Source organism: Zingiber officinale, chromosome 1B, assembly GCF_018446385.1.
Source record: "Zingiber officinale cultivar Zhangliang chromosome 1B, Zo_v1.1, whole genome shotgun sequence".
NCBI classification, from domain to species: domain Eukaryota; kingdom Viridiplantae; phylum Streptophyta; class Magnoliopsida; order Zingiberales; family Zingiberaceae; genus Zingiber; species Zingiber officinale.
In genome coordinates this window covers 21,001,048-21,145,226 of record NC_055986.1, presented here as the reverse complement: position 1 = coordinate 21,145,226, position 144,179 = coordinate 21,001,048, and the positions used below count along the sequence as shown (strand labels likewise).

Genomic DNA, 144,179 nt, shown 5'->3' with positions numbered 1-144,179 from the left:
AACTACTCCGTTGTCTTTTTTTCTGTCTTTTATTTTGGATTATGATTAACTTGGGAGAAAATTCCTGACATTTTCTGGATCTTTGCCATCCTCTAGAGTTCATTGAGGGAAGGGGAACTAGAAATTGCTAGGGATTTGTTTGCTTTGCAAAGAGATTTCATTATTCCCTTTACACAGCGTCGCATTGACTCTCCGCAACTAACACCTCCGCCTGCTTTCCTTCCACCTTCCTACCACCACGGGATCATCGTGTTTCGGAAGGGCGAAATCCAATCCGTCGATGACTTGCAGATCTAGGTCGGTATCTGTTTTCTGGATCTTTGCCTAACTGCCGCCGCCTACCTCGCCCGTGCCGGCCTCTCCATTGCCGTCCTTGAGAGGCGACACGTCCTTGGCGGCGCCGCCGTCACTGAGGAGATTGTTCCTGGGTTTCGCTTCTCACGGTGTAGCTACCTGTAGAGTCTCCTCCTTCCTTCCGTCATCCGGTATTCTCTTCTCATTCGCAACTCTGGAAATCTCGTCCTTTGTCCTATTGACTTGGGGTATCTGAAGGGATTTGGAGTTGGCGAGGCACGGACTGAAGCTTCTTCGGAGGAATCCGTCGTCGTTCACCCCTTCCCTCGACGGCCGATACCTTCTTCTGGGTCCTGATGTCGCGATGACATTCCTGCTCATCTCCTCTTCGAAGGGTAATTTTGGAAAAAAATATTGATAATCTCGGAATCGTATAAAACCTAAGGTTTCTAAGGTTTTCTGATTCCTGGTTCTATTCCCTAATTGCTGATGTGGCGAGAATATTACATTACCATGAATCATCAATTACTTAAACCAAACAAGATTATCGTTGATAACCAACTAAGGTTATCAACGATAACCTCGAACCAAACACGCCTTCACAGTCACGTCGATATTCCACAAAAATTAACGTCTTAATTATAAAAAGAAGTCTCAATTTTCTCCATGCCGATACTTCTTCTGTGTTATCTCATCCACGTCTTGGACTGTGGCTAGTTACTAGCTAGTTTGACAAATTCTAAATATATATCTCTGATGTGTATGGAACTCTTTTGTGGTGTGAGATAGAGAGATGCATGCACAGACATAGCAGCTATATCTATTGAAGATTATAGAATCTAGCAAAAGATTTGTGTTAATAGATCTGTTAGAAATAGTTAATTATAAAGTAAGAAACCTTCAATGGAATCTATCTATTTGGTACCAGTTTCAATCAGTTTGTAACTTGCAAGAATCATTCTATAGTTATATATTAACATAGAAATCAACAAGATGAAAGTTTTGCTTGTTAAGCGCCATAAAATGTGGGAGATTGCTTCAGGGACTTCTCAAAAAAGTACAACTTGTGAACAATTAATTAATACATAATTATGAATAATTATTTATATAATATAAATATAATCTTAAGTAATTTAAGATAAATAACTTAGTCGTATATATTAAAGCTAATTACTAGATAGCTACATTTTGGTTCAACTAGTGATCGTGCACACGCGTCGCGTGTGTAATATAATACATTGAAATCATATTGACCCTTTATAATGAAATTATATTAATTAACTAAAGTAGAGTCATTAGGGTAAAGTACCTGACTTTTAAAAATCTGAATTATTTTGGTCTTTAAAATTTTGAATTATTTGGATTTTCGAATGTCACTCTTACGGCTTCCTATGAAAAAATTAATTTAATTTAATATTATACTTATCTTAGTAAAAAAAAAAACTAAGAAAAGTATATTTTTTAACATTGTCGGCCTAAAATATTTATAGAAGCTTCTTTGATCATATGTTGTCAATTCTAAGATGTGGGACTAAAGAGAAATATATTTTTTTATATAAAACAATCAGAGAAAATTAATGATAAGAAAAATTCATAATAATATGCCGTAGCTGAGTTTCGAACTCTAGATCACTGATTGTTTCGCTTGTGGAATTACTAATAAACCTTGGAATTATTTTTAGTGTAAATAGAAAAAAGGATATTAATATAAATTCATTTTAGCTTCACCAAAGTTAGTTAGTAGAGGGAGGAGATTTTTAATAAAATAGTAAGATATGTAATAGATTTACTTCGGAACACTTTGCTTAATTCCACTTGATGTATACACACCAAATTCCAAATCGACGTTGTCTCTAGAAAGGCATCTGATTTGGATTCAATTAATCGAGTCCATTTAAGAGTACTAATTAAAATAAGATTAGCGATCCCAGTAAAAACCTAGAAAAGGAAGAATATGTAACAAAACGCCTGAATGGTATGATCTCAATGATAATCTACCATCAAATATTAATAGAACATGCATGCATGGCAGGATTATATATATAGTTAATCACGAGTTAAGAATTAAAATTTGAACCAACTTCTTTTCTGGTGTATTAATATTCGAGTGAATCTAAACATGAAAAATAATGACACATGTACAGATACAGAGAGAATGAAAGGAAATCACCAACTAGTCAATTAAATTCATATATCGTTAGCAAACAAATCTTTTTACATCCTCACCATCCTGCTGCTTCCCACTAATTATTCATATAACTGCTGCTCCATCCAGTTATAGCTCAAATACTCTTGGAAGCAATCATTGGAATCAGAATAGACGTTGTTGTTATTATTATTATTGTCATCATTATTATTGATGAAAAGAGGCTGTGGACAAGTATCTCCAAGGTTTGATGTGGCTTCCATACCCTTGTGAACAATCCTACAGACCACCCATTCCTCCTGCAATAGTTCATTAATTATTATCGGCTGATAAAACATAAAATGGTAATGTGTTAATTATTCTATACATATATGCATGTATATAACTATACATACCTTCATGGGGAAGGCTACTGAGGAGTCTTGGAGCCTGTACTCGTGCATGACCCAATTAGTCTTCTCACCCTTGGGAGCTCTGCCTCTGTAGAACACAAGGGTCTTCTTCATCCCCACGAGGACTCCTCTTCCCTTATTCAAAATCTCTTTGTCTTTTCCCGTGGCCTTCCAAAACCCTGCTTTTGTGGCTCTGTTGGTCCTTGTTCCCGTTGGATACTTCCTGTCCCTATGGCAGAAGAAGTACCACTCCTTCTCCCCCACCCTTGCCTTGCCTAGCTATCAGTTTTAACGTTAATTTCAATATTAAGAAAAATAATACTAATTAACAAACTAACTATATATATTACTTGGAAGGTGCCATGGCTCGCACTTGTTTAAATCGACCTCTCCTCCTATGGCAATCGCAGTGAAGGCATGGTTGGCCACCTTGGGAGAGAGGTAGTGGGTGATGAGCTCTTCATCAGTGGGTCGGAATCTGAAACCTGGAGGGAGGTTCAGGCACTCTCCTATACTTGTCATCGTTGCGATGTCAAGGTGGAGATGCGAGGGACGTAAGAAGGGATACGGAGGAGGAGGGGGAAGGCAGTTAAATAGAGATGAATGGGTCGCTAATGGGAAAGCTCAGCTGAATTACGTGCAAGTGAAGATACTTGTGCGAGAAGGTAGGCAAGTTTTCAAACATTTGCTTATTGTTTTCAGTGCTGATAACTAAGAAAGTGACAGAAGGGATGTGACGTAAATTACGGTGGCGGTTGGTTTTTTTTTAAAAAAAAATGGAATTGAAATGAGACTAGGAATGTTAGTATTGTGAAAAGATAATATGTATTTAAATATTATTTTTAAAAATAATATTTAGTTAGTTAAATATTTTTTATTGAAATAAATTTTTTAAAAAAAAATTAGAGAAAAATAAGAAAAAAAAATTAGATGTGAGATAAAATTGAATGTGAGAGAAAAATAGGATGAGAGCTGATGAGAGAGAAAATATAATGAAAGAGAAAGTGTAATGAAAGCGAAAATATAATGAGAGAGAAAGAACAGAGGAAAAGTTTGATGAGAAAATGAGAAGAAAGATTGTAATAAGAGAAATTGAGAAGAGAAAAGTATGATAAGAGAAAATGAAGAAAGAGAGTGAAATGAGAGAAGTTGAGAAGAGAGAAAGTATGATGAGAGAGGGTGAGGAGGGAGAAAGTGTGATAGGAGAGAATGAAGAGAGAAAAATATAATGAGAGAAAATAAAGGGAGAGTGTGTCTGATGGGAGAGAAAATGTGATGAGAGAGAATAAAGAGAGAGAAAGTTGTTGGTGCAACATCCCTCAGGTCAAGGTTGACCTGGTTGACCAAGCTGAGTCTTGGTTTGAGTTTAGATGTTTGACAATAAGAAATTGATTGAAGAAGAGTCAAGTAGGTCAAGGTTGACCGGATACTTGACTGGGAAGTCCTAACTGGGATGTTAGGCAGAAGGAAAGTCCTAGTGAGTGAAGCTAGGCAGATTGAAAATCCTAGTGAGTGAAGCTAGGTGAAAGTCCTGGTGAGTGAAGCCAGGTGAAAGCCCTAGTGAGTGAAGCTAGGCAGATGGAAAACCCTAGTGAGTGAAGCTAGGTGAAAGTCCTGATGAGTGAAGCCAGGCAAGGGAAAATCCAGATGGATCAAGGACGATCGGACATCTGGTGTTGGGAAGTCCAAGTAGGTCAAAGGATTGACTGGATACTTGGCACGAGGAAATACAGATAGGTCAAAGGGATTGACCAGACACTTGGTGGGAAGTCCTAGCAGGTCAAAGGAGTGACCAGATGCTAGGCATGATGTACCAACAGATCAAGGTTGACCGGATGTTGGTTTGAGAGGCTTGGAACTTGGTTTTGGGCAAAACCCAAGTGTTGGATCGATCAGTGGATCGATCCAGGCCTTCTCTAGCGAACAGAGAGCCTCTGGATCGATCCGTGGATCGATCCAGATGTCCCAATCGATTAGTGAATTGATCGGGACGATGCTGCTTCGCGCGATAAGCGCTGGATCGATCCGTGGATCGATCCAGACGTTACTCCAGAGCACAGAGGCACTCTGGATCGATCCGTGGATCGATCCAAAGCCTCCCCGATCGATTGGGAACATTCGAATCGATCAGGATCCGACCGTTAGCATCGATAAAGGCCGCAGGCGCACGATTCCTTCGGCATCTCTTCACCGATTCATTCCAGATCTTCACCAGCTCCTCCACAGCTCTTCTCAAGCTCGAGATCGCCAGTTCTTGAAGGTTCTTGGAGGCTCTTCCAAGTCAAGAGGCGGATCAAAGCAAGAAGAAGAACCTAGGGTTAGGGTTTGTGCACTCATTGTAAGCTTGTAAGCTTGTATTTCTTTACTACCCTTTCTTCTTCTTGTATTGAGTCTTGTAGGGTTTCTCCACCCTTGGTAGTTACCATAAAGGAGTGTTATTCATAGTGGAGGGTGTGTGCGTTGGTGTGGATCCTTGGATTAGTCACCTCTTGTAAGGTGGATACCAAGTAAACCAACCGTGTTAGCGTTGTGTGAGTGTTTCTGTATTTTCCGCTGCACATCTTCGAAGAAACAAGCAACGCCGAGCACCGAGCGAACGCGACGAGCTATTCACCCCCCCCCCTCTAGCTACTTTTGGTCCTAACAAGTGGTATCAGAGCGAGGCTGCTCTTCACCGGAATCATCGCCGGAAGGGTCAAGCATAACAAGAAAAGCTAGAGGGTGAAGAAGTTGAAGCAAATTCTTCAAAAGTCAAAGATTTCAAGAAGCTCAACTTCAAAATGCAATTCCAAGATGGACTTGGATTTGACACAAGGGTGGCTCCACCATACACTTCCACGAGCTTCGATTCTTGGAAATCAAGAATCGAAAACTTTCTTATGATGGAGATAGAGCAATGGTTTGCTCTAATGGAAGGATTTGAAGCTCCAACAAACTCCAAGGGCAAGCTTCTCAAGAAAAGCAAATGGAGCTCGGAGCAAGTCCAAAGGTGCGAGGCAAATGACAAAGTGACCAAGCTTTTGGTCAATTTATTGCCAAGCATCATCCTTTGCAAAATTGGAGAATTTGAAGATGCAAAGGAATTATGGAGCAAATTGGCCAAGCTTCATGAAGAGATCCCCTCCACTGTACAAGATCATGAAGAATCCAGAGAGGGTGACTCTTTGGAGCAAGACCAAGAGGAGGACTCCGAGGTTGAGAGATGCTCAACCTCCGAAGAAGAGGAAATCCAAGAAGCTTCATCCTCAAGGGAATGCACCGAAGGGAATAAGGAGGGAGTATACTCCTTGTTTCATATTCAAGATGATGAAACCTCCACCTCTAAGATTGAGGGGGAGCAATCCTTGGTGACACCGGATCAAGAAGAAGGAGAAGCTTCTACATCCGGGTCAAGTGAAGAAGAAGAAGATGGTGCCACCTCCAACATTCAAGAAATATCAAATGGAGGAGCAAGTGTCATCCCTACACAAGAAGGTAAAAATAGTTCAATTAATAATAAAAATCATATTATATGTTTTGAGTGTAGGGAACATGGGCACTACAAGAGCAAGTGCCCTAAATTGGCCAAGAAGAAGGGCCAAGTGGCACAAAAAGGTAAGGTGAAGCCCAAGGAGATCATCCCCAACACAAAGAAGAGCAAGGAGCATATTATATGCTTCTCTTGCAATCAAAAGGGGCATTACCGAAGTCAATGTCCCAAGGGGAAGAAGATGGTAAAGGCTCAAGGAGGAAGCTCAATTCAAGGGGGAGCCTCCAAGGTAAAAAGAAAGGTAACTTTTATTGAACCTACCCCTTTACATTATGGTAAAAAGTATGATAGTTCTAATTTTTATCATTTTAATGCAATTTACCATAAGAATAGAAAGCATGAGGGCTTTAAGGAAAAGCATGTGGCCCTACATGCCAAAACTACCCAACCTAAGGTTAGGAAGGTAGATAGACACTTGGGCGGGAACACTAAGGAAAATAGATATGCCCAAGATCAAAAAGGCTCATGGACCAAAACCTAAGGATTTAATGATAGAAAATCAAGTCTTGAGGTCAAGACTTGATAAAATGGAAAAGACCCTAAAAAGGATGGAAAATATCCTAAAAGGGCAAAATGAGCAATACCTAGGGCTAGGAGCACAAAGGTCATCCAATTGCCATAGAGGTTTGGGATACAAACCCAAAGCTAAAAAGGATGCTCCCTCTTACCATAGAGTTCCATACAGTTATGGAACAAACCCTAGGTCTAGTGGTCAAGTCAAAAATACTAGGGAGGTCATCCCTAAGAGTGTTTTTGCAATAAAAGTGACAAAGGCTTCTAAGAAGTCTAAGAAAGTCACCAACAAGGTCACAAGGGAGGATATCCCTAGAAATGACCTAGAAAATGTAACCAAGGCTTTTAAGAAGCCCAACAAAGTCACTAGGAAGGTATCTAGGGAAGTAATCCCTAGTGAATACCTAGAGTATCCAAGGAGCATCAATAGGTGTTGGGTTCCTAGGAGCATTTTCTCTACCCCATAGATGGGTTAGAGAGTGTCAACTCCGATTAGAAGGGTAGTTAACCCAACTTTGAGGAAATTGACACTCAAGGAGCATTTTCAAGGTTTTTGTTAACCTTTGAAAATGAAATGGAATTATTATTTACTCCTTGAAAGAGTACAATGTGCCTAATGATGGAAGAATTGATTTTAATCTTAAATGACACATATTGGGAAATTCATAAGAACTACCAAGTTGGGATTTTGGTATGTTCTTAGGAAATTTAAGGCAATCCGGGTCTTAATTTAAAAGTGCTACTTTTGTGAAAAATGAAATATGCCAACATTTGAGGATATGCTTAATTTCGACTGGCATAAATTAATAAAGGGAATTAGAAATGCCAATTTAGGCTTTGGCATTTTCTTGAAGCACTTTAGGGCAATCTAGGTTTAAGTTGTAAGTTTAGCTAAGGTTTTAAGAATATTTAGATAGTTAATCCAGGTATATTTTATTTATGCTAAATCTTGCCATGATTGTTTGCCCATCATATGCCATGACATCATGTCTATTTTTGCATTCATGTTTTATTATGAAAAATCCAAAAATACCATGTCATGACATTCATACATCATGTAGTTATAGGATATTTTCTTTTGAAAATTATTTCTTTTTGATGTATGCCATAACAGTATCATGCATTAAGTTTAATTCCTTGTAATTAAGGACAAATGACATTTAACAACACTTATTAACAAGTGACATCCTAGGTGGATGTCTAATATCTTTAAAATGCCTAGATAGATATGCATGATCCCTAGATTAGGGCAAAACCAAAATCTACATCTCACAAAGACTATAAGGTGACTTGTATGTGCTTTAGTGCACATTAGATACAAGTGAGATGTTAGGATGATGAACAAAGCTCAAGATGTTGATTTAGTGCATTCTTTTGAGTTTTTAGGTTCATCAAAACACATAGTTATGTGTTTTCCCATCATTGGGAAAGCTAATGTACAAGTCATGTGCATTATGCCCAAGGAACATGATGGGATATTGGTTTTGAAAATGTTTTTAAAATACTTTTGGAAAACCATGGTGAAGGCTATCTTTTGATAGTAATCACCATTGAATAGTTAGACACAAACTTGAAGAAAACGCTAAAGTTTTAGCAAGTTTTCAAGCTTGTGTCAATCTTTGAAAATATGATGTATTTTCATAGAAAACTATTTTTCCATGATTAAGTATGCCCTAAATAATGTCTACATGAAATTTTATGATTTTTGGATTTTTGTAGAATTTTCTAGGGGTTTCTGAAGTTGACTGAAATGGAATTTCAGCAACTATCAGAGCTCCGATCGATCCATGGATCGATTGGAGTGCCTGAATCGATCTGTGGATCGATTCAAACGACAATGAAGCTCGCTGGATCGATCAGCCGATCGATCCAGGTAGTCTGAATCGATCAGTGGATCGATTCAGAAAGGTTCAATCGATTGGAACCCAACTCCAATCGATCCAAGTTGCTGATTTTGGCTGGGAAGGCCTGATTTCAGCATCTTTGAACCTCTTTGAGTCTAGGTAACCATTCCAAACCCCTACAATACATTTGTATACATACAAAGGGTGTTTTCATGTGAAAACAAGGATGGATTGGTTAAGGAAGGCTTCATTGAAGTTTAGGTTGAGGTTTGTTTCAAATTTTGAGTATTTGAACCTCAAAACTTCTAAATCTGGGTTTCCTAAAGGTTTAGGGATTCCAAGTCATTGTTGGTGCAATGACAGAAGTTACCACCATGTCTTTAGGGGGAGGGACTCTTTAAAGACATGAAAAATTATTTTTCATGAACCTTGGAAGGTGGTTAACCTTCTTTAAAGAAAATGCTCATGTATGAGCTTTTGAACTTGAAATGGGGAGTGGATATCCTCATTATTTCAAGTGGGAACTCAAGTGGTTAGAAAATACTCAAGGTTGGGTATTTGTCTACATTGAGGAAGAAGTTAAGGATAAATGAAGGGTATGGGACCTTCATTATCGTGCTGATCACAACGAGCGATGTTGTGAACAACGAGGAGCAACTCTTCAGGGGGAGAGTCGTCAACAAATGGATTTGTTGATGTGTACCCAAAATTGGGGTAAGGGTTGATGTGTGCCCAAAGATGGGTTGATGTGTGCCAATAGGGGGAGAATGAAAGGACCTGTGAATGGGTGTAAGTTAGGCTTTCATTACCTAGAGGGAGTGTGCCCTCTTAGGGGGAAAATGAAGAGCTTAATTTATGTGTTCATTACCTAGTGGCATGAAGATTGAGGCTATAGGATTAGCCTAACTTACATGTGGTATTGTAAGTGTTATTGTGATATTGTCAAACATCAAAAAGGGGGAGATTGTTGGTGCAACATCCCTCAGGTCAAGGTTGACCTGGTTGACCAAGCTGAGTCTTGGTTTGAGTTTAGATGTTTGACAATAAGAAATTGATTGAAGAAGAGTCAAGTAGGTCAAGGTTGACCGGATACTTGACTGGGAAGTCCTAACTGGGATGTTAGGCAGAAGAAAAGTCCTAGTGAGTGAAGCTAGGCAGATTGAAAATCCTAGTGAGTGAAGCTAGGTGAAAGTCCTGGTGAGTGAAGCCAGGTGAAAGCCCTAGTGAGTGAAGCTAGGCAGAAGGAAAACCCTAGTGAGTGAAGCTAGGTGAAAGTCCTGGTGAGTGAAGCCAGGCAAGGGAAAATCCAGATGGATCAAGGACGATCGGACATCTGGTGTTGGGAAGTCCAAGTAGGTCAAAGGATTGACTGGATACTTGGCACGAGGAAATACAGATAAGTCAAAGGGATTGACCAGACACTTGGTGGGAAGTCCTAGCAGGTCAAAGGAGTGACCAGATGCTAGGCATGATGTACCAACAGGTCAAGGTTGACCGGATGTTGGTTTGAGAGGCTTGGAACTTGGTTTTGGGCAAAAACCAAGTGTTGGATCGATCAGTGGATCGATCCAGGAGCTGGATCGATCAGTGGATCGATCCAGGAGCTGGATCGATCCAGGCCTTCTCTAGCGAACAGAGAGCCTCTGGATCGATCCGTGGATCGATCCAGATGTCCCAATCGATTAGTGAATCGATCGGGACGATGCTGCTTCGCGCGATAAGCGCTGGATCGATCCGTGGATCGATCCAGGCGTTACTCCAGAGCACAGAGGCGCTCTGGATCGATCCGTGGATCGATCCAAAGCCTCACCGATCGATTGGGAACATTCGAATCGATCGGGATCCGACCGTTAGCATCGATAAAGGCCGCAGGCGCACGATTCCTTCGGCATCTCTTCACCGATTCATTCCAGATCTTCACCAGCTTCTCCACAGCTCTTCTCAAGCTCGAGATCGCCAGTTCTTGAAGGTTCTTGGAGGCTCTTCCAAGTCAAGAGGCGGATCAAAGCAAGAAGAAGAACTTAGGGTTAGGGTTTGTGCACTCATTGTAAGCTTGTAAGCTTGTAAGCTTGTATTTCTTTACTACCCTTTCTTCTTCTTGTATTGAGTCTTGTAGGGTTTCTCCACTCTTGGTAGTTACCATAAAGGAGTGTTATTCATAGTGGAGGGTGTGTGCGTTGGTGTGGATCCTTGGATTAGTCACATCTTGTGAGGTGGATACCAAGTAAACCAACCGTGTTAGCGTTGTGTGAGTGTTTCTGTATTTTCCGCTGCACATCTTCGAAGAAACAAGCAACGCCGAGCACCGAGCGAACGCGACGAGCTATTCACCCCCCCTCTAGCTACTTTTGGTCCTAACAAAAGTATGATGAAAGAAAATGAGGAGGGAGTGTGTCTGATGGGAGAAAAAGTGTGACGAGAGAAAATGAGGAGAGAGAGTGTGATGAAGAGAATGTATGATGTGAGAGAAAAAGGTAGAGAAAGTGTGATGAGAGAATAGTAGAGAGAAAGTATGAGGAGAGAGAAAGCGTGACGAGAGAGAAATTGTTATGGGAGAAAATAAAGAGAGAGCAAGTGTGATGAAATAAAATGAGAAGAGAGAATGTACGATGGGAGAGAATGTATCTAAATTTCCTATCAGAATGAATCAATTTTTTTTTATCTTTAGAGGAAAATAAGAGAAAAAATAGATATGAGAGAAAGTTGAATGCGAGAAAAAAAATATGATGAGAGAGAAAATGATAAAAGAGAAAGTGAGATGAGAGAGAAAGTGCGATGAAAGAAAATGAGGAGAGAGTGTGTGATGAGAGAGATTGAGGAGAGAGAAAGTATGATGAGGGATAAAGAGTGTGTGATGAGAGAGAATGAATAAAGGGAAAGTGTGATGAGAAAAAACGAAATGAGAGAAAATATGATGAGAGAGAAAGTGTGATGAGAAAAAAATAAGAAAAGAGTGTGTGATGAGATAGAAAGCAAGAGAATGATGATGGATAAAATGTGATGAGAAAAAATAAGGAAAGAGTAAGGGTGTCAATTAGGGTGGGTCTGGTCGGGTTGAGTTTTTTTTTTAACTCAACCCGAACCCGACCCGAATTCGACCTAAACCCGAGTTCAACCCAAAATACATAAACTCGAACCTGAACCCGACCAACCCGATCAACCCGAACCCAACCTAGATAACCCGAAAATTCAATTCAAAATGATTTTTTTGGACTATTTTTCCTATAATTCTTCACTTTTATCTCAATACTCTATCATTATCATACAAACATGATGTTAATACATATAAAAATATCTTAATTTTCAAAATAAAATTCGATTTAACCCAAAAAAACCTACTAAATCCTATATTTAAGTCAATTTGGGTAAACCCGAACCCCGACCCGACCCAACCCGAAAATTTTTAACCCTCCAACCCGAACCCGACCCGAAACCGAAAATGCCCAACCTAAACTTGATTTTTTTTTTGGGTCGACTCGGGTTGGGTTGTCAGGTCGGGTTCATTTTTGACACCCCTAGAGAAGAGTGTGTGATGTGATAGAAAGCATGATGAGGGAGGATGAGAAGAGATAGAGTGTGATGGAAGAGAATGAAGAGAGAGAAATCGTGATGTGAGAAAATAAGGAGAGAGAGCGTGTGATGGAAGAGAATGCATGATGAGAGAGAAATGGTAGAGAAATTGTGATGAGAAAGAATGAGGAGAGAGAAAATATAATGAGAGAATTAGGAGAGAGAAAATAGTGAAAGAGAATAAAGAGAGAAAGTAATAAGAAAGAAAAATTGAACAAATATATTAAGAGTATTTTCATCCAAAACTTAATTCTTATTCTTATCAAAATCTAAAGGAGGAAGTGAGTTTTATTAATACCTAAATTTTTAAATTTCATTCTAAAATTTTGATTTCATATCCATCAATTAAATATAAAATTTTTATAAATATAAAATTTAGAAATGAATTCAATTTTACATTTGTGATAGATAGATTCAAGTTCGAAGGCAATCAAAATTAATACTAAATCCGGTGCGACTCCGAACTCGAATTGAACCTGGTCTAATTTTGGGCCTACGGGACTCACCCGTCGCGGCCCGACCCAGGTCCCCTCGCAAACACATAATAAAAATATGCGGCTCTGCCACTCCAGCCAACGTGCAATCAAAACCCCCCCTCTCCTCCTCTCCACACATTTCCTTGGCCTTCCTCTTCCCATCGCGTCCGGCGAATCGGCGACGACCGCCTTGCGCTCTCATCGCTAATCGTATCGTTCTTATTCTTTTGTTTTTTTTTATTATCGCTATCGTTTTTGTAGAAGAGGAATTTGGATTGCTGAACTTGGGGCTGAGCGTTTGGGGTCTGATTGTTATGTGACGTGCATAGAGCTGGATCCCATCTGATTGAGGAATAATAAACTTTTGCTTGTCATTTGAGGGATTACCTCTAGGATTTCATGTGTGATTCACCTGTATTTTATGAATTTTCTCTTTAGAATGCTGCTTTTGGTTCGCGTAGCTAGGTTTTATTGAACTTCAGTAGCCATGGCGACTCAAAAAAATTTAGTTGAATTACTCCTCTTTTTGTTTTTTTGGAGAGAGAGAATGTTATATTCAGGTGGAGTAGACAGTTATCATGAGATTCTAGTCAATCTCGGATCACCTGTTGATATTTTGACACCTTGTGGCATAGGTTCATGGACAACAATGTTTTTCCTTAGAAATTGCCTTAAGAAATCAAGCATGCAATGGTTCGGGAGAAGATAGATAACAAACATGTGTACAATTGTTGAAATCTCCATATCCAATTGCACAATAACACAGATCTGTAGTAAACCATTAGATTGATTTACAAAGTGTGGAGTACTAAACAAGCAGCAATTTGCAAGCCATATCCAAGTGTTATGCCTTAAAGATTCTAATTGTGATCCCTTGCTTATGTGTAGATACAAATATATGTCAATTAATATCTGTATCTTTTGACTGTTGCAGTCTAGTAAAATGAGTTCAGCTTGTCCATTTGCTAAAGGAGCTTCAGTTGGCGCTGTCTGTCCAATGAGATCTCAAGAAAATCAAGAAAAAACACAGGCTGTGCATGAAGACAAGATAGATGATAAAAGCAATCATTCTGATACTATATCTCCAAAATGTCCATATGGTTTTGACTCACAAAATTTTAAACTTGGTCCTCTAAGTTGCATGATTTGCCAAAGCTTGCTGTTTGAGAGCAGCAAATGTATGCCTTGTTCCCACAAATTTTGCAAGTGAGTAATGGATACAGCTTTTAAATTCATCTTCTTTTTCATGGGCGAATATATGATTGCATTACTTCATTGATATTCAGGGTCTGCATATCCCGCTTTAGTGATTGCCCACTCTGTGGTGCTGATATAGAGAAGATTGAGCCTGATAAAGAGCTCCAGGACATGGTTGATCGCTTCATCAATGGTCATGCTAGAATCAAGAGGTCTCAAGTTAATACAGATGCAACAGAAGCAAAAGATGTTCCCCAAACTGTGATATATGGTGATGTCTCCATGGAGCGTGGATCTTTCCTAGTGCAACAGGCTCTGAGGGTATGATGATTATTTTTTTCCCATTTATTTTCTTTTAGTTATTAGCTTTATGCAATACAATATGTGCTGCTGTGCTTGTTTCTTTTTCATTACCTTTTGCACTTTAGGGTGAACATGCTGAAACAAATCAACAGATCCATGCTTGATCTTGATTTGATTGCCTCTATGAATGGGCAAAAACCTCCAATGGATATCTGACCTAACCTGACAGTTGCGTTATTATGGTTTATGGTCATTTCATCCGGCAAAATACTGATACAGTGCATTTGGATTTTGGATCAAATACTGGTATCTAAAATACTAACTAACCTGACATAACCCAAATTTGATTATTGAAATATATTAAAATTTGAAATATAATATGTACATAGTAAATCATCCTATGACAATTCCTGCCACTAATTCATGGGTTAGCATGTACCATTAAATTGTAATCATCAATAGTATTTTTGTACCACTGAAAAATTCAAAACCTCATGTTTCTAATCAATCTGAGTATAGATAATGATCAATTATATTCAACCTAAAGTATTGGAACTTAATTTTTGTGGATTAAGTAGATGTTTTATGTTGGTATTAGTAAGTACTTGATGATGGTCTAAAACCCAATAAGTGATCTGACCCATTCCAACCTGACTCAATCTGGTCAAATCTCCTGTTGGTTGGGATACAGTTTTGGTTCATTTTTTTTAATCCAAAAAACTTAGGTTAAATTCCCATCAGAGCTGACCCACTTTCATCAAAATTGCTTGAGAAAAAAAAAATCAGGCATCTAATGGCAAGTCCAGATGACAATGTCACTTTTTATGTGAAAAATGTGTGATAGTGGTCTGAAATGATAAGACAATGGTTTGAGTTTGAACTAAATTCACATGGAAATTGATAAGAATATGACACCAGTTCACGTTTCATCTGAGGCTATCATTTTTTTATTTAAAAACATTGTTCATAGGAATTCAAAATCGTCGTCATCATGATCAAGCTGTATTTGTCTCGACTCATTGGGGTTGACTACATTAAACTTATGCTTCAATTGGGCTCCATGCAAAGCTATTATCACTAATACCATTTAAATTAATAAATGATTTTAAGTACTGGTCTGAAATGATGGAAGAATAATTTCTATTTCTATTCATTCCATGCTTGCTATCATCTACAGGCTTTCCGTGGACAAAATATAGAGAGTGCTAAATCAAGACTCAGTATATGTGCAGAGGATATCAGGGAACAATTGGAGACATCAGGAAGCACATCTGAATTATGTTCACAACTTGGAGCTGTTCTAGGAATGCTAGGGGATTGCTGGTGTGTATTTCACTACTTCTAACATTGTACTTGTCTTATCTATTATGCAACCAGACATAGAATTGTACTTTTGACATGTAAACTGTTACACATATGTTAATTTACTTTTGTTACATCTTTTGCATAGTGTATTTATAAGCATCTGTTATCATAATTAATTTACCACTACCATGTCTTCTTTAAGCAAAGATATTGTGAGTTAGCATCACAATGTTTTTTTTTTATCAAAACTCTAAAATATTAATTTTCTAAAGCTAGATGCATATTCTTGGCATAGAGAACATTCAAGTAAAAATGAATAATGACTTTCAAGAAAAACAAGGGCTGGGAAAACCCAACCTTTAGCCTCATTTTTAGTGTTGCCCATTGATAAATCGAACAGGAGAAGAAACCTAATTGCTCATGACAACAAGGTTGACCTGACTATCCTGTCTATAACAATCATTCTGTGGCATGCCTTCATTAAGTGGATACACATTAGTTGGAGGGCTGATATATGTTCTTATTGAAAGTATGACATATTTGTGATATACCAAAATGACATCATAAATACTTGTGAGATGAAAACCTTCTAATGATCTAATGTTTTGCAGGCTAGATAATTTAGGGTTACCACATTTATCAAAGTGACACAGTTTCTCCAATAATAGAGTAACATTGAGAAAGAACAAGAGCAGAGTTCATGAATATTATAATTTCCAAACAGCTTATTCTCTAGGGAAAAATTATCCTCTCCCTTAATCTCTTAGATGAGGAGCGTTTTAGTGGCATCCAAAGAAATAGAATTGGAACACTAAGGTATAATTGGAACAAGAAATTAACTGCATATGTAATATTTACTGCTTCAAATGGAGGAACTAATCCAGCTGCTGATCAAAGCCATCTTTCAGCATTCCTTCTCTTCCAAAGAACTCTCTAGTGATTAATATGAGTATATTACAGTGTCATATTGGTAGACACATTCAAATTTTGAAAACATAAGCATATGAAATATTCATTGAGGCTAGGAAAATTAACCATAGAAGAGTTGTCATTGATCTTTCACAAAATCCATCTTTTCAGTCAATGCTTGTAGTAAATGCCTACTTTTAATCTTTTCATACGAAGATATTCCATCTAAATATCACCTTTTCTGATTTCTTTACTTGAGACCCACTTTCTGATTTCTTCACTAAACCACTTAGTCTAAACCAATTTTCTACTTCAAGTTCAAAGTCAGGCATGTTTGATATCTATTGGAGCAAAATGTGATAACGCTCACCCTACCGGCTAGATACATGCAGTTAAACCACAGGGGGCATTTTGCCCTAGCAGACCCTTTGCATACATGTTTGATATTTTGATTTACTGTAAGGGGGAGTATCAAGACAGTTAATATAATATTTTTTTTTAATTTTATCTTTTCAAAGCACTCCTAGACCATATAAGGTTCATGCTACTGCTGCTTATAGATTATCATTATTTTCTCTACCATGTATATTATTTTTAGCAGAGAGCTTCCAGAAATCTGTTGCACAATCATGGAGAGAGCAAGTTTCCTATAAATGATTTTGATATTGTTGAAACAAAGTTTGCTTATAGTTAGGAAGGCATCAATCTTTAATAATTAGCAGCATTTCTCCCATGAGCAAACAAGATATTCTCCTTGGCATTGGATTGATCAGAAGTTGATCCCAACATAAAGATGTTCCTCTCGTAATTGGAAAATCACCTTCTTTTCTTGTATGTTCAAGTAGTTGAAAGCCATTTCTGCCTTTGCCAGCCAATTCAAGAAATTTAAGTGATCATATTGTGAGTTAAAAAGTAAGAATTCCTATTCAGTAGTGTTTTTTTTTTGTCAGTGAGGATATTTGCAATGTCCATACCTACTTTGTCTGACAAGCCAACCTTCTAAGCTGGAGGCTTATGCGCTGTTTTTAAAATTCTGTAATCCTATGAGAATTGATTCATTGTACATGAGTATCTTCTCAGTCACAGATTACAGTTTTTGCTACAAACATCTACAGGTCAATTTACGAAAATCTTCTCTAATATGCACCACAGATTTTTCTTTATTATGTTTACCTTGGATCTGCATTTGAAGTGCGTGAGACATTTTCAAGATTCTTGGTTCTGTTGCTCTTTCTTCTCCACGTCTGGATCCTTTCTTTCAAATCATTCAAGAATGTCCTACATTGCATCTTGATCATCATCAGTAGTTATTTTTTGTCGATATCATTGTGATGTTCCATGATATTGAGAAAAACCGTGCAACAAAATTTAATTGATCAAGAACTACAATAATATTCTTCAATTTTATAATTTTAAATGAAGTAACTTATGCCGAGAAACCATCCTCTCACTTATTACAATCTTGTAGCTGAGGATTTTAAGCAACAAGAAAATGATGGAATGCCAAAAAATAAGGCATAATTGAAATAAGAAAAAACGTATTATGATAGTTATTGTAAATATTATCGCTTGAGATGGATTATCCAGTCCAACTCAATCAAATCTATACCTCACCATTCACGTGGGTTCAGAAGTTAAAAATCTAGATTTGGTGTAAAGAAATTGTGATCCCAGCAATTAGCTCAAGTAGTCATATTGATATTTCACCCATCAATCAAGTTCAGGTGGGATTTGGACAAGAAACATAAGAATTAATGAAGTTCAGTTCAGCTACAGCTTAGAAACTTGTCACAATGGCTTGATCTAGTAGATATAAAATTTGTCGCCATCTGTAGTTTTGAACACATGGTTCATCAAGCTATTATTGGTCTCTTTCTGAACATCTCAAGCTTTTAAAACTAGTTGTTTGCCAATTTATTTAACATGGTATGAGAGCAAAAGGTCTTGGTTTAAATTCTCTCTGTCAAAAATAGCATCTCATCATTCATTTGATGAGTTTGGGTAGTCAAATCAAGTATATCCACCCACACATTAAAGGAGAATCTAAGTAGATATATTCCTAAGAGCTCAAGTTTCAAGGTTAAATGGTAAGTCGATCAGCTTTAACAGCAGTGAATGCTTTGTGACATGCCAGAAGATGCAGTCGCAATTAAGCTGCTAAATGGTTGATTTATTAGGTAACTTTATAGTATAAAATAACTTCTCTTGTTATGTTCAACTCTAGCTATTAGTAGACTTTCCAATAAGTTACAAGATTATTGCTCAATTTAATTCCTTTCCTTGCAGTCGAACAATGGGGGATGCTAAGTCAGCTGTTACTTTCTATGAAGAGAGTGTTGAGTTTCTCTCAAAACTGCCTCCAACTGATATTGAGGTTCTTTTAGTTTTCTTCAAGTTTAATTGACTCAATTGAACACATGTAGGATTCCTTATTTGGTTTGTGTTTTAGCTTGTCATAACATAACTTGTCTTTTTCTCTTCTATAGTTGGTGCACACACTGTCTGTTTCTTTAAATAAAGTTGGAGATCTTAAATATTATGATGGAGACTTGCAATCAGCAAGAAATTATTATGCAAAAGCTTTGGATATTCGTCGAAATGCAGTAAAAGAGAACTCAAAATTGTCTTCCCAGGTTAGCAATTTGTTTCACCTGAATGTATCAGTACACTTCCCACACAAGCAAACAAGTTTGTTCTTTTCTATTAAGCCAATATAAGTTGGACATATGCAAGAATAAATACATACGTATACAAATACTGGAGAAAATATTTGGCATTTGACAGAGTTTTGCCATTTTCCATCCAACATTGGAAGGATTAGAATTCATATTGATGGTTGCACTGTTACTTTGGTTAGGATGTGACAATGGATTCCCTGATTATATAGTGTATATAGTATCCTCTGCTGTATGTAGTTCTCAGAAATTGTATGTTTAGTACTTATGTAATATATGCAGCAGGACGTAGAGATCATTCTATGTAAAGAGCATGTATTTGAGATGGGTGAATTTTATTATGTACCTATTTCATAAAGAATCAGCTTTAGGTTGTAAGAAAGGTAGGAATTAGGACTATAAGGCACTTACTAGACAAATTTGAAAAGGACTCATCCAGTGATAACTCCGGTGTAGAAATGGCTATTGATTCAATTGCCAGAACGTACACCAAACAATTTGGAATCAAAATCTAACATGGGTGCTGATTCAACAAGTCAAAACTTTCTTGCAGTAATATGCCGAATATAGATCCACAACTTCTGCGAGCAAGAATGTGCAAGGGCTCCAACTCCTGAGATCTATGGAGCCACACAAATGCTAACGCAAGCAGTGTGAGGGCATACTCTTGCAGAAAGGAATTAGGCAGCGCCTACATGGTTTAGTGGTTCTATGATATTCCAAATTGGATTTCCCACATTGAACCCCTAGTTTAGCTCAGTCACTTCTATCAATCATTTATTTCATCTTCGACCTGCCTCATAGTAGGAAAATCAGACCAGTATCATCAAGACATTTCTCAGTTGTGCCACCACCACAATTAGCTAACTTGTCATGAATTAATATCTTTCATTTTGACTGTACTTTATTGGTGTGGTTCTTAAAGATGAATTATCATGCCTCCTTGGAAGATTTTGAGATTGCCAGAACATTCTGCTTTGATCCACAAGTCGCTAACTAGTAACTATCAACATCATTTTGAACTCCTTTTTGTTGATCAAGCAGGTTCCTTATCTATTAAAAGAATTTAAAATTCTTGTTAGAGGCTAGAGCCCAATATTAGAAGTGGAGGTTGAAACCTATCAACCAGGATATTTAATGGAGGTCATTTTAGTTCGCTCTGCTCTAAGGATTGCACTTCAGTAACTCTGTAAGGAACGGGACCTTTTTTGTTCTTCACCATCACCTATCATTTAACAGCTTATTTGAGCAGAAATGACAATGGGCGTAGTAGATATGTTGGCGACATAATGAATGTAGTGGTTGTGTGATGGATTTAGTTGATGTAGGAATTCATTGAAATGAATGGTTCAATGGATTTATTGAAATGCAGTAATGGATCTGTATGTAGAAGATATCATTATAAAATAATCAAGGAATTAATTAATCTTACCTTCGAAACAAAGTACTTACGATGCAGGAGTTCTCTCTTCACACCAAGACTGAAGTGGAAAAATATGAACAACTTCACAGAAAACTATAGGGGACTGATGATCTAATCATCTCAAGTATGTGCAACAATGCTTGCTGACTCACCTACCCCTAACATGATAGGATTTTTCTTCAGTATTTGTTGGTCAATATTGGTAAGAATTGCATAGTTTAGGGCTTAGGATCTTCCTTTTCAATTTTTTTTGATAACCACAAGTTTTTTATGCAAGTAATAATGAAAAATGATATGCAGAGGAAAAAAATCTCATGAAAAAACTCAGGGATAGACACACAAAATGATGGGGCCCACAAAAGTGAAAATGGTGGGCTATGAATTTATGTGTCTATCCTTGAGTTTTTCTTTGAGAGTTTTCCTTCTGCGTATCATTACTCAGTAATAATACAATGGTGGATGGCCAGCACTAATTTTATGAATACCAATTGGTTTGTATCGCACTGACTACCCATCACTACCGATAGGATGCTTGATTGATGCATCTGAACTCAATCGCATCAGATGTTTCTGTCTGATCCGCACTGTCATTAAATGAAGGATTTTACCATGAGAGCTGGCTGGTCATTGATTTGAACTGACGTTCAGCGGCTTTATTGGCTTCACATATCTTGATTAGCATCCTTGCTGAATAATTTTGTTTTTACCTACGTGTTAACACAATTAAATTTTTTTTTTGCTGCATAAAGTATGTGGTCATGGTATGGGTTTTTCTGATAAAATGTAAATGATGCAGCTGAATATTCCATCTTCCTATCAATTAGGGCTGATTTGATTTAAGTAGCATTTGTGATTCATAATCTTTTCTTGGGTTTCCATCTTATTCGGAAATGGTTTTTCTTGATAGGTTGTTGATTTCGCTGTTTCTCTTGCCAAAGTTGCGGATGTGGACAGAAATCTAGGAAATGAAGATGTTGCAACAAATGGATTCAAGGAGGCAATAAGCTGTCTGGAATCATTAAAGCTGAGTACAGACGAAGTTGGACTAGAACAAAAGGTATTTTATTTAACCTCATTATTACCTATGTTTTTTTGCCCTTTTTGTTTCATAGCTTCGATCCAACTCATTCACTATTGTCTGTCTCTAAATGCAGCGTAACTCTGTGCTGGAATTCCTGAACAAACAGCTTGCAGAAAAGGATCGTCAGGTCATTGATGCTGCCGTTTGATGAGGTCTGAATGCAACAAGAAATCCACCGTAATTACTAGTTCGAACATGTTTGCGCCACTTGCAAACTTCCTATGCTACCTGCTTATATGAGGTGGGCTAATGCAAAATCAGGTTGCCTCTCTACATGTACATTTATATGGTTTGCAGGCCTCTGCTTTCAACGTGTTAGGATAGACTGTAACCAGAATCTGTACTCTGTATGCAGATAAATGTATCGTTTGACGGGAAATATATGGAATCTAATGTTACTATATGTTTGTTGAAGAGAGATCGTTTAACATAGATCTGGCTTTCTATTGAAAACTGAATGTAAAAAATAACATGAAATTGATTTTGCCACATGGATAGGAGCTTCATTTGTTCCTACGTGAAAATTGATTAGTCATCTGTTTAACACATTATATAATTTTTCACATCCTAGTGCTTACGACAAGAGAATAGATACGATGCAAATTCTTCATTTCTTCATAGTTTTGGGGTTGATGAGAATGAAAAGATTTTTTCGAGACTTCCTCCCCTTTTCATCTTTCTCTAAACTAAATAAACAAGCATTAGCAATACTAAATAAAAACCTGAAATCAATGATCATATCAAAAAAAAATCAAGTTCCGTGATTTGTAACTCAAATTCATTTGAGCGGTTAGGTAAATCCACTTGATTTGATTGATCCAATATGTCAAATCAAGATATTTGAACAAATAATCACATCAAATTCTGGATAGTTAACCTAGCTAGTGGAATCAATAGCATTTGATCTTCTATGTTTGTTAGGGAACTCAAGGCAATTTGGATAATCCTAAAAGTTCAACATAACTTAAATGACTGATATGCTCTGATCTTGCACCCTCCGCCATCCATTTGATGTATTTCGAAATTTCATATAGCGGCAATAATCAATAATATTTTAATGGAAGTTATTCTCGATATCGAAGAGTATGTATCGAAGTAATCAAGGGCTTCTCGTTGTCGGTATCCTTTAATTACCAATCTGGCCTTGTATTTATCGATTGTGTCATCTAATTTCATTTTTTTCTTGAAGATCAACTTGCAACCTAGTGGTTTACTTCCCGGAGGAAGATCCACAAGTTCCCAAGTGTGATTTTGCAAGATAGATTCTATCTCAGATGTAATCGTCTCTTTCCAGTGAGGTCCATCAAAAGAGCCTACAGCTTCTGAGTAACTTCGGGGCTCACTCTCCAACATGAAAGTGATAAAATCCGATCCATAGGATTTTTCTACCCGAACTCTTTTGCTCCGTCTAGGCTCAACCTCCACGGGTTCCTCGTCATCATCATCTTCTTCTTTGCCTTGTGTTTCGTTTGCCCGTTTTGAGGAGCTAGCATCCTCACGGGTCTTATACGGAAACACATGCTCGAAGAAAGAGGCATTTCTCGATTCGATTATCGAGTTCTTGTGTATCTCCGGTATGTGTGACTCATACACACAAAATCGATAAGCACTGTTGTTATGTGCATATCCAATAAATATGCAATCAACAGTCTTTGGTCTTATCTTTATCCTTTTCGGATCAGGTACCAACACTTTGGCAAGACACTCCCACATTCGTAAATATTTGTAGGACGGTTGTCTTCCATTCCACAACTCATAAGGGCTCTTATCTATTTTCTTCCGGGGCACCTTATTTAAAAGGTAATTAGCTGTTAACACAGCTTCCCCCCACATGGATTTTGACAATCCAGAGTTTAATAGAAGAGCATTTATCATCTCCTTAAGAGTTCGATTCTTTCGCTCAGCAACTCCGTTTTGCTGAAGAGTATACACTACAACAAAAATCCTAGACATCGGTTTTCCACCGGTGTCTATTACATTTTCGACCGATATCTATGAAGGCGATGTAAAAGGTCTGCCATTTTAGACATCGGGTTAAAACCGGTGTAGTATCACTTAACGACACCGGTTTTCGAATCGGTTATTAACCGGTGTAGTATCACTTAACGACACCATTTCATCAACGGTGTAAAATCGATGTAATATTATATGGTAATAACACCAGTTTTGACAGCGGTATACGACCGATGTAATATTAGTTAATGACACCGGTTTTGCAGCGACGGAAAACCGATGTAATATTAGTATTTTTTACCAACACAAATTTGATTTCCGAAACAGTGAAAAACCGACAATAACCAAGAAAATACACAAATATTCATAAATTACACAAATATTCTTCATTCAACAGTATCCATAAAATACACAAATATTCACAAATTACATAAATATTCTTCTTACAACAATATTCATAAAATACACAAACATTCTTTTTACATCAAAAGCTAATAGATTTCAGAATCAAGGTAGAACATTCTTTTAACAACACATCAAGGTAGAACATCGTGAGTCAAAAATCAAGCTGAGGCTACATTAAATTATGAGAATCAGAATCTGTTCAACTTGCTATACTGCTTCATTCTTCTTGCGCCTTTCATTTTCCTAATCTCACCACTTTTCACCTTCAAATGCCTAGTTTTCTGAGTTAAAACATCCACTGTTCTAATCTGTCAAACAAAAGTATCATTTGGTCTACTTAACTACAACAAAGAACAAAAATAGAAGAATAATACATGCAGTTAATAATGCATTGCTGATATAGTTTCTGTTAATACAACTCAAGGAGAAGACTGAATTTGACTTACCAAGAAGATTCAAGATACAACCTGTGTCAAAACTTAAGAAAAATCTGTGTCAAAATTTGAGAAAGAGAATTCCACCTTGAACAATCAAATTGAGTTGAAATCAATGTTGAGCAAGTTCACGTTAGGAGACTACCTCAAGAATACATTCAAACTTTATAAATACTAAAATTCTATAACCTTCTTCCAGTATTGACCCAATTACCACTTTAAATTAATTATATTAGCTAACATGCATTGTCAATTAAAATATCAAGACCAAGATTTTAGGTGGCTCTGGCTATCTGAAACAACACCCTTGAACAAGTTTAAGTAAGCATATGACTATTCCTACTGCCAGTGTGTATATATGTATGTATGAGCACTGATGAGCTTACAACAAAGTGGAAGATTACAGCACCTTCCTCTGGGTAGATCCTACTTGTGGTATCTAGATAATGTTGATTCCAACCATGAGAGTTAAAATGATGATATGGAACTTAAGATCTTACAACCCAAACAGACCTAAGCAATCTAGAGTTTAAGTAGGATCTGAATTAGGCTAGAATCTTGTGAACGTACCTGTGATTCAATCCTGTATTTCCTCATGGTTGCTATATAGGATCTCAATCCCAATAGCCTTGACCAGATGGAATAACTTCGCTTTCTACTACAAGTACATAACATTCTTCAAGTCATATCATTTAAGAAAAAGTTTCAACTGTATGAGATTATTTAGCTCCAAACTAAAAGGAGACAATTTTAACTTGTTCCTTTGTCATCCATCATATATTATTCAACCATCCTAGATAAATGTGTTAGGACCAAAAGTAGCTAGAGGGGGGGGGGGGGGGGGAATAGCTCGTCGCGTGCCCGTTGTTCGGCGTTGCTTGTTTCTTCGAAGATGTGCAGCGGAAAATACAGAAACAAATCACACAACGCTAACACGGTTGGTTTACTTGGTATCCACCTCACAAGAGGTGACTAGTCCAAGGATCCACATCAACACACACACCCTCCACTAATGAAACTCTCCTTTATGGTAACTACCAAGGGCGGAGAAGCCCTACAAGACTCAATATAAGAAGAAGAAAGGGTAGTAAAGAAATACAAGCTTACAATGAGTGCACAAACCCTAACCCTAGTTTCTTCTTCTTGCTTTGATCCGCCTCTTGACTTGGAAGAGCCTCCAAGAACCTTCAAGAACTGGCGATCTCGAGCTTGAGAAGAGCTGTGGAGGAGCTGGTGAAGATCTCAAATGAATCGGTGAAGAAGTGCCGAAGACAACGCTCGCCTGCGGCTCAAATACGACTCAACGGTCGGATCCCAATCGATTCGATTATTCCCAATCGATCGGGGAGGCTTTGGATCGATCCACGGATCGATCCAGAGCGCCTCTGTGCTCTGGAAAAATGCCTGGATCGATCCACGGATCGATCCAGCGCTTATCGCGCGAAGCAGCAGCGTCCCAATCGATTGAGACCTCTGGATCGATCCAGAGGCTCTCTGTTCGCTGGGAAAGGTCTGGATCGATCCACTGATCGATCCAGCACTTGGTTTTTGCTCAAAACCAAGTCCCAAACCTCCCAAACCAACATCCGGTCAACCTTAACCTGTTGGTACGTCATGCCTAGCATCTAGTCACTCCCTTGACCTGCTAGGACTCCCTCACCAAGTGTCCGGTCAATCCCTTTGACCCACTTGGACTTTTCTTTCATGCCAAGTATCCGGTCACTCTCTTGACCTACTTGGACTTTCACCTAGCTTCACTCACTAGGGTTTTCAATCTGCCTAGCTTCACTCACTAGGTCTTTCACCTGGCTTCACTCACCAGGATTTCCATCTTCTTGGCTTCACTCACCAGGACTTCCAATCTGCCTAGCTTCACTCACTAGGTCTTTCACCTGACTTCACTCACCAGGATTTCCATCTGCCTAGCTTCACTCACTAGGACTTTCACCTGGTTTCACTCACCAGGGTTTCCTTCCAGTCAGGTATACCTACTTGACTCTTCTTCAATCACACTGATCAGTCCCTGATCAGAATCTCCCCATATGAACAACTGCACCTGCATTGTCCATGTGTCTACATGTATTGTCAAACATCGAAACTATGACCAAGACTCAAGCTTGGTCAAACCAGTCAACCTTGACCTAAGGGATATTGCACCAACAAAATGCAGCTAGTTACCCTCAAATTTTCTGACTAGTTCATACTCTTGCTAATATTCACACTGCAGTACAAGCTAAAATCTTTATTTTCCATTAAAAAACAAACAAGTATAGACTTCTCACAACCATGTTTTTAGGGAACATATGTCATTGAAAATTGTAGGAATTGCATAGCAACAAAGGATGATTAAGAAAGTAGAAGACCAAGTACCTCATGCCGAGGGAGAGCGCATCGTGGAGGCGCCGACGAACAGTAAGGAGATGATCGCTGATCTAAGTGACTCTCAATCGGTCAGCCTAAGTTGACAGCAAGACCTCAAGACAATCTATCTTGTCTTTGGCGAATTAGAGATATAATTAAGCTCAAAAGCTATAGAATTAAGACAGAAAGCTGAAACAGGAAGCTAGAAGCCAGACAAACAAAACATATGAAAACAAAAAAAGGCAAAGGCATGAGCTTTTAGTGGTAACCTGTAGCTTGTTATTATCCGCCCTCAGTTGTTCTAAAGTTCTCCGCCAGTTTTCCATCTCCTGCACCATTTTATATAACAAATAACCTGTGAATTCGAAGGAAGAAACAAATGATCAAAGGATCATCATAAAGATAAATTGGAAGGGATTGTTTTTTTTCTTAACAAAAACAGTGAAGATCAGAGGCTTGAATATGCATATGCATCAGTATCTTGAAGATGATGTGGATGGAGCTGTTCTTACTTGTAGGAATATTTGGGCACTCTAGAAACAGACACAAGATGCTTCCTCTTGGTTCCTTCAGTCCATAAGGAAGGACGATCTTCTTCAAAGTCATTGTGCTTCGGTGACTCTTGATCCATGGTAGAGTCTGATTGTATTGAAGAAGCATCAACTCCATTGGCACGCATGGGGACAGTGTTGGTGCAATATCCCTCAGGTCAAGGTTGACCTGGGTAACCAAGCTGAGTCTTGGTTTGGGTTTAGATGTTTGACAATAAGATATTGATTGAAGAAGAGTCAAGTAGGTCAAGGTTGACCGGATACTTGACTGGGAAGTCCTAACTGGGATGTTAGGCAAAATGAAAGACCTAGTGAGTGAAGCTAGGCAGTATGAAAGTCTTGGTGAGTGAAGCCAGGCAGAAGGAAAGTCCTGGTAAGTGAAGCCAGGCAGAAGAAAAGTCCTGGTGAGTGAAGCCAGGCAGAAGGAAGTCCTAGTGAGTGAAGCTAGGCAGATGGAAAGTCCTGGTGAGTGAAGCTAGGCAGAAGGAAGTCCTAGTGAGTGAAGCTAGGCAGATGGAAATCCTGGTGAGTGAAGCCAGGTGAAAGTCCTAGTGAGTGAAGCTAGGTGAAAGTCCTGGTGAGTGAAGCCAGGCAAGGGAAAATCCAGATGGATCAAGGATGATTGGACATCTGGTGTTGGGAAGTCCAAGTAGGTCAAAGAATTGACTGGATACTTGGCATGAAAGAAAAGTCCAAGTAGGTCAAAGGGATTGACCGGATACTTGGCACAGAGAAAAGTCCAAGTGGGTCAAAGGGATTGACCGGACACTTGGTAAGGGAGTCCTAGCAAGTCAAGGGAGTGACTAGATGCTAGGCATGACATACCAACAGGTCAAGGTTGACCGGATGTTGGTTTGGGAGGTTTGGGACTTGGTTTTGGACAAAAATCAAGTGCTAGATCGATCAGTGGATCGATCCAGGATCTGGATCGATCAGTGGATCGATCGGGGCGAACAGAGAGCCTCCGGATCGATCCGTGGATCGATCAGAGGTCCCAATCGATCGGATCGATTGGGACGCGGCTGCCTCGCGATGGCCGGATCGATCCGTGGATCGATCCGCCGCTCGATATCAGAGGCTCTGGATCGATCCGTGGATCGATCCAAAGCCTCCCCGATCGATTGGGAATATTCGAATCGATCGGGATCCGACCGTTGGCGTCGTTTATAGCTGCAGGCGTGTGATGGCTGCGGTATCTCTTCACGGTTTCATCTCAGATCTTCGCCAGCTCCTCCACAGCACTCTCAAAGCTCGTGATCGCCAGTTCTTGAAGGTTCTTGGAAGCTCTCCGAGTCAAGAGGCGGATCAAAGGCAAGAAGAGAAGCTAGGGTTAGGGTTTTCTGCATTCATTGTAAGCTTTGTGCTTGTATTTTGTTTCCCTTTCCTTCTTCTTGTACCGAGAGTCTTGTAGGGCTTCTCCGCCCTCGGTAGTTACCGAAAAGGAGTGTTTCATAGTGGAGGGTGCGTGCGTGGTGTGGATCCTTGGATTAGTCACCTCCTTTGGAGGTGGATACCAAGTAAAATCCTAGTGTTAGCGTGGGTGTATTTGTTTCTGTATTTTCCGCTGCATATTCTTGAAGAAACAAGCAACGCCGAGCAACGCCAAGCACCGAGCGAACGCGACGAGCTATTCACCCCCCCTCTAGCTACTTTTGGTCCTAACAAGTGGTATCAGAGCGAGTTTGCTCTTCACCGGAATCATCGCCGGAAGGGTCAAACATAACAAGAAAAGCTAGAGGGTGAAGAAGTTGAAGCAAATTCTTCAAGTTCAAGATTTTATCAAGCTCAACTTCAAGATACAATTCCAAGATGGACTTGGATTTGACACAAGGGTGGCTCCACCATATTCATCTACAAGCTTCGATTCTTGGAAATCAAGAATCGAAAATTTTCTTATGATGGAGATAGAGCAATGGTTTGCTCTCATGGAAGGTTTTGAAGCTCCCACAAATTCCAAGGGCAAAGTACTCAAAAGGAGCAAGTGGAGCAAAGACCAAATCCAAAGATGTGAGGCCAATGATAAAGTGACCAAGCTTTTGGTCAATTTATTGCCAAGCAATATCTTGGAACAAATTGGAGAGTTTGAAGATGCCAAGGAGCTTTGGAGCAAATTGGCAAGAATTCATGAGATCCCTGCACCGAATCAAGGAGAATCCAAAGAGGGCGACTCATTGGATCAAGACCAAGAGGAGGACTCCGAGGTTGAGAGATGCTCAACCTCAAGAAGAAGTTCAAGAAGAAGCTTCATCTTCAAGGGAATGCAACGAAGGGAACAAGGAGGGAGCATACTCCTTGTTTCATATTCAAGATGATGAAGCCTCCACCTCTAGGATTGAGGGGGAGCAATCCTTGGTGACACCGGATCAAGAAGAAGGAGAAGCTTCTACATCCGGGTCAAGAGATGAAGAGATTGAAGAAGCTTCTACCTCCACGAGTCAAGAAAAATCAAATGGAGGAGAATCAAGATCGGATCAAGAGGAAGCTTCTACCTCCGGATCCAAAGGGAAAGATGCCACCCCTACAAGCAAAGGTATAAATATTTCAATTAAAAATAAAAATCATATTATATGCTTTGAGTGTAGGGAACATGGGCACTACAAGAGCAAGTGCCCTAAATTGGCCAAGAAGAAGGGCCAAGTGGCACAAAAGGGCAAGGCGAAGCCCAAGGAGATCATCCCCAACACAAAGAAGAGCAAGGAGCATATTATATGCTTCTCTTGCAATCAAAAGGGGCATTACCGAAGTCAATGCCCCAAGGGGAAGAAGGAGGTCAAGGCTCAAGGAGGCATTCGTCAAGGGGGAGCCTCCAAGGTAAAGAAGAAGGTAACATTTATTGAGCCTACCCCTTTACATTATGGTAAAAAGCATGATAGTTCTAACTTTTATCATTTTAATGCAATTTACCATAAGAATAGAAAGCATGAGGGCTTTAAGGAAAAACATGTGGCCCTACATGCCAAAACTACCCAACCTAAGGTTAGGAAGGTAGATAGACACTTGGGCAATAACTCTAAAGATTTTAGATACAAGCCCAAGAACAAATATGCTCATGAATCAAATGAAAAATCTAAAACTAAGGACTTAGTGATAGAAAATCAAGTCCTGAGGTCAAGGCTTGATAAAATGGAAAGGACCCTAAAAAGGATGGAAAATATCCTAAAAGGGCAAAATGAGCATAGCCTAGGTCTAGGAGCACAAAGGTCATCTAATGGCCATAGAGGTTTGGGATACAAACCAAAGGCTAAGAAGGATGTGCCCACTTACCATAGAGTTCCATATAGTTATGGAAAAAACCCTAGGTCTAGTGGTCAAGCCAAAAATACTAGGGAAGTCATCCCTAAGAGTATTTTTGCAATAACTGTGACTAAGGCTTCTAAGAAGTCTAAGAAAGTCACAAACAAGGTCACAAGGGAGGCTATCCCTAGAGTTGACCTAGAAAGTGTGACCAAGGCCTCCAAGAAGCCAAACAAGGTCACTAGGAAGGTATCTAGGGAAGTTATCCCTAGTAAATACCTAGAGCATCCAAGGAGCACCAATAGGTGTTGGGTTCCTAGGAGCATCTTCTCTACCCCATAGATGGGTTAGAGAGTGTCAACTCCGATTAGAAGGGTAGTTAACCCAACTTTGAGGAAATTGACACTCAAGGAGCATATTCAAGGTTTTTGTTAACCTTTGAAAATGAAATGGAAGTATTATTTACTCCTTGAAAGAGTAAAATGTGCCTAATGGTGGAAAATTGATTTTATCTTAAAAAGGCATAAATTGGGAAAACCTTGAGAAATACCAAGTTGGGATTTTGGTATTCTCTTGGAAATTTAAGGCAATCCGGGCCTTGATTTATGTAATCACTCTTGAGGAAAAATGGAATATGCCAACATTTGATGACATATTTATTTTCAATTGGCATACATTAAATCAAGGAAATTAGAAATGCCAAATTTAGGCTTTGACATTCTCTTGTAGCACTTTAGGGCAATCTAGGTTTAAGGTGTAAGTTTAGCTAAGACTTTAAGGATACTTAGATAGTTAATCTAGGTATATTTTATTTATGCTAAACCTTGCCATGATTGTTTGCCCATCATATGCCATGACATCATGTCTATTTTTGCATTCATGTTTTATTATGAAAAAAAAAAAATTCCAAAAATACCATGTCATGACATTCATACATCATGTAATTATAAGAATCTTTCTTTTGAAAGTTATTTTATTTTGATGTATGCCATAACATTATCATGCATTAGTTTAATTCCCTTGTAATTAAGGACAAATGGCATTTAACAACCCTTATTAACAAGTGACATTCTAGGTGGATGTCTAATATTTCTAAAATGCCTAGATAGATATGCATGATCCCTAGATTAGGGCAAAAACCAAAATCTACATCTCACAAAGACTATAAGGTGACTTGTATGTGGTTTAGTGCACATTAGATACAAGTGAGATGTTAGGATGATGAACAAAACTCAAGATGTTGATTTAGTGCATTCTTTTGAGTTTTAAAATTCATCAAAACACATAGTTATGTGTTTTCCCATCATTGGGAAAGCTAATGTACAAGTCATGTGCATTAAGCCCAAGGAATGTGATGGGATATTGGTTTTGAAAATGTTTTAAAATGTTTTTGGAAAACCTTGGTGAAGGCTATCTTTTGATAGTAATCACCATTGAATAGTTAGACACAAACTTGAAGAGAAACACTAAAGTTTTGCAAGTTTTCAAGTTTGTGTCAATCTTTGAAAATATGAAGTATTTTCATAGAAAACTATTTTTCCGTGATAGTAAACGCCTAAATAATGTCTACACGAAATTTCATAATTTTGGATTTTGTAGATTTTCTAGGGTTGATTGAAATGGAATTTCAGCAACTATCGAGTTCGATCGATCCATGGATCGATTGAGTTCTGAATCGATCCATGGATCGATTCAACGGCTTCCGCCAGTCTGGATCGATCAGATCGATCCAGTAGTCTGAATCGATCGGTGGATCGATTCGGAAAGGTTCAATCGATTGGATCCAACTCCAATCGATCCAAGTTGCTGATTTTGGTGGAAGGCTTGATTTCAGCATCTTTGAACCTCTTTGAGTCTAGGTAACCATTCCAAACCCCTAAAATACATTTGTATACATACAAAGGGTGTTTTCATGTTGAAAACAAGGATGGATTGGTTAACGAAGACTACGTAGAAGTTTAGGTTGAGGTTGTTTCAAATTTTGAATATTTGAACCTCAAAACTTCTAAATTTGGGTTTCCTAATGTTTTAGGGATTCCAAGTCATTGTTGGTGCAATGACAGAAGTTACCACCATGTCTTTAGGGGGAGGGACTCTTTAAAGACATGAAAATTATTTTTCATGAACCTTGGAAGGTGGTTAACCTTCTGTTGTGAACTTGCTCAAGGTTGAGCATTTAAACTTGAAATGGGAGAAATGGGGAGTGGATATCCTCATTATTTCAAGTGGAAACTCAAGTGGTTAAAAATGCTCAAGGTTGGGTATTTGTCTACATTGAGGGAGAAGTTAAGGATAAATGAAGGGTATAGGACCTTCATTATCGTGTTGATCACAATGAGTGAAGTTGTGATCACGATGAGCAACTCTTCAGGGGGAGAGTCTTCAACAAATGGATTTGTTAAAGTGTGCCCAGAATTGGAGCATAGGTTGATGTGTGTCTAACGATGGGTTGATGTGTGCCAATAGGGGGAGAATGTATGGTTAAGCTTAGGCTTTCATTACCTATGGGAAGGTCATAGGGGGAGAATGAAAGGACTCATGAAAGGGAGTAAGTTAGGCTTTCATTACCTAGAGGGAGTTTGCCCTCTTAGGGGGAGAATGAAGAGCTTAATTTATGCTTTCATTACCTAGTGGCATGAAGAAGGAGGCTATGGGATTAGCCTAACTTACATATGGGTTTGTAAGTGTTATTGTGGTATTGTCAAACATCAAAAAGGGGGAGATTGTTGGTGCAATATCCCTCGGGTCAAGGTTGACTCGGCAAGGTGAGTCTTGGTTTGGGTTTAGATGTTTGACAATAAGATATTGATTGAAGAAGAGTCAAGTAGGTCAAGGTTGATACTTGACTGGAAGTCCTAACCGGGATGTTAGGCAAAATGAAAGACCTAGTGAGTGAAGCTAGGCGGTATGAAAGTCTTGGTGAGTGAAGCCGGTGGAGAAAACCCTGGTAGTGAAGGCAAGGAAAAGTCCAGTGAGTGAAGCCAGGCGGAAGGAAGTCCTAGTGAGTGAAGCTAGGCGGATGGAAAGTCCGTGAGTGAAGCTAGGCGGAAGTCCTAGTGAGTGAAGCTAGGCGGATGGAAATCCTGAGCAGGCGGATGAAAGTCCTAGTGAGTGAAGCTAGGTGAAAGTCCGTGAGTGAAGCCAGGGAAAATCCAGATGGATCAAGGATGATTGGACATCGGTGTTGGGAAGTCCAAGTAGGTCAAAGAATGGATACTTGGCATGAAAGAAAAGTCCAAGTAGGTCAAAGGGATTGACCGGATACTTGGCACAGAGAAAAGTCCAAGTGGGTCAAAGGGATTGACCGGACACTTGGTAAGGGAGTCCTAGCAGGTCAAGGGAGTGACTAGATGCTAGGCATGATATACCAACAGGTCAAGGTTGACCGGATGTTGGTTTGGGAGGTTTGGGACTTGGTTTTGGACAAAAATCAAGTGCTGGATCGATCAGTGGATCGATCCAGACCTGTCCCAGCGAGCAGAGAGCCTCCGGATCGATCAGTGGATCGATTGGGACGCGGCTGCTTCGCGCGATAAGCGCTGGATCGATCCGTGGATCGATCCAGGCGTTTTTCCAGAGCACAGAGGCGCTCTGGATCGATCCGTGGATCGATCCAAAGCCTCCCCGATCGATTGGGAATATTCGAATCGATCGGGATCCGACCGTTGGCGTCGTTTATAGCTGCAGGCGTGTGATGGCTGCGGCATCTCTTCACGGTTTCATCTCAGATCTTCGCCAGCTCCTCCACAGCACTCTCAAAGCTCGTGATCGCCAGTTCTTGAAGGTTCTTGGAAGCTCTCCGAGTCAAGAGGCGGATCAAAGGCAAGAAGAGAAGCTAGGGTTAGGGTTTTCTGCATTCATTGTAAGCTTTGTGCTTGTATTTTGTTTCCCTTTCCTTCTTCTTGTACCGAGAGTCTTGTAGGGCTTCTCCGCCCTCGGTAGTTACCGAAAAGGAGTGTTTCATAGTGGAGGGTGCGTGCGTGGTGTGGATCCTTGGATTAGTCACCTCCTTTGGAGGTGGATACCAAGTAAAATCCTAGTGTTAGCGTGGGTGTATTTGTTTCTGTATTTTCCGCTGCATATTCTTGAAGAAACAAGCAACGCCGAGCAACGCCAAGCACCGAGCGAATGCGACGAGCTATTCACCCCCCCCTCTAGCTACTTTTGGTCCTAACAGACAGTTGATGCTCTCCTTGAGCTGGTGATCCTTATCTGAGCACGCTTCTTCTGGAATTTGATACAAAGCAGAGCACCTATAGCTAGGAAGATTCCAATCAGTACTCCTGCTGTCACTCCTAAAATCAGTACCCATGATGGCACACCATTCATCTCCCCAATACACCATACCATGAAGATTAAGTAAAATAGCATCTACATTGTGTTCGTCCCAACAATTTGGTGTTGATTAGATGGATCCTATCTCCCATTGAACCATGTGCAAAGCTTACCACTAGTAATATACAAATCAATTAAACAGTTTTATTATGTTACCTAGAGGTTTATATTGTCTCCCTCTATTCATTGCACCATTTACTCCATAGGATCAGAAGAGTACAAAATTTGATAGTTCTTTCCTCATTAATTGGAAAAATTGAACAATTTGAGAAAGAAAAGAACATGACAATCACGAAAGAGTTGATTTCTAGATTTAGCTAGTCAACCTTTTAAGTCTCAACTCTTACCAACGGAGATAATGCAGAAGGATACCAGTGTCCCAAATACACCCAATAGTAGAATTGTTGAGAAGTTGCGAAAAAATTGTTTTTTCTTGACCTGGAAGCTGCAGGTAAAGGTTGGTAGAAATGAGGGAAGGGAATTGGTACCTCTCAACTAATTTTATGCAAACAAAACATTCACAGTTTCAGTTTTACTTTTGCAGATCTGAAATGAATAACCTATTTGTTAAACATACAATACAATCATATGTTTTTCTTACTTGTTCTATAATTTTTGAGGGAATATTTTTCTGAGGGTATTAGAAGTATATATTTGAATAGCATAAGAGGAAAGAAGAAAAAAACTGCCTTTGGTACTTTTTTTCTTCTTTGCTCATATCAACATTACCTTCCAGCCTCATCTACTTACTATAACAGCCAGCTGTAATTTAGAAAAATACCCAGCATTGAAGATAATAGGAGGCAGCAGAAAAATGAAGAACAGCTCCTCGTCAAAGGAAAGTATCCATGAGCTTTTCCATTTTGTAATCAACAGTGTCACCATACCGGCACACAATCCCTGAAACGAGCAAAGTAAGCTCAACAGCGCATTCAGTTCCAATAAAAACGAAAAAAATAACTGAGGTAGAGAGGAAAACCAAGAGGAGGCCACTGAAATATATAAAAGTTAAATCCCAATCAGGATCATCCATAGAAAAGCGTGGAACTGGACCAACAAAGAATCTTTGACTCTTCATTCAGCCTCGAGATAGAAAAATACACTGCAGCCTTTGTCACGCCCTAGAGGAGTCCCTGTCCGAGAAAATTTCGACAGCATCTCCCCTGTACGGTGGACAATCTGAAAATTTTCTACATCTCACAAATACCTCAGCCACAGGCGGCTGGAATAATAACAACAAAATAAAACATCACCACGCAGTTATATATAATCAAACAAAGTAGTAATACTCTGACTCAAAAACCACCCTACTCAACTACACTCGTAAAGCTCAAAACCGACGAACTCACCTCTTCTGCCGTCCAGGCAGACACGTAGTAGAAAAACACATCGAATAAAAATCCATCATCATCACAAAAATCCATACAACAACCAAGTATCCAAACAAACCAAGTCCACACATAATCAATAAAAGCAAAACAAAACTAAACGATATATAAACCATCGAGGTCTGCAGAGATCTAGCACTACGTGCTGTGGGGACTAGCGACTGGAACTCCCTCCTGACAGCATCAACCTGAAAATAACAACAATGGAGGCGGGGTGAGTCCAACACTCAGCAGGTACAATTGATATGCAAAGTAAAGAAACAACACCTAGCACTAATCATGCGCACCCTGATAAGAAAGATAAAATGCATCTGAAGTAAGCAGAGAATCTTGTACTAACAGTCCCGAGTATAAGGTTAAACAATCGAGGGATAGGGAAAATCGTATGCATGTCAAACATAGGTATCCAAACAATATGCGGCATAAAGCAAACACAAACACAATCAATAAATGCATCATGCATATGATGCCAATGATGCGTCCCCTGACGCCAGGCGATCATCTCACACAATAGTGAGGCCGAGTGGGTAGGGTTGTGACAACAGTGCACTCTGTCGTCACTACTCCCGATGAGTGACCGAGTGGACGGGATGTTGTCGGAGTACACCTATCCTCCTACCCCAAAAATGGGGGAGCGCAATGCTCTCAACTCCCGGTACACGGTGACGGGAGGAATCCCTGTAGGATAACACGTTGTGTCACACTACCCATGAGCGGACCAACGGTGCCTAACAGAGTCCCTGCTGCACCACCATGAGTGGTGGTGTGTGCAGATCCATGTAACTGGCGATGTGCTCAACAATAATAGAGCGGACTATCGCACAGCATGCAATCATGCAAATGATGCATGGCAATAACCATATAAACATCCTGACCTAATCCATATATATAGAAAAGTGCACCCTAGGTCAACGAATCATATCGAATCAAAGGTACACAGAAGGTATAAAAACCTAGGTCCTGAACATGGTGAAGCATGGTATATCACTACCCCCTATAAGCATGTATAAATAGGTAAAATATACATGAGATGCAAATCAAACAATCAATCAAGCACGTACCAAGATTTGGGTAGTGATTAACCGAAACAGATAAGAAATACAATTGATGCAATATGTTAATTTCATTACTAAGCATATCAAAGAAAAAAAGTCAAAAGTACCCGCCTCCGAAAATAGAAAGGTCCAATCCGACTCCGAGATACTCGTCTCGTGTCAAAATCCTGTATCAAATAGATATGCGATTCTTTAGCTAAATTCCTATAAATAGCTAAATAAATTCTTTAACTCTAAATTAGGGCAAACCCCTAATCCATAAACCTCGACCAAATAGGATTAGCTTCATAAACCCTAATTCGATCCACTATACAATTTGATTTAGATCTAAACCTAAATCAACTTGAACTCTTCCAAATACAAACCTAATACCAAAACAAATTAATACACCTTACCTCTACTCGCAACCGATGTTGATCCACAACTAGGGACAGTCCTGCCGAAATGAACAACTACTGCTGGAGACCAAAGAGTTGCTGCCCCACTTAGAGTTGTTGCTGCCAACAATTACTTAATTACTACCGAAAACCAGCCACACTATCCTGATCAAAAACATAAATCCAAAACCAAGATCAAATTTTACCTCAACTGTGACCTAATTCCACCAAGAAGATTGATCAGGAACAGAAGAGAGACGGCACAGTGAGGTCCTTCAGTGAGGCTCGGTCCTAACAGCACAAAGAACAGAAGGAAGAGCGTCGGCAATAGGCTCGGTCGTCGGCGGTGGTGGCACCAGAACTCCACAGCGAAGGGAAGAGAGGAAAAATCGGCACTAGACTCGGTTGGGGTCACGATCGGGGACCGAGAGCCAGCGGCCAGTGATTGGGATCTCACGGCTAGGGCGACGGGCAGTGGCGATGCTACTCGGGTCGGCGGCGCGCTGAAGACCTAGTTCCGTGCGGAAGAAAAAACTCGGGAGAGAAGAGAATAAAAAAGGAAATGGGTGGCGGCGAGGAAGAAACTGTCGCCGGCGGTTAGGGCAAGGAGAAAGGCTGAGAGGAAATCGGCGTCGGGGAAAGGCTCGGGCTCGCAGGAGAGGAAAAAGAAACGGGAAATAAAAAAATAAGGAAAAAGAAAAAGATTATATAAATATAAACATTTCCTCACTTAATTGGGGTAGCCTAAATAGGCTTTTTCCGGACCCCGTTTTTATCCCCGTCAACTCGTCCGTACGAGCTCCGAAAAAATTCCCGAAAAATTTCCAAAAATTCCGGAAAATTCCCTTATCAATATTCGTCTATTTTCCGGTATTTTACATTCTCCCCCACTAATAAAAATTTGGTCCCCAAATTTCGTTATCTACCATCAGCAAGTACTAACAACCGATATAGAGTATAAATGCTGAACGGTAAATAAATCACATACCTCAAGTGAAAAGATGGGGATATCGAGCTCGGATAGTATCCTCGAGCTCCCAAGTAGCCTCCTCGTCCGAATGATGCTGCCATCCGACTTTAACCACTGGATAGTCTTGCAACTGACGCTCTTCCGGTCGAGAATCCTGGAACCTCCTCATATAATGTCAGGATGAACTGGAACTGAGACATGTGTCAGCACGTATCTCCTCAGCATCGATACGTGAAATACATCGTGAACGCTGGCAGGGACGGTGGTAGTGCCAATCGGTAAGCTACCGCCCGATCCTCTCCAAGATCTCGAAGGGACCAATGTACCACTGAGCTAGCTTACCTCTGAGGCCAAATCTCTTCACCCTTTTCGTGGGTGAAACTCACAAAACATGTCGCCCACGAGAACTCTAGTGGCCTACGTCTCCGATCGGCGTAACTCTTCCGGCGGTCCTGCGCCTCGACATCCTCCGTCTGATAGTACGGACCAACTCTGCATCCCGCTGAACTCTATGAGGTCCCAACAGGGCCTCTCCAACCTCATCCTAGAGGACGGGTGTCCGACAAGGTCTCCCATACAAACGGTGCCATCTGGATAGCCGAATGAAAGCTATTGTTGTAGGCAACTCTACCAACGGCAGATGGTCCTCCCACCTCCAAATCCATAACACATGATCTCGCAGTCCTCTAACATCCGAATGGTCCGCTCGACCGCCCATCCGTCGTGGATGGAAAGTCTAAAAGCGGAGTGTGCCTAAGGCCCGCCGCGAGACTAAACGAGACGTGAACCGTGGATCTCTATCCAAAATGATACTCAACGGAACACCATGTAGTCGATAATCTCCCGACAATACAGATCGCCAATCGATCCAGGGAATCAGGCTAAGAAGTGCGTGGATTTAGTTAATCGATCAACGACTACCCAAATCGCGTCATGGCCTCGTCGTGTCCTCGGCAATCCTACCACAAAGTCCATAGTAATGTGATCCCACTTCCACTCGTGAATAGGAATCTGCTGAAGTAAGCAGGTCTCTGGTGTTCACTTCACCGCAAAGACATCTAGCTACGAAATCCGTGATGTCTTTCTTCATGTCGTTCCACGCGCCTCAAGTCTCGATACATACGGGTCCCTCCTGGATGGATCGTCGAGAAGTAGCCTCTGTAAGACCGGATGAGACCGAGGTACGCATAATGCCTCGAAGAATATAATACCCTCCTCGTCTCGTAAACTAAGCTATCTATCGCTAATAAACGCAAATGCTTGATCATCGGATCCTCGTCACGATCGACGATCGAGCAACCATGGTAACAAGAATACCTTGCTCCTCCTGCCCCTCAAGATCTAACTCAGAAACTCGAATCAAGTCGGTGGCAAGCCAAAGTCCTCTGGACTTCCTGCGCTTCTGCAACCACATTAGCTTTCCGTGGTAGCTAATGGTACAATCATAGTCCTTCAGAACTCCATCCATCTCCTCCGTCAAGATTAAGCTCCTTCCGAGTGAAAATATATTTGAGACTCTTATGATCGGTGAGAATCTCAAATGTGATACAATATAAATGATGTCGCCATAACTTCGAGCAAAGATGATGGCGCCTAACTCATGTACTGGGTAATTCTTCTCATGCTCCTTCGAGAAGCATAAGAGACTACTCTCCCGTGCAGAGATGCATCGGTGTAAAGTACAACCGTCCTCTCTAGAAGGTAAAACCAAAACGGAGCCGACAAATCTGGTCTCGCAATCCTCCGTCTACATGAACTTCACGCCTTTCTGGTAAGACGCGTACAGCCAATCCCGTATCGAATCGACTTACCTCGATCTTCGAGGATCAATCAAATACCTCTAGAAACCACGTGTCCCAAAATCGATCGAGGATAACGACGCACACTTGAACTTTGCGTCTGGTGATGTCGTCGAAGAATCTCCAAGATTATGCGAAGATGCTCCTCGGAACGAGAATAGACCAATATGTCATCAATAAAACGATAACAAACCGATCTAGATACTCCAAAAATACGGTTCATCAAGTCCATAAACACCGTTGGAGCATTGGTAAGCCCAAATGACATTACCAAAACTCATAATGATCGTATCTGGTACGAAAGACTCTCATCTGATGATATCCGGATCGCAGATCAATCTTAGAATACACCGATGTACCTCCGATCAAACAAATCCTCGATCCGTGGTAATGGATATTTATTTCGATGGTCACATTCAGCTGCCTGTAGTCAATACACAACCTCATAGTACCATCCTTTTTCTTGACAAATGGAGAACCCCATGGTGAAACACTAGGCCGAACAAATCCCCTATCCACGGAGTTGAACCTTCAGCTCGTTCAACTCTTTGGTGCCATACGATACGGAGCTTTCGATGTCGCGGTTCCGGAATCACTCAATAGCGAACTCCACCGGGAGGCAAACGCAGCTCCGGAAATACATCCGGTACTCCGACAACAGCGCTTGAGAGTCGCGAACTACTACTATCCTCGATCGATCAACGACAACGAAACCATGGCAGCCGTGAGACAGCAGCTTCAATATGCGATCGTCATCTGATGCCGGTGAAACTCCACGAGGGTTGGTTGGGAGGTGACCACCCTCGTCTGGAAATCAACGGTAGCATGATATACTGACAATCCATGCCAAGAATGATATCAAACTCGACCATCTCCAATACTAGAAGATCTACTAAGTATCATGTTGCCAAAGTCTAACGGCAACCTTTGATCTGGTGACGCCTAAAGTATCACCGGACGGTAGGGAGACTCAACCGCTGCCTAACAAGAGGGTAATCTACCAATCTCCGCATAAAGGTACGGATATAAAAGAATCGAACTACCAAGATCAATCAAAATATCGTGATAAATGCATAAATAGAAATCGTACCACGAAAACGGATCCGTCGGCCCGAGCATCCTCTCCGTAATCGCATGAACACGACCGGTCTCGGAGGAGGAGGTGGTAACATCGCCGCCGGGTGGGCGAAGCTCGCCATCGAGGCGCTGGCTGGACTATGTGCGATAAGACGAGAGGATGGTGACTCGAGCATCAGGTGGTGGGACCGAGTCGACATCGCTTCGAGTCGGATAATAAGGTCTGGAGCAAAACTGGGGTGCTTCTGAAGCAGAGTACTCTGCCAAGCATGCCAAATCCGCCGGAGGAGCTGCCTCCCGACGTGAAGATTGGGCTTCGCCTCCTCGATATGCCCGCCGACTAGACTGTCCCTCGACTGACCCTCACAGGCCGAGCCTTCACCGACAATCTCTGCTCTGGTGCCCCGGCAGTTTGCAATAAAAGCAAACTGACTGTCCCAGAGAGCAAGCTGGGGTGAGGTGATCTCTGGATCCACATCTGAAACAATGAGTATCACCGGAAGGTGGTTGCCGGTTCTGCTGAGAAAACCGGGAACGTCCTGAAGAAGACCGCCCTGATTTCTGAGGCCTACGAGACGCCCCAGAAGAACTCTGACCTGACTGTCTGCGACTACTCTGAGGCTGTCCTGTCGCCTGAGTCTGCTGGACCTGCCCTGATGTCTGACCCGTATGCTTTCTTTTCCTGTCCGGATATGCTGTCTGCCGAGCTAACTCTATCATCAAAGCTCGATTCAATGCATCAGAGTAAGATGAAATCCCTAATCCGGCAAGCTGTACATGCAGATAACCATCCAATCCTTGCATAAACTACATCATGCGAGTTCTGTCCTCCGCAACTAACTCTGGACAAAACTGAGCCAACCGGAGGAATTCAGTATTATACTCGGTCACTGAGCGATTATTCTGCCTCAGACTCATAAAATCCTGTCGGCGAGCCATCTGATAGGACAGTGGAAAGAAACGGCTCTCAAAAGCCTCTCTGAACCTGGTCCATGTGACGTTGCGCTCACCAATAATAGAACGCTGAGTAACCCACCAGGCATTAGCTTCATCCCGTAAATGGTAAGCAGCCAGCTCTGCTTTCTCCCACTCGGAGCAAGCCATATAGAAGAAAGTCTGCTCCATAGTCTCTATCCATGACAGAGCCATACTCGGATTGAGATCTCCGCGAAAAAGAGTGAAACGAGTCTTCATCGACTCAGCCAATGCTGGAATCCTAGCTCGTGCAGCGACAATATCAGTGAGCTGTGTCGGGACGGCTGCAGGAACCGACGGAAACACTGGAGCTGATACTACAGGTGGTACCACGGAATAAACCGGAGGAGGAACCCCCGATGCTGCTGTATATACCGGAGCATAAGCCTTCGGTGGTACTGACTGGGGAACAAAAGTGGTGGCAGCTGGAGGTACGGTAGGTAATGGTACCGGATATGGTGCAGCTGCTGCTATGGGGGCACAGGTGCCACCGGTGTCGGGTACCGAGGTCCGTGGCGGTGGTGCCGGAGTACGCGAGGTCGCCTGAGCAAATGTCTGCACGCCAATGGTACACCGATGATACCGTAAATATGGTAGGAGTGGATACCGTCGTTGTGGCCAAAGTAGGTATCTCTACAGAGCTATCGGGATTTGAGAGCCCGATGCTCCTGCTGCATCCCGAGTCCGTCCAGGCTCACTAACAGTGGCATCTCTGGCATATCCAGAGATCCCGTGGTCCTCGCACGTGGTCGTCCAGCACCACGTCTCGCAGCAATACGAGTAGATCGTCTCATATCTGTTAAATTAAATTATAGATATCAATACCAATATAACAAACATAAAATAACAACATACCTATTTGCCGTCTGGAGATGTTCCGTCGCTGTCCAGTCCCCAATTTGACCTCAAAATTCCGAACGTACATATCGCCGGAAATCCAAATAAATCCGAAACATAACCATATCGAAAATCCGATAATGCCCAGTTTGACTCGCAAACCTGGCTAACCCAAATATCCAGAATACCAACAACAGGTATCCGATAAATCTCTAGAACACCCAAAAGCAGGTATCATAACCCGCTCTGATACCAAATAAATTGGTATCAGATAAATCCCGAAAATCCAAAATACGAAATAAAAGATCGTAGAACTGTGCTCTGATACCACTAAATTGTCACGCCCCAGAGGAGTCCCTGTCCGAGAAAATTTCGACAGCATCTCCCCTGTACGGTGGACAATCTGAAACTTTTCTACATCTCACAAATACCTCAGCCACAGGCGGCTGGAATAATAACAACAAAATAAAACATCACCACGCAGTTATATATAATCAAACAAAGTAGTAATACTCTGACTAAAAAATCACCCTACTCAACTACACTCGTAAAGCTCAAAACCGACGAACTCACCTCTTCTGCCGTCCAGGCAGGCACGTAGTAGAAAAACACATCGAATAAAAATCCATCATCATCACAAAAATCCATACAACAACCAAGTATCCAAACAAACCAAGTCCACACATAATCAATAAATGCAAAACTAAACTAAATGATATATAAACCATCGAGGTCTGCAGAGATCTAGCACTACGTGCTGTGGGGACTAGCGACTGGAACTCCCTCCTGACAGCATCAACCTGAAAATAACAACAATGGAGGCGGGGTGAGTCCAACACTCAGCAGGTACAATTGATATGCAAAGTAAAGAAACAACAACTAGCACTAATCATGCGTACATTCTCCTGATAAGAAAGATAAAAATGCATCTGAAGTAAACAGGAGAATACTGTACTAACCAGGTCCTGAGTATAAGGTTAAACAGTCCAAGGGATAGGGAAAATCTTGTATGCATGTCAAACATAGGTATCCAAACAATATGCAGCATATAAATACAGCAAACACAAACACAATCAATAAATGCATCATGCATATGATGCCAATGATGCGTCCTGGTCACCCCTGACGCCAGTCGATCATCTCACACAATAGTGAGGCCGAGTGGGTAGGGTTGTGACAACCGTGCACTCTGTCGTCACTACTCCTGATGAGTGACCGAGTGGACGGGATGCTGTCGGAGTACACCTATCCTTCTACCCCAAATCATAAATGGGGGAGCGCAATGCTCTCAACTCCCGGTACACAGTGACGGGGAGGAATCCCTGCCGGATAACACGTTGTGTCACACTACCCATGAGCGGACCAACGGTACCTAACAGAGTCCCTGCTGCAACACACTCTGCCTGAATCGACCACTAACCCATGAGTGGTGGTGTGTGCAGATCCATGTAACTGGCGATGTGCTCAACAATAATAGAGCGGACTATCGCACAGCATGCAATCATGCAAATGATGCATGGCAATAACCATATAAACATCCTGACCTAATCCATATATATAGAAAAGTGCACCCTAGGTCAACGAATCATATCGAATCAAAGGTACACAGAATGTATAAAAACCTAGGTCCTGAACATGGTGAAGCATGGTATATCACTACCCCCTATAAGCATGTATAAATAGGTAAAATATACATGAGATGCAAATCAAACAATCAATCAAGCACGTACCAAGATTTGGGTAGTGATTAACCGAAACAGATAAGAAATACAATTGATGCAATATGTTAATTTCATTACTAAGCATATCAAAGAAAAAAAGTCAAAAGTACCCGCCTCCGAAAATAGAAAGGTCCAATCCGACTCCGAGATACTCGTCTCGTGTCAAAATCCTGTATCAAATAGATATGCGATTCTTTAGCTAAATTCCTATAAATAGCTAAATAAATTCTTTAACTCTAAATTAGGGCAAACCCTTAATCCATAAACCTCGACCAAATAGGATTAGCTTCATAAACCCTAATTCGATCCACTATACAATTTGATTTAGATCTAAACCTAAATCAACTTGAACTCTTCCAAATACAAACCTAATACCAAAACAAATTAATACACCTTACCTCTACTCGCAACCGATGTTGATCCACAACTAGGGACAGTCCTGCCGAAATGAACAACTACTGCTGGAGACCAAAGAGTTGCTGCCCCACTTAGAGTTGTTGCTGCCAACAATTACTTAATTACTACCGAAAACCAGCCACACTATCCTGATCAAAAACATAAATCCAAAACCAAGATCAAATTTTACCTCAACTGTGACCTAATTCCACCAAGAAGATTGATCAGGAACAGAAGAGAGACGGCACAATGAGGTCCTTCAGTGAGGCTCGGCCCTAACAACACAAAGAACAGAAGGAAGAGCGTCGGCAATAGGCTCGGTCGTCGGCGGTGGTGGCACCAGAACTCCACAGCGAAGGGAAGAGAGGAAAAATCGGCACTAGACTCGGTTGCCGGCACAAAGGAGGCGACCGACGGCACTTCTCCGGCAGCGTTGGCTATGACGGCGACGCAAGGTGGCTAGGGCACAAGGGAGACCGGCGGGGTCACGATCGGGGACCGAGAGCCGACGGCCAGTGATCGGGATCTCACGGCTAGGGCGACGGGCAGTGGCGATGCTACTCGGGTCGGCGGCGCGCTGCAGACCTAGTTCCGTGCGGAAGAAAAAACTCGGGAGAGAAAAGAATAAAAAAGGAAATGGGTGGCGGCGAGGAAGAAACTGTCGCCGGCGGTTAGGGCAAGGAGAAAGGCTGAGAGGAAATCGGCGTCGGGGAAAGGCTCGGGCTCGCAGGAGAGGAAAAAGAAACGGGAAAGAAAAAAATAAGGAAAAAGAAAAAGATTATATAAATATAAACATTTCCTCACTTAATTGGGGTAGCCTAAATAGGCTTTTTCCGGACCTCGTTTTTATCCCCGTCAACTCGTCCGTACGAGCTCCGAAAAAATTCCCGAAAAATTTTCAAAAATTCCGAAAAATTCCCTTATCAATATTCGCCTATTTTCCGGTATTTTACAGCCTTACAAACGAAGCCTACGATTAGAGAAGATGGCGATGTTTCACTTCATACCTAAAATTACAAAATTATGTCCTCTGTCTAGTCTCATACATGAGGACATAACACACTTGAAAACCAAAATCTAAGAAATCATGAGAAGAAGTAGACAAAAGATCAAACAGAAAGGAACAAAGCAGGGGAGTAGAAAAGGAGCTTCATTCAGCAGGGGAGTAGGAAAGCAGTAATTTTTCCTATGAAAAACAAAATGAAGGTAACGCCATCTTCCATAGAGGGCACGAGAATGGACCAGCCAAAAAAATATTTTGCCCAATAATCACAAAACCAAAGATCGAGCTTCAAGAAACCCTCGAATCCTTGCGTGGATTGAGACAAAAGCAACCTCGAGACAACGGTGAAACGACTAATTCATAAAGAAGATCCACCGAAGCGAAGCGATCTAACTTGTCTAGGTGAAACGAGCACACCGCAATGATGGATCGAGCAGAGGAATCATAGAGCTATGCCACAGATCTCATCTAAGGTTCTCTCCGCTCCCTCATTTGCTTTCCCCTTCGTCGACGCAGGCGAGGTCTTCTCCAGATGGGATGATGGTGGGCACCTACCCGTCGTTCGGCCTATCCCATCGAATGAGAGGGTCAACGTTGCTCCAGTGTCTTTGTGACCGGCGAAGGGGAGGTTGGTGCAACGCAGATGGCACTGGTTCAACTACGAGTGGGGAAAATAAAGTTATGCAGCTTCCAGGACGACGACGGTGTGGTTGGACGAACAAGCAAGGGCTCCGTGTGTTGATCCTGATTGGGAGAGGAAGGGGCGATCTAGGAAGGGGAAGAGGGAGATGAGGAGAGCAGCGGCGAGGAGGAAAGTGGTGGTGACGGCGCGATATAGGTTTAGGTTTGGAGGGAAGAGTGAATTGTTGTAAATTTTGGTTAAGTATTGGTGGAAAAATTATATTATTTTATTTTGGTTCATAGACATCGGGTTTTAGAAACCGCTGTTAAAATCGGTGTCTATTAACAAAAAAAAGGCGCTCATAGACATCGGTTTTTGGAAAAATCGGTGTAAAATACTCAAAGGCATCGGTTTTTGCTTAAAACTGTTGTTGTTCCACCGATGTCTATGAGGGTTTTTCTTGTAGTGATATGGAGCTGTTGTTTCATGTCTGATCCCATGTTCAGCACACAACTCAGTGAATGGTGACACATATTCATCGCCTCGGTCACTTCGAACCACCTTAATCTTTCTATTAAGCTGGTTTTCAACCTCATTCTTATAGAGAGCAAATTTCTCTATAGCTTCATTCTTACTTTTGAGGAGATACACATAACAGTATTTTGTGTTATCATCTACAAAAGTGATGAAGTATTTATTACCACCACGTGTTGGTGTACCTTTTAGGTCGCACACATCAGTGTGTATTAGGTCAAGTGGTTCATTACTTCTTTCAATATGTTGAAAGGATGACCTTGTCATTTTCGCTTCAACACAAATCTCACACTTGTGTTTTGGGTCAAGGTGGAATGTAGGTATGCTTTGCATATTAATTAATCTACGCAATACATCGTAGTTAACATGTCCTAGTCTACCATGCCACAAACACGAAGCCTCAAGCATATAAGTGGAAGAGCTTTCAGTTTTATCTATCTTAGGCCTAATCGTCATTACATTGAGCTTAAACAACCCATCATATACATAGCCCCTTCCTACAAACACTCCATTCTTGGACAATACAACTCTGTCCGACTCAAAAACAATGTGAAAGCCATGCTTGCTTAACAGAGATCCGGACACTAGATTCTTTCGAATCTCCGGAACATACAGCACATTGTTCAGAGTGAGATCCTTGCCCGAGGTCATCTTCAGCACCACTTTACCTTGGCCCACGATGTCCGAGGTTGCTGAGTTCCCCATGAACAGTTTATCTCCAGTGACTTCCTCGAAGTTGTGGAGCAGCTCATTGTTGCAGCACACATGTCTGGTGGCTCCAGTATCGATCCACCATTGCCGCGGGTTTGAACCGATCAAGTTCAACTCAGAGACCACAGCGCAGAGGTCGTCCATTTCTGGTCCCTTATTCAGGTTGGCCTCTTGCTTCTTCTTCGGCTTTCTGCACTCCGAAGATTTGTGACCCACTTTATCACAATTGAAGCACTTCCCAGAGAACTTCTTCTTGCTGATGCCTCCTCTGGGTCCCATCTTGGAAGACTTGGGGTTCTTTCGTTTCGAGCTTTTACCGTGCTCGACCACGTTGGCTTTCACAATAGCTTGAGAGAACAGTTTCCTCTCTGAACTCTTGTTGTCTTCTTCGATGCGAGGTCGAACAATGAGTTCCTCCACGTTCATCTCCTTCCGCTTGTGCTTCAGGTAGTTCTTGAAGTCCTTCCAGCCTAAAGGCAGCTTCTCAATGATAGCAGCCATCTGGAAGGTTTCACTCAGAACCATCCCTTCTGAGTGGATCTCATGCAAGATTACCTGAAGCTCCTGGACTTGGCTGATTACTGTCTTGGATTCAACCATCTTGTAGTTCAGGAATTGGCCCACGATGAACTTCTTTGCCCCTGCATCCTCCGTCTTGTATTTCTTGTCCAAGGACTTCACAGCTCTTTAGTCGTTCTCTTCATGCTATACACAGCATACAGCGAGTCGACAAGGCAGTTGAGGATGTAGTTTCGGTAAAGGAACTCAGAATGAGTCCATGCCTCCACTGTACTGATGGTCTGTGCATCAACATCCTCAGCTCGCTTGGGAGGGTCCTCGGTCAAGAACCGAGCCAGGTTGAGCGTGGTCAGGTAGAAGAGCATCTTCTGCTGCCACCTCTTGAAGTTCAGTCCACTGAACTTCTCTGGCTTTTCCCCATGGTTGATTGACACAGTTCTAATCGGGGCTGAGGGGGCCTGCACGTGTTGAGTCTGTTGCACCTCAACATTTGTTCCATGGCCATCTCAACAGAAACGACTCTGTTTCAAGGAAACTGCTACTTGCAGGCCTTGGTCAGCTTGCCCGGTCGGGATTTTGCCCGACTTTTCTGCTCTAAACAGACCTGGTCATTCTGCTCTAAACAGACCTGGTCTTCCTTTCTGTCAAGACCCGACCGACCGATCGGCCCAACCTGCCGATCCGACCTCATCTTGACCGCTCTTCTTGGCCGATCTGCCCTCTGCTCGGCCGATCCGCCCGCTCGGCAACACAGACCAGTGGCTCAGCTGATCTTCTTGCTTGGCAATTCTTCGGCTTGGAGCAGAAACCAGCCCCTGCTGGTAGCCTGAAATTATCCGCTCAGGTCATCTCTACTGTAAGTTGAATTTAATTCAGTGCAATTTAAATTCAGCTAATACCCAGTAAAATCTCCGGCAACAGATTGTTTGTTTCTAACAATCTTGAAACAGATTCGCCCCCACCTCCGGCTGTGCTTCGAGGCTTATTTGGGTGGTCTGTTTCCCAGGATACAACGATCTGACCGTGAACTCCACCAAGCACCGGTCGTCACGGCGAACTGAGTGGTACCCGAATGCTACCGTGGGCAATCTGCCGAGCAGGAGTTGCACGACAGAGAAGGGGAATGAGGAGGAGAGCTTCTGCTTGCTTTCATTGTGTTATCTGTGTAACCTTTTGCCTGTGGTCGCAGCCTCCTTATATAGAAGCTCAAGACCAAAGGACAACATTAATGATCAATTAATGATCATTAATCAACGCCAGCTTTTCACTTGGCCGTTTTGATTATGCATTAATCTTTCTTTAATGTATCCGTTACACAAGCAGCAAAAAGATATATGTGACAAAATATTGGTTGTTCCGCTTGGCCAAATTTTGCCCCGACCGGTCCGGTATTCGTGTGCGCAGGTCGCGCTCGAGTCAACTTGGTTTAGTGCAATCCAGGCCCTGGATTTGCACCCCCCTGCGCACCCATGCGTGAGAGAGAGTCTCTCCCCATGCATTTGTTCACATCCTCAATATATGTGAATCAATATAAACCAACAAAGATGCCAAGAAACTCCCAATGTGGGACTAAAGTCCCATGCACAATAGAGCTTCTCTCTTCCTCCTCTTCTCCATTCACACTTATTCAACAATCCCCCACATGAATAGAGATAGGGTATGTGATAACATTCAGCAGTCGAGTCAAGTATAGGATAGGTAGGTTTTACCCTTTGAACCTTCTCTTGTGAAGATCTGGTTGCTTACTAGCTGACAGTAGTCACGATGTCCTTGAACTATACTGTCGTCTGTGTAAGCAGTGACAAATCTCACCCAAGACTCTCCCTGATACAACTCAGTTCTCATGAGTGTGTTTGTTCTTGGCCATGAACACGCCTGGTTCTGTGAGAAGCTTTAAGAATTGTGCCTCCAATTCTCTTCGAAGCGGCCCCACTTCTTTCTCACATCGGTGATCCCTCAAGAGTTACCATCTACTCTTTTTGATCATTAAAAGCCCATCAGTTTATCCTACTCTAGTCACTATTTCATTGGGCTACCCCCCACAGTGTGTCTAGTCAGTGCAGATTAGTTGTCCCTTTGAACCTAGTTCTTGGGATCTCCAATCAGCATAGGTTGGGTGTTCTCTGCACTGATCGCTGGCATCGGCATCAAGCACATTCCTCTTGATGAGCTTGCAACTAACTCTCGATTTAACCCCTTGGTTAGCGAATCCGTTAGGTTATCCTTTGACTTCACATAGTCAACAGTGATAACTCCCGTTGAGAGTAGTTGTTTAATGGTATTATGTCTACGATGTATATGTCTAGACTTACCATTATATAGATGACTTTGTGCCCGACCGATTGCTGATTGACTATCGCAATGTATGCAAATCGTCGGCACTGGTTTCGACCATCGAGGAATATCTTCTAAGAGTTGTCGTAGCCATTCATCCTCTTCACCGCACTTGTCAAGAGCTACAAACTCAGATTCCATCGTGGATCTGGTTATTACGGTTTACTTAGAAGATTTCCAGGAAATGGCTGCACCTGCTAGAGTGAAGACATATCCACTCGTAGACTTAGAGTCTTTTATGTCAGATATCCAACATGCATCGTTGTATCCTTCGATCACAGTAGGATATCTCGTATAGTGCAGTCCATATTCACGAGTATACCTCAAGTACCTCAGTACTCTTGTTATCCCTTTCTAGTGCTCAACACCGGGATTACTCGTGTATCTACTCAGTTTGCTTACTGCGTAGGCCAAGTCTGGTTGAGTACAACTCATCAAGTACATCAGACTTCCAATCACTCGAGAGTACTCTATCTGCGAGATACTTTCACCTCGATTTTTTGATAGATGCTGACTCGTATCTATCGGCGTTCGTGCCAACGCAGTATCACCCTTGGTGAATTTATCAAGAATCTTATCCACGTAATGAGACTGACTAAGGACAAGTCCTTCTGTCGTTCTAAGAATTTTGATTCCTAGAATCACATTAGCTAGACTCATGTCTTTCATGTCAAATCTTGAGTTCAACATATCTTTAGTGGATTTAATTATCTTATCATTGCTCCCAATGATAAGTATGTCATCTACATAGAGGCACAAGATGACATAGTCACTCTCTGTGACTCTCATGTAGACACATTTATCATATTCATTGATCTTGTTAGAACCGCATAGTAAGGTCATAGATGTATCAATTGCTAATGTTAGAACCGCATAGAAAAGTCATATTGTTGAAATTACTGCCACCTGAGAACATGGAGAATAACAAAAAAAAAACTAAAGACGAAAATTAGAATGGCGCTAGGATGTGCTAGCATTGTCACTCCGATACTCAAATAAGAACCAATGGAAAGGTGGAAAATATGAACCAATGAATAATCGAGAGTTTTAGTATTAGAAAATCTTCCCTCACCTTATGCTTCTCCCTTCTTTTTATGCTACCTTTGATGGCCCTTTACCTTCTTATGTATTAAGGATCATTTATCACTTTTATTGGTTTTACATTTTCTCGATGTATTAATGATTATTATTAACACCATTGACTCTTCATCTTCAACATTATGATAGTCGACGCTAAAAGCATATTAATTATGAAATATAAATGGGGGAGGACCCATCCAATAAAGCATTAGATCACTAGGATGGAGAAGGATTTGAGCTCACATTATCAACACGATGGAGCCATCCTCAATTCGGGAGAACTAGAACATATGACCTTGGCATAGCCACTCGGGACAATCTTGACATAACCAGTTGGGAGAAAGGTAGGAGCATTCGACTAGGAACATTCGATTGGGAGTGGTGTCGTCTGACTGGGAGTGGTGCCTCATGCTTAAATGATGCTCGAACGATCATCGGAAGGACTAGAGCATATAACCTTAGCATAGACGTTCAGGAAAATCTTGGCATAACCAGTTGAGAGAAAGCTAGGAGCATTCGACTAGGAACACTCGATTGGGAGTGGTGTCGCCCGACTAGGAGTGGTGCTTCATGCTTAGATGATGCCCGAATGACCATCGAGAGGACCCGAACATGACCTTGGCATAGCCAATCGGAGCAACCTTGTCATAGCCGATCGGGACAACCTTGGCATAGCCGGTTGGGTCAAGTTATCTTCGTCTTGACTCTTGTCCTCCACATAAGCATATATCTTGATTTTTGATGAGACGCGTGGAGGCTCCACCATTCTAACACATCATGCTCAATCTCAGATCAAGTTGGTATAACCTGTGAGCTGGATAGGTAAGCTCCATCCATTAGGTCTGCTTAAATCAATGAAGTTAACTCGATTCACTCTTCTAAGTCAACAAATCAAATTAATTTGATTAATCAAGTCAATTAGATTGACTTGACTAGCAAGATGAATTAGTGGCTCGGTTTGTCTTAACAAGTTAATCAGGCAAATTCTGCTTCCATTATTTATGCTCATGAATTTGAGTAACTAGTCTTGTCAAAAAATATTTTTTCCTTCGACATGTTCAATCTTCTTGAAAATAGAATTTAGAAATATCCACTTTCAGGAGATACTTAGAGCATTAATTACTTATGCTTGAAGGAAATTTCTCTTCCTATGAATTTGTTTTTCTATGAGTAGAGAAGGAAAAGATCTAATCATTAGCAGGTAGTTACATATGCCTTCTGAAATTCATTAAATGAGTTTAGAAACATATTAGTCTAGTATTCTATATATTACTTCCATTGCTTGTCCTTTTCAGCAAGAAGAATCTACAGGAGTGAAAATGACTTCATACCCAACACCTAATTGGATATTTGGTGGTTTGCAATATTATCTTTCAGCTTAATTGAAGGAATGTTTCCTGTATTTCTATCATTTGTTCTCTTCTGATGATAATGTGCTGATCTGTAAAGAAATGGTTGGCCCATCAACCTTAGATGGAAACTTTAATTATAAAATGACAATCCAACTTCTAATCTTTTGTGGGCGAGCTTCTTTTAGTTTCATCCAACAAAGATTTCTTAAATCTTCACCTGAACCTGAGTATTCTTTGTTTCCTTTAATTATTAGCAGGTCTACAAGTCGTCGAGGCATCGATGATTGTCCATTGTTGAATGGGAGGGTGTGTTTGTGGGAACAGACAAACAGACAGATTTAAGTCCGATGAAGATCAATCTAACAAAGGGAACAGAAGGTGGCAGTGGAGGTGGCTTTCATAGTCATGAGATGGCGCATTTTGCCACTCGTGTGGAGGTGGATTCATGAGTTTTTTTTTTTAACTCTATGAAGTATCATACATGCTTTGATCATCCTTTTACCTAACAGTATTTTTCCAATTAAAAAAGACAGAACTATTTTGTACCAATATTTGAACATCTGAGACTAAGTTCCTATCATGGTTTGCAACTTTCAGAGAGATTGCAGCTCTCTCCACCAACCTCCATGAGAAACAATAAAAGAAGAGAAAGGAGGACAGGAAACAACTGTTTCGGGCCTTTAAAATCTGGTTGTCACTAGAATTCCAGCTGATGTCCACATGGGAGGAGTCTGCTTTGGAGTTCCCCCTTCCTTGATTGAACTTTCGCATCTTTTCTTATCAGTCTGTTCTCTGGCACCTGCAAGATGTCTCAATGGACAGCCCTCTCAGGCAATCAAGCATAAAAGTAAATGGTTTTTTGCACATATTCTCTCAGCTGTGGGCACCAATCTGATATGTTTTGGTTTTAATTTTCTGGTGGATTGTCACACTTCCCAGGACTTTAATGTGTTTTGATTGATCTTCCTCAACCAACACGATTTCTGTAGGAAACAACATACATAGAATGGATAAGCCTCGGTCCTGGCTTGAGACTGCTTAACTTGTAAGTGCTGTAGCTGGGGGAAGACACTGACTGACATTCCCACATGGTGCTGAATCAGTGGAGCAGCAAAGGCTTGTGGTACAGCTCCACTGCTGCTTGAGTAAATAAAAAATACACACCAGAAAAGAATCCAGGTTATTTAACTCAGTATAATTTAAATTTGACTAATTTCTTAAAATTTCTCATAAATTATCCAACATTTCTATATTTTTCATTTGTTTTTCCACATCTCTCAGTAACACGGGTAGATGACCGGTCCATTTTATACGTTACAAAGCTCTAACGGCAAACAGACAGACTTGTAGAAATTTAATATGCCGTAAGGAAAAATCTCGGCCCGTGGTGGGGAATGCTGGCCAGTAATGCAGAACAGAGCCAAATCATGCAGAAAACTTGGGTACGAACTTACTGCTCCGCTCTCTTACTTGTACTGGCTAAAGGCATTGCCTGCGCAAGTGTACACTTGAACACTGTCATTACTTAAAACCACTCTTTATTTTTGAAAAATAAAATAATCTTTAACATATTTTTTATTTTATAATTAAAATTATTATTATTTTAATTTAATCATAACTACTCATTCTAAATGACTTGATTAATTTTTAAAATTATAGTAAAAGAATACATATGAATAATCACGATAAAAATAGTTATTTCAGAATATTTCCATCAAACATATGACTTTCTTTTCTTTTTCTTCTGCTTATTTCTTCTTCTCAAATGGCTCGTTCCATGTTTCGTGCACCGGCAAGCGGCAGGACTTGCGGAAAGGGAACTATTTTCTTTTTATCTTCCTTTAAGACACATGATTCAAATTCAATGCTTCTTCATTACTGCAATTTTTATTTGTTTATTTGTATCTACTTGATTTTTTTTTATTTGAATGTAATCATTGTTTACACTAGAGTTCATGAAGCAACAAGATATACCTTCAAACAAGAAGCCATATCATTGGTTAAATCATTTGAATTTAAGATTTTGATATTGGTTTTTTTTTTTAAAATTGAGTTGATTAAAAAACTAAACTCGATTCCCTAAAAAGATGTTGCTGTTTTTTTTTTTTCAATTTCCTAATCTTCTATTGACCGTCATATTCTCAATCTCCAACACATTAAGAAAAAAAACAATCTATAAAGACTCTGAAAAGGAGTATCATTTTTTAATCAAGATATAATTAAATGTTAAAAGAATAACAATTATGTGTAATTTTTTCAATAAAATATAAAAGGATTTTTTTTTATAAAACAAAGTAGTGACATAGAACTATGATGTGATCTATAATAAGTATATATCATGTTTTAACACTCAACTATATTTTGGTAAAAAACAATCCTAATTATATAAAGATTGCTAATAAAGAATCATAAACTCCTCTCTTCTTTTCCCACTCTCCTTCTTAGAGCTTTAAATAAATCTGATGTTCATCAATAAATTTGATATTCAGTTTGATAAAAATTTATTTATCTTCATTTAATATACATAAGATCAATTAAACAAATAAATTTGAGCAACTTGTTAATATTCATAAACAATGTCCGTGAACATTGTTATGAACTATGTTCATTAATAATTTTTTTTATTAAAATACTAAATAAATAAAGACACTTTTAAAATGAACACATAAATTTGAATTATCAAACTCAATAACCAATCAAATAATCTAAAGTTTCAAATAATTAAATAAACTTAATTGAAAGTTCGATAATATGTAAACAAACTAAACTCAAATCAAGTTGATAAAAAATAAATTAAGTCAAACTCAAATAATTAATAATTTAATTTATTTTAAACTTGACTCTACTTGATTATTTTATCAAATAAATTTAAATACTAAAAATTTAAATTGGCTTAACTTGTTTACAATCTTAATTTTCTTTTTCTGTTTTTTCTTTCTTTTAAGCATTTCATTTCTTTTATTTTTCTTTCACACACTGCAGACTAAAGAGAGCAATCACAAACTCCACTCAGCCTAGGCCAACCAAAGAGCTGTCTTGTCTTTCTCTAAGACAGTCATTTTGGGTCACACGCATAAAATATAAACCTTTTCAATTGAGTCAGAGAGTATTTTCCCAAGAACGACATCCCCTCCGGGGAACAATCCATTGTCAGCACTGGAATATGCATGCCTTCACTTCCAGCGAATTGGTCAGGAAGGGGAAGAAATTGGATCGTCCAAGCTCCCTTCATCCTCCTCGGTTCATGCATGTCTCATATCTCGGCGCCAAAAGAATGGTAAGAAATGGAAATGACATGGTTAATTAGGTAAATAGATTAACGAGACAATGACTGAAGGGCATCTTCATTTAATTCCAGCAGAGCAAAGGAAGAGGAAGAGTCCAAACCTGGTTACGGTGCTGTGAAACACGTGGCCTCACTGCGATTCTACAGTGCAGTGATTAAACGCCGAGCACAACAGTAATAAAGTCAGAAAAAACAAAAGCTGCTGCAAGCTATGCAATGGCTAATGGCTAATGGCTAATGGCTAATGCTGCTCTGACTTCCTCTGAACCAAGACAGGCCCATGCATCCTTCACCAAGTCTGATATACCCGGACCAACTTGATTTGAACTTCTCCTGTATCCACAGTGAGCATCTTTTACAATTTTGAATCACCAGTTTTTCCTTCTCCCACGCAGGCTCCGGCGTCGAGATTATGGAACTAATATCATATTTATTGAGGCGCGCGTCGTCAGCTCCCGTTGCAGAATAGTAATTGTGGGAGTCTACGATATATATTAAAACTCATCAGTAAAAAGTTGGCAACAGCGACGGCGAAAGAACAATGACAAAGGGAGGAGAGATGGAGTGGAGGGGTCGCCTGACCATTCCAACACCATTTGGATTTGTCTCGGGGAAGAGCAATTAGGGTATTTAGAGAGAGAGAGAGGCGAACTGTTTGAGATCTAAGATCTACCCCTTCTCTGTGATCAAGGCGCAGAGCGGAAGCGCGGAAGCGTAGAGGGGAACAAACAAGGCTATGGCTCTGGTTCGATTATAAAATAAGGTCGAAGAAAGTTTCTTGTGTTTCTTTGGAAATGAGGTCGCTTGAGAACTGCTGAAGGAGAGAGGGAGGAGGAGGAGGAGGAGGAAGAGGAAAAGGAAGCTTTTTTATTGGCGAAGAGCGAGTCTCTCGGTACAAGCTTCTGCTTTTTTTTTGTTTTTCCTCTTTGCGCTTTACTTCTTTCCGATGTCTTTTAATGGCAGCAGCGGCCAATAGGAGTTAGCACCAGGCTTTAATGCTCTGTCGCCCTCTGTTATGTTGTTGTTCCTTGTAGGTTGCTATAACAGGGGAAGTGGAGCGAGGAAGCTGCTGCTTGCATCTATTTGCTTCGAGCAATGGACGCCTACGAGGCGACGAGAGTAGTGCTGTCGAGGATCCAAAGCTTGGACCCGGAGAACGCCCACAGGATCATGGGGCTGATCTTGCTGCAGGAGCACGGCGAGCAGGAGATGATTCGCTTGGCCTTCGCCCCGGAGACGCTGCTCCAGTCCGTGGTCTTGAAAACCCTAAAGGAGCTGGGTCTCGCACCGCCCTCGATTCCCGGAACCCCTTCCGGCGATGCCTCACCGTTGCTCCTCCGCCAGAACTCCGCCTCGCGCCTGCTCGCGGCCTCCTCGCCATCCTCGTGGGCTCCGCCCCCCATTTTCTCCCGCTCCAACAGCGGCATGGGCGGCGGCGATGGTTTGAGTCCGTCGTTGGATGAGCACCAGAGCTCTGACGAGCTCGTTAGCCCCAATAATCTCGGCCTCTCGCCCTTCTATGGCGGCGCCGACCTCATTGATGATTTCCACCTAGCGGACCAGTTGTCTTTCCTCGGCGACCACGGCACAGCTCCCAATTCCAGCCATGCCCTTTCCGTCGCTGCGAACGCCGGCAGGGGCAGCGATGCGTTCAACCGGGACATCGATGGCCGGAGCCCTATCGGAAACGGCGACGGCGCGATGCTCCCCAACAGGATAGGCTGGGGCATCAACAGCTACCACCACTGCCGAAGCAGCTCCGCCGCGGACATTTGCCTCGGCGACCCGGCCTCGGGGTACGGCTGGAAGCCGTGCCTCTACTTCGCGAGAGGCTATTGCAAGAATGGAAGCGCTTGCAGGTTTCTCCACGGACTCCCGGAGGATGTCGCGGCGGATAAAATGGACGCGGCGGTGGAGCAGCAATGCCAAGAGCTTCTGCAAAGATCGAAGAGCCAGAGGATAGGCGATGTCTCGCATCTTATGGCGTCCGCCTTCCCCTTCTCACCTACCGGTTCGGTGCCGCCGTCGCCTTCGTCTTCCTCGAGCAAATGCCTCAACTTCTGGCTTCAGCACCAACAAAATGAAAGCCAAAGGTACCTCTTTTCTCGCACCTCACTCTCTCTTTCACACACACACACAGAATCAAGAATCTGTAATTACTACAGGGTGGCGACTGCGGCAGCGGCAGCTGCAGCATTGATGTTGGCTGGAGACGATTCCCATAAGTTCATAGGTACATCGAGAATGGAAAGAAACGATTTGATGACAAATCCTGGCTCAAGGCAGATCTACTTGACCTTCCCAGCTGACAGCACATTCAGTGAAGAGGACGTCTCCAATTACTTCAGGTTAGTTGGAGATCTTGCACCAATAAATACTTATTACTCTCGATGATCCCGGCCTCTCTTCCTTGTGCACAAAAACTCAAATCTTTGATCATTTACTTTTGTTTTTAGCATTTTCGGGCCAGTGCAAGACGTGAGAATCCCATTTCAGCAGAAGAGAATGTTTGGCTTCGTGACCTTCGTCTACCCGGAAACTGTGAAGTTGATCCTAGCCAAGGGGAACCCTCACTTTGTCTGTGATTCCCGGGTTCTCGTTAAGCCTTACAAGGAGAAGGGGAAGATTCCTGAAAAATTCAGGCATGCCCTCCTTCACATTGTTAGAATACTTTTTCTTCCTTGCATTTGGTTTACAATATTGTTCCCATTTGTCTCATTGATCTTTTCTTTCATCAGGAAGCAGCAGCAACAAGCTGAGAACTTGGACCTCCAACAGCTTGGTTAGTTCTTGCAACCAGTTCATCTTTCTTTAGTTCCTTTGTTTTGTTCTAAAGTTACCTTAATGCTATGTAAATGGTGCAGTGGGTACGCGGATGATGTTGAATAATGGCAGTTTCAATCAGGAACTACTACTAAGAAGAAAGCTAGAAGAGCAGCAACAAGCAGCAGAGCTGCAGCGAGCAATTGAACTGCAAGCTATGCGATTTATGGGGCTCCGACTCAACCTAAACAACATAAGCTTCTCATCTGCTCCAGCATCCATCAATTCTCCCTCTCTTACGGCCACACAACCAATTGGTAGTGTGGATAGCAGCAATAATGGTTCCAACATCTGCAGCAGCAGTAGCCAGGAGGATTCACTGAATGAGGGTGTGTTCACCTCTAATTGTTGTAGTTGCTTTTCCATCCGAACGTAGAGTTTTTAGCTTAAGATGATCCTTGTTTAATTTTATTCAGAGAAGAGCCTCAGTGTTGCTGAAACAGAAGAGAAATCAAATGGTGATGATAAGAATGCAGCTGCTGGTGAAACAAACCTCAATGAAGACGGCGATTTTCAAGAAAGGTTACTCACTCTTTTATCCTTAAGCAACAAAGCATAGCTGCTACAACTTGTTCTCATGTTTCGCTGCAGCGCTGATCATAACTTGCCTGATAGCCCATTTGCCTCCCCGGCCAAATCACTCTTCATGCTCGATTCACTCCCTAACAATGAAGATGGTACTTCTGTTGTGAATACAAGCAACAATCACGACCATCTAGTAGCCTCCACATTGCTGCCGATCACGTCTTTGCCTGACAAGCCCTCTCTAAGCTCATGCTTCCTCCACTTGCCAAGGTAAAACCACTAGTAACTTAAGTTTGTCAAAATAAGTCTCTGAGCTTGCATACTTCCAAGACTACACAAAATGCTGCTACAATACAATTGTTGTCATCATCAGGTTGCCCTCTGGCCATGGAGCTATTGGAATGTGAAGTTCAATATAGCCAAGGGGGAGTGAGCGAGCTCACCCCATCCATGTAAGACTCAGTCCAATATAGACTCCATTAGGGGATCGTGATCCCTCTCTTTTCTCTCTCAAACTTTTGATTATGCAAAAAAGATAGTGGAATATAGCAAAAGATAAGTTGCAAACGTCCCTGTGTGTGTTTCTCCCTTCTTTTTCCAGCAGTTTTCCATTGTAAGCTTCATGGGAAGGCAGTCTAGCCTACCATTTACTCATCCAATTCGCTACTCACATGCTTTGTACTAATTACTGTGATTTCCACCATAAGTGTTAGCTATATCACCACCCACCAAAATACGACAATCGTCCACACCAGGTACAGGAAACCCCAGGCAAGGTGACAGAAAGCCGCACTGAGTCCTGAAAAAGAATGGATAGGTTCAGCAAAAGAGAGCAGGAGAGGTGAAGAAGGACCACTGTGAGGTGAAGAGCCATGAAGGACCACAAGACGGAGCTGGAAGTTGTACATGCATGCATGTGATGTTCTGCGGTGATCTTTTCCCCTTGTTCGTCCACTCCTTCAGTGTTTTACGTTTACTGAACCAACCAATATTGTAGCGGACCTCAAAATACACAGAATTATTCACAAATAAATACTTTCTCTTCCCTTTTCTCCTTTTCTTTCCGTAAGTAAGTAGTTATGCTCTGTTCCTCGTTGTGTTCAGCATCAAATTAATTCTTACTCCTAAGAGGAGCAACATTCAAATGCTGAAAGGTTTTAGTGATGATGGAGTTTCTTCCAACATGGCAAGAGTGGATGTAAGGGTGCCAATTTGGATGGGTACGAGTTGAAATTTTTTTTTTTTTATCCAACCTGAATCGAACTTGAATTTAATTGGAAATTTCTAAATCCGAATCCGATCAACTTGATTAAAAATATTTTTTTTTAATTTTTATTTTAATACTGTATTATTATTACACTAATATTGATATTAATATATATAAAAATATTTTTTTAAAAAAATATGATTTAATCCTAAAAATCTACTAAATTTTAAATTCGAGTCAATCTGAATTTAATCCGAACCTGATCTGAAAATTTTCAATCTCATTCTGAATCTAAAAATATTTAATCCGAATTTAATTTTTTTCAGATCAATTTAGATCGGATATAAGATTAGATTTATTTTTGACATCCTAGATGATATACTTGACGCCTGAGTGGAGGAGACGCCATTGGATCAACAGGAAACGAACATTTCTGGTTTTGTTAATTTATTTAAGCTCATTACATATGTTAAAATAAACTAGATTCAATGAGAAAAATGCACTGCAAAAGGAAAAAAAAAAACAGAGGGAGAGGGGATGACAAAATTATAAGTTACTATTATTACAATCCTTAAGTTGCTGGCTGTTGTGCATTTATTGTGAGATGAAATATGATATATTTCTATATCTCCATTGGGTTTATTATTAATTGTCAAGCCACCGGCCAAATCTGGCAACTCGTATGGAGTAATGTCAACTTGTCGGAAATCTAATATTTTTAATAAGATTATTTTAAAATGATATAATTTTAAACAAAACTACTTTAAAGTGGTGTATACAGGTACTTTGGGTATATCATTATGGATAAAATATTATTTTGATAAATTTTAAAAATGGAGAGCGAACTTTTGATGAAATGGATAAGTATCAATGTTTTTTTTTTTTAATTTTCTGCCATGACTTAATATCTGTTGACACAATTTGTGGTCCCATATTTGTTGATATCCATTTGAAAGGAAAACCTCTTTTATTTGAATATATCAAATACTTATTGAACATGTAATAAATGATCCATCTAGAATGACAATGGTTATCCAATTAATCAAATATTTTGCCTCATGAATCTAATATAACTGCATCAATTAGTGTTAGTGGCTCTTTCAATTGTGAATTTGGGAGGTATCATCTATAATCACTAGAGGATTTTATTGGGAAGAGTGGAAAGTAAAATTAAAAAAAAAATTTATAGTGAAATTTTTTTTATCATTTATTTCATTAAAAATTTAAGAGGGAAGAAGAATGTAATTCATTAACAGATAATTTGAGAGTCAAAATTAATCATCTCAAAATCGAACGGAAAACAACGGATGAAAAAAAATTAATGCATATATCATTTTTTATTCACAAAATTACACCATATATCAAAAAAATAATGCATGGATTTTTTTAACTAACAAAATTATGTCATATATTTAAAAAATGATGCATATATCATTTTCTAGTTATAAAATTTACACTGCATGTGCATCTTCCTCCATCAAGATAAATAAATATGTAGTGGAAGAGATTTCTTTCCATTTATATTCTCTTCTCATGCTCCTAAGTTTGTTTCATCCATCCATCACCCACTCCTTTAGGTAAAGGGAGCATGATGGGTATTAGATATACATGGAGTTTGGGCATAAGAAGGCTGCTTGTGGCGATAGATTCAGTGTTATCATGTTAAATCATAAAAAAAAAAAACCGAAAAGAAAAGGAAAGAAGACGATCTATTGTTCCATGAACAAATGAAGGATCATAGCCTAAACATGATCATATCGCAAAGGCCATAGGATCCAATAAGAGGACGAGAAGAAATAACTTGATTTGTAGTTGCCAACTCAATAAGAGGTCAAGTGTACTTTTCTTACTACACTCCAACGACACATACCTCATTTTCAAAATATTATTGAGGGTTTTATAAAAGGTTAGTTTAATGCTACGCTGCAGTGAAAGAAAATGCCATTTCTGCAAGGATAAGCCAAACCAAGGCGAAAAACTATAAAGCACTCAAATGGGGAAGAAGAGAAGAATTGGATTGGAATGCTTTATTCTAAAAGTGACAAGATCTGTTTTACAAGGACCTGTTTTTGGTTGATCCTAAAGATGATGAGATGGGAGTATTGGTTCCTTTTCCACTGCTTCATATTGCAAAACGAGGTGCTCCTGCGGTTGAACAAGCAGAGACGTGAAGTAACTTAAAATGAAGGGTAATAATGCAGCATGTCTTATGTCAAACCTTCGAAATTGTTCTCCACGTGCTCGGATCAAAACATAGGTATGATCCTCCTTCATATGTCAAACCTTCGAAATTGTTCTCCACGTGCTCGGATCAAAACATAGGTATGATCCTCCTTCATATGCATGTGGAACTCTTTTAAACCAAAACTGTAGGTCTTCGTGGTATAACCAACCTCGAGAATACCTGCAAAAACTTTTGATGAGACAGTTGGAAGGCTATAATGCAGGCATAAATTGTAATGTAGGCCAATTGTTAAGACACTATTAAAAATTACATGCTAACAAACTGGAGCTCACATATTTCCTTGGACAAGGAACAGAAGGCACGGCATTCGATTTGTCTGATGCAAAAATTTGAATAAAAATGTTCCTTCTCAATGACAGATAGATACCAAGATAGTACATAATTTCTTGCATCTATGATGAACTGGTGCACAAAATTATTCAGCAAAGAATGAAAACTGGAATTGGAGAAAATTGCCAGAAGTTTAAGATTGTCAACACAAAATACTAGCTTAGGGAGTGGAACCCGAATTGAGAACCATAATAATAGATACTGGAGTATGCAAATAAGTCTAAAGAGCAGAAATTACAGTTCATAAGCCGCATGAAGTTGAGCTTCATCTTTTGGCATACTGCAAGAATCAGGAATAACAAAGAAAAATTAAAGGAACAATACTTGCAAGAGAAACATCAAAATAAAAGAGAGGAATAGAATACCTATAAAAAATGTAAAACAGGGTCGATAGCTGAAATTTCGAGATATATATGTGCTACATGCACAAAAGAGATCTATTAAGTTATACACTCGATGCATAAAAAAAACGCACAAGCTTACATGTAGGCAAGGAGGTGGTTTGGCATAATAACATGTGGGAACGCAATAATCAGGCTCCCCCTTTGCAGGCTCATTACACCATGGAGAACCAAATGTTTTATGAATATTGTCTGATGAGTTCAAGTTCAGTCCTAGTGTTGTCAAATCAATTCCTATCGCAAGAGATGATAGATCTGGATTGTTCATCCTATTAACACTCAACAAGCCCAGTAAACCAAATGGATCAGGAGGAATTTGTAACCCTGGAGTTGACCTAACATTCTGATCCCTATAGGATTGACTAACATCAGGTATCTGCTGTAGTCGAAATTGAGATTGGCCTTGCGGTTGTTGATATTGCTGCATCAGCTGATCATATGCACTCATACCAGAAGCAGGAGAGTTCAATTGTCTCATTCCGATCCTAGGGGCTCCACTGTTTTGAATCTGTACAAAATCAAGGGCGAAACCATATAATTAATAGCAATATATACAATCACCCAACGTAGGCTGCCTAGAAGAAAAAAAAACATTAGATAGAGTAAGATACCTGTGAATGATATTTCCCATGAGATGAAGGAAAGAAATCAGAGCCATGTGGGCGTAGATCTTGATTGTGTCCAGGTGTAAATGGAAGTCCGCCACCACTAGCTGCAGTAGCATGCAACTGCTGTTGTTGACGATTAGGTGGGAAAGTCCCTCCTATGCTAAATCCAGTAGATCTAGTCATCTAGTTGAGTATCAAAATAACATACGAGTGAAGTAAAGTTATGATTGAAGACTGGATAACCAAATGAATTCACCAAGTTCAACTGACAGGTAAATGAGGAGACAGCAAGGTAGAAATACTTTCATGAAGTTGTTCCTTCTGATGCAAATCCACAGAAAAATCTGAGCTGCCACCTAAACAGGAAAAGAAAAAAAAAAAGGTAATGTCATGGCCTCCTCTCAAACATGGAAGAAGACTGCAGTGGTCTATGCACCTAGCATATACTATTGCTAAATTAGCATCTCTGGTGCTATTCATATGATATTCTTGTTTTTCTCCGTTACAAGATCTTCAATGATGACATAAATTTCTTGCACCTTTCTTTTTTAATGCATACTAGTAGCACCATGGTTTTGTGGGATTATTAAAAAGATAAAATAAAAAAAAATACTAGCACTTCATAGTAAATCGGTGTAACTCTAATGCATGATAAAATGAGACAGAATAAGTTAAAATGATAAGGGCACGCTCAAAGACAGCCAATACACTATAAAAAGATATATTGGATATAACTGGAGGTGTAATGAGTAGGGGACCAAAGTAATCGCTATCTATCTTAATTTAAAATGATTTTAATTTGAATATTATTAGTGATATAGCTATAGCTTTGTATAGAGATCATTGGAGGAATAAAATCCAAGTAGCCGACCCCAAATAATTGAGACTAGCATAGTTTGATCATGATGATGATTAACAATTGTATAGTGCAAATGGCAAACATTACTACATCCCAGAAAGACATAAGACAAGCATGTTAATACAACACAAAACAGATACTTCATTCACAAATAAATCCTCAAGCTCAAACTATATTCATCTAGTACATGTTGAAATTTAGACAAGCCTACAATATTCATATATATTAAGAAATGTAATATACATGAAATTCCAAATACACATTGTTAAATATAATTTATCCTTTTCCTTGAGTAGCAAGGAGGTCTACTTGCTTATTTACAACCCTACGAAAGTGACGAAGTGTAGCAATCAAGTCACAGTAAGAATAGCAATTAATATGGCAGATAGTGTAAACCTGTTTCAAATCATTATCACCGTGACAAAATAATGCTTACAACAAAAAAATTTGTCACAGAGAGACCATTTCTCTAGGCAAATATCCTTATGACAAATATGTAGATTAAAGTGTGTGTGTGTGTGTAGAGAGAGAGAGAGAGAGCATTTACACATTTACATAAATTCACACTCAATTTGGTGCAAATGGTAGGGGGAGACCAATGAAAGTGTTAGCCAATGTAATAAAGTATGATTTAATTAATTTGAGTATTACAGGTGATATGGTGTCTCATAAAGCTCAATGGAGGATAAGATTCATGCAGCTGAATCTGAATAGTTGGGGCAAACACAATTTAATCATAACGATAGTTTGAAAAGAGCAACTTATCCATGGTGTAAAAGCAACAATATCATTCTGTAGGTGTTCTGAAATGTAACTCTGCCCTTGGCAGAGTATCCATCTTGTAAAAGCAACAATTTCATTCTAAAGGTATTCTGGAATGTAACTCCATCCATAGCAAATACTCTGGCATGGCCATTCCTAAGGTCAGATAGAGGAGAAGAGTTGCGTGAAGTTGTCAACCAGTGTAAAATATAGACAAATGTCATGTACTGAGGATCCATACTGACCCCACTTAGTGAAATAAGGCTTTGATTGTTGTTATTGTTATTGAGGTGTTCTAAATGTGAAGCCAATAGATAGAGGATGCAGAGCAAAAAGATCCTTTACCTTAGATATCATGAAAATGTTTAAAGGTGATAGAAATAATAGACAATGGTGTTGCACAAAATGAATTTAATAGGATAAATGGCCTGATATTTAGACCCAAAGAACAAAATAGACTTCATTAGAAATGGAAAAAACAAGTTTGAATTTTCCCTCCTTTATAAAAGCTCAATGTTAAAAAACATCCATTTAAGCAACCCTACCTTGTTATAGCATTTGTTATTAGATTTGAACTAATACTAAAGTAGCTCATCCAACTATAGGAATAACTACACAAGATTTTTTAATTTAAAATAAAATGTTCAATTTCAATATTTTTTTTAAAAAAAAGGTAGTGAAAGTTGAACCAAGAATATGAGAATAACAATAAAGATGTAAATTGACTTCTAGAGGAAGCACATAAACATGCAACAACTCAAACAACATAGAGAGGCAGTTTCATTTTCAAGAAAAAGAACCTTTATATCCTGGCAAAGCTGGGAAATCTTCATTTTGCATGATAAATTCTTGATTTTGCTGAACAATGGAGCTAACACCAATTCCTTGCTTACGTGTTGCACCTAAGAGTTCACAAACAGTTGATGTTGCATTTACAGAAAATTTAAAAGAAACTTTGATAACAGAAATTAAGTCAATAAGTCAAATTCGCATACCAAGTTGCCCTTGTTGACTTCCAGCTGAGCTTGGCCTTGGGGTTAATTGAGGGAAATCATTCATATCTAAGGAGAACTATCAGAAGCATTAATGTCATTCAACATTCCCATAGAGCTTAAAGGATTATTCCCACCTTGATTCTGGGATAGTGAACCTCCAGATGTAGGATATGAGTTACCAAGCATGCCAATCATTTGTGGTGCAGCTAACAATTTAAAGTAGAACAATCTCATTTTACTTGCTCACTCAATTACTTCAATAAAAATGAATAGATGTCTCAGTAGAACTAAAGCACAAATACATGTATACAGACAAATATCAATGAGAATGAGATTGTAGGTAAAATTGCTGCATGTACTGGAGCTGATGATCAATACAATTTGAATTAGAGAACTAATATTTACCTGAGATAAATACAGGAAATCAAAATATATGGACCAAAATTACAGCAAATTTCATATTGGCTAAAACATTTCTGCGAAAGGTCTAATATCGCAAGTTTAGTTTCTCAGGGTAATTTGCACAGCAGTGTATAAAGGTTTTAGAGAGGTTTCTCTGTGTGAAAATGCAACAGAACAAGTTTGTCAAATTAAAGTTTCTAAATCATGCAAATAAATCTTCCAGATAAATCGAGAAAGCTACCCTGTTGGAGAATGCCACTGATCAGTCTGTTGGGTCCTTGTACATTGAAGTTCCCAGATCCACTATTTGTAGCTAAATTTACACACGAGACTAAACCAGGCATGGATAATCCTCCAGAATTGATGTTTCTTTCCATGTTATCGCCACCAACAATGTTTCCCATAGTGCTTGCAAGTCGTGGGCCTACATTACCCAAAGCAGGAGATACCCCCAAACCAGGAACAGAACTACGGTTACCAGTAGCTGAACTAGAGGACAAGCCAGAAATTGACCCACCAACTCCATTCATGTTACTACTACCAAAAGAATGATTTCCAACATAAATACCCCCTCTATTTGAGACACCAGGGCCGTGAGTCATCTGCAAGAAGAAAAAATTCAGAATAAAAAACTCAGATTCTAAAAGAGAATAAATGCAAAAGACAATATAGCTCATAGTAATAACATCTGAACACAGAAACTAAATACACATAGCCCAGAAGAAATCAATGACCAATGTGACATAGAACATACATATGATGCAGTGGGTGGAATTAATAACAGCTCTCACTAATTATCCACCCTTTTCAACTATAGGTTATGTATGGTCATGCCCAAGAGAATATTGGCTGCAGTGGATTCTTCATTTTATCAATAAAACCCCCTGCCCAACTTTATAAGCACTTTCCAAGTGTGATGGGACAAAGAAACATGGCTAAGCAGATATTAACAGCAGATAACATGTTGAAGTGAACTAATGTGCCATTAAACTGAGATCAAACCTGAGTCGATGCAACCAAAATATTGTTTGATGCAAACCGCCCACTAGAAATGTTTCCCCATGGTTGCTGAACACTACCTAATGGGGCAGCACCTATAGTTACATTTCTTGATGCAAATGAACCAGGCATGTTTGGTAGGTTGTAGCTTCCATGAATGTTATGCAACCCTTGCAGAGCACCTATTTTTGTGCAAACAGTCAAAAAAAAAAAAAACTGTGTATATCTTCAACAAGGTTTTAAGTAAAATGTCTAACCGGAGTGATGGAATCCAGGTGTTGTATTAGACTGGCCAGAAAACGATGTAGTGTAGGGACGGCCTGAGGAATCGAGATTTGATGCCGGATCATTAAGTGTTGGCTGTCACCAAAAGGTCCAGCATTTTATCAAGAAAAGGGAGACAAGTTAAAACACTACCATATGCCAAATTTTATCTAACTTGGTATGGTCAAAGGCAAAACCATGACATCACGTATTTGTATTTGAACATTTGCAATATACACCAAACATTACTCATTTTGTATTACTTTTTAGTACAAATTAGTTTACTCATCCATATTGCAAATTGAGTGCCCTAAAAGCATGTAAAATTTGCTAAAATAGGTAATCACAAGTACTACTGCAGAATTAACAATGACATTGAAGAATCTAATGCAACTCAAAAGAAACTGATCATTAGGCAATTTAGACTGCCAAGAATATAATAATGTCCTAAAGCTTGTGGATAAGTTTAAAGGGACAGTAAAAATTTTGCAGCTTGCATCAAGCAGATAATTTGGCACACTGGCATTGGGTTTTATTCTCTTGCATAAAATTTTCAAGTCATCATAGACACCAATTACTCAAAAGCATTAACAAGAAAAATGCAATAAGTAAATGGTGATCAAAACTAAAATGTCATCTACATATGCAATATTGAAATTACTCAGGCTCACATGCCCACATAGTAAGACTAATAGGTCTGAACTGAGTTACACATATATCTCTTGAATTCCAAAATTCAAGTTCAAGTAATATGTAATCTCGTTGCACATGTTCATGAAACAACATAAGGTAGCTATAAATGGAGAAAAATAAGTAATCACTGAATTTATACCAATCTTTACATAAAAACTCAGGCTTTTGCAATAGTTGGATCTATGTATTATAACAATTATGCATAAACATATCTATAGAGGATATCAATGAAGAATGCATTAGCCATTACTTTGCAATACAACTGAGAAAAGGTTAAGCACTTGTAACTAAATTTGAGACTCATACAAAAGTTCCCAGCCTCGTTATTATGAAATTAATGAGACTAATAAGAGCTGACTGAATGACAAAAGGAAGAGGTAGCACAATAAATAACAAATGACTAAGTTTAAGAAACAAAAGGTAATTCCATTATCAAGCAGTTGTTGACAATGCAGACCACTTAAACCATTAAATAGACCTGTAAATTATAGTCAATGCTTTTAAATGATTAGATCTGTATAAATAAGCAAGAGTGTTACAGTCAACAACTAAAGGAAAAATATGAATGCCAGACAGATGCTTGATTGGAAGTATAATAGAAAGGAGAGACAAATAGCAAAACTCAATATTCATTAAAAGTATTGAGGCCAATATAAATAGCAAGAAATATATTTTGTGAAAACCAAAGGAAGTAGCAGTTACATTTAAACGCCCAGACATTATAAATTTTGTATCAAGCGCTCAAGGAATCAGCTCCAAAACAGTGCTCCTTCATTATGTCAGAGTGAATAAAAATATTCTAGATTCCCAATTGGCTGCTAGGCATAACCTGAGCTAAAAAAAAAAAAAAACAAATGACATATTACAGGAAATTCGCCAGTAAATTATATTGATTGGTTTAAATGGCACTAAGTAATAATGCCTATAACCGATATCACTTTGTTTCTAGTACTATTGGAAATTTACGTATCTCAAGCAATGAGTATAATGCTGGTATACTTGGGCAGAAATATCGGTGATTATGAGAGAGAAGGAACCGTCACAAGAGTACATAAGGATCATGGATCACCTATACACATTTATAAAAAATTTTCTCAAGTAACTTGGCAGCAATAGCAAGCCTTAACTCAGCCTCAAATGAGAAATGAGTCAGGAATTTATAATAGGTAAAGAATCCTAATCGACCCAAAATCAGCGAAGAACATCAGATATCACTACAAAATTCATGAAAAAAAAAATCGAGGGATAGAGATGGAGACACCAGGTTCAAAAGCAGGAGGACCAGTTCCAACCAAATCAAAATAATCATTCACTAATGATACGCTTATATTCATAGGCACAAAGACTCAGCAAGTCGCGTCAATCATGACATCTCGAGTCTTGGATAGAGGTTAAAGCAAATTTTCGTAAGAGAAAACAAAAAGAACCATTCTTGACTCTACACCTCTCAGACAAAATGACAAAATACAAAACAAAGCGGATTGAGGAGCAATCTCTGCGCATGACATTCCTGAAACGAAATGACACCAACCGTACAACTTCAGATCGAAACCCTAAACCTAGATTGATCCGTCTGAAGAAACAAGTTAGCGCAAGGAACACGACAAACATCAAGATGGGCATGGACAGAGGAAGGAGGAGATTAGTACCAAACGAATTCAAGAAAATGAACGAGGTCTCGTCTCGCGGACGCCGGAGAACGAGAGGCGTGAGTGAGATCTCCACAGACTCCAATCCGCGGCGTGGATCTGGGAACGCAGAGGGAACTAAAAAAGATGAAGCATTCCGAATTTCCGATGACCCGACCGGCTCTCGTCACGGTGAGGAGTCCGGTGAGAACTGAGAGGAACCGCGCCCGGTTCGGAAGTACCGGTCTGGGGTTCAAAAAACCATTATTCAACTTCGCCCAAGTGAAAATTTTAAAAAGAAAGCCGATCAAACTAAATACAAATATATATTCTTTTAAAATGTATCCGGCAATCTTCATGGACTAGGTTCAATTTAATTTTTCTTTTTTTTTTATCGACTCGAGTAAAACATTAAATCTGAACAATGAAATTAATAATTAATAATCAAAATTTGGCGTAATGCATTCCGCAAGCATGAACCACCGTAATTTAAGTGCTAACGGACGAAGGGGGCCTCGGATGAAACGCCGTTACCGTCTGGGCAAGTGAGAAGAACTAATCAACTGACGGACGAAAATGTGGTTTCGTTTCGACGCCCTGCTTCGCACTCGAAACGTACTCGGAGTTTGGTTGGAGGAGAAACGTGGGCCGACTTAGGCCCATAAACGGTACGAAACGTAGTAGTAATTGCAAGTTAGGCGTCCCTCCAACGACGCAATTGTCCTAGTGGCCATTGGGTAACCTCACCTTTCGGTGTTCATATTCGTCTAGATTGCTATAAATGAGACTCTGGGCCTCGCCTCTTTTCTCTGCATTTGATCATCTATCTCATCAAGAGGCTCTCAAGGCTCTTTTTTCTTCTCTAGAGGTTTTATTATTATTATTATTTTATTTCTTTTATTTATGTTCTTTGATTATTTAACACTTTTGTTTTATTTTGGGTTTTCTTGATGTGGTTGTCTTGATAGATTGTTATTAGTCTTGATTATGTAGTCTCAACGTGTTTCTTGTAATTCCTTTATTTTTTTTAGGTCGGATCTGTGGATGATGTTTTCTTCGATTTGATCGGCGCAAATTAGTCTCTTTTTTCCCTCTTTTTCTTTCGTTTGTGATGATTGATCTATAGTTATCTTCGATCTGTGTGATTGTATGCTAATTATGCTTTATTATGTCAATCAGATGCAGATCTTCGTTAAAACTCTGACTGGCAAGACCATCACCCTTGAGGTGGAATCTTCTGACACCATCGACAATGTAAAAGCCAAGATCCAGGACAAGGAAGGGATCCCTCCGGACCAGCAAAGGTTGATCTTTGCCGGGAAGCAGCTCGAGGACGGTCGCACCCTTGCGGACTACAACATTCAGAAAGAGTCTACGCTCCACCTTGTGCTCCGTCTCCGTGGTGGCATGCAGATCTTCGTTAAAACCCTGACCGGCAAGACTATCACACTTGAGGTCGAATCGTCTGATACCATTGATAATGTCAAAGCCAAGATCCAGGACAAGGAGGGCATCCCGCCGGACCAGCAAAGGTTGATTTTTGCTGGCAAGCAGCTTGAAGATGGCCGCACGTTGGCCGACTACAATATCCAGAAGGAGTCTACCCTTCACCTCGTGCTCCGCCTTCGTGGTGGTATGCAGATCTTCGTTAAAACCTTGACTGGCAAGACCATCACCCTTGAGGTTGAGAGCTCCGACACTATTGACAATGTCAAGGCCAAGATTCAGGACAAAGAGGGCATCCCCCCAGACCAGCAAAGGTTGATTTTTGCCGGCAAGCAGCTGGAGGACGGCCGCACCCTAGCAGATTACAATATTCAGAAGGAGTCCACCCTCCACCTTGTGCTCCGCCTGCGAGGAGGCATGCAGATCTTTGTCAAGACCTTGACGGGTAAGACCATCACCCTCGAGGTGGAGAGCTCAGACACCATTGACAACGTGAAGGCCAAGATCCAGGATAAGGAGGGCATCCCCCCAGATCAGCAAAGGCTCATCTTTGCCGGCAAGCAGCTGGAAGACGGCCGCACCTTGGCTGATTACAACATTCAGAAGGAGTCTACCCTTCACTTGGTGCTGAGGCTGAGGGGAGGAATGCAAATATTCGTCAAGACCCTCACTGGTAAAACCATCACTCTGGAGGTTGAGAGCTCGGACACGATTGACAATGTGAAGGCGAAAATACAGGACAAGGAGGGGATCCCACCGGATCAACAGAGGCTCATCTTCGCAGGGAAGCAGCTCGAGGACGGCCGCACCCTGGCGGACTATAACATTCAAAAGGAGTCCACCCTTCACCTGGTGCTCCGCCTTCGTGGTGGCCACTGAACTTCCGCCATCCTTTCCACTATTTTCGGGGTCTTTTATCTAGCTTCATATGATCAATGCCTATTTAGTAGTCCGTCTGTGGGTCGAGTCTGTTAATGTTGGTGTTATGGTTTGTGTTTGTGCTCCGTTCCTTCGTGGTATCGTCGGTTGTTAAACAACGTGTTTCTGGTTCTAGTTTAAAAACTTAGTGCGACGCAACTATGCGAATGCACACCGTAATAAACTGTTCGGCTGGTGTTTGTGTTCTTCATGTTCAGATTTGTATTGCTAGTTTTCATTTCTGAAACCATAAGCTTGCCATTTGAAAGGGAGGTAAGATGCTTTTTAAGATGGGAGAGATTTTATTTCCTAGGGATTTATAAGTTAGGATCATTTTCTATTTCTGATGTGTGTGCATAGTGTATAAGCTGATTGAAAGGTGAAGCGATTAAATGTTGCTTTGTTCACTTAAATAACTGGAGCAAGATGAACTCAAAAGCATCAATGAGTTGAGAGATTATTAACAGTAATCAATATTTTAGCTGAATCTCAAACTAAGATTTTAAGGATTTCCAAGAAAATAACATTCTTTTTCTTTACTAAAGGGTTCAGTCACTTAGGATAGCTGTTATGCTTAAGTCGAGATATTAGCCACTCAAGTCTATTGAAATTGATTGAGCCAACTAAACTCTGCGTATAACTCCATTGAACTAGCTATGAGTTACTAGAGAAATCGTAGCTTGCAAATATTATCCAAATTAGTTAAATGATTACAACATTCACAACCCATTTTCATTATAACACCCACTATCTTATTAAAAAAATATAAGGTCCATTACCATATATATTTATTATAACAACATATCTTTTTCATCGCGTTCCTTTTAACATTAATACTCATTATTTATAAATTTCAAGGTTTATTCAATAATCTTAAAATTATATTATATTAAATAAATATATTTTAAAATATTTAAATTGTTATTATTTTTAATAATAATCTTACGTAAAAAAATAATCTTACAATTTTAAAATTTAAAATTTATAATTTTCTAATAAATAAAATTTTGAAAAAAAAATACATACATGGGCCAGAGCATCCACAATGACATTAATGTTTGAAGTGTTAATGCCAAATGTAGAAATAGCAATACTGTATCATGCGTGGATGCTTTTAGCAGTATTGTAGCATTAACGCGTTCAATTCTTTGAACGCGTTAATGCCTACCGATTAAAAAAATAACATATTAGCATTAGTGTGAACGTGTTAATGCCAATATGGATGCTGAGAAGGGGTGTTATAACACCCCTTCACATGAGCATCCACAATGTGATGCATTAATGGAGTGTTATAAAACCCCCTTTAGGGATGTAAATGAATCAAACCGCTCATGAGCTATTCGAAACTCGATTCGATAAAAGTTCACTTGAGCTCGTTTAATGAGGCTCGTTAAGATAAACAAATCAAGTTCAAGCTTCACAATATTCGACTCGTTAACTCGTGGACATGTTCGTTAAGCTTATGAATCAATTTTTAAATAAAAAATAATAATTTTAATATTAAATTTATAGATTTGAAACTCTATATTTTATAGACAAATATATTAAATTTATTTATTAAAATAAAATTATAAATTTTAATAAAAATATTATAATTTTCTCTAAATATATAATTTAGTTTTTTAATAAATATAAATTATAAATTTAAATATTTATTAAGCTCGTTTAGACTCGATAAAAGCTTAAATAAGCTCGTGAGCCATAACTATATTCGTTAAATAAAGTTCGAGTTCGGTTTGATTATAAATGAGCAACACTCAAATATTCAAAAGTTTAGCTCAGCTTGGCTCGATTACACCCCTACCCCCTTGGTGTTAAAACCAATATGAAAGGGTGTTATATAACACGCCTTCTTGAATGCGTTCAAGATATTTGGCTAGCCTACCCCATGTGTGTATTTTTTTAATATTTTTTTAAAATTTTATTTATTGAAAAATTATAAATTTTAAAATTAAAAACAGCAAGATTATTTTTTAAAATCAGTAAAATTATTTTATTTTCAAAAAGTAAGATTAATAATAATAATTTAAATATTTTAAAATATATTTATTTAATATGATATAATATTAAAATGATTGAGTAAGAATTATAAATAATAAATGTTAAAAAAAAATATATTATTATAATAATGAGTATATAGCAATGTACCTCATATTTTGGTATGAGATGATGAGTACGATAATGAAAATGAATAGTAGATACTCATACGTTAACTCAATTGCAATTAAAACGTCTTTAGTCACTCGTCATTTTCTAAATAGAATTTATTTTATCCCGTTTCAATATGATTTGAATTAACTGAAATTAAATAAGCCTATAACAGCTTCAGCTGTATTAAATTATAACTTTTGCCGCATTTGTTTCCTGCATCATTTTTCTCTCGTATTTAATTTTTTTTCGGGCTGCATAAGATTTTTTTAACTTTTGGAGGAAATTTATTTTAATGTAATATATATATATATATATATATATATATATATATATATATATATATATATATATATTGGCAATGATATATATATATATATATATATATATTGGCAATGATGAGGTAGAGGGTGTTGGCTCAGCGGGACCGATAAAAAGAGGTAAGTTGTCTGTAAAATAAAATATTTTTCTCGTTCTTTTAACTCAGATTAATAGCAATAGTATAATTATAAAAATTAAATTAAATAACTACAAAATGAAAGAAGAGACACACGATTTACTTGGTTATAATCTAAGTGGTTGTTAATCCAAGACAAATGAAAAACTTTAAAAATTTCCTTCGATGAAAGCGGAGAAGCCTCTTACACTCGTTGAATCCTCAGACAGTTGTTAGGAAATGAATACAAGAGTTGATGAGCAATTCCTAGGTCCAAGGGTCTTTTTATAGCCCCTGGAAAATCTTATCCGGGGCTAAAAGGCGCCTCCAACAAGCTGGAAGGCGCCTCCAACAAGGCAAGAAAGGATAAAATTTTATCCTTCGCCAATGACAGTTTTTGCCAAGTCAAAGGCGCCTTCAAGTGATTGAAGACGCCTTCATGAAGGGTTGAAGACGCCTTTAATAGCTTGAAGGCGCCTTCCACTGGAAAGGCGCGAGAGCGCCTCCAGCAGCGTTGGAGGCGCATCCAGCAACTCCGTTTTGCTCTTCCGCTGCTCGATTTGCTTGGGTCATTTCGGCCAACCGGAATAGGACTCACCCGAACTTATTTTTCGGTCTTCTCCTCGAGCAGTCTTCTTCCTTGGCTTCTCGTCCCTCGGACCGCCGTGCGCATTCTTCTCATCTACCGATGTACTCTTCCGTAGCACCTAATCCCTTAGATGCACCGAGTCCGTCGACTCTCTTCCCGTGCCATCTTTCTCGCTAATTGCGTCTTCCGCTCGACTTCTTGTGTTCTTAAGCTCCTGCACACTTAGGCACAAGGTTCAAATACACATGACCTAACGCTAGTTGGTTGATCACATCAAAACTACCATGGGATACCAATAATCTCCTTTTTTTTTATATGTATCAACTCAAGTTCAAGTTAGGGTTTTAAAAAATATAGCATAATAACATAATGAATGTATAAGTATAAAGTTGCAATAAATTTAAACAAAGTTACAATAAATTTAAACAAATTAGTTACAAAATTCAAAATTTAAAAGAAATCCTAACTTCCCCTTAATCTCCCTAAACTTTTACTTATCTCCCCTATTGATCACATCAAAAAAAATGAGAAAAAAATACAATAAAGTATTACATAAATTTGGGGAAAATTTTTGAGTAAACATTCATGAAGAGTTTGAATAAGTGTTTAAAATGTTTAAAAATAATTTTATAACAGTTAACCTTTTAATAGTTTAGACAATTAAACATTCATTTTAGTAATTGGCTTCCAAGCTGTGGCGAGACACTAGACCTTCTTGGATATTGGAACAACAACCACTTCTAGACAAAACCTCTTAAAGAAAAGAAATATTTAATTTTCTTTTTGAGTATGCTGAATGGATTATAACAACTTAATCTAAGCATGATTTTAGAACCTAGTATATATTCCTTCCTACTGCTAAAAATTTGGGGGTACATAATTTCTGAGAATTTTTCTAATTTGACCCCTATGGTTCTTGATATACCAACTTAGCTATCTGTAATTTAAATTTCAAAATCCTTTTTGAGTTGAGCATGCATAGTCATTTTCTAATTTTTCTATTTGAATCTTTAATATTTCATTTTCTATTTTTAAGCAATCATACATTTCTAGGGAACATGACTTTGCTAAGTTTAATTTTAACTTAGCATTTTCTTTTTTCTAGATTTACTATATCCTTAGAAAGTACTTTAATAAATTAAAATAATTTTTCAGGAGGTAAGGCACATACCTCACTTACATTATGTTCTGATGCTCCCTCTTCGTCGCTACTTTCTTCAGAGGATCCTGTTAGTTAGAGTCCTAGAACCAATCATTTGATGATTGTTGTATAGACTAGTTGTATTATATTCTTATATATATAAAGGCATTTGTTTATGGTTATTATACTTACTTACTTGTATTGGTGTCAAATAACTAAGTATAATAGCGTCCTTGAGTAGAAGGTTCTTACCTATATCAATCGATTAGTTGAATCGATAGTGAGATGATATAGGGAACACTACTTTTAATCATTCCTAGTCAAGTATTAGCATTCAGGGACAATGTTAATGCGACGAGATTTACATATAGGTCAACTCGATGACTTGATCTCACAAGTCATGGATATGGAGATATCAAGTTGACACATGGGTATGCATTGGAGAATGTATACTGAATGACCCGCCATAAGAAAGTATCATGGATCGTTATATGAGTGTCATATACTTTCTCATGTGGCTATTAGTATGACTATTAGATCTTGGACCTGAAGTCACCATGGTTTCCTACATAAGGAGTTACATACTTTGACTTCGTCAAACGTCACCCGTAACTGGGTGGACTATAAAGGTGATTACTAGGTATGTAACAAATTATGTGGAGGGATGTGAGTGATGTAGATGAGATCTATCCCTCCTATATGACGGGAGTGACATCGATATTTTTGATAGAGTGAGACCACTAAGTGCATGACCATGCCCAAATGAGTCAATATGAGATGTTGAGCTCATTTGATTGAGTGAGTCTACTTGGGATTCAAGATTTAGATTGATTAGAGGATGACACGGTCTATGCCTCACATTAATCAATCTAGATGTCAAGGATAGAAGGACACTTGTCATATATTGTGAAAAGTCATAATTAGTAGTCGCAAGGTGATGTTGGATCTCAACATTCTTATAACTTGGGTAGTAATGATGTGTTGCTAGATACCGCTCATTACTTATGCTTCTAAATGGGTTTAGGAGCATTGCTAATGTTATAAGAACCTATAGGGTCACACACAAAGGGCAATTAGATGGAGATTAGGTTCATTTGATGAACCTAAAGGATTAGGTCCATGTGATGAACCAAATTAGATTAAGAGTAATCCAAATTAGGCTAATTGAGTTGGACTCAATTTGGTTCATGTGTTAGATGAGTCTAATTTGGACTTAGACTCATTGAGTCAATTTAATTCAATGAATAGAGATTCATTAAATTAAAATTGACTTGAACCAATGGTTAGATTTGATCAACCATGGGAGAGAAGTGGTCAAGTTTGACTTGACTTGAGAGGAAGATGAAGAGTCAAGTTTGACTTGACCATTTGCCACCTCATTGGTGAGTTGGCAAAGAGTGGACCAATGATAATGCTCCACATCATCATGGTTGCTTAAGTGGGATGCCACCTCATGGGAGTTACCAAGAGTTGTGACTCTTGGTATTCCATGGAGGTTATTAACCTCATTCATGTGGTCGACCACTTATGGATTGGGTGAGTTTCATTTCTTTTGTGTAACTCTCATCTTCTTCCTCAAGCTCTCTCTTCTCTCCCTCTCCTCCACCTTGGCCGAACCTTTCAAAGGTGCTAGGACACCTTTTGTTTGGTTTCTCCATCTCTTGCTTGTGTGGATACACATAGAGGAGTATCTACTTTGATACTTTCGAGATCCGGCGAACCTTGGACGAGTGGGATTAGCGAAGGGCATCGCATCAAGAGTAAAGCTCTTTTCCTTTGTAGATCTAGTTTAGATCTAGGCTAGAAACTCGTACTTGAAGTTTTACGTAAATTTTATTTCTTCGAACGGATTTGGTGGCGGGGTTTCGGGGTTTCCGCAATGCAAAAAGTGGTTTTTGCGGTCCGAAAAACCCAACAGTGGAATCAGAGCTACGTGCGAAGCGCGTACGAGTTTTTGTTTGTATTTTTATGAAAAATATCAGTTCTGTAATATTCTGTAAATTTATTATTTTTATAGATTTTATAGGTATTTTTCTCGTAGAAGCGAAGCACAAGAGTTTAGACACTTGTAGGCTTCGACTACCGAAATTTTTTTTCCGAAACGGTAAGGTTTCGCCCCAAATTATTTTGGGACAGCGGGCTAAGGCGCTGTAGGATCGCTTAGGAATACTCGCAATGGTTATATCGCGGGTAGGGGTGCTGCCCCTAACCCCGCAAGGGGCTTCGTTCTGCGATTACGCCCGAAAATCGCTAAGCGGGACCGTCGGGAATTTTTACTTATAAAATCATAAAAATATTAGACAAAAATTATAAAAATTTATGGAAATTACATAATTTAGAATTGTGTATCATTTTGTGATGGTCATGACCCAAAAGACCCTAATTTGATTGGAAATTGTGTTGTAATTCATAATACGACCTGCGTGCCGTCATGTGATTGTGCGTGTTGTATATTTGATACGCGACCTACGCGTCGTGCCTTTCTATTTATTTATTCCCATTGTAAATAGTTTAGACTCGAATGTAACTCGAGTTTCACCTTTTGTAATGTACAAAATGAGGCGGTGGAAGGTTCACTCGAGACGGAGTTACGAGGAGGGTGCGAGCAACACAAGGTGGTCAAAGGAAGGAGCTTGAGAAGCTGTTGACCTTAGATTGACCATCCGATCTTCTCATTGGCTTGAGAAGATCGTAGTAGGGCCATGACTAATCACAAAATTAATTAATTGCTTGTGTGTGTATATGTGATGCATGCTAAATTAGTAATTAATTAGTGCCTTAATGATTAGATTAGATCTAAGTCGCGCACATGATGCACCTCCACGATTAGATTAGATCTAAATCGAGTATATGATACGCATCATCGATTAGATTAGATCTCAATCGCGTCAACTCAAAAAATGCCTATCATGCCGTGATATCTATCACTACCTTGATCACATGTTGTTGTTGAATCTGCCAAAGCAGAGCAACACATATTATCTTGGTAGGGTATGGAGGGACAATCTTGGTCCCGCCTATCAACGCATGGGTGAGTAAAAACTCAATTAGATTGAGTAGAACTAGTTAAATCAAGTTTAGCTGTAGGCATTTATCCAATAGTTGGAAGATGGGACAAAATCACGTTTATATTAACTCTTGGGCGTATTAGCCAAAGCTAACTCGAGTTTTAATATAAATGCGGAGCTTGATCCTATATACAAGAGTTGCATAGAGATGTAATTGATAATTAGTTATCTACCGATCATACTAAGTCTTAGGTGATTTAGCCAAAGCTAACTCAGGGCATAGTATGATGTGGATCTTGTCCCACATGAATTATAGAATTCAGTGGGAGCATCATTTAATTAAAGGCCTAATTAGATGATTAATTGGAATATGATATTTATTTTCTACATTTTTCTGTTGTAGATTACCATGTCGTCAAACACGAACTCCTTCTCCCTGCGTTCTGTCCTCGATAAGGACAAGCTCAATGGAGCTAACTTCCTGGACTGGTACAGGAACCTGAGAATCGTTCTCACACAGGAACGAAAACTGTACGTTCTGGAGCAGCCCATTCCCGAGGCACCTCCTGCCACTGCCACGCAAGCTTATCGAGATGCTTACAAGAAACATCAAGATGACGCATTAAATGTGTCCTGTCTAATGCTCGCGACCATGAACTCTGAGCTTCAGAAGCAACATGAGTTGATAGGTGCTTATGATATGGTTGAACATCTGCGTCAACTATATCAAGGACAAGTGAGGCACGAGAGATTCGATATCTCTAAGGCACTGTTTCAGTGCAAGATGCAAGATGTGACTCCCGTAGGCCCATATGTACTCAAGATAATTGGGTACATAGAAAACCTATAGAGGTTGGGATTTTCCCTTAACCAAGAGCTAGCCATTGACTTGATCTTGCAGTCCTTGCCAGAGAGCTACAGTCAGTTTGTCATGAACTACAACATGAACGAAATTGACAAGCTACTGCTCGAACTGCTTAGTATATTGCGAACTGCTGAGCTCAACCTTAAGAAGGTTAAGCCCAACTCTATTCTGATGGTTCAGAAACACAAGGGCAAGGGCAAGCCCAAAGGCAAGGGAAAGTCCCAAGCCAAGGGCAAAGGCAAGACACTGAAACCCAAAGGATGGGTTGCCAAGGATGCTATATGCTTCCACTGCGGTCAGACCGGGCACTAGAAGAGGAACTGTAAAGTTTACCTAGAAGATCTTAAGAAGAAGAGAAGTGAGACTTCCACTTCAGGTATCTATGTTATAGAAGTCAATCTATCTATTTCTTTATCATGGGTATTAGATACCGGACTTTATTTTTCTAGAAAGGGACTTTGTTTCTAGAAAGACTAGTGGGAGTACATTCGATCTTGAAGAATTTCAAGATGTGGATCATAGCACTAAAGCCTCGATGGAAGTTGAACTGGAACCATAAAGTGTTGTGGATGATGTTGTTCCACAAGGAGTTGAGAAACCATAACCAGTTCAAGTAGACCTACCTCTTCGCAGATCTGATAGGGTACGTCGTCAGCCTGAGAGATACTCATTTCTCTTGTCTGACCATGATGACGTTGTGCTCATTGAGGATGAGCCTACCTCCTATCAGGAAGCTGTGATGAGACCAAATTCTGAGAAATGGCTAGAGGTCATGAGATCCGAGATGGAATCCATGCACACTAACCAAGTATGGACTTTGGTTGATCCACCTGAAGGGGTCAAACCCATTGGGTGTAAGTGGGTCTTTAAGAGAAAGACTGACATGGATGGACTTATTTATAAGGGTCGCTTGGTAGCTAAATGTTTCAAGCAAATTCATGGTATTGACTATGATGAAACTTTTTCTCCAGTAGCGATGTTTAAATCCATTCGGATCATGCTTGCTATTGCAGCGTACCACGATTATGAGATCTGGAAGATGGATGTCAAAACCGCATTTTTGAATGGAAACCTGCTCGAGGATGTGTACATGACACAACTTGAGGATTTTGTAGATCCACAGCATACTAGCAGAGTATGCAAACTGTATATGTCCATTTATGGACTAAAGCAAGCTTTTCGGAGCTGGAATCTTCAATTCGATGATGCAATCAAACAGTTTGGTTTCATCAAGAATGAAGATGAACCTTGTGTCTACAAGAAGGTTGTAGAGAACACAGTTGTCTTCCTTATATTGTATGTGGATGACATACTACTCATTGTGAAAGACATCCCTTTACTGCAGTCTGCCAAGACTTGGCTAGGGACTTGTTTCTCAATGAATGACTTAGGTGAAGCATCCCACATTCTAGGCATACAGATCTATAGAGATAGATTTATGAGATTGCTTGGCCTAAGTCAGAGTACATACATTGACAAAGTACTACTACGGTTTGCCATGCAGAACTCCAAGAAGGGATTTCTGTCGATGTCACATGGTATGAGTCTTTCGAAAACTCAAAGTCCCTCTTCTAGAGTGGAGAGAGATCGCATGGATTAGATCTCTTATGCTTCAGCCATAGGATCTATCATGTACCCCATGTTATGTACTCGTCCTGATGTCTTGTATGCTTTGAGCATGACGAGCAGATACCACTAAGATCCAGATGAAAGCCACTGGATAGCGGTCAAGAATATTCTTAAGTACTTGAGAAGAACTAAAGAATATTTCTTGATATATGGAGGCGATGACGAGCTAGCTGTAAAGGGTTACAGTGATGCTAACTTCCAAACTGATTAGGATGATTATCGATCGCAGTCAGGGTTCGTGTTTTGCATAAATGGTGGTGCTGTGAGTTGGAAGAGTTCGAAGCAGGACATAGTAGCTGATTCTACAACAGAGGCCGAGTATATTGCTGCATCAGAAGCAGCAAAGGAGGCAGTTTGGATCCTCAAGTTTATTACTGAGCTTGGGGTGGTTCCTGGCATAGCTGATCCCATAGAGCTCTATTGTGACAACAATGGAGCAATAACACAGGCCAAGGAACCCCGCTCACACCAGCGGACTAAACACATACTACGACGCTTCCATCTCATTCGAGAGATCATCGATAGAGGAGATGTGAAGATTTGCAGAGTACCCACTAAGACTAACATCGCAGATCCCTTGACCAAGGCTTTGACACAGAGGAAACATGATGGTCACACTAGGTCATTGGACCTTAGAACATATACTGATTGACACTAGTGCTAGTGGGAGATTATTAGTTAGAGCCCTAGAGCCAATCATTTGATGATTGTTATATGGACTCGTTGTATCATATTCTTATATATATAAAGACATTTGTTTATGGTTATTATGCTTACTTGTATTGGTGCCAAATAACTAAGTATAATAGCGTCCTTGAGTAGAAGGTTCTTACCTATATCAATCGGTTAGTTAAATCGATAGTGAGATGATATAGGGAACACTACTTTTAATCAATCCTAGTCAAGTATTAGCATTCAGGGACAATGTTAATGTGACGAGACTAGCATGTAGGTCAACTCGATGACTTGATCTCACAAGTCATGGATATGGAGATATCAAGTTGACACATGGGTATGCATTGGAGAATGTATACTGAATGACCCGCCATGAGAAAGTATCATGGATCGTTATATGAGTATCATATACTTTCTCATGTGGCTATTAGTATGACTATTAGTCTTTGGATCTAAAGTCACCATGGTTTCCTACATAAGGAGTTACATACTTTGACTTCGTCAAACGTCACCCGTAATTGGGTGGACTATAAAGACGATTACTGGGTATGTAATAAATTATGTGGAGGGATGTGAGTGATGTAGATGGGATCTATCCCTCCTATATGATGGGAGTGACATCGATATTCTTGATAGAGGGAGACCACTGAGTGCATGACCATGCCCAAATGAGTCAATATGAGATGTTGAGCTCATTTGATTGAGTGAGTCTACTTGGGATTCAAGATTTAGATTGATTAGAGGATGACACGGTCTATGCCTCACATTAATCAATCTAGACATCAAGGATAGAAGGATACTTATCATATATTGTGAAGAGTTATAATTAGTAGTCGCAAGGTGATGTTGGATCTCAACATTCTTATAACTTGGGTAGTAATGATGTGTTGCTAGATACCGCTCATTACTTATGCTTCTAAATGGGTTTAGGAGCATTGCTAATGTTATAAGAACTTATAGGGTCACACATAAAGGGCAATTAGATGGAGATTAGGTTCATTTGATGAACCTAAAGGATTAGGTCTATGTGATGAACCAAATTGGATTAAGAGTAATCCAAATTAGGCTAATTGAGTTGGACTCAATTTGGTTCATGTGTTAGATGAGTCTAATTTGGACATAGACTCATTGAGTCAATTTAATTCAATGAATAGAGATTCATTAAATTAAAATTGACTTGAACCAATGGTTAGATTTGATCAACCATGGGAGAGAAGTGGTCAAGTTTGACTTGACTTGAGAGGAAGATGAAGAGTCAAGTTTGACTTGACCATTTGCCACCTCATTGGTGAGTTGGCAAAGAGTGGACCAATGATGATGCTCCACATCATCATGGTTGCTTAAGTGGGATGCCACCTCATGGGAGTTACCAAGAGTTGTGACTCTTGGTATTCCATGGAGGTTATTAACCTCATTCATGTGGTCGACCACTTATGGATTGGGTGAGTTTCATTTCTTTTGTGTAACTCTCATCTTCTTCCTCAAGCTCTCTCTTCTCTCCCTCTCCTCCACCTTGGCCGAACCTTTTAAAGGTGCTAGCACACCTTTTGTTTGGTTTCTCCATCTCTTGCTTGTGTGAATACACATAGAGGAGTATCTACTTTGATACTCCTGAGATCTGGCGAACCTTGGACGAGCGGGATTAGCGAAGGGCATCGCATCAAGGGTAAAACTCTTTTCCTTTGTAGATCTAGTTTAGATCTAGGCTAGAAACTCATACTCGAAGTTTTACGTAAATTTTATTTCTTCGCACGGATCCGGTGGCGGGGTTTCGGGGTTTTCGCAACGCAAAAAATGGTTTTTGCGGCCCGAAAAACCCAACAGATCCTCCCCTTTCATTGATACTTATTTCTGAGGAACTTTTAATGTCCCTATGGTGATTTTCCATCAAAGCTAGTCCTGCGCAGGCCTCGATCTCGGATTTAGAGGACGACGACTTATCCCAAGTTGCCTTCAAATTCTTGTTCTTTTATCTTGTTGGTCTTTTGCCCTTATCTTTCTCTCTCTTCTTTAGTTCAAGACAGTCATCCTTGATGTGTCATTCTCCTTGGCAGTTGTAGCATCATACTTTCCTTTTGCTTTTAAAGTCATTTTTTATCCGCGATTTGTATCTATTAGATTTAATAAATCTATTGAATTTCCTTACCAATAATGCTGCTTCATCTGCATCGATTGAATTCTCGGAGTCTTGATCTGGTTCACCCTTTTGATTGACTTTTAGTGCTATGTTATGAGCTGCTTTTCTCCTTTGTTTTGCAAGACTACACATCTTGATTCGTGAAGTTCAAAAGTGGAAAAAAGATTTTCTAATAAACTAACTTCAAGGTCTTTAGATATGTAAAATGAGTTGACTATAGATGTCCACTTGGGTGTCCTAGGAAATGCATTTAAAGCATACCTTAACGAATCTCAGTTCGTTACCTTTTCTTCGAGATTCGTGAGTCCGGTGATGAGTTCTTTGGTCCTCGAGTGCATATGTGCGACTGTTTTGCTTTCTTCCATCCAGAGGTTTGTCAGTTGGTTCCGGAGTAGGTCTTGTCTCGCGATCTTTGCTTCGGAAGTTCTTTCGTGCAACTCAAGGAACTTCTCCTAAAGTTCCTTTACTGATTCATAATCTTCGATCTGATTTACTTCTTGGGTGGAAGTACACTAAGTAGGTGAAACTCGGCTTGTCCGTTCACTATGAAATCTGCTTGCTCCTTAGTCTATTGGTGTTCTTCATTTTCATTTCCTTGAGAGTCTTTGCGAGATACAAAATCATATTTAATTATTAACATAATTTCAAAATCAATTTTGAAAAATACCTCTATGCATTTCTTCCAAGATGCAAATTCTTCCTCAAAGTTCGGTGGGAAGATTGTCTGTCAGGTCATCGATTTGGTGCTTCAGTCGGCGGTTAGTTCTTCTGAGACGGTTGGGCTCTAATATCAATTGTTGACGTCGCGAGACCGACAAAAGGAGGTGAATTGCCTGTAAAACGAAATGTCTTTCTCGTTCTTTCAACTCAGATTAGTAGTAATAGTATAATTATAAAAATTAAATTAAACAACTACAAAATGAAAGAAGAGGCACAAGATTTACTTGGTTACAATTTAGGTAATTGTTCATCTAAGACAAATGAAAAGCTCTAAAAGTCTCATTTGATGAAGGCGGAGAAGTCTCTTACACTCGTTGAATACTCACATAGTTGTTAGGAAATGAATACAAGAGTTGATGATTAATTCCTAGGTCCAAGGTTATTTTTATAACCCTTGAAAAATCTTATCCGGGATCGGAAGATGCCTCCAACAAGTTGGAAGGCACCTCCAGCAAGGCAAGAAATGATAAAATTTTATCCTTCGACAACGACAGTTTTTGCCCAGTCGAAGGTGTCTTCAAGTGATTGAAGGCGCCTTCATGAAGGGTTGAAGGTGCCTTTAATAGCTTGAAGGCGCCTTCCACTAGAAAGGCGTGAGGGCGCCTCCAGCAGCGTTGGAGGCGCCTCCAGTAACTCCATTTTGCTCTTCCGCTGCTCGATTTGCTTGGGGAATTTCTGCCAACCGTAATAGGGATCACCCGAATCCATTTTTCGACTTTCTCCTCGAGTAGTTTCCTCCCCGGCTTCTCATCCCTCGGACCGCCGCGTGTGTCCTTCTCGTCTGCCGGTGTACTCTTTTGCAGCACCTCGTTCCTCGGATGTACCAAGCCCGTCGAATCTCTTCCCGAGCCATCTTTCCCGCTAACTGCGTCTTCCGCTCGACTTCTTGTGTTCCCAAGTTCTACTTAGACACAAGGTTTAAATATACAGAACTTAACTTAACTTGATTGATCACATCAAAACTATCACGGGTACCACAGAGGGGTCGGTTCTCACTCAAATTGATTAGAGGATGCGAGATTTATTATAGTAGGATTAAATTTTGATAGACACATATTTTAGAGAAAAACTCTTTTTATCCCCTAGCTAGTTATTTGACGATCAATTATAAACTGACCACATGATTTATTTTCCTTCACATAATTTACTGACCACATGATTTATTTCCCTTCACATAATTTATAGACGGACTCTAAGCGACGTCTGAGATGAATATAATCACCTTTGATTACAATAAAGTAGAATGAAATTATAACTAAGTTGGTACTTAATAATAGATTAGCATCATAGGAGTAAGGTCAAATCTCATGGGATTTATTTTCTTAGTGAATAAGTTCCTCCCACGCTGTTTAACACTGTAATTTACCTCCCTTTCATAAGGGCGGCTTGAGGTGGACCGAGGTATTTGAGATTAGCGTTATTATCTTTTTACATGACGCGAAAAATGAAATAAGCTAAGATTATATAAATCATGTTAAATCTTCCTGGTTGGCTTTGACATTTAATTTATTTGCCCTGGAATATTTTTTATGTTATCCTTGTAATTGAAAGAGAAATCTAAAGGTTTAATTTCAGAGTTGCAACTTATTCATCCCCTCTATTAGCAAGGTAGGTGCGAATTGCATAGGGTGATACGGTAACCAATGTCTTCAAATGTTTTCAGATTTGATACTGCAGCCATATCATCGATGATTTATTATTATTATTATTATTATTATTATTATTATTGCCTACGAATACAATCAATCAATTAAAAGTTCTATGATCTGAATTGTTTCTTTTTTATTTCGATCATCTTAATCAAAATCATCCATTTCACCTCAAAGTCACCATAGAGATAGAAAGTAGTAAGGAAAGAAGAAAATATCAAAAGGCTGTTTAGCTAGGGGGAAGATGGAGAAAGTAAACATGGAGAAAAGCAACTTGAAATGTGTTATATTTGAAGGAGTTCTAAGCGATAAGGTACGTAGAATTTGTCCATCTATAGTAGTCATCGAAGCCTGTCAATCCTTTCAAGTTGCACAAGTAGATAAGTGACTTTGACAAATAAGATGTTTATCCCATTTTAAATTTGAACTAAACTAGAGTATTGTGGATGATATTTTGTAGGCCAATTACAGGAGCTTAGACGGTTGACATTAATTATGATTTTAACCTTTTATCGTTGTTGCAAACTTAAATAATCCAAATTAAAAAAAAAGGAAAAAAATCACGTTGAAGGATTCATATTTCTATGTCATTGATTATGTTACTTCAATTTATACTAACGATTTAATTTAAATTTTATTAAATAATAAGTAAGTTAAGTTAAATATTTTTATAATCTAATACATTTATCAAGTATGTAAAGATTGACAGATCTAAAAGACTTGATACCAAGATGAAATCTAATTAGGTTTGAAAATCCGATAGTTGGTACGAACCTTAGATAGGTCAAAAGACTGACCTAATATATGACAGAAAGTCCGACTGGGTTCACATGACATAACAACTAGCTAAAGTTCAATTAGGTCTACGTACTTGACAACTATAGAGAAGACTTGGTAGGTCGAGAGGCTAATCAATAGACTGCAAGTTGGTAAGTGAATGTAATTTATTAGAAGAGAGTGACTCAGTGAGGACATGCCCCGATTGAGGAGACAATAAGCATCGATTCAATTTAGATCCATTTCGAAAATCTAAATTGAGACCCTAATTAGATCCTAGTCTGGAGAATAGGGTCTAAGTCATAAATTAATTATATTATAATTGTGTTAACTTTGTTTTACAGATTAAATATTTTTTTGTTGGACAAACATATTTTGTAGGGCAAAGGGAGCACAAAATGTCTCGGATGAACAGTACCCGAGACGCCTTTCAGGATACGAAAGACGCTTTGAGTACTGTTTATGGAAGGTGTCTTCGGGAGCATGGAAGACGCCTTCAGTCAGATAAGGTAGAGACATCGTCGACAATACGGAGCCACTTTTTAAGGGATAGAGTTTTGTCATTGAAGGCGCCTTCAATGCTATGGAAGGCGCCTTCCATCCCTTATAAAAGAGACATTCGATCAAGGCTTCTACATCATCTCTTCTACAAACTTCTACGCATCTGTTTGTCATTCTGACTGCTTCGGTTTCTTGTTGCTGCTCTGCTATGATATTTCTGCGCTCGACTATTGTTGAGAAGCCGTCCAATACCGAGCCTGATCTAAGCATCTTCGAAAGTGTTAGGTAAGAAAGTTCAATACTGTACTTAATTATTGTAAAAGGGAAAGTATATCGTGTTAGACTTATTCTTATCTTTTTATACTCAATCTCCTCTTTCGACGATTCTGAAAGAGGTCTTTAGTAAATTATTCATCGATAGATCTATAAGACTTGAATCTTAGAATATGAGTCGTTGACGGTTTTGAATCAAATAAATTGATTATGTACTTATATTTTAATTTTTTAATTATATATTTTAATTTCGTAGCGTACTTAATTTTGAAAAAGAGATTTTTTTAAAAAAAATCGTATGATTTAACCCCTCTCACATTTATATGGATCCAACATATTATGTGTCCAATCAATCCATAAATCATCCCAACACGAACTTCCAAATTGACTAAAAACGCGCAAAGAATGAATGATTGGTTTTACGGCGACTCGGCACATAGTCAACTCTCGCCCTCTCCGGTACAATCTGTTATATATAATTGGCCAATTTCGACGACTTTGAACTTGCACGTTCTTGAGCCAAGCAAGGCTGGATCTTACCGAGCCACCAACCACCTTCGTGCTTTTTTTATCTCTATTTAACACATTCTCTTCTTCTTCTTCTTTCTCCCATCCATCTGCTTCATAGCAGGCATTAAGCATATCCTCTGCAGCCTCTTCCACGGCATCTCCTTCGAACCAGAGCAGAAATGGCGATGCTGAGAGCTCTGGCGGCGGCCATGACCGTGGCGGCCTTTTTTGAGATGGCATTGTGCGTCAACTACAACGTCGCCTGGGATCTCTCAACTAACTACACGCACTGGGTCTCCGGCAAGACATTTCGCATCGGGGATACTCTGAGTGAGTTTTTAAATCTTCAACTTGTTCTCTTGTTTCAAATCTAGCTATTTGAGAGTGAGGAAACATAATGGTCCATCCGTTGCAGCTTTCAAATACCCGCCGACGACCCACGACGTGGTGGAGGTGGACAGCACCGGCTACAGCGCGTGCAACGCGGGCACTTCGACAGCTAGTGCGACGGGCAACACAGAGATCAGACTCACCGCCACCGGCAAACGATACTTCATCTGCGGAATTCCCACCCACTGCAGTCAGGGAATGCAACTCGAGATCGACGTCGTTCATGCCATGGGCGAGACCTCCCCGCCGAGCAGCTCTCCACCATCTCCTGTTTCTGACTCCACTTCCCCAGCGCAGGCACCAGCGTCCTCTACCCCACCGCCCTCGCCACTAAACGTGCCCTCGCCACCGAACGAGGCGGTGCCCGGCAGCATTACTGGAGAGGCCAAGTTGACTCTCGGATTGGGTCTGGCAACGGTCATGGTGGCTTTAGGCCTATAGATTTAAATTTCTTCATCCAATTTCTGCTGGTTAAGGTTTTATTTCTTGATGGATTATACTGTTGCCATGGGTTTTGTATGGATATTGCAATATTTGTAATCTTGACCATGAAATAAACAAAAATGATTCCCTTCTATTTCTTTCTAGTAAATTTAATAGCTTGCTCTTCGTACAATTTAATCTCTTGAGAGAGAGTCAAAGTCAAATATTGATCAACATGATCACCCTCCTTGTCTATTCTAACCCTCCTCGGCTACTCTAGACGAGCCATCTCACCAACCCGCTCAGTCGGATTCACCGATCTGGTCATCATGCTTAGTCAGACCAACTCCCTCAATCTGATCGTCCCACTCAGTCGGATCAACTCTACCGATCCAATCACCTAGCTTGGTCAGTTCAGTTCCATCAATCAAATCGTTCTAGCTCAGTCATATTAGTTCCATCGATCTGATCACTCTGGCTCATTCCTTTTAAACTAACTGATCCGATCCTCCTTCACTTAACGGGTCAAGCCCATCGACCCAATTAACTCAATATCCTATGGGTCGATGGGCTAATATAATATATGAACTGACATAACACATGGACTAGCATGTGAGTTATCTATGTGTGGAGCAAGCTATAAATACAACACATAAGTGATGAGACCGTAAGATATGACGGAGATACTATGACGATATGACATTTTTCCTAATGTGGTAGGACATCAAATTAATGAGGAGAGAATATCATCACAGTAATATTATATAAGGAGTCCGCATCTACAAACCAAGATTCACATATACACATATACAGTTATTGTTCGTCTTTTCCATTTCTCTCGTCGGAAATCTTATTTGAGTATCGGAGTGGTTGAGCCGGGGCAACCCCTAGCCTCCATTCTTTTTTTTTTTCTCCTTTTCTCTATCTTTCCAACTTCGTTAACTCTTCCGGCGATCAACCCTCCTTAACGTCGAAGACAACTCACCAGTTGCTCATAAGCGATCTAAAAAACAAAGTCAAAGACAGGAACTCAACGTGCAGATCCAAAATACAATCCTTTCAGAATAATTGACTAGCATTCCGCATTTGGCGGATCTTCTCCATCTGTAGGAGTTGAACTAATTTAAGTTATTTAAAATAAGTTTTAACTTCATCGCTGACTTTAATCATATGCCCTTCATATATTTTGAAATCTCTCATGAACTCGAGAAACAGCCTCCACATTGTCCTCAAATATAATGCATCCAGTGATTGAAGTTCAGTAAATTGCTATTATAGTAATTGATCACTTGCAACTAGCTATTTCTACCATCATCGCCAGTGACAAAAAAAAATAATAATAATAATTGCAGCATGCCAGCAACTATTTACCTTAAGCAACCGAAGACGATCCCACAAAGCTTTGTCATGTCCCTCTCATTAAAGACCTCTTTCCTATTTTATCATTCATCTATTTCCTGCTTCAGGAATCACAATTCACCCTAAACTTCAAAGCTTTGTATTCAGCATCCAGCTTCTAATAGTTCACCAATATAAACTTGCTTGTTCAACACTCCAAACCAACAACAATGAGTAGCTAAAGTATTAGCAATATCTATATCTGAACCAACAGCTAACAAAATCATTCATATCATTATGGTTTTACTTGAAATAAGAAAATTGAAATAGGTCCTTTTTATCTGATTTGAACATATTTATTATCAGCCATTATTTGCATAATTGTTACAGCAAACTTTTCAAATCACAGTTTGAATCAAAATAAAAAGGTTAATGATGGCAAAAGGTGAATACGCTCGCTCCCAGCGCCTCCGTCAACTCGTCCCAGAAGCAGGTCGAGAAATAGACCTGACGTACAGTCGGGACATACAAGTCAAGGATAACAGGAAACAGAAGCAGGTCGGGAAATAGACCTGATGTATAGGTCGGGACATACGAGCCAAGGATAACAGTAAATAGAAGCAGGTCGGGAAATAGACCTGATGTACAGGTCGGGACATACAAGTCAAGGATAACAGGAAACAGAAGCAAGTCGGGAAATAAACCTGACGTACAGGTCGGGGCATACAAGCCAAAGATAACAGGAAACAGAAGCAGGTCGGGAAATAGACCTACCGTACAGGTCGGGACATACAAGCCAAGGATAACAGGAAACAGAAGCAGGTCAGGAAATAAACATGACGTACAGGTCAGGACATACAAGCCAAGGATAACAGGAAACAGAAGCAAGTCGGGAAATAGACATGACGTACAGGTCGGGACATACAAGCCAAGGATAACAGGAAACAGAAGCAGGTCGGGAAATAGACCTGACGTATAGGTCGGGACATACAAGCCAAGGATAACAGTAAACAGAAGCAGGTCGAGAAATAGACATGACGTACAGGTCGGAACATACAAGCAAAGGATAACAGTAGACGAAAGCAGGTCGGGAAATAGATCGATCGTGCAGGTCGGAATGTGCAAGCCATGGATTACAGTAGGCAAATGCAGATCAGGAAACAAACTGGTCGGGCAGGTCGGAACGTGGAAACCATGGATAGCAGTGGATCGAAGCAGGTCCGGATGCAGACCTAGCGTTTAGGCACTACAGGACAAACAAGCCAAGGAATCGTAATCGCTTGTCAGAGAACAATCAATATGTCAAGGAATATGCTAACAGTCGGGGCTCGCTACGTCTTCGGTTTTGCCGAGAGCCTATTAGGAAGAGCCACGTGTCAATCACCGCCAGACAAAGCGTGACAGCCGACATTCCCTGACACCTGCCAGGTCCAGAAGCATCAGTTGCAATATAAAAAGGGATGCTTTATCCCTTATGCAGGTACGCTCACTCGTCATTTTCACCAGTTTTTACTTTTCGTCCTTTCTATGTGTTTTCTGGGAAAAAAGTACCTGACTTGAGCGTCGGAGGGCCTGACCCGAGGACTTTTTCCCTGGTTTCTGGTCTCTAACGACTCGTGGGCTCGTCTGAGTGTGCGCAGAGCAGCAGTGTCATCGTCCTGGTCATCTTCCTTCGTCAGCCACCCGTGCGAACCTTTCCAATAGGGTACCAGGTAGATCCGACGCTTCGGCGACTTTCCGTCAACTTCCAGTCCATCAAGACTCACCTTCATCCGACTGGACGGGATCACTTTGTATTCAACATCCAGCTTCTAATAGTTCACCAATATAAACTTGCTTGTTCAACACTCCAAACCAACAACAATAAGTAGCTAAAGTATTAGCAATATCTATATCTGAACCAACAGCTAACAAAATCATTCATATCATTATGGTTTTACTTGAAATAAGAAAATTGAAACAATTCCTTTTTATCTGATTTGAACATATTTATTATCAGCCATTATTTGCATACTAACTCGAATTGTTACAGCCAAACTTTTCAAATCACAGTTTGAATCAAAATAAAAAGGTTAATGGTTCTAGAATGAGATGACTTGAGAATTGAGGCAAAAGACAAAAACTCGAGGTATTCCCAACTCACAAAAGGCAACAGATTGTTTCAACTCACTAGAAACCAAGAAAATGCTCATGCTCTCCTACAAGAAACAGATGATGAACTACTTTCAATGATAATCTTGAGGTCAGCATCAATGAAATAGAGGGAAACACCACTATCATATTATTTTTCCATTGCGAAACTTAGATCAACCTAACAAGTTCTGACATTTTTCATATAAACAGGATTTTTCTAGCAAACAAAAGAAAGGATCAAACTGATTTTTATTCTTTTTACAGGAGGTTTCAAGTAAATAAATCCATCAAGCAAGTAGCTTCACTGACCTATGTTTGCTGATATGCAGGGAGAGGAGAAAATTCTGAGACTACGAGCTAATTCCATGGCATTCTTCCCAATCTTTTGATTCATATCGCCGGCCAAAACAGAACAGAGGTCCAAAATCCCTTCTCCGATGGCTTCCAAAGCCATCTCTTTGCTATCGGAACAAACCAAGTTGAGCACCACGAGGGCGTGTTCCACGCCCCTTGGGTTCCCTGTTTTAACGACGACGGCCAATGCCCTAAGGAATCCTATCCGCTTCCTCATCTCCTCCTTCCCCTCTCGGCACTTGGCGAGGAGTCCTAAGACACGCACGGCCCTTTCCGACCCTTCACTAGCGAAGCTGATGAGCGGCGCCACCACACCAGCCCGCACAGCCCGTCTCCGGTTCTCGGCGAACTTGCACAGTTCATGGAGAGCCGTGGCCGCCTCCCTCCGGTGCCGGCCGTCGCCGCCGCTGAGTAGGGCCGCTAGGCTGGGAATGGCGGCGGGGTGGGCTCCGATCGTGGCTTTGTTGACGTCAACAACGGCGAGGCTGGTGAGGAAGGTAGCAGCGAGGGCCGCGACAGGGCCACCGCGGAGTGCGGAGACGATGGGGTCGAGGGCGCCCTCGGCTAGGAGACCGAGGCGCGCGTCGTCACCGTCGAGGGAGATGTGGAGGAGGGCGCGGAGGGCCAGGTCCTGGAGGTCGGGGCGGTCGGGAGCGTCCGCGTGGCGGATGAGGACAGAGGTCCCGCCGGAGTCGGCGACGAGGCGGCGAGAGGCGGCGCTCCCGCTCTGGGCGAGGCGGAGGACGGCGGAGAGAGTAGGGGCGTCGGAGGGGAAGGAGAATCGAGAGAGGAGGAAGGAGTCGAGGTGATCTTCATCAGAGGAGGACGAGGCGACGGCGGAAGGGCGATGGGCGAGGTAGGAGGAGATGAGGCTGCGAAGGGCGTAGTTGGGGATGAGAGAAGGGGAGGGAGGGAGGGGGACTTTAGTGACCGGGCAGGTGCGGTTACCGGCGTCGAGCCAGCGTTGGATAGAAGCGCGGTCGAAGGTGTGGCCGGAGGATAAAATCACCGGGTCCGTCATCACCTCCAGGGAGATTGGACACCGGAAGTCATCCGGTAACTGCATCTCCATCTATCTCTCTCTCTTCGCCTTCTTCGGTGGCCACCAGGCTCCGCAGCTGCATGGAGAAGCCAGGACAGGGGAGACGAACCAAATCTCTGAGAAAGAGATAAATTGGATTGACGAAAATGACCACAGATTTGTGGTGGGTTGGGGGGAAACGTGTGGAATTCTGTGTTTTGTGTGAGCATTTGGAGGAGACGGAGATTTCCGAAGTATCATTTGCTGGCGTGGCGAGTCGATAAGATGTTGCGATCTCTAGTGCAAACGGATCAGTTTATGCCATGTCAGACATGGCACACGTACGGATCTAACCCGTGATATACACGCCTGTTCAACTTCAGCTCGGACCTAGTCTATTTACGTGTCAACTAAAAAAATTATTGTAAAAGAATCATTCGGCTTAGTCCAGAGGACAAAGCAAAGTTAACAGATAGTAGACAAAATATCTACGACTGAAGGTCTGAAAACTATCTAGGAAGGAGTTCCAGTGACTGTGATTCAGCATCAATTAGCAGCAGACTGAACAGGATTAAGACAGAAAACTACAGTGAAGCCTAGAACCATGAAACTTCTCATCATAGCATTAATTACAGTAGACAGTTATATGTAACATACATACATGTCTGCAACTGATGAAGCTTAAAATTGCACACAAGCAAGAACCTCACCGGCCATGATCAACAAGATTAGCAGCACGCTGGCGTTGTTGCTCGCGGTACTATTGCTGCCGTGACGGTGGTTAGTATTGCCGCTCCTCGCCTTGCCTGCCGCAGCAGCTCCAAGGATTGGAATTGCTGATCCAGAGCCCGAGCTACTCGACGACGGCTCGTGACCCTCGCTGCTGCCTCCGTGTGTGCTGCCGCTTTCGCTGCTCCTTAACAACCTTTCTGCTGCTGCTCTGTTGCTACAGACCGCTGCAGCTGCTTTCTCCTCATCCTCTGTTATTTTGGGGCTAGATTATTTACTAAGCAATTAATCGATCGCTAACAGGGAAGACAAGGAAAACACATGAGAATTAAAACCTGAATCGCGAATTAAACTTGTGCGTTTGGAGTGGAGTGGTTGCAGAGCGCATATATTAAAGCAAATGATGAAGAGTAAGAGCAAAGCCAATCTAGTGTTTTCCATGGCGAGGTCAGAACGGCGTATGCGTCGAGGTACGTTTCTCCTGATCTCTTCCTTCTCGACCATAACAGTTCGAGTCGTAACGTCTCCTTGGAATTTCTTGATTGGACGAAAAACAGGGTGGTGATATAGAAGACGGAGTGGAGTGGCAGTGGAAGTGGTTCGAGATTAATATATGTGCTGAATTAAGTTCGGTTCTCACAGTTTTCGGTGCCGAATCTTGATTTTTTGCCACTAAAACCGACGAAAGGCATAACGAATCTTAAATTAAACAAGTGTTCTGAAAAGGACACGGGCCGTGTTCTGAATTTGTTCTGCCACGCTGATAGAACACTGAAAACGCAAACAAATATCCATTAAACAAATGTTCTGAAAAGGACATCGGTCGTGGTATTAATTTGTTCCACCACGCTAATAGCACACTGATTGATTCAATTATTAATAAGTCCATAATCCCATGATTGTTTTGGTAGGGACGAGGATTCGAGTAAAACTGAATAACAAATTGAATTTATTAAAATAGAATTAATCAAATTTTAAATTCACTGAATTGATGAATTTTTACTATTAAAATTGAATAAACACAATCTATATAAAACCAATTAAATCCGGTTGATAATCAAATTATTATTTTTTTAATTTATTGATACTGCGAATAAGGCGGGAACTCCGAATCAAGCCAAAAATAAGAAGGCCGACTAACATAACAATCAAAATCAAGAGGGGATTAACACTCGGAGCCAACTCAGAAGATCATTAGCGACCATCTGAACGAACCCTTGGGCTGATCAAACACTGAGCTCTTCAGTATTTGGGAAACTCTAAGCCGAGTCAGCAAAGTCCCTTTTGTCACTCGAGGCTATCACGGTTAGCTATTTCAGCCCAGTAATCTAGCCGATCGAATCTATGGTCTGATCGAACAAATTGGACACCCGACCCAACTAAATTCTGGGCCAAACGGAGAGATCGAGCGGAGGACAAGTCCCCAACAATATTTCTTAAATCTGACCTAGTTGCTCTTGTAAGCGACAGCCGATCAGACTACAGGAGGGACTCGGTCGGTTTACTAGTTAGCATATTAAGTGTCCCTCAACCCAACTGTCTCACATTCTTTTTTGGTGTTTTATGCCACGGATGATAGAGAATATTCGATATGCAAGCTATATACTAGAAGCTTCCCTTATGACAAATATAGGAATTATGGGTCCATTTTGGGGAAGGTATCATAACATCTTTATGATTTGTCTTTTGTTGGAAATACTTGGAGATTCATGCATAAACTAACAGTAGCACTATAAAAGGGGGTCTCCATCTATAAGTACAGGTACACAATACTATGCAACTTCACACATCAATAGTTACCGTTCATTCTATTGTTCATCATCTTCAACTGGATCACTAACTTGAGCGTCATAGTGCTTGTCCCGAGACCCTTTCCCTAGCCCGGTTGCTAACGCTTATTTTGACACCTAGGACTGTTTAAAGTCATTTTTCCAGCAAGGAGTCTTCACTCAGTCAACATTAGAGTCACCTACCTAGTGAGCCATCTTCTTCGCTTTCAGACATGATCAAATTTGGCGTCGTATGTGAGAACTTTACCTGCATCTAAAATGTGGAAATGGATGAAACTGGATGACTCACTATAGTAACTTTGTATCAAGAAGATTTAGAACTGTTAATAGCCGCTTGAGCAGCTAGATTGGTGCAACAGCAGTAAGCAGCGACCAAGTGGCCTCTTCCCAATGACCCTGCTACGTTAGTGACCCGCCCTCAGGTATAGTGAGGGACCCGAGTGGAAGGCCTGACCGGATTCCAACCGATCCATCCTCCCTCGGTCGCCTTCCCTTAAGCACCTGCGCAGTTGACTAGCCTTCCGCTCATGGCCCCATCGCCAATTGTATATCACTGTGCATTGTTCTGCACGCCTCTTGATGACATTGACTGAGTGGAAAGGCCTCAGGGATCATCTTCTAAAAATGCACTCGCCCATGACCTTCGTAAAGGAAAAGCTCTGATGGTCAGTAACTCCCCTCAGCAGGCAAGTATGCTGTTCTCCCAAGAAATCTTGAAAGATAAATTGCCGATTAATTTTTGACCCTTGTCAATCAGAGAATATAGAGGGGCGGTCGATCCTAAGGATCACCTACTCAAATTTGAAAACACAGCTATTCTCCATCAGTACATGGATGAAGTCAAGTACTGAGTGTTCCTCACCACCCTTTCAGACTCAACACAAAGATGGTTCAACTGGCTCTCAGCCAAATCCATCTGCTGCTTCAAGGATTTTCGCAAGACATTCCTTTATCACTTTGCCAGCAGTCACCATTACTATAAGATGACGCTGAGCTTGTTTTTTCTCAAACAAGAGCCCAAGGAGATGCTGAGGACTTATATTAAAATGTTCAATCAAGTGGCCATAGATATTGCCTCGGCCACTCCAAAGATTTTAGTGAGCGACTTCTCCCAAGGACTCACAGAGGGTAATTTTTTTTCTGATCCTTAATTAAGAAGCTTCCGAGGGACTTTGATCATCTCCTCCGACGTGCCACCAAGTACATCAATGCGGAAGAAGCTTAGTTCGCTTGGAAGAAGGAGGTTGCTCCTTCTGCTCCTGCCTGCACTCCAGAGCACTAAGCTCCTCCTCCTACTTTGCCGCCTAAAGGGTCTCGACCGAATCACCCATCGCATCACCACGAACAAAGGCCGAATGCAGTTCAACATATAGAGGCCGAGCAGACATGCTTTTCGGAGACCCACTGATGGACTCCGATGTTTTGTACCTACCACCGGGCGAGAAGGCACAACACTGAAGATTGTTCTCATTATAATTAAGAAATACGCCGAGCGACGAATCAGGGGTTTCACCAACGATCCCCTTCTCCCAACTGTCAGTGCCATCATTAACCAAATGAACCCCTAAGGTGAAGCCTTGAGAGGGCATATTGGAACCAACCAACGCCCCAGCAACGAAATAACCAAGCACCAACTCAGGCTTCTACAGAATAGCCTTGCCAATTGATTCGGGAAGAAGAAAATTATAGCAATGCCGCCCGGGGCGAGATTGGTATGATTACAGGAGGCTCGATCGATGGAGATTTCAATTAGGCCAAGAAGTCACACGTCCGACAACAGAAGATTCATGCAGTCGGATGCAGCCGAGAGAAGGCATAAGGGTCAGAAATTAGTTTCGGTCCTAAAGACTTAGAAGGGGTGGAGATACCCCATGATAATGCTTTAATTATTAATGTTATGATAGCCAACTATAACATTCATCGTACTTTTGTTGACATAGGCAGCTCGGTAAATATCATTTTCAAAAAGATGTTCGAACAACTTTAGATAGATAAGAGCGAACTCCAGCCAATGACAATGCTTCTGTATGGGTTCACTGGCAACAAGGTGCAGCTAATCGGATAAATATGATTGGCTATCTCTCTTGGGGAGGAGCCCCTCATGAGGACCCGCTGGTCAAACTTCATCGTGGTTGATGCACCTTCAACTTATAATGTAATTTTGGGTTGGCCGACGTTGAAGAGTTCCAAGCCAACATCTCCACATTCTGCCAGAAGATCAAATTCTTGGTAGATGACTCGGTCGGTGAGGTAAAAGGAGATCAGTTAGTGGCACATAAGTGCTATGTGGAAGTAGTGAAGGATAAAACTCACGCCGCTAGGAAAACTCAATGTGTAGAGGTTAATGCTATTCAAGAAACTCCCTCGATTATAGTTTATGAAGAGAAGGAAGAAGTGCAAATCCATCCCAGTCGACTAGAGGCCATCACTCAAACAACAATCGATTTGAGCCCGGAGAGCAAAGCAGAGTTGATCACATGCTTAATGTGCAATAATGATGTCTTCACTTGGACGCCTCAGGAATTCACAAGTATCTCGCGGACAGTCGGTCTATTAAACAGAGGAAGAGAGATTTCGGAGCTGAGCATAATCAGATTATCTGAGCAGACATGCACAAGCTACTTGAAGTCAGACATATCTGTGAAGTACAATTCCCGAGCTAGTTAGAAAATATGGTGTTGGTGTCTAAGCTCGAGAACAAGTGGTGAGTATGCGTGGATTTCAAAGATCTAAACAAGACATGTCCAAAGGATTACTATCCTCTGCCATGCATCGATTAGGTGGTAGACTCAACTACGGGCTGCAAGTTGATGTACATGCTGAATGCATATTAGGGCTATCATTAGGTCCCACCGGCTAAAGAAGACCAAGAAAATGTTAGCTTCATCACTGCTGAAGGAACATACTGTTATAATGTTATGCCATTCAGACTAAAGAATATAGGAGCAACATACCAATAACTTATAAACAAGGTGTACCCGAAGGCAGATCAACAGAAATATGAAGATATATATGGATGATATACTAATCAAGTCCCTCCGAGCTGTTGATTTATGTATAGATATAGAGGAAACGTGTCAAACCCTGAGAAAGTACAAACTCAAGCTAAACCCCAATAAATGCTTATTTGAGGCCAAAAGTGGATGCTTCCTCGGCTATATAATGATAGAGTGAGGAATTGAAGCCAACTTGAGCAAGGTGAAGGCTTTCTAAGACATACTCCCACCATACAATTTAAAGGAAGCACAATGCCTGATCGGACGGATCATAACTTTATCTTGTTCATCTCAAGGTCGTCTGATCAGAGTCTATTTAGGGATGACAATTTTCTCCAAACCCGATGAAGGATTCAATACTCGACCCAACCCGAATGGAGGAGGGTATGGAGGGATTTTTTTGGATCCGATTAAATAATTGGGTAAGTGGATTTTCGAGTTTAGGTATAGAGGATGATCTAGTAAAATCTGACTCATACTATATATATATATATATATATATATATATATATATATATAAAGTTAAAATTCCAATTAAAGCTCTTGGCTTCTCCCCTCATTTTCCCAAAACCCATTATGTGATTTCTCTTCTCCCTCTCAAACCATTGTCACCGCCTCCTTTTCCATTTTCAAACCTATAACTAAGAATTTTTGGATGAAAAGAAGGTAAAATTCTAATTTAGAATAGGACTTTGAAATCCCAATTTCAAGGTATTTGTCATTATTAACTTTTTAATGATTTTGACTTGGAATTTTAGGGTTTAGACTTCTTAATATTATTCAAAGACAAGAGTCTAAAAATGAGAAAGGGTTAATGATATTTCTAAACTTTATTTTTATTTATCTGAAGTTTGAACTAGAAAGCCATTGTTATTTTTTCTACATTATTTTATTTTATTTTAGGTTATTTTTTCTTTTTTAACCTGCATTACACATCATTTTTAGGTCTATAAAATGGATCCAACAAATGTTATAACAGAAAATGAAGTTCCAACAAATGTTACAATAGAAAATGAAGTTCCAAAAAATTATGAGGTGTTTCAAGTTCCACAAAATATGACATCTATTGCTGATCCCTCTCCTAGTGAAACAAGAAAGAGAAAGATGACATATGCAGTTTGGAATCATTTTGAAAGAAAGAAAATTGAAGGAATAGACAAGGCAATTTGCAACTATTGTAAGAAAACACTTTTTTGTAATAGTAAATATAGGACAACACACTTACATGATCATTTCAAAATTTGCCCAAGACAAACTATTAGTGATAAAAGGTAGAAAATATTAATTAAAGAGCAAAACAAGGATGATTTTGCTATTAAAGGCTTTCAATTTGACCAAGAAACATCAAGGTGCATTCTTGCTGAAATGATAATTTTACATGAGTATCCATTGACAATAGTAGAGCATCATGGATTTCGTAAACTTTTAGCAAGTCTTTAGCCTTTGTTTAAAGTTCCATGTTGCAATACCATCAAGAGTGATATACTGGAAATGTATGACTATGAATAGGCAAAAGTATTGATATTGTTGGAATCTAATAAAGGAAGGATTGCTTCAACCACTGACATGTGGACTGCATCTAATCAGAGGAAGGGATTTTTGGCTTTGACAACCCATTTCATAGATGATAATTAGACTTTGCAAAGTCGCATTTTGAGGTATATTTTATGTTTGTCACTCAAATATGTAATATTTTTCACACTTTTTTCTATTTACAATTAAACATATATTCACATATATATATTATTGTGTTTTCATTATGTAGGTTTGCTTATGTTTACTCTCCACATACTTATGAAGTCCTTGCTAATGTGATAGTTAAGTCTATGATGGATTAGAATATTGATAGGAACATATCCACCATTACTGTTGATAATTGCTCCACTAATGATTCTCTTAAAAGCTATGTGATGTATAAACTTCATTATTCTACACTTATGCTAGGAGGGTCTTTATTTCATATGCATTGTCTGCTGCTCATATTTTGAATTTAGTTGTCCAAGGTGGCTTGGATGTCATTGCACCTAGTGTTGAGAGAAATCGTTAAAGTGTCACATATTGGAGAGCATCTCCTAAAACAGAGAAAAAGTTTGATGATGTGGCATGGATTGTAGTATATATGCAATATGAATGCTAAAAAATTGGCGATTGATTGTAAAACCCGTTGGAACTCAACATATTTGATGCTCATAATTGCTATATATTTTAAAGATGTGTTTGCTCGTTTGAGATTTCGTGATTCATCATATAAATGTTTTCCAACAGATGAGGAGTGGTTGTTAGCAAAAGAGGTATCTCAAATGTTAAAAGTCTTTGTAAAATTAAAGCTTCATTGCTAAAGTTAGTCACATCTCCTAATGAGGTTATTTCTCCTATGGTTGAACGGATGCTTTCCAAATTTGAGAAATATTGGTTTGATATTCATGGAATTATGGGAATAACTACTATTTTAGATCCAAGATGTAAGACATAGTTGGTGGAGTATTGTTTCAAAAGAACACATGGAGAGATTTGCTTTGGAGAACCTGTTAGAAAGATTCAAAAAATGTGTTATATGATTTGCTTTAAGAGTACATGGATAATTATAGTCATGCTAGTGTTGAAAAAAGATCAATGGAGACTAGATTGAATACAAGTTTTGATGATTTTTTGGATAGTTTTGATAAAGAAGTAGCACTTGAGTGTGACATTAACATTGATCTAAAGATAGAACTAGATCATTATTTGGAAGACAAAGTGCTACCAAGAAATATGGATTTTGACATATTGGAGTGGTGGAAGACCAATGGAATCAAGTAGCCCACTTTGATGGGGATGTCACAAGATTTACTTGCTATTCCAATATCGCCCGTGGCTTCAGAATCTACATTTAGTATAAGTGGTAGATTGGTGAGTCCTCATAGAAACAACCTTCATCTGAAAATTGTAGAAGTATTGATGTGCACTCAAAGTTGATTATGGAATGAGAAATAAGGTAATATAAATGACAAATTAGTTTTTATTATTTTTGAATGAAAATATTCTTTTTTTATAATCTACAATAATGATTTATCTTCTTCATTGAGTTTTGTAGCTACAACTTCACAAGAAACAGAAGCATATTACTCTTCAGTTGAATATGATGAGGATACAATTGATATTGATGGGGTAAGTTTTTAATACACTTAATTTTGTTAAATGTGATACTGAACTATTAAGTCAATTATTTATATTTCTCTTCATCATTTTGAATTTTTGCAAGACACTACAATGTCAAGTGATGAAAAATTTTCACTTAGTCCAGAGTTAAAACTGATTTAATTTGCTTTTTAAAAGATAATGTTTAAATATAACAAAATTAGAAGTAGCCTATAAATGTTTAATATGTTTTTGTTAAATGATTTTTTTTTTTGATATGATGTTATTTCTAATATATTTTTGTTGGATGATAGTAGTTGACAGCATGATGAATGACAATCTTGTGTTATTATGTGTAATTACTATTGATAAACATATATGTAGCCAATCTCAGCTAATTAAGACTTGTAATTTCTTCTGCGGTAGTATTCTTTTATTTTGCATCAGATAGAAGTAAATAAATAAGATTGATTTATGTTGGCTCTTTTTTCTTTTTTCTTTTATATATATATGGGACTATCTATATATCAGGTTTTTAACTTTTCTTGTTCTTGTGTGGACACTTGACTTGTGAATGCAAATTGTGGTTGATTCTCTCTTTGCATGGTGAAAAATGTAGATAATGTACTACTTGATTCTCTCTTTTATGTGAATGCTAACGGTGCTTGTGTTCATTTAACTTGTGAATGCCCACGAGGATTATACTATTGCTGCTCCTACATATTGATAATGTAGATTTTTATTTTATCATTTTTATCCATTAGTCTGAATTAATAGTGATAGTTTCTTTGTAACCATCCCTTAACTTCATATCTTTGTGATAGTTTGAGTATTTGAGAGGGTTGTTTTAATCTCCTTTTTGAATAAATTCAAATGTTCAGATAATTGCATCTACTTATTCATTCTTGTTCTATTTTGAAACTAGTGAAGTAGCTAGTCAACTGAACTAAGTTGTTTTTATTTGACTCCATTTAATTTTTAGTTCTTTTATTTGTACCGTCAATATGATATATTTCTAAGATGTTATTTTATTTTTCTGAATGTTTTTTAAATTCATAAATTAAATGTGTTATGATGGTTTGATGATAAATAACGAATAAAATTATTAGTTTAGAGGATATTTAATCATTGATGGGTATGAGTATAAGGATGAATATCTGATTTTCGATGGGTATGAGGATGAGGATGAAAGTTGAAAACCCAATGAGAATGAGGATGGGAATGGATATAATAAATGAGGATGAGGATGGCGGATATAGAATCCAACCCAAACCTGACCTATTGCCATCCCTAAGTCTACCATTCTTCAAAGTACTTCACCGAGCCATAAAGTTCTAGTGAGATGCCGAATGTAACAAGGCGTTGAAAAAGCTTAAAAATTATTTATCCTTTTTACTTGTACTTGCAAAACCCAAAGCTGGCGAGCCAATATGGGTATACTTGTCTACCATTGAAAGGGCTATCGGATCGGTGTTGGTACAATTGGACTACAATGAATAACCACCTGTATACTTAAGCCATTTATTAAAAGACGTTGAATACCGCTACACTGCTTTCGAGAAGTTAGAGTACGAGTTGGTCTTAGACACTCGGAGGTCATGCCCTTACTTTCTTTCTCATCTTATAATTGTATTGACTAACAGTACCCTAGGCAGAGTGCTTGTCAACCTAGATACATTGGAAGATTAATCAAGTGAACCACAGAGCTAAGTGAATATGACATATAGTACCAACCTCGATTGACCATCAAAGCCCAAGCCTTAGCCAATTTTGTGACAGAAATACAAAATCCTGAGCCGGACGAGAATTAGAAAATTTATGTGGATGGATAGTCTGTTGGGACCTTGACATTTTCTAGGGGGTGAATAGTCGATCACCCAACTCATCGCTTCCTACAATGGTTAGTACACACAGCGGAATACAAAAACAAATACTAATAAGAGAAAACAAACCTAACACGTTAATTTAACGTGGTTCAGAGATAGAACTCCTACTCTACGATTGTGTAATGACCCGCCTCCTACTGACTAGGCTGCGAGGCCGGTCGCTACAGTTATGCTGTGCTGGACTATTAATGCGGAATGAAAACTGGTTAATTTAAAATTTTACTGAACTAAATGCTGTAAAGTTCAACTTAGTGTTCTAGGTGTACCTAGGAGTTGTACACATGCTAGGGGAGGTGTTTACAACTGATAATGAACTTCGGATCGATCCACAGACCGATCTACTAATACTGGCACGGTAGGAAACTTCGGATCGTTCAACCGACCGATCCACAAACTACACTGCAATTCTGTACGCTGCTGGATCGGTCTGCCGACCGATTCAGCTGGTCCCTGATCGGTCAATGAGACCGATCAGTGGCTTACCGATCAGTGAGCCATTTTTCGTGACCCAGCTCCTGATCGATCCACGGATTGATCAGGGAACGAACAGAAGCTTCTGTTCGCAGAACCCAGGTCCCCGACCGATCAGAGACTCCCTGATCGGTCTACCGACCGATCAGAGACTCCTTGATCGGTCTACCGACCGATCAGAGACTCCCTGATCGGTCTGCTGACCGATCAGGGGTTTCTGATTTCGTATCAGACCCCTGATATCAGCACTGGTGCATGCCAAAGTCACTACACAACACTATACAAGCTAAGAGAAACATTCTACTAGGTAATGACTAACATACTAAACATGATTAAGACATAGAATACTAATTCATGGCATGTAAGCATATGGAAACCAAAACTAACAAGGTTTTAAACTGTTCTCTTGCTAACTAACAGAAACGTAAAATAACGCTTGCTATAAGTACTAATGCATACTGAACACGTTCTAATGCATAATAAAATAAAATTAGATCCCTAGGATCTTTATTCCAGTTCCTTCCACACACATCTTGATCTGCATTGACCTCCAACCTCCACTGCTAGTCCATTTTCCTTTTACCTGTATCTGCAGTATAAGGAAAATAGTATCTGTAAGCTAAAAAGCTTAGTAAGAAACCATCTACCTCACTAAAACATGCATACGATGCAAATATGATTTTAAATCATGTTGTTTGAAAGAATATGCTAAGTATGCTGAATAAACTAAACATGGCATGGCATATAAGCATACAATCATGGCATGACAACTAATCATATGAATCAATAAAGATAACTGAACTGAATATATAATAAGCTAAACTGTAGCTAAACTGATACTGAATTCCAACTCAACTAACATAACTAATTTGAGCTTTGAAAACTAATTCATAATAGGTGAAAATACATAATCACGCTGTTTGGGCCCGACAACTGTACTTGCTGTGCGCGCAAGTCCCGAATTTAGTAGGGTTAACTAGGTTATCTAAACCTAGGGACGACTGTGGGAGTCCAACCCAATGGATATCTGATCCAGTACAGTGCCACTGAAAATAAAATACTGAAATAACTAATACTATTTTGCTGAATCTAGGTTATCTGAACCTAGAACTAGGTTGTCTGAACCTAGAGGCGACTGTGGGAGCCCACCCATTGGACCGTAGTCCCATATAAGCTAAAATAAACTGATTTACTGATTTAAATGCTTCTAATGCATTTAACTGAGCTATTAAAATACCTAATTTACATTTTAACTTAACTAGCTATTTTATCGAACACCTAGTGTGCCCCAACTCTCCCCTCTATTAGGGAGACCACTTCTAGGCACCCGACAACGTCTAGGAACCCCCACTGAAGAGGGAATACGTGTCTGACCCATCTAGAAGTACTCACTAAATCCCTAAATCTGCGAGGAGGGTCAAATTCACCCTATGCGTCGATAAAAACAACATATAGCTAAACTAGTGCGTATAAAACCAAACGGAGCTACTTATACTGCAGGTGAGGGGTTTCTTACCTTGTGTGCTAGATTTCTTACAAATCTAATCTTTAGAATTCCGGTGGAGACGATCCTTTCGATAATCTCCTCGCTCCAACGCGTCCTTCTCGCGGAGGGGAACATTCTTGTGTTGGAATCGCTGCCGGAAGGTGCTCTTAGGGCCCTAGGGAGGGAACCCTAGGGTTGTCTTTGGCTTATTTGGGCGCCGAGAGAAGGAAGAAGAGAAGGAGAGGGTGTTCGGCGGTGAGGGTTTTTGAGAAAGAGATGTTGCCGAACCAAACTAAAAATAACCCAAACCAACTTAAGTTTTTAATTTATATTAAGTGGGTAACTAGGCCCAACTCAAATATAAATATAAATGTTTCCCTTCTCTTTCAGCACGGCCCTGCTGGGTTCACCGGTTACTAAGGCTAACTAAAGGTTTAGCGGACCCGAGAGGTCCCGGGTTTGATTCCCGCTTAAGCCATTTTACTTTTCTAATAATTTTTGCTACTTCCGCTACTCGGAAAATTCCGGAAAAATATCTAATAATTCCAGAAAAATCATAGAATATTTCTAAAAATAATTTGAGAATTTTCGGGCGTTACAACTCCCCATACCTTATAAAAAGTTCGTCCTCGAACTTAGAATAACTCTGGGTACTTTTGTCTCATGCTGGCTTCTGTCTCCCAAGTTGCCTCTTCTGCTGTGTGACTGTGCCAAATGACTTTGACTAATGGTACCTCCTTGTTCCGCAATTTCTTAACTGCTCGGTCTATTATCTGAATAGGCTGACTATCATAGCTGAGGTCTTCGCGGATCTGTACCGACTGGGGCTCAATCACCTGGGTGGCATCTGGGGTATGCTTCTTCAGCATAGAGACATGAAATACGTTGTGGACAGCTGACATTTCCTGGGGTAGCTCTAGCTCATATGCTACCTTGCCCACTCTTCTGCTGATGAGGTATGGTCCCACATATCTGGGACTAAGTTTGCCCTTCTTCCCAAAACGCATCACTCCCTTCATGGGAGCTACTCTGAGGAACACTGTATCCTCGACTGAAAACTCTAAGGGTAGCGGCTCTGAGTTGTCTCTATCCTCTGGCGGATCTGCTGTTATGGCGGCTGTGGTATCTGCTACTAGATCTGTTCTAGTTCTTCTGCTCACCACTCTCATACCAGATTGAGATCTACACCTCCGCCCATAGAGAGCCTCGTAAGATGCCATGCCGATAGTGGCCTTGTAAATTCTGCTAAGCTCGGATATTTGCACCAACTTCCCTTGAAGTCTAGGGCACCGCTCGAGCATATCTTCAAGTACGATTCACTCGCTCCGTCTGACCATCCGTCTGAGGATGGAATGCTGAACTTTAACTTAGTGCCCAACGCTGACTGTACACACTCCCAGAAGTGTGATGTGAATCTGCTGTCTCTGTCTGAAATGATGGTTCGTGGGACTCCATGTAGTCTGACGATCTCCTGGAGATACAACTGAGCTAGCTTCTCCATGGAGTAGGATATCTTGATAGCTAAGAAGTGGGCTGATATAGTCAACCTGTCGACTATTACCCAGATGGCGTCAAAACCATTCGTGGTTCTGGGCAGTCCCACTATGAAATCCATAGAGATATCCTCCCACTTCCATTCTGGAATCTGTATAGGCTGCAGGACTCCTCATGTTCTGCCTTGACCCTCTGACAGGTGAGGCAGATGCTAACATATCTGGCGATGTCTCGCTTCATCCCGGGCCACCAAAACTGGTTCTTCAGGTCTTGATACATTTTGGTGTAACCTGGATGCATCGCATGGGGAGTATTGTGAGCCTCATCTAAAATCTGTCTCCGTAGCTCCTCCTGATCTGGAACACAGAGTCTGTCACCAAAATACAATACTCCGCTCTCTACTTTCTGATTCTGCTAGCCCTTGCTTGATTTTCTGAATTTCAGGGTCCTGCTCCTGAGCTGACTGAATATCACCAAGCAAGGTAGACTCTAAGGTCATAGTAGAGAGCTGTCCAACGATGAGTTCGAGATCGAAATCTACGATCTCCTTCTGTAGGGGCGGTGACATGGCTGTAAGAGATAATAAAGTAGCATTGAATTTTCTGCTAAGTGCGTCGGCTACCTTATTGGCTTTCCCTAGATGATAGAGGATGTCTATATCGTAGTCTTTGACCAGCTCAAGCCATCTGCGCTGTCGCATGTTCAGATCCTTCTGAGTGAAGAAGTACTTCAGACTCTGATGATCTGTATACACTCTGCACTGAGCTCTATATAAGTAATGTCTCCAAATTTTGAGAGCGAACACTACTGCTGCAAGCTTAAGGTCATGAGTAGGGTAATTCTTCTCATAATCCTTGAGTTGTCTGGAGGCATAGGCGATCACCTTGCCGTTTTACATCAATACTGCTCCTAGTCCCAACTTAGAGGCATCACTATAGATGTCAAAGCTGCTGGTGTTGTCTGGTAGAGCCAAAATGGGAGCACTGGTCAATCTCCTTTTGTCCACTGAAATTTCCTGTTCTTTCTGGTAAGAGCTGTCAGTGGGGAGGCTATCCTGGAGAAGTCCTCTACAAACTTTCTGTAATATCCTGCTAATCCCAGAAAGCTCCTGATTTCGTTGGCGTTCTTAGGTCTCTTCCAGTTACTTACTGCTCCTATCTTGCTGGGATCTACCATAATACCATCCTTTGAGATGATGTGACCCAGGAAGGACACCTGATCTAGCCAAAATTCACATTTCGTGAACTTGGCGTATAACTGGTTCTGCTGAAGGGTCTGCAATACTAGTTTCAGGTGCTCTGAGTGTTCTTCCTGAGTTCCTGAGTAGATAAGAATGTCATCGATAAACACAATAACAAACTTATCTAAATACTCCCTGAATACTCTGTTCATGAGATCCATGAATGTAGCTAGAGCATTGGTCACGCCAAAGGGCATGACTACGAACTCGTAGTATCCGTATCTGGTTCTGAATGCTGTCTTGGGTATATCCCCTTCTTTAACCTTCACCTGATGATAACATGATCTGAGATCTATCTTAGAGAACACTGCTGCTCCCTTCAGCTGGTCGAACAGGTCATCGATTCTGGGAAGGGGATACCTGTTCTTGATCGTGACTTGGTTCAGTGATCTGTAGTCTATGCATGCTTCTTCACGAACAATACAGGCGCTCCCCATGGTGAATGACTCGGGCGTATGAAACCCTTGTCAAGCAGCTCCTGTAGTTGCTCCTGAAGTTCCTTCAATTCCGCTGGAGCTATGCGATAAGGCGCTTTGGAGATAGGATTTGTACCGGGAATGAGCTCTATCTCAAAGTCGATCTCCCTGTCTGGTGCTAAGCCTGGTAACTCCTCAGGGAAGACTACTGGGTAGTCACACACGACTCGAACCTCTGCTAGCTGTTGGTTCTTGTCCTGGCTGGCATTGACTACGCGTGCTAGGAATCCTGTACATCCTGAATCCAGTAGCTTCTGTGCTTTCATAGCTGAGAGAAACTTCTTGGCCTTTCTCTTTGGTTCCCCGCTGTATTCAAATTGCACTGCCGCTTCAGGTTGGAAGATGACTCTCTGTTTACGGCACTCTATGGTAGTACCGTATCTGATCAGAAAGTCTATTCCAAAGATAACGTCATAGTCGGTCATCTCTAGCACTATCAGATCACAAAAGAGCTCTCTGTCTGCTATAATGATCGGCACTGCTCTGAGCCAGTGCGTGGATGTCATGATCTCTCTTGAAGGTAGTGCCGTCAAAAACTGACCACTGAGTACCTCTGAGGGTATTTCTAATTTTTCAGAGAACAACCTGGCTATATATGAATGGGTTGCCCCAGTATCAAACAGAACAGTAGCACTATACTGTAAAATACTAATATGACCTATGACAACTGTCGAGACATTGGCTACGTCCTCTCTGGTGAGTGAGTAGATCCTCGCATTCGCCGTAGCTGGAGGGGCTTCTAATCTGCCCTGGCTGATAAGTGTGTTAGGATCCTTTGTACGGCTAGAGAGGGGGGTGTGAATAGCCGACCCCAATTCGTTCGATTCTTTCTACAATGTCGAGTTAGCGCAGCGGAAATAAAACAATAGAAGCGACAAAGAAAGAAATCAAACCTCAAACTCGATGGATGTAACGAGGTTCGGAGATTAGGGCTCCTACTCCTCGGCGTGTCCGTAAGGTGGACGAGTCCGGTCAATCCGTCGGTGGATGAGTCCCCGGAGAACCGGCTAATATAAACTCCTTATGGGTGGAGAAACCTCGCCACACTCTTTTGCAACAGCAAACAAAGGAGTACAACAATGGAGAAAACAAACAAGAACAATAGAAATTGTAATACACTTGCTTGCCTCTTGTTGTCGACTGGAACCTTGATGAAGCAGCAGCTTCTCGGATCCAGCAGCTAGAACACCAGCAGGAAACTCACGCAGAGCTTCGACGAGTTCAACAGAACTCAGCACAATGAGAGCTCAACCAAAGCTCAGCAGGAAGCAGAAAAGATTCAGCAGAAGAAGAGCAGGAACCAACATTTGGCTCGCAGCCGTAGCCCTCCTTTTATAACCTGCGAAGAAAGCGAAGAAATCTGGCGTTGCGGCGGCGGCCGTGGGGACCGTCGGGACCTATTCGACGGTCCCGGACCGATCGGCAAGCTGCCCACCTTCATGCGGGTTACGATCGGTCCGTGGACCGATCGAGTTAGGTCCCACCGATCCCAACCTCAGCGACATCGTCTCGATCGGTCCCCGAACCGATCAACATAACTGATCGATGCCTGGACCGATCACCGCCTCTCTTTGCCTCTTGGCGATGGTCACCGACACCGATCGAAAAAGAACTTCCGATATCGATCGGTCACCGACCGATCGAGCAAAATATCAGGATCGGTTTGGTGACCGATCCAGAGCTTGGGTTTGGCCCAAACCAAGTCCCAAGACTTCAAACCAATATCCGGTCAACCTTGACCTATTGGTACTTCATCCCTAACATCTGGTCACTCCCGACTCTAGAACTCGCCAAGTGTCCGGTCAATCCTTTGACCTACTTGGACTTTCCAACACCAAGTCATCCATCCATGGATTTTCCCTTGCCGGCTTCACTCACGGGACTTTCACCGGCTTCACTCACCAGGTTCCATTGCCTAACATCCAGTTAGGACTTTCACTGCCCGGCTTCACTCACCGGACTTTCCACACCGCTGGCTTCACTCACGTGACTTTCCACACTGCCTAACATCCCGTTAGGACTTTCTCATTCACCTAGCTTCACTCACTAGGATTTTCACCGCTTCACTCACCGGATTTTCCACGCCAACATCCCAGTTAGGACTTCCCATTCACCTAGCTTCACTCACTAGGATTTTCACCGCTTCACTCACCAGATTTTCCCAATGCCCGGCTTCACTCACCGGACTTTCACCTTCACCTAGCTTCACTCACTAGGATTTTCACCGATTCACTCACCAGATTTCCAATTGCTGGCCCACTCCAACCTGGACTTTTCCCGTGCCAAACTCCCCGCTTGACTTTCCCCGCCAAGTCTCCATACTTGACTTTTCCCGTGCTCGGACTTTTCCGTGCCAAGTCCCATACTTGGACTTTTCCAGTGCCAAGCTCCCTGCTTGGACTTTTCCGTGCCAAGTCCCCATACTTGGACTTTTCCAGTGCCAAGCTCCCCGCTTGGACTTTTCCGTGCCAAGTCTCCATACTTGGACTTTTCAGGTCAACCAGGTCAACCTTGACCTACGGTTGCACCAATAATCTCCCAAACATCTATTCTTGTCCCACATCAAGAATAGAACTCTCTCACGAGTGTCAAACATCAACATGCAACACAACTAGGTCAACCTTGACCTAAGGTTGCACCGACAATCTCCCCAAGTCAAACATCAAAATACAACTCGAGTCATGTCAACTCGAGTCGGGTCAACCAGGTCAACCTTGACCTAAGGTTGCACCAACAATCTCCCCCTTTTTGATGTTTGACAAAACCATAATCAAGTTAGGTTAACCCGATAACCTAACTTAGGTTTTCCAACCATCTTCCAATGTCCAATGTTCTTTCCTTGAACATTCTCTAGACATTCTCCCCTTAGGTTAACCCGATAACCTAACTTGGGTTCTCTAATAATTCTCCCCTTTTGACACACATCAAAAGTATTCCAATGTTCTTCCTCGAACATTCCTTGACAATCTTCCCTAGCTTAGGTTAAACCGATAACCCAACTTGGGTTCTCCAATAATTCTCCAATGAACACTCTCCCTTTTTGAAACAAAAAGAGGGTATCAAGGTCAAGAGTTTCTTCCCAATGAAAGTCCCATACCTTTCATTGAAACTCTTATTTTCCCCTGATACTCAACAATCCACTTAGTGATAATCCCATATCACTAATCCTCAAGGAGTAAAAACTCCCCCTAAAAGTCAACTCCCCTTGACTAATAGTTAAAACTCCCCCTAAAGGCCAACTCCCCCTTGACCATTGCACCAACAATGTCTTGGAGAGTTTCAAACCTTTAGAAATCTAAAAACCAACTTTCAGCCGAAATTTCAGACATGCAGTCGAATTTCAGCACATTGGCACGCTATCAGACCTCACTGGATCGGTCACCAGACCGATCCAGTGACCGATCCAGCCCTCCCTGGATCGGTCCAGCGACCGATCCAGACACTGATCACAGGGATTTCTGATTTTTCCTCTCCCGAAATTCAGAAACCCCTAATAAATTCCAGAAAATTCGAAAAATTGTGAAATTTTGAGGATACATTCCTCATATCATACACTATCATGGAAAAATAATTTTCTATGAAAATAGTTTCCATTTTCAAATCTTGATACAAAGTTCAAAAACTTTGAAATAGTTCAAGTTTTAACTCAACTTTGTATCACAAAGTTCAATGATGAATGCTATCACTAGGAAAGCTTCATCAAGGTTTTTCAAATCAATTTTAAAATGCTTTTAAAACCATTTGAATTTAGGACCATAATCTTAGGGCTAGATGTACATGACTTGTACACAAGCTTTCCCTATGATCCTCAATTTCTTGAATTAGGCTCATCTAGGTACAAGAACTATGCACCTTGATCCTAATTCATGATCCTAATATCTCACACACATCTAAGGTGTATCAAACCACATTCAAGTCAATTTGATGTGAGATATGGGTTAAGGTCAACTTAGGCTAAGTTCTCATGCATTTTCTAAACACAAATTTGATCTCAATATCAAAATGTATTTTTCATCCTTAAATCAATTCAATTGATTATTAATGCAAGAGATGATGACATGGCATAAAATGGTATCATAAATGAAAACATGTGCCAATGTCATGATGTCATGGCATAAAGTTTGAAACTTAAATAAACATGACATAACAACTAGCCTAAGCATTATCATGACATTTCAAATGATAATAAAATAAATATGATGTCATGGCATGGCATATGGCAACCAATCATGGCAAGTTAGCACAAATAAAATACCTAAATTCCCTATCTAAGTATCCTTAGCCTTAGCTAACTTAAAATCTAACCCTAGATTGCCCATATATCCCTAAGAGAAAACCAAAATCCCAATTATGGTATTTCTCTAGGTTTTCCTCAAATTGTGCCACTTAAGATTAAAAATGATATTTCCACCATTAGGCACATTTAACTCTTCAAAGGAGTAAATGATAATTCCATTTCATTTTCAAAAGTTCTCAAAACCTTGAAAATGCTCCTTGAGTGTCAATTTCCTCAAAGTTGGGTTAACTACCCTTCTTATTGGAGTTGACACTCTCTAACCCATTTATGGGGTAGAGAAGATGCTCCTAGGAACCCAATACCTATTTGAGCTCATTGGGTTCACTAAATATTCACTAGGGATAACTTCCCTAGCAACCCTCCTAATGACCCTCTTAGGCTTTAAAGCCTTGGTCATTTGGGTCTCATCAAGGTCAACTATAGGGGTGACTCCCCTTGTGACCTTGGTAATGGTCTTCCTAGCCCTAGGTTTTGTTCCATAATCAAATGGAACATTGTGGTAAGTGGGCTTGACCACTTGGGACTTAGGTTTGTGACCCAAACCTTTCTTGTCCTTGGACATTGGTTTTTGACTCTTAGAGCCTAGAGATGACTTCTCCAAATTCTTAAGAGTCTTTTCCAAAGTATCAAGTCTTGACTTCAAGACTTGATTCTCCTTCTCTAATACCTCAATTTTTGATTTATCACTCTTCCTTGAGGTATTCCTAGGCATGTGTCTAATTGATTTAGGATTCCTACCTAGGTTATCCTTAGCCTTAGATGGGTTGATCCTAGGGTTAGCCTTCCTAGTGTTATCCTTATCTAGGCTCACATGTTTGGCACCTAAGCACATATATTGATTCCTAAGATTATCATGCTTATCATTATTTGCAATTGCAATAAAACTCCTAGCATGCATTTTATTAGAATTGCAAAAATGAACCTTAGAGGTTACCTTAGGGTTTGCCTTAGCTCCCCCTATCGATGTGCCCGGTCTCTTGCCCTTGTGAGGTTGCCTCCCCCTCGGACAATGACTCCGATAATGTCCCCTTCGCTTGCATTGGAAGCATACCACGTGCTCCTTGCCTTTGCGTGTCGGGACTCCAGCTCCCTTGACTTTTGGTGCCGGTGGAGTCTTCCTAACCCTCCTTGGACAGTTACTCTTGTAGTGCCCAAACTCCCTACACTCAAAGCATATTATATGTAACTTATTTGAAATTACGATGCTTGAGTTACCTAGGGTTGAGGATGGATGAAGGCTCTTTTCCTCATCCCTTCCGGAGGTAGATGCTTCTTCTTGCTCCGATCTTGAAGAAGAGCTCTCCTCCTCTTCTTCCTTGGATGTTGAGTAGCCCTCAACTCCCAATTCTCTATCTCCATGAAGTGAGCTACTTGATGACTCACTTGTCTCCTCTTCATGACTTGAAGTGGAGTTCTTCTCATGAAGTTTGGCCAAGTTGTTCCACAACTCCTTGGCACTATTGTATCCTTCTACCCTACACAAAACATCATTAGGTAAAGAAAATTCAATGATTTTCGTTACCTCATCATTGATGGTTGATTTGTGGATTTGCTCCTTCGTCCACTCCTTCTTCTTGATAGGTTTTCCTTCCTCGTCCATCGGAGGGGAAAAACCTTCTTGTACACAAAACCAATTTAACATATTAGTCCTAAGAAAGTACATCATCCTTACCTTCCAATTTGTGAAGTTGTCGTGAGACTCGTAGAAGGGTTGAATCGTGACATCTTCTCCATAGAGATCCATTCTCTAGCTTTGCTCCCACGGGTGTTGATCCGATGAAGAGCGAACCTTCGCTCTGATACCACTTGTTAGGATCCTTTGTACGGCTAGAGAGGGGGTGTGAATAGTCGACCCCAATTCGATTCTTTCTACAATGTCGAGTTAGCGCAGTGGAAATAAAACAATAGAAGCGACAAAGAAAGAAATCAAACCTCAAACTCGATGGATGTAACGAGGTTCGGAGATTAGGGCTCCTACTCCTCGGCGTGTCCGTAAGGTGACGAGCCCTATCAATCCGTCGGTGGATGAGTCCCCGGAGATCCGGCTAACAAATGCTCCTTATGGGTGGAGAAACCTCGCCACACTCTTTTGCCACAGCAAACAAAGGAGTACAACAATGGAGAAAACAAACAAGAACAATAGAAATTGTAATACACTTGCTTGCCTCTTGTTGTCGATGGAACCTTGGTGAAGCAGCAGCTTCTCGGATCCAGCAGCTAGAACACCAGCAGGAAACTCACGCAGAGCTTCGACGAGTTCAACAGAACTCAGCACAATGAGAGCTCAACCAAAGCTCAAGAGAAGCGTAAAAGATTCAGAAGAAGAGCAGAACCAACATTTGGCTGCACCGTAGCCTCCTTTTATAACCCCGCGAAGAAAGCGAAGAAAACACAGAAAAATCAGCGTTTAACGTGTACTCGATCGGGTCGGGGACCGATCAGACCTATTCGACGGTCCCGGATCGATCGCTTTCTGCGCCCACCTTCGTGCGGGTTCGATCGGCGTGGACCGTCGGATCGGTCCACGATCCGATCCCAACCTCAGCGACATCGTCTGATCGGTCCCTGCATCGATCAGACATGGCCCGATCGGCCCGTGGACCGATCGCGCCTCTCTTTTCGTTGCCGATCGGTCACCGTCGACAAGAACCGAACAGAGCTTGTTGTGATTCGATCGGTCACCGCACCGATCGAGCAACAGTATCATCGATCGGTTTGGTGACCGATCCAGAGCTTGGGTTTGGCCCAAACCAAGTCCCAAGACTTCAAACCAATATCCGGTCAACCTTGACCTATTGGTACTTCATCCTAACATCCGGTCACCTTGACCTGCTAGAACTCCTCGCCAAGTGTCCGGTCAATCCTTTGACCTACTTGGACTTTCCAACACAAGTCCGATCATCCCCGATCCATCTCGATTTTCCTTGCTTCACTCACGGACTTTCACCGCTTCACTCACCAGATTTCCACATTGCCTAACATCCCGTTAGGACTTTCACTTCACTCACTGGGACTTTCCACCTGCCTGGCTTCACTCACCGGGACTTTCCACACCGCCTAACATCCCACTTAGGACTTTCTCATTCACCTAGCTTCACTCACTAGGATTTTCACCGCCTTCACTCACCAGGATTTTCCACACCGCCTAACATCCCAGCTTAGGACTTCCCATTCACCTAGCTTCACTCACTAGGATTTTCACCGGCTTCACTCACCAGGATTTTCCCGAATGCCCGGCTTCACTCACCGTGACTTTCACCTTCACCTAGCTTCACTCACTAGGATTTTCACCGGATTCACTCACCAGATTTCCCGACCGGCTTCACTCACGGGACTTTTCCCGTGCAAACTCCCGCTTGACTTTCCCGCCAAGTCTCCATACTTGACTTTTCGCGCCAAGCTCCCCGCTTGACTTTTCCGTGCCAAGTCCCCATACTTGGACTTTTCCTGCCAAGCTCCCTGCTTGACTTTTCCGTGCCAAGTCCCCATACTTGGACTTTTCATCGTCTCGCCTGACTTTTCCGTGCCAAGTCTCCATACTTGGACTTTTCCCGAATCAGGTCAACCAGGTCAACCTTGACCTACGGTTGCACCAATAATCTCCCAAACATCTATTCTTGTCCCACATCAAGAATAGAACTCTCTCACGAGTGTCAAACATCAACATGCAACACAACTAGGTCAACCTTGACCTAAGGTTGCACCGACAATCTTCCCAAGTCAAACATCAAAATACAACTCGAGTCACGTCAACTCGAGTCGGGTCAACCAGGTCAACCTTGACCTAAGGTTGCACCAACAAAGTGGACCTTCTAGAGTGGCCTGCATCTGATATAACTGAGCTGGCTGGCCTGCATACTGAATCTGCTGTGGCTGAGGAAGACCGGTCTTGTTCGGGCACTGCTTGGCCATGTGCCCTTCTTGTCCACATTCAAAGCATCCTCGTGTGCCCTTGCGACAAACCCCTGGGTGGAATTTCCCACAAGTAGCACACTTTGGATAACTGGGTCGCTTGCTATATGGTCCTCCTTTTGGGTCACTCCCTGATTTGCGCTTGTTGTTGGAGTTCCCTTTCCAGTTAGAGCTGTGGCCTTGCTGTTTTTGAGTGTGAGGGTTTCCTTGGCCTTTGGACTCTGAGGAGACTTGCTTCTGCTGCTTTATGCTATTCTGGTAATGCTATGTGGTCAAGGCACTGCTCACTAATTCCTCTGTGGTTTGTGGTCTATGTATGCCATCAGCCACGTTCACTGCTATCGCATCTTGAGCATCAACCGGATTCGTTCCTTCTCTGTGCCGACTAGCTCGGGGCATAGACGAGCCAACCTGTTGAATTTCTTCACGGCTTCCTCAACCGAAAGGTTGCCCCGACAAAACTCAGTGAACTCGTCGTAGTGGCGGTTTGTAACCCGTATGTGAAAGAACTCCTCGAATTCCTTCTCAAGTCAGCCCATGACATCCGGTTCACTGGGCGCCTCGTTCGATTCTTTCCCACCACATGCGTCCGTCCACAAGGAGGCACACTTCACCTTCTCGTGTTACGGCCAGCTCCATCGTGCTCTCCAGTGTTTTGAACTAGGCTTGTGCATCCCATGGTTCACTAGTGCCCGAGAAGTTCTCGGCTTGACTCACGCCATGGATCGAGGAGGCTTCCTTTCTTGGCTCAGCTGCTAGGGCTGCTGGTATTGGTGCTGTAGGCTGGGCTGGTGGAACCTCTAAGACTTCTGGAGTCGTCAGATTCGGTTCCGGGGTGACTGTGGGGGTACTCTGCTGATTAGCCTTTAAGGTGGCTATCTCCTGTTGCTGTTCAGCTAGCTACTGCTGTAACTGATCCACTAATGCTGTAAGGTCGGGAGGAGGCACTGAACTGCCTGCCTCTGGCTGAGGCTCAGTAGCTAGTGCCCTTCTAGCTGGGTGTCCTCGTGCCATTGCTAAAGACATAGAGGACAGAACATGAATAACTATTACAATCATAATTGTATAACTATCGTTATCATGTCATATACTATCACATATTATCATGCAGCAGTTTATCTATAAACATGATCCATAACAAGGAAACAGAAAACATAAATAAAGTAGAGGTATTCTTACTTGAAAGCTGTAGGTTCAATGCTGATGTGTGTGTAGGAAGTATGGAACACTGCTCTGATACCACTCTGTAACGACCCGCCTCCTACTGACTAGGCTGCGAGGCCGGTCACTACAGTTATGCTGTGCTAGACTATTAATACGGAATGAAAACTGGCTAATTTGAAATTTTACTGAACTAAATGCTGTAAAGTTCAACTTAGTGTTCTGGGTGTACCTAGGAGTTGTACACATGCTAGGGGAGGTGTTTACAACTGATAATGAACTTCGGATCGATCCACAGACCGATCTACTAATACTGGCACGGTAGGAAACTTCGGATCGTTCAACCGACCGATCCATAAACTACACTGCAATTCTGTACGCTGCTGGATCGGTCTGCCGACCGATCCAGCTGGTCCCTGATCGGTCAATGAGACCGATCAGTGGCTTACTGATCGGTTTGCTGATCGATCAGTGAGCCATTTTTCGCGACCCAGCTCCTGATCGATCCACGGATCGATCAGGGAACGAACAGAAGCTTCTGTTCGCAGAACCCAGGTCAGGGGTTTCTGATTTCGTATCAGACCCCTGATATCAGCACTGGTGCGTGCCAAAGTCACTACACAACACTATACAAGCTAAGAGAAACATTCTACTAGGTAATGACTAACATACTAAACATGATTAAGGCATAGAATACTAATTCATGGCATGTAAGCATATGGAAACCAAAACTAACAAGGTTTTAAACTGTTCTCTTGCTAACTAACAGAAACGTAAAATAACGCTTGCTATAAGTACTAATGCATACTGAACACGTTCTAATGCATAATAAAATAAAATTAGATCCCTAGGATCTTTATTCCAGTTCCTTCCACACACATCTTGATCTGCATTGACCTCTAGCCTCCACTGCTAGTCCATTTTCCTTTTACCTGTATCTGCAGTATAAGGAAAATAGTATCTGTAAGCTAAAAAGCTTAGTAAGAAACCATCTACCTCACTAAAACATGCATACGATGCAAATATGATTTTAAATCATGCTGTTTGAAAGAATATGCTAAGTATGCTGAATAAACTAAACATAGCATGGCATATAAGCATACAATCATGGCATGACAACTAATCATATGAATCAATAAAGATAACTGAACTGAACATATAATAAGCTAAACTGTAGCTAAACTGATACTGAATTCTAACTCAACTAACATAACTAATTTGAGCTTTGAAAACTAATTCATAATAGGTGAAAATACATAATCACGCTGTTTGGGCCCGGCAACTGTACTTGCTGTGTGCGCATCTCTAACTAGACCCGGGTTTGCAAGTCCCGAATTTAGTAGGGTTAACTAGGTTATCTAATCCTAGGGACAACTGTGGGAGTCCAACCCAATGGATATCTGATCCAGTACAGTGCCACTGAAAATAAAATACTGAAATAACTAATACTATTTTGCTGAATCTAGGTTATCTGAACCTAGAACTAGGTTGTCTGAACCTAGAGGTGACTGTGGGAGCCCACCCATTGGACCGTAGTCCCATATAAGCTAAAATAAACTGATTTACTGATTTAAATGCTTCTAATGCATTTAACTGAGCTATTAAAATGCCTAATTTGCATTTTAACTTAACTAGCTATTTTATCGAACACCTAGTGTGCCCCAACTCTCCCCTCTATTAGGGAGACCACTTCTAGGCACCCGACAACGTCTAGGAACCCCCACTGAAGAGGGAATACGTGTCTGACCCATCTAGAAGTACTCACTAAATCCCTAAATCTGCGAGGAGGGTCAAATTCACCCTATGCGTCGATAAAAACAGCATATAGCTAAACTAGTGCGTATAAAACCAAACGGAGCTACTTATACTGCAGGTGAGGGGTTTCTTACCTTGTGTGCTAGATTTCTTACAAATCTAATTGTTAGAATTCCGGTGGAGACGATCCTTTCGATAATCTCCTCGCTCCAACGCGTCCTTCTCGCGGAGGGGAACGTTCTTGTGTTGTAATCGCTGCCGGAAGGTGCTCTTAGGGCCCTAGGGAGGGAACCCTAGGGTTGTCTTTGGCTTGTTTGGGCGCCGAGAGAAGGAAGAGGAGAAGGAGAGGGTGTTCGGCGGTGAGGGTTTTTGAGAAAGAGATGTTGCCGAATCAAACTAAAAATAACCCAAACCAACTTAAGTTTTTAATTTATATTAAGTGGGTAACTAGGCCCAACTTAAATATAAATATAAATGTTTCCCTTCTCTTTCAGCACGGCCCTGCTGGGTTCACCGGTTACTAAGGCTAACTAAAGGTTTAGCGGACCCGAGAGGTCTCGGGTTCGATTCCCGCTTAAGCCATTTTACTTTTCTAATAATTTTTGCTACTTTCACTACTCGAAAAATTCCGGAAAAATATCTAATAATTCCAGAAAAATCATAGAATATTTCTAAAAATAATTTGAGAATTTTCTGGCGTTACAGATTGTCCGTAAGGTGGGCAATCCTAATCCGTCGATGGATAATTCCCCGGAGAACGTAACTTTTGGCTAGCTCGTATAGCTCCTTGTGGGTGGAAAAACCTCACCACTACTCGCACAAGACCACATTAGATCATTTGAGTACTTGGAGACTTTAATTAGGGTTAACCACCACTAATTTCATCAACAATGCCCAATCCCCCCGAGCTCTATTAAATAGAGCTTGATAGAGTTCGGGAGGAAAACACCAAGCAATTTTCCCGCCACTAGTCGACTGGTACAACCACCAGTCAACTGTTCCTAATTGAAATTCGTTTGTTACAAGCTAATAATCGGTTACCAGTCGACTGATGAAAATACCAGTCGATTGCTACAATAATGCTACAGTATTACTACAATAAATGCTATAGAAACCTAAAATTTTACCCTGGGTACAGTTTCTCATGCACTCGTCCTTGCCTGCATAACCTAGACCTAGCATTCTAGCTTCCTCTATCAGCCTCGCGTCCCTTGGATGCCTCCCCATCCTTCGCGCCTTGCCTTCTGGAGCTTCCATTGGCCTTGTCATTGTTATCGGGTCTTCCTTTGCCAAGAGACCGCGCCTCCGGGACTTTATCCATTACCAAGTTACACTTGGACTTACGTTGCTAAGACTACATGCTTGGACTTACACCGCCAAGACTCACCCTTAGACTTTCTTCCTTTGTTAAGATCACACTTGGACTCTTTTTGTTGTACCTGTATCCTGCACACTCACAATACATATCAAATACCATAATAAATCTAACTTAAACTTTTGTCCGAAAATCAAAACTTAGGGTACTCAGATTGCTCTAACAATCTCTTTTTTTTTGATGTTTGGCAATCTATTTAAGTTAGGAAAATAATATAGCAATACATATGCAAATAAATATGCAAATCAACTCATGATAAATAATGGAACTTAAATCCCTAGGCTCCCCCTTTACCTAAGCTCCCCCTTTATTTATGATTTCCCGCAAAGGTAAACTTCTCCCCATTTGCCAATAAATGAGCAATCGCTTTCCCTTCACCTAAGCTCCCCCTTGAGCTAGGATTTTATGCAAAGGTGTGTAGGTTTCCCACTTAAACCCAACACTTCTCTCCCTTTGCCATACATCAAAAAGAGCTTCAACAATATCCCAATTATTGGACTCATTAACCTCTAATGCCCATAAACATCATGTATTAATTCCTCATAAGATTACATACATATTCACTACTCTTTTGGTCATTTTCTAATGCTGAAAAATATTTTCAAACTATATCAGTCGACTGCCATTAACCCTAGTCGACCACCCTCTTTAAAACGAGTTCATAGAGACATTCTGTGCTCATGTATTATCAGTCGACTGGTACACTATTTTAGTCAATAATAATATTGCTGACCCAACTTCAGAAATGCACTAAAAATTTCACAAACCTCCAAAAATTTCTAAATTTTATGGAGAGGTCTATTTTACCAATGTCTATTTGAAAAAAATATATTTATCACAGATCCTAAGATTAATACAAAATCTAAAACTAGCTAAATGGTTTAATTGAACCTTGACTTAAAGTCTTAGTTTTGGCTTCCTCTTGATGTATTTGCATATACTAAACCATAATACATCCCTAGCATGGGTTTATATGACATCTATACATCAAAAATCAATTTTCATACAATATGACCCTAATGTCATATTTTCATGCATGATACCATCCTAATTATGCCAACCCACTAGGTTAGAGACTTAAGTCTATCTCCTAACCACTTGGCACATTTGATAACCCATCTACAATGGGTCCCAGACGATATTCCTAACTTTAGAAATCTTAACCTTAATCACTTCCCTAGGTGACTCATCTTCCATGGCTATACCCACATGGTGTACCTTAGTAAACTTCTTCTTCTTAACCTTGAGCACCTCATCCTTTCTATAATCATATGCGACCCTTGCATATTTCTTATCATGGACCTTGGATGATTCTCCCTTACCATTATCATTTGCCACCCTAGTATATGATTTCTCCATGGCCTTGGAGAAACCCAATTTGATATTTTAGGTCTTTGACCACTCAAACACATGTCAAGTCCTTTAGATCCAATAATGAACATATCTAGGACTTTCTCTAACCTATCAAGCTTTTCGCTTAAAGCTTGATTTTCCAATTCTAGGTTTTTAACCCTCGAATCAACATGCCCATCATTGACATTCCTAGACCTACCTTTCCTAGGCATGTGTCTTTTCTTCTTGGGATTAATGCCTAGGTTTTCATCCACTTTCCTTTCCTTAGGTAAAGTGGTTTGGGTCTTATTAAGTCTAACCTTAGTACATGATTTCCTAGGATTATCTACCGTGTTAATCCTATTTCTATCATTATATCTAAATCTATAATTATGCATGGGTACATAATTTTTATTTTTCCTAACAAGCATGTATGAATTTGAATTTGGATTAAACTTTAAAATAGGGATTACCTTCCCTTTTACCTTTGGAGCTTCCCCCTGACTTGAGATCCTTTCTTCTCCCATTTCTTCAAGTGCGCCAATTTCTTGAGCTCTCCTCTCTTTGGGCACTTAGTGGGGTAGTGACCATACTCACCACACATGAAGCATCTAATATGCTTATTCTCCTTCTTCTTCCTACAACTCACATTAGTTTCTAAATTAACTTTAGTGAGTTTAGGTTTACCTCCTTTACCTTCTTGAGTGAAGGATACCTACTCTTGTAGTGCCCCATCTTACCACACTCAAAGCATTTGATGTGGCTCTTCTCGCTCTTTTTGGTAGTTGAGGTTGAAGTTTGAGCTTCCAAGACCACCTCATCCTTGGATTTCTCTTCTTCTTCCTTCGAAGATATGGACGATTCCACATCCTCTTCCCTTGAAGATGTGGATGACACTTCCTCATCTTCCTTCTCCTCCTCGGATGTTGAGCGCTCCTTAACATCCGATTGGTCCTTCCCTTGGACCAATAAACCCTTCTCCTTGGGTTCCTCCACTTCTTGGAGTTGTGTAGGATCTTCATGGAGCGCAATCACCTTGCTCCAAAGCTCATGAGCACACTTGTACTCACCTACGCATGACACAATATTAGAAGGTAATAGATTTAATACAATTCTAGTTACCTCCTTATCCATCTCCGATTACTCCCTTTAATCTTTGGTCCAATACCGAGGTCGGAGACACTTCCCCTTCTTGTCCGTCGAAGGTTCAAACGGAACTTCCAATGTTGTCCAATGGTCTTGATCCATTTGGAACCAAATCTCCAACCGCTTCCTTCAATACTCAAAATCATCCTTCTCGTAATATCCCATCCAAGAGGTCCTTCAGACTCCATCTTCCTCAAGCGCTTTACTCCCTCGACGATTAGTCCGTAGAAGAGTGACTCGCTCTGATACCACTTGTTGGGATCTTGACATTCGCATAGGGGGGTGAATAGTCAATCACTCAAATTGTCACTTTCTAGAATGGTTAGTATACACAATAGAATACAAAAATAAATACTAACAAGAGAAAGTAAACCTAACATGTTGATTTAATATGGTTCGGAGATAGAGCTCCTACTTCATGGCTGTCCGTAAGGTGGACAATACTGATCCGTCGATAGATGATTCCCTGAATAACTTCTGGCTAGCTCGCGTAACTCCTTGAGGGTGGAGAAATATCACCACAACTCGCACAAGACCACACTAGATAACTTGAGAACTTGGAGACTCTAATTAGGATTAACCACCACTAATTTCGTCAACAATGCCCAAGTACCCTGAGCTCTATTAAATAGAGTCTGGGAGGAAAATACCAAGTTATTTTTTCGTCACCAGTCGACTGGTATAACCACCAGTTGACTGGTCCTAAGTAAAATTCTACCGTTACAAGCTACTAGTCGGCTGATGAAAACACCAGTCGATTGCTATAGTAACACTACAATAACGTTACAGTATCACTATATTAATGCTACAGTATTGCTCCAGTAAATGCTATAGTTACTTGAAATTTTACCCTGGGTACAGTCTCTCATGCGCTCATCCTTGCTCGTACAACCTAGACCTAGCCTTCTAGCCTCCTCCATCAGTCTCACATTCCTCAGATGCCTCCCCATCCTTCATGCCTTGCCTTCTGGAGCTTCTATCGGCCTTGTCATTATTGTCGGGTCTTCCTTTGCTAAGAGGCCGCGACTCCGGGACTTCATCCATTGCCAAGTCACACTTGGACTTACGTTGCCAAGACCATATGTTTGGACTTACATCGCTATGACTCACCTTGGACTTTCCTCCTTTGCTAAGTTTAAACTTGGACTCTCCTTATTGACCTGTATCCTGCACACTCACAATGCATATCAAATATAACAATAAAGTTAACTTAAACCTTTACCAAAATATCAAAACTTAGGGTACCCAGATTACTCCAACATAGTCCACTTGGCAAGGTAGTGGAATCAGTATCCTTATGATATCCCTACGCAAAGATAGAATGCAACTATCCATTTGGCTAGAGTATTGGGCCACCAATAATGAAATGGAGTATGAGGCACTAATAACTGGTTTACAGGCAGCAAAACATGTGGGAGCATCCCGAGTCTTAATCTACTTAGATTCTCAGCTAGCAGCTCAACAATTATCAGACAATTTTGAAATAAATAATGATCGGTTGAGATTGTACGTAGAAGAATTTGAGAAGTTAAAAGTGGTATTTCAAGAGGTGGTGCTAAAAAAAAATCCCTGATCGAAGAATCAGTATGCGGATGAGCTAACTATGTTGACTAGTTCCTTGAGCCCTTGGACACTAGAAAAACCAATCAAGAAAATATTATTGATTGTTCACATTGAGCAACAAGTTGAAGTAGAAATACAAAGTGATTGGCAAGAGCCTTTGAATTTGTTCCTCCAATAGAGAATTTTATCGCCAACTGGGAACAAGCGCGTATGATAAAGAAGAGGGTCGATCGGTTCACATTAGTGGCAGATCACTTATATAAGAGAGTCTTTTCTCGGATCGGACGACATATAGTTGTTAGAGTGTATACTAAAAGTCTAGCTTTTTGTATAAATATATAAGAATCACATTGGTCAAATGCCTACATTTATGCTAAGTGTAGTTGTCCATTTAATTTATATTGTAGATAACATGATGTGAGGAGACATACAGAAGATCATGTTATCAGATCCTTATAAATTATAAACAGTTGCTCACAACCAAGATGAGATGGGAAAAATCATTGGAGTGGTTGTAGTGTAATTAGGTATTAGTTTATCTTGACTAATAAATTAGACTAGTACACTATGAGTGTATTGAGCAGGACCAATTGAGGTAGTATCTTTTTATACTGACTATATAAAAGAACAATACCTCTGTTATTATGGAAGTGTGTCTCTTAATCATGATATAATAACAAGCACATATACTTAGTATTTATTTCTTTGATTTATCAAAGGGTGCGATTTAGCTCGTTAAATCAATAGGCCCGATAAGTTGGGAAATGATATTATTTATATGGTGTGTTGTTGATTATAGAATGAAACTGTGTCCTAGTAATCTAAGTTGATGATGCCCCCTTGAGGAGCTCATAAAGATTGTCATGTAAATCCTGCAGGTGGACTTAGTCCGACATGACGATAAGGTTGAGTGTACTACTCTTGGAGCTAGATATTAATTAAGTGAGTTGTCAGTAACTCATTTAATTAGTGGACATTCAATATCTTAAACACAGGGAGACTAACACACTCATGATAAGAAGGAGCCCATATAGTAATATGAGATTGGTGCGGTAGTGCAATAATAACTCTTTAGTGGAATGAGATATTTTTGATGAACTTGAGTTGGGTGTTCGGGGAGAACACGGAAAGCTCAAGCTCATCGGGAGACCAAAACCAATTTCTCCTCTCGGTCCCTATTGTAGTCTCTTATTTATAAAGTCTTATATCTACCCAAACCCAACTTCTTACCCACCTTAAGGTGGCCGACCAAGCCAAGCTTGGAGCCCAAGCTAGGGCCGACCAAACCAAGGTTAGATGGGTTCAAGTTGTGGCTGGCCCTAACTTGGAGCCCAAGTAAGGGTGGCCGACCACATTGAATTCAAAAGGAAGTTTTATTTTGTAAAATCTTTCCTTTTATAGAGATCCATTAAAAGGATTTAAAAGGATGATTTTAATATAAAACTTTCCTTTTTTAGATTGGCCATAAAAGGAAATTAAAGGAAGTTTTTATTTTGTTGAAAACTTTCCTTTTATGTTGGTTTTAAAAGAGAGTTTTAAATTTTAAAATCTTTCCTTTTATAGTTTTCTACATAGGAATAAAAGAGAGATTTGAAATCTTTCCTTATTTGTAGTTATCTATAATGTGAAAGAAAGATTTTAATTTTTTGATAAAACTTTCCTTTCTTGAAACCATATTTTATTTTAAATCTTATCTTTTATAGATATCCATAAAAGAATTTAAAAGAGAGAGATTTTAATTTATAAAACATTCCTTTTAGAACTATCCACAAAAGGCATTTTTAAAAGAGAGATTTTGATTTTTGTGTAAAATCTTTCCTTGCTTGGAGAACAAGCATATGGCCGGCCATGACAAGAAGAAAAGGAAGTTTTTTTTATTTTATTTTAAAACTTTCCTTTTTAGTCATTGGCAAGGAATATAAGGAAGTTTTAATTATGTTTAAAACTTTCCTTATTTGCCAAGACCAAGGAATATAAAAGAGAGGATAGAGGTGCCTCACCTCATAACAATACATCTTCCATTCCTCTCCTCTCTTCCTTGGTGGTGGCCGACCCTTACTCTTTCTCTCTTCTCCTTTGTTTTCCCTCTTGGTGGCCTGCAGCATAATTGGTGTGGAGATCCATTGATGGCTGGTTGCTTGAAGGAGAAGAAGAAGAGAAGGAGGTTCTCTTGTCTAGCATCTCTTGGAGAAAGTTGGTGGTCGAAACTTGAAAGGAAGAAGAAGGCTTGGGTGAATTCTCATCTTGGTAGATCGTCGCCTACACGACGTCCGAGATAAGAAAAGGAATACAATAGAAGATCAAGAAATCTATAAGTTACAAGAGGTATAAATAGTTATAAGTTTTCGCATCATAACTAGTGTATCCTTTTGTATAGATCCTGTAAAACCAAACACAAGAGGTTATCGATTTTAATTATCATTTTTGTTTTCGATATTCGTTTCAATTTCATGTTTCGATAATGTGTTTCTATTGAGGTCTCTATTGTTAAACCTAGTTTACTGTGAGAAGTTTAAATATCCGATTTCTTTGAAAGGCTTTGTTTATGCAGTGATGGATGATCTCATACCCAAGAAGACCTAGTGCCTCGCCATGTTTGACCTGGAAGCCGATCCTTGAAATAGATATTTGATCAACTTCTGTAATATGATTTAACTTAGAAAGATCACATCGGTTGAACTTGAAGTAAGAATGTTAAGTTTCGTTCCTAATTCAAGTTTAACTTCTAAAGGGAAAATTTGGATTAATAATGTTAGGTATCGTTTGCAATCCAAATTTAACTTTAGTAGAACACATGGGTAGCTAGGATAGTTCTATGCTTGTACAAATTTTTGTACAGGGGAAGTAGGACGGTATTCCGAGTAGCAACCACCAATTGGTATCAGAGCAAGGTTTTAACCTCTGTGTGTTTGGTTTTAGTTTAATTATGCATATGTCATGCATATTTTAGGCAGGATAATAGTGAGATGTGTAAATAGATTAACTTTGTAGTTGCAGACTCCAACTATTATGGCCTATTGTGATTGTGTGTGATTGGGCCCTCGGACATGTAGAGGGCATTTTATGTGTGTGCATGATTATATGTATTAAATACAACAGGAGCTGCATTAGTTTTAGGATTTTACTTTTTGTTCGATCTAGATTATATGTACATTCCTTCGTAGAATATAGGATCGATAAATGTAAAATTCTATTTTTATCGTGGATCGTATCTTTGCAAGGCATTGTGCTATTTGAGGACCAGAGGCACAACGAAAATAGAAGCAAGATAGATGCGACAACTAGACCCGATTGCGGTGGCTAAAGATGGCAGCAGCTAGGGTTGGCAGCACACGGAGGACAGTGATGGAAGAGGCCATAATAGTTGGAAAATGGTTTTTTCATATTTATTATTTTTATTTGCTGTGATGTGTGTGTGCATGATAAAATCCTCATCTTAAAAAAAAACTAAGTGGGAGAGGGATTAGTAAATAAATTTCACGGTCTCCATTACTGGTTTGTAAGTGATGCAACAAACTTGCATGTTGGCTCTGAGTGCCTCCCTCCACAATGGATGAGTTTGTTTGCGGATCACTAGATCAAACTTCCTTTATGGATGGTTATAGAAAATTATTTAGGAGCGTGTGATCTTCTCCAACTGAAGGGGCACAATCCTATTTAATGGACTAAGTATCAAGTAATGGTATACACTTAGGCGCATTTAATAGTATCCTCCCCAACGGAGTCACTGCTATTATTTGTGTGACCAAAGGAATACCAACTATTAATTTGTCATAAAGCTAGGTAAACCCCCCTCTTATAAATGTCTGAATTTGTATACGTCCACACTAACGTGGCATACAAAATTCATGGTGTTTGAGGTAATTTTATTTCTCATAAAGTTAGGTTGACAAAATAAAATGGGTAAAACCTCCTCTTACAAACAATTGAATTTGTATACGTCCACACTAACGTGACATTCAAAATTCATGGTGTTTGAGGTAATTTAAGGTTGACAAGATAATTAATGGGTAAGACCCTCCTCTTACAAATGTCTGAATTTGTATACATCCACACTAACGTGGCATACAAAATTCACGGTGTTTGAGGTGTTGGTGAATTTAAATGATATTGTTTTGAGAAATCAATATTATTTTAAATTCTAAAGTTTTGACCAAATATTTGATCGAAGACAAACCAACTATTAATTTTATTTGTCATAAAGATAGGTTGACAAGATAATAAAATTAATGGATAAAATCTCCTCTTACAAATGTTTGAATTTGTATACGTCCACACTAACATGACATACAAAATTCGCAGAGATTTTGAGGTGTTGGTCTTGACCAAATATTTTTGTGATTCTTAGGATTTCAAATGTTTTTCAATCCCCTAGCTGTTATACTATAGAATAGACTTAGTAGTCCCAATTATAATAATTGGAAACAAAACTTGGACACTAAAGTGGACTATCCTCTCAGAATCGAGAACAATAAAGGTATATTTTATTCATTAGTTGTTGAAACATATTTAGTGGTGTTATCTATCGGTACCTGGTGTGTAGATACGGGAGCCACTGATCATGTCTGCAATTTATTGCAGGGGTTCCAGGAAACCCGACAACTATATGAAGGGGAAATCACCGTCTACATGGGCACTGCTACAAAAGTTACAGCTGTTGCAGTGGGAGATGTTTATCCTCTGATAGGAATAAAACATGGATTTTGAGAAATTGTCTCTACGTACCAAGTTATAGAAAGAACTTGATTTCAGTTTCTAAAATATTCAAAGAACTTGATATTCTGACTATTTTGATAACAAAGATGTTATCAAGAAAAATAGGGAAGTTATCTGTTCTGGTACGTTGGTTGGCAATTTATATATTCTAAATCCAAAGACTCCCACGATGTAACAAATGGAAATTAATACACATCTTCTAACTCTAATAAGAGAAAACAACCTTCGAAAATGAACCAATCATATCTTTGGCATAAGGCTAGGACATATTAACTTGAGTAAGATTCAAAGGATAATAGCCGACGAACTTTTGGGTTCATTGGTGGTGGAAAACTTTCCAACCTGCGTCTTACTTGGAAGGAAAAATGACCAAGAGGCCTTTTAAGTCTAAGGGGTATAGAGCCAAAGATGTGTTGAAATTGGTTCATTCTTATTTGTGTGGACCTATGACTATCCAGGCAAGAGGTGGTTTCGAATATTTCATTTCTTTTATAGACGACTATTCGAGATACGGGTACATTTACTTGATGCGCCGCAAGTCTAAGTGCTTTGATAAGTTCAAAGAGTACAAGGCTGATATGGAGAAGCATCAAGATAAAAGTATCAAGATACTACGGTGAGATCGTAGTGGCGAGTACCTCTTAGGAGAGTTTAGGAGTCACTTATCAGAAGTCGGGATTCAATCTCAACTGACTACACCTGGTACACCCCAACAGAATGGTGTGGCAGAACGAAGGTATAAGACTCTTATGAAAATGATTAGATCGATGATGAGTTATTCAGAATTACCAAATTCATTTTGGGGATATACTCTGGAAACGATAATGAATATAGTACCTTCTAAAGTCATAACCCTCTACTCCCATAAAATTGCAGAATGGGCGTAAGCCTAGTGATCTGGTGATGACCTAGTAGGACCCACCGCCGAGGAGGTTCAACGTTCGGATGGTCGTCAAAGTCAAAAGGCGGTCAGCTAAGAGACTAGTTGAGCCGAAGTCCCCATAGGCCGAGCGGTAGGAGGAGTTTATGGCAGTGAGGCCGAGCCCATAACCCGATCAGCCTCAAGAGTTCAAAGAAGCCGGGCTGAATCTAAGACGGGCTGAGGAAAGGGATATTCAAGCCGATCGGAATGGATATACTCATAGAAGGCCAAAGAGTTGGCCGACCAGATAGACCAAGGGAAGTGTCATCAGATTAGCGGTTGACACTTAAGAAGGGAAATATATCTTAACATCCTTTTGGGAGTCAATGCCGCTGGTTGACGACGCGAATGGACAGGAAATCGTACGGAAGAAGATTGCGCCGCCTTGGTAGAAATGCGTCCGCCCCGTTATGGTATGGTGTCAGAGATCCTTTCCTGATATTAGCTATTAAGGAAAGCTTAGGAAGTCGTGTCTTCCCGGGAAGTGTGTAGTCAACCCGTCGAAGCTCTATATAAGAAGAGGAGTAGCCACCCGCGGAGGTACGCGCAGAGGGACTCTCTAGAACCACTATTCACTTCTTTTTTGCTTTCTCTATTCTCCACTTGCTGGTGTGTGACTTGAGCGTCGGAGGGTCGTCGCCGGGAACCCCCTCCCGGCTTGGCACTAACGACTTTTGATCGCAGGAGCGAAAAACCTTCCTCGCAGCGGAGATCTACTTCAGCGTTATTTCCCGGTGGCCATTCACTTCGCTTCAGGTTAGGATCAAATTGGCGTCGTCTGTGGGAAGTCAACCTGAACCCGGAAGCAGAGGATGGAAGACGCCAGACGACCAACAGCCGTAACGCTGACGACAGAAGAGTTGGAAAGGTTAATCTAAACTGGAATAGCAAAAGCAATGGAACAGCAACAGCGAATGCTAGCCGAGTGGCCAGCACAAGAGCCAGCCATCTCAAGGTCTGGCCAGCCCGGAGATCCTGGTCACAGGGCCGAACCTATGGTCCAGCCAGCCGGAGGCAAAAGATCAGAGACGACTGGACCAGCACCAAACGCACCAATCCCGTTTCACCATGCGTTGTTTAGGACACCCTCAGAGGAAGAAGGCGGAGCCCGACGAGACCGAGGTTCCTCGTCAGATGAGGCGCCCGAAAGGGATGCAAGGAAGGGAAAAGCGGCCGCGAGATGGGGATTCGCCCGAGCGGATCAACGGGCAGTTCTCGCAAGGAATCATGGAGGACCCCTTACCTCGCCATTACACCCCATTGGCAATTGGGGAATACAATGGGAGCACCGATCCAGATGATCACTTGGCCAAGTTCAACAACGCGGCCACTCTCCACCAGTACACCGATGGAGTGAAGTGCAGGGTATTCCTGACAACACTTTCGGGACCGGCTCAATGGTGGTTCACCAGGTTACCGACCGGGTCCATACGTAGCTTCAAGGATTTCCGGGCCGCTTTCCTGCACCACTTCACGAGTAGCCGTCATCATCAGAAAACGAGCGTCAACTTGTTTTCACTAAAGCAAGGTCCTCGAGAAGCACTCAGGGCGTACACCCAGCGATTTAACCAGATGGCAATGGACATACCAGCAGTCTCATCAGAAGTACTGGTAAATGCTTTCACGCAAGGGCTCGTGGAAGGTGAGTTTTTCCGATCCCTCATTCGTAGGCCCCCAAAAGATTTCGCTCATCTTCAAAAGAAGGCCACGGAATACATCAATGTAGAAGAGGCACAAGCAGCCCGAAGGAAAGAGGTGCCAACCGAGCCTCAACAGGCGTCCGATCGGAGGAGACCAAGCAACCACCAGCCTCCGACCGGTCCCAGGGCCGCGGGGTCACAACCGTATACCGAGCCGAGAACGCATGCAGTTCATATGGAGGCCGCCCAACTCAAGAAGGGCAAAAAGTGGACCCCGATGTTCTGTAAGTTCCATCAATCAGGGACGCACAACACGTGGGAGTGCCGAGGCGACCCTAATGTGCATCGGCCCTCGCCCAAGGAGTATAGACGTTGGTCGCCCACGCTGGATCGACACCCCGAGCGCCGAATCGACCGAAAAGTTGAGAGTCGAAGGGCTCAGGAGTCGCAGGAGCATCGTCCTCGAGAAAGAAGCCCTGCCCGAGCCTCAGCCGATCAGAACAGACATTCAGCACGAGAAGAGGAGAATAGGAGGAACGCTTCCTGGGGAGAAATTGGGATGATCTCGGGTGGCCCGACCGGGGGAGATTCCAACCGAGCCCGGAAGGGCCACGCGCGGCAGCTGACCATCTATGCTGTAGGATGCAGCAAGGAGAAAGCAGAGGGGCCCGAGATCAGCTTTGGCCCTAAGGACTTGGAGGGGGTCGAAATCCCTCATGATGATGCGCTGATCATCAAGGCGGTGATCGCAAACTACACCATCCGCCGGACTTTCATCGACACAGGAAGCTCGGTAAACATTATTTTTAAACAAGCATTCGATTTATTACAGATTGATAGGGCTGAGCTCCTGCCCATGGCAACACCATTGTACGGCTTCACTGGCAATGAAGTCTTGCCAATTGGTCAGACAAGATTGGCCGTCTCGTTCGGAGAAGAGCCCCTGATTAGGACGCGCACCACGAACTTCATCGTGGTAGATGTGCCCTCGGTGTACAACGTGATATTGGGCCGACCAGCTCTCAATGAATTTCGAGCGGTGGTATCGACCTACTGCCAGAAGATTAAATTCTCGGTGGGGAATCTAGTAGGCGAAGTGCGAGGGGACCAGGTGGCAGCCCGACGGTGTTATGTGGAGATGGTCAAGGCGGACGCTAAAGCTGCCAAGAAGTGCCCCTGATTGGAAGTAAACGCTATCAGAGAGAAGCCGCCCCCGCTGGTATACGACAACAAGGAGGAGGTGCAGATACATCCGAGTCGACTGGAGGCTACCACCTTCGTAGCCTCCGATCTGACCGGCCCGCAAAAAGAGGAGCTGGTCGCCTGCCTTCAAAAGAACTACGATGTGTTTGCCTGGTCGACGCACGAATTGCCTGGCGTCAATCCAAGTGTGGCGTTGCATGAACTACACGTTCGGCCAGACGCTCGATCGGTCAAGCAAAGGAAGCGTGACTTTAGTGCTGAGTAAGATTTGATTATCCAGGCCGAGGTAGAGAAGCTACTGGAGGTCGGGCACATCAAGGAAATTCAGTTTCTGACCTGGCTCGCCAACGTAGTGCTGGTCTCCAAGCTAAGTAATAAATGGCGGGTGTGCATCGATTTCAGGGATTTAAACAAGGCCTGTCCCAAGGACTCCTACCCGCTACCAAGGATAGACCAGATGGTGGATTCGACGGCCGGATGCGAGCTGATCTGCATGCTTGATGCCTATCAAGGCTATCATCAGGTGCCACCGCGCGCGAAGACCAGGAGAAAGTCAGTTTCGTTACAGCCGACAGGACGTACTGTTATAAGGTCGTACTGTTATAAGGTCATACCGTTCGGGTTAAAGAACACAGGCGCCACCTATCAGAGAATGGTGAACAAGGTGTTTCGGAAGCAGATCGGATGGAATTTGGAGGTATATGTTGATGACATACTCATTAAGTCACTCCGATCTGTCAACCTGTGTGCAGATGTGGAAGAAACATGGCAAACGCTGCGAAAGTATGGGATTAAACTAAACCTAGCCAAGTGCTTGTTCGACGCTAAAGGTGGACGGTTTCTGGGATACATAGTCACTGAGCGGGGAATCGAAGCAAACCCGAGTAAAGTAAGAGCTCTCCAAGACATGGCACCGCCCCGCAACCTGAAGGAGGTACAAAGGCTGACTGGGAGAATCACGGCCCTATCAAGGTTCATATCAAAATCAGCTGACCGGAGCCTGACATTTTTCAAGATTTTAAGGCGAGCGACCAAGTTCCAGTGGGATGACAAATGTGACAGGGCATTCGAAGAACTCAAGCAATATCTCAGCTCCTTGCCCATCCTAGCCAAGCCAACAACGGGGGAGCTGCTTTTAATTTATTTATCATCAACCGAGCATGCCATCGGTTCAGCGTTAATCACTGAGAAATGGGGGAATCAGCAACCGGTGTACTTTTTAAGCCACATATTGAAAGATGCTGAGTTACGCTATACAGGTCTCGAGAAGCTTGCTTACGCTCTGGTCCTCGCTGCCCGGAGGCTTCGGCCCTATTTCTTGGCACACCCCATAATCGTGATGACTAATAGCGCCTTGGGTCGGGTCCTGCTCAACCCTGAAGCGTCTGGCCGGTTAATCAAATGGACCACTGAGCTCAGTGAGTTCGACATACAATACCGACCCCGGTCGGCCATCAAAGCACAGGCGTTGGCAGATTTCATTACGGAAGTATCAGACCCTGAGCCAGAATCCCCATGGAGGGTATACGTTGATGACTCGTCCGCCCGATCGGACAGTGGAATAGGTATCCTACTTATATCCTTGAAAGAAGACCGAATGCATCTATCCATTAGATTGGACTACCGAGCCACCAACAACGAAGCTGAATACGAAGCTTTCATAGCTGGCCTTCAAGCCGCTCAGCAAGTCGGGGCCACCAAGGTACTCTTACATTCAGATTCACAGTTGGCAGCCCAGTAGCTGAATGGAACGTTCGAAATCAATAGCGCTTGGCTCAGATTATATGCGGACGCCTTTGAAAAGCTCAGGGCGAATTTCCAAGAGGTCGTTATTCACAAAATACCCCGATCGGAGAACCAAGTAGCGGATGAACTGGCAAAGCTGGCGAGCGCGGTGACGCCAATCGTCGCCAGTTGTCCCATCGAGCAGGTCTCCCTAGTGGCGCACGTTGATCGGTCAGTAGAAATACCACTTCCGGAAGACTGGAGGGCACCCATCATTAGGTTCCTCCAGTTTGGAACCTTACCAGGAGGTCTCAAAGCCGAGCGAATTTTAAGAAGGAGAGCTGCTCGGTTCACTATGGTTGGCGAGCAATTGTATAAAAAAGCCTTCTCATGCCCTCTGCTCAAGTGTGTGGGTACTGAGGACGCCGAATACATCCTTCAAGAAGTACATCAGGGCTCCTGCGGAGGACATCCGGGCGGACGATCGCTAGCGAAGAAAATTATCCTAGCAGGGTATTTTTGGCCAACACTCCAGAGAGATGCGAGCAAGGCAGTAGCTACTTGCTTGTCTTGCCAAAAATATAGTAATCTGACTCACTGACCAACCTCCGAGATGAAAGTATCCACTGTGGCGTGCCCATTCGACCAGTGGGGAATGGACATATTCGGTCCTTTTCCTATGGCAACCGGTTAGAGAAAATTCCTGCTGGTGGCTGTTGATTATTTTTCAAAATGGGTGGAAGCCGAGCCATTGGCCAAAATAACCGAGCAGATGGTCAAAAAGTTCATCTGGCAGCATATAATTTATCGGTTCGGCATTCCTCGTCGGCTCATTTCAGATAACGGGCGACAATTCGTTGGTCAGGAGCTCGAAGAATGGTGCAAAGGGTACGATATCGAACAACACTTCACTTCCGTGGCGTATCCTTAGAGTAATGGTTAAGCCGAAGTAGCCAATCGGGAGATCCTTCGAATACTTCAGGTTCGGCTCGATCACATGGGGGGTAGCTGGGTAGACGAGCTACCCAGTGTATTATGGGCGTTACGGACGACTCCCAAGGAAGGAACTGGCTTCACGCCATTCCATTTGGTATATGGAGGAGAGGCGATCGTCCCAGTCGAGGTCGGGATTGAGTCCGATCGGGTGCTTCAATACGACGAAGAAAATGATGGAAGGCGACAGATGGAGCTTGACATAGTTGATGAAACGCGCGACAAAGCGGCCGCCCGGCTAATAGCTTACAGACAAAGGATGCAGCAAAGCTATAATCGCCGGGTAATCCCCAGATCTTTCCAGTTGGGTGACCTAGTCTGGAAAAGGGTCAAGCCGGTCGGGGACGTCAAAAAGTTAGAAGCTCCATGGGCAGGTCCATTCAAAGTCGTAGAAAGGTTGCAGTCGGGTGCATACTACTTGGAGGACGCGGAGGGAAGGAGGCTGGATAGACCGTGGAACGCAAGTCACCTCCAACCTTACAGAGCTGGATGAGAGGTGAGCGAGTGAATTAATGTACACTTGCATGCATGTGTGTTTCCTTGGTCGCAGGAAGAAAACAATTAGATCTCCCCTAAACCCCTTCCTATCAAACGAGTGTGCGGCGACCTTAAACCCTCACGTCATCGACGGTCGAGCGGCGACCTTAAACCCTCGCGTCATCGACGGTCGAGCGATGACCTTAAACCCTCACGTCATCGACGGTCGAGCAACGACCTTAAACCCTCGCTTCATCAACGGTCGAGCGGCGACCTTAAACCCTCGCGTCATCGACGGTCGAGCGGCGACCTTAAACCCTCGCGTCATCGACTGTCGAGTGGCGACCTTAAACCCTCGTGTCATCGACGGTCGAGCGGCGACCTTAAACCCTCGCGTCATCGACGGTTGAGCGGCGACCTTAAGCCCTCGCATCAGCGGTGGTCGATCGGAGACCTTAAAATATCGCGTGATAGATCGACAAGTAAGAGTAAGACGATCGCCTAAGTATATTCAAAGACGAGCAAAATAGCGAAGAAAATCATCAAAGATAAGATAGAAACGAGTCACGTCTTAAAGGTTTATGCCAACCGGATACACACGGTGGCCGAATAATACAACCCAAAAAATCACTTGGTGAATCAAGGTAACAGAAACGCTTTCAAGGGTTCACTCCAAATAATCCAAAACATCGTCGGGGATAGAGGCATTAAGCTGGTCATGATCAATCGTGGAGCCGGGCAGATCGGCAGGCAGATGCCCCTTTTTCTTGAGTTGATCAAAAATGTTGTCCACGGCGCAGCCGAAAAGTCGGAGAACTCGGTCGACGAACTTATTCACGAAGGTGTCGGACCGGATGTAAGCCACCTTCATCACTTCGAATCAGCTAGGCTCGCTTTCTTTATGAGTCTCCAAGGCCGACTGGGCGCTCTCCAGATCCGCCTTCACCATCGCAAGATCGGCGTCCTTGTCGGACAGCTGGCTTCTTAGAGTGGCTTCCTCAGACTCGCGAGCTTGCCGCTCGGATAACAGCAGACCTTCAACATTTTTTAACTTGTCTTCTGTCTGCTTTAATTTCTGCTCAGGAGCCCGGGCTTCCACATTTTTCTTCTCCAGATCCTCAACAGCCCTTTGCTTGCGGTTGGTGGCCAGGGTGATCTTGCCTTCAAAGGTGGATATCTCTTTCTTGAGTTGGTCAATATATCTGACTTGCTCAACGCTCTTGCCCCGCTCGGCAGTCAGTAGCTCTTCGCTCTTAGCCAAGTCGGCCTGCAGCTGAGCCACCTGGGTGTCGTTTAAACCATGAGTGGTACCCGACTGACCGGGGGCTTCCTGCAACCGTTTCAGCTCATCCTCCACAAAGGCGAGCCTTTGGCTCATAGCTAGGCCGTCCGCCCAAAACTGCGGGAGTCAGAAGCAGAAGTGGATCAAAAACAAGGCTAAATTAATAAGTGCTGAAGCCAAAAGGAAAACTCACCCCGGTGATCTGCTTAGTGTAACTGTTTGCTAACACGCCTGGAGGGGCGGCGGCCTCCCGGGCGCGGGCATCTTCGCATATCTCAGCCAATTGGCCCCGAATGATAATCCGGTGTTCAGTCTGATCGACCGAGCCACCCAGCGCCAAAAGATCTTCTGTAGGAAGGTGGAGTGTGGCTGTGACATGTCTCCGGCGAGTCGTGGCAGAATGAGAAGAGGTCGATCGGCCCGCGCGAGAGGAGGAGGGTATGGGGTTGATGCTTGACCTCAAGATGCGGCCTTGAGCCGATAAGGGTGGCAGACTAACGGCAGGAGAGGCGACGAGAGGGTCGGAAGGTGTTCGGTCGGACGAAATGTGGACGACCTCCGACGATATCGGGCCAGAAGCGCCAGTCCGATCGACTACCCTCTCAACTGAAGACGCAGAGCAAGCATCTTTTTTTGCTCGACGCCTCTTGCGTGCGTTCTCGAGCGGCGCCTCAGATTGCGAGCCCTCCTTCGGAACAAGTTGAGCCACCGGAGGCTCTATGATTGGCGCTCCCACCGCCGCTGATCCGACCGGCACCAGGTTCGACTCCCCATCAGCTTCCTGAGTAAGCCCCTGCTCGGGCATTAGCGGTTTGGGGAGATCTTCCGACTGAAACCCCCGCTTAGCCAAGACTTCAACCACTACCTTGTCAACATCGGCAGTGGTAAGCTTCGATTGTCCGATCAAGCGTGCCCTCATCATGATGTCAGCTGTAAAATAAAGAGAGAAATCAGTTAGATAAAGATGAAAAAGGTAAAGGGATGATGTACCTATGTTGACCGGCTCGGACGGGCTGATCGGACTAAGGCCAAAAAGCGCCAAAACACCCTCCTCCAACAATTTGTGAATGTTGAACTTCTGGCCAGCCAGCATGGAGGCAGCAAGCAAGTAGGCAGGAGTATTCTTGTACCGAGGCAACGAAGGTTGAGGCCCCAGTGAAAGTTGCCAAGTGGTTTGGAAGGAAGGCCGATCGGGGAAGTGAACAAAAAAGAAGTATTCTCGCCAATGCTTATTAGAAGAAGGCATCCTGTCAAAAAAGACCAGGCCTGGTCGAGCTTGCAAGAGAAAGGTGCCTGGCTGGTCGGAAAGCTTCGAGTAGTAAAAAAAGTGAAAAATCGAGGGGGTCAAGGGGATGCGATGTAAACGGAATAAGATGATTACCCGTCACAAAAGGCGAAAGGAGTTCGGGACTAGCTGAGAGATGGATAAGCCAAAGTATTTACAAACATCCAGGATGAATGAATGGAGAGGAAGCCGTAGGCCGACAGCAAATTGGTCACGGAAGAAATAGACACAGTCGGTCGGCGGAACAGAAGGCCGATCGGTAGACAGCGGGACATGATTCTCGTAGCCAGGAGGAAATTCTAAGGTGTTGGCTAAGGTTCTAGCGTCCTGCTCATCAAACCTGGACTCCATAGTATCGTACCAGGGGCCAGGGGCATAAGACAAGGGCTCAGATGTGCCGGCCATAGCAAAAGGAATGAAGCGAAAGAAGACGGGAAGAAAAGCAAGCCGAAAAAGGAGGATAGGGGCAAGAAAAGGAGTTCGCCGGAAAAGCAAAGAAGATATAACAAAAAGGAGCCTCAGAAGAGGGCGATAAACTCACCCGAGATGGGAGCAGCAAGGGAGGAAGAAAGATTCGTCGGAGAACACAGAAGATTCTCCAAAGAGCATGGAAGAAATCGCTGAGGGGAACAGACGAAGCCACCAGAAACGAAAGCACGAAAGAAGACGGCGACGACAAGCTTATAAACATCCAGAGATCTCGCCTGGCCGTCCGATAGACCGCACGAACACCTAGAGGCAGATCTAGCCGTTCAAATTCAAATAGCTCAAAGGTCACATCCCAACGGGTCACATCAAACGTGCGTCGGCAAAGGGTGACGCGTGGCGTGCCTCAATAGGGTCATTGCCAGAGTAATTAAGGAAGCATGTGACACATCAATGTGTCAGGGTGATACGATTTCCAAGAGATTTTACGAAGATC

The 144,179-nt window shown here is 41.1% G+C and overlaps 7 protein-coding genes, 3 long non-coding RNA genes, 1 other non-coding gene and 1 pseudogene across 13 annotated transcripts; 7 read left to right on the top strand and 5 right to left on the bottom strand.

The window, feature by feature from the left end:
• Positions 1–2,468: 2,468 nt before the first annotated feature.
• Positions 2,469–3,392, bottom strand: LOC122045777 (NAC domain-containing protein 87-like). Its single transcript, XM_042606181.1, has 3 exons — positions 3,183–3,392; positions 2,836–3,107; positions 2,469–2,739 (listed from the first exon to the last, which is right to left on the bottom strand). Exons 1-3 carry the CDS (start codon positions 3,352–3,354, stop codon positions 2,542–2,544), a joined length of 642 nt encoding a protein of 213 aa, XP_042462115.1. The 5' UTR covers positions 3,355–3,392; the 3' UTR covers positions 2,469–2,541.
• Positions 3,393–12,864: 9,472 nt separating this feature from the next.
• On the top strand, positions 12,865–22,071 carry LOC122052350 (protein NCA1-like). The gene is made up of 8 exons (XM_042613833.1): positions 12,865–12,974; positions 13,699–13,970; positions 14,051–14,282; positions 15,442–15,587; positions 18,765–18,852; positions 18,965–19,111; positions 21,484–21,633; positions 21,731–22,071. Exons 2-8 carry the CDS (start codon positions 13,708–13,710, stop codon positions 21,803–21,805), a joined length of 1,101 nt encoding a protein of 366 aa, XP_042469767.1. The 5' UTR covers positions 12,865–12,974; positions 13,699–13,707; the 3' UTR covers positions 21,806–22,071.
• Positions 22,072–37,486: 15,415 nt separating this feature from the next.
• LOC122045730 lies at positions 37,487–38,014 on the bottom strand. Its single transcript, XR_006130108.1, has 3 exons — positions 37,957–38,014; positions 37,769–37,870; positions 37,487–37,540 (listed from the first exon to the last, which is right to left on the bottom strand). It is a non-coding gene; the product is annotated as an uncharacterized LOC122045730 (long non-coding RNA).
• Positions 38,015–45,245: 7,231 nt separating this feature from the next.
• LOC122045675 lies at positions 45,246–46,200 on the bottom strand. Its single transcript, XR_006130075.1, has 3 exons — positions 45,716–46,200; positions 45,528–45,629; positions 45,246–45,299 (listed from the first exon to the last, which is right to left on the bottom strand). It is a non-coding gene; the product is annotated as an uncharacterized LOC122045675 (long non-coding RNA).
• Positions 46,201–53,852: 7,652 nt separating this feature from the next.
• LOC122045608 lies at positions 53,853–55,489 on the top strand. 2 transcript variants are annotated; one of them, XR_006130058.1, is made up of 4 exons: positions 53,853–54,117; positions 54,278–54,527; positions 54,620–54,859; positions 54,962–55,489. It is a non-coding gene; the product is annotated as an uncharacterized LOC122045608 (long non-coding RNA). The 2 variants fall into 2 exon arrangements; XR_006130038.1 differs by having other exon boundaries at positions 54,278–54,859.
• A 1,917-nt stretch (positions 55,490–57,406) lies between these two features.
• LOC122052323 (zinc finger CCCH domain-containing protein 53-like) lies at positions 57,407–61,364 on the top strand. Its single transcript, XM_042613805.1, has 9 exons — positions 57,407–57,858; positions 58,001–59,059; positions 59,132–59,314; positions 59,423–59,608; positions 59,705–59,748; positions 59,831–60,118; positions 60,206–60,311; positions 60,381–60,584; positions 60,688–61,364. The coding sequence occupies exons 2-9, from the start codon at positions 58,062–58,064 to the stop codon at positions 60,719–60,721; spliced, it is 2,043 nt and encodes a 680-aa protein (XP_042469739.1). The 5' UTR covers positions 57,407–57,858; positions 58,001–58,061; the 3' UTR covers positions 60,722–61,364.
• A 2,151-nt stretch (positions 61,365–63,515) lies between these two features.
• LOC122052334 lies at positions 63,516–71,984 on the bottom strand (annotated as a pseudogene).
• Positions 69,380–69,457, top strand: LOC121995126. Its single transcript, XR_006115845.1, has one exon. It is a non-coding gene; the product is annotated as a small nucleolar RNA snoR35 (small nucleolar RNA).
• Positions 71,985–72,442: 458 nt separating the features above from the next.
• LOC122052341 (polyubiquitin-like) lies at positions 72,443–74,282 on the top strand. The gene is made up of 2 exons (XM_042613822.1): positions 72,443–72,575; positions 72,887–74,282. Exons 1-2 carry the CDS (start codon positions 72,489–72,491, stop codon positions 74,030–74,032), a joined length of 1,233 nt encoding a protein of 410 aa, XP_042469756.1. The 5' UTR covers positions 72,443–72,488; the 3' UTR covers positions 74,033–74,282.
• Positions 74,283–91,117: 16,835 nt separating this feature from the next.
• Positions 91,118–92,089, top strand: LOC122045531 (uclacyanin-3-like). The gene is made up of 2 exons (XM_042605823.1): positions 91,118–91,459; positions 91,545–92,089. Exons 1-2 carry the CDS (start codon positions 91,309–91,311, stop codon positions 91,958–91,960), a joined length of 567 nt encoding a protein of 188 aa, XP_042461757.1. The 5' UTR covers positions 91,118–91,308; the 3' UTR covers positions 91,961–92,089.
• A 3,449-nt stretch (positions 92,090–95,538) lies between these two features.
• Positions 95,539–98,191, bottom strand: LOC122052310 (U-box domain-containing protein 8-like). Of its 2 annotated transcripts, none has more exons than XM_042613792.1 (2): positions 97,853–98,191; positions 95,539–97,782 (listed from the first exon to the last, which is right to left on the bottom strand). In XM_042613792.1, exon 2 carries the CDS (start codon positions 96,837–96,839, stop codon positions 95,715–95,717), a length of 1,125 nt encoding a protein of 374 aa, XP_042469726.1. In that variant the 5' UTR covers positions 96,840–97,782; positions 97,853–98,191; the 3' UTR covers positions 95,539–95,714. The 2 variants fall into 2 exon arrangements, with proteins under 2 accessions (XP_042469726.1, XP_042469718.1); XM_042613784.1 differs by having other exon boundaries at positions 95,539–97,768.
• A 37,529-nt stretch (positions 98,192–135,720) lies between these two features.
• Positions 135,721–137,472, top strand: LOC122032399. The gene has a single exon (XM_042591722.1). The coding sequence runs from the start codon at positions 135,721–135,723 to the stop codon at positions 137,470–137,472; it is 1,752 nt and encodes a 583-aa protein (XP_042447656.1).
• Positions 137,473–144,179: the final 6,707 nt, after the last annotated feature.

What these genes read in the sequence shown, in the direction of transcription:
- LOC122052323 (XM_042613805.1), top strand. Translation starts at nt 58,062, where the DNA reads ATGGACGCCTACGAGGCGACGAGAGTAGTGCTGTCGAGGATCCAAAGC. An exon ending in GGAGGATTCACTGAATGAGG is followed by an intron (nt 60,119 to 60,205) that starts GTGTGTTCACCT and finishes AATTTTATTCAG; the next exon opens with AGAAGAGCCTCAGTGTTGCT. An exon ending in GACGGCGATTTTCAAGAAAG is followed by an intron (nt 60,312 to 60,380) that starts GTTACTCACTCT and finishes GTTTCGCTGCAG; the next exon opens with CGCTGATCATAACTTGCCTG.
- LOC122052341 (XM_042613822.1), top strand. Translation starts at nt 72,489, where the DNA reads ATGAGACTCTGGGCCTCGCCTCTTTTCTCTGCATTTGATCATCTATCT. An exon ending in CTCTTTTTTCTTCTCTAGAG is followed by an intron (nt 72,576 to 72,886) that starts GTTTTATTATTA and finishes TATGTCAATCAG; the next exon opens with ATGCAGATCTTCGTTAAAAC.
- LOC122032399 (XM_042591722.1), top strand. Translation starts at nt 135,721, where the DNA reads ATGCGTTGTTTAGGACACCCTCAGAGGAAGAAGGCGGAGCCCGACGAG.
- LOC122045531 (XM_042605823.1), top strand. Translation starts at nt 91,309, where the DNA reads ATGGCGATGCTGAGAGCTCTGGCGGCGGCCATGACCGTGGCGGCCTTT. An exon ending in TCGCATCGGGGATACTCTGA is followed by an intron (nt 91,460 to 91,544) that starts GTGAGTTTTTAA and finishes CATCCGTTGCAG; the next exon opens with CTTTCAAATACCCGCCGACG.
- LOC122052310 (XM_042613792.1), bottom strand. Translation starts at nt 96,839, where the DNA reads ATGGAGATGCAGTTACCGGATGACTTCCGGTGTCCAATCTCCCTGGAG.
- LOC122052350 (XM_042613833.1), top strand. Translation starts at nt 13,708, where the DNA reads ATGAGTTCAGCTTGTCCATTTGCTAAAGGAGCTTCAGTTGGCGCTGTC. An exon ending in TAGTGCAACAGGCTCTGAGG is followed by an intron (nt 14,283 to 15,441) that starts GTATGATGATTA and finishes TATCATCTACAG; the next exon opens with GCTTTCCGTGGACAAAATAT. An exon ending in GGAATGCTAGGGGATTGCTG is followed by an intron (nt 15,588 to 18,764) that starts GTGTGTATTTCA and finishes CTTTCCTTGCAG; the next exon opens with TCGAACAATGGGGGATGCTA.
- LOC122045777 (XM_042606181.1), bottom strand. Translation starts at nt 3,354, where the DNA reads ATGACAAGTATAGGAGAGTGCCTGAACCTCCCTCCAGGTTTCAGATTC. An exon ending in CGAGCCATGGCACCTTCCAA is followed by an intron (nt 3,108 to 3,182) that starts GTAATATATATA and finishes ACTGATAGCTAG; the next exon opens with GCAAGGCAAGGGTGGGGGAG. An exon ending in CAGTAGCCTTCCCCATGAAG is followed by an intron (nt 2,740 to 2,835) that starts GTATGTATAGTT and finishes GAACTATTGCAG; the next exon opens with GAGGAATGGGTGGTCTGTAG.